Source organism: Coregonus clupeaformis, chromosome 5 (assembly GCF_020615455.1).
Source record: "Coregonus clupeaformis isolate EN_2021a chromosome 5, ASM2061545v1, whole genome shotgun sequence".
In the NCBI taxonomy this organism is placed as follows: domain Eukaryota; kingdom Metazoa; phylum Chordata; class Actinopteri; order Salmoniformes; family Salmonidae; genus Coregonus; species Coregonus clupeaformis.
The window spans coordinates 31,842,869-31,974,508 of NC_059196.1; the positions used below are offsets into that span (position 1 = coordinate 31,842,869).

Genomic DNA, 131,640 nt, shown 5'->3' on the forward strand with positions numbered 1-131,640 from the left:
GTTCCTTGATTAACCCAACCTCCTATGGGGTTCTTGGAAGAACCTTTTGTGGCCATATTTCAGTGCCAAAAACCCTAAGGTTCTTCAAGGAACTTTGAGGACCGAAGAACCCTTGTTGAACCCCTAATTTTTAGAGTGTAGGAGCTCGTTGTTGTTGTTTTTTCCTCTATACCTTTTTCACCCTCCTTTGAAAGCTATTGTCCTACCTGTCCAATACCTTTCACCCACCGTTGCGCAATCTGTCTCGATTTCGCAACATATCACATTTGCAGCAACCTGAAGTTATCACACACAACATGCCGCAGAGCTGTTTTCTTTGTATTGTAGCGGCACCAAAAGGCCGTATTGTGTAACAGCACCTGAGTCGAGAGAAGGCATGTTGCGCGGTGCAGAGGGGTGATGCGGTTTGAAGCCAGACGCACGAGACAGATTTGCTTAGGCTATATTGCAAATCAATGAATAGCTCAAGGATCCAACTGACTATTGTAATAGGCTTGTCTGAGATAGCAGTTGGATCATTACAATAGGAAAGGACGGCGTGGTGAATGAATGGATGTTATTTCACAATACACAGTAGGCTACACAAAACACACAAGTAGTCTACAGATTTATTTCCATTGTGGTCCTCTTATTTGCTCGACAAGTAGCCTACGCGGATGGTGGATTATACAATTACACATAAATACAATGACAGTAGTTGGAAGGGTGTCTAGAAAGGGAACGATGACCTGATGCTTTAAAAATTAGAGGGTCATGTCACTCGTAATAGCTCAACTCTGCAACAGCTGTACACAATAATTACAACAATCTGTCATTATGGGACAGAAATATGGGATCTTAAAATATTGTGCATTATTAATGACCTGCTGTAGTAATGTCATCAAACACTTGCCGCCCTCGACCCTCAATTAGCGACGTAGAAATTAGAATAGGAGATCAAACGGCTTTGGCCGCCAGGAGGGAACTAGTCATTCCCCAATCCTAATCCTTCTATGGTTTCCTCACACCACTAAATAGGCCTACAGCACTTTTCTCTGACTAACCAATGTGTTATTATTGACTCAGAGCTGAAATGAAGACAAAGTTGGCAGAATGCTCATCTTCTAGTCCATATACTTTTCATTAGCAGCAAATATATAATTTATTTAAATATAAACATATACAAATTAGAGTATTCTCATAATTTACATAATTTGACAAAATCATTTTGGTGCAGAGCACATTTCTTTGTTTAAGAGGAGTAGCAAAACAGATGGATCTCTTTCATTCTCGCTTTCTCTCCCTCCCTCCCTCTTCTCCACCAGTCTCTCAGTGCAGCAGGGCAGCCAGTAGGGCAGTGACCAGAGAGATGGAGGATACCTGGGATGGTGCACTGTTCCTATCATCATCAGTAGTAGTGACAAGGATCCTCTTGGTGTTGGTGTGTTGAGGTCTACCTTCACAGTGCCTGAGGTCCCGTCCCACACAGCCAGCGTAGGCCATGGCGTGGGCAAGGTAACTCTGCTCCTGGACCCCATGGAAGAGGTGGGCCATGGGGCCGCGGGCCAGCACCGCCACATCCTCCCCACCATGGGTCTCAGTGTCCAGGGGCACCGCAGACAGCTGCACGTAGTCCTTCGACTCTGACCAAGGTGAATAAATATGTAAATGGTGAATACATATGTGAATATTGACTGGAGAGATAAACATTCTGCAGGAGTGATATTTATCAAGAAGGTCAAAGGAGAAGGGAGGAGAGTACAGAGAGGAAAGCTATACAAGAACAGAAGATAGTTTTGGTTTCTTACTTGTGTCCACTTTACGGATGTCAGGACGCTTGTTGTCTACGACTTTGTATCCAGGGCCGTTTCCGTACATCAGGGTTGTGTAAGGCAGCATATCCTTCCCATACAGAGGAGATTTCCCTGTGAGAGGTGGGAGACACACAGCGGGATTAATCACAATTTAAAGGTCTTACACACACAGTGAGAGAGGAGTGTGTCCCGAGGGAGTTAGGGGTCGAGCAGGTTGTCTCCAGACAGATTAGATGTTAGACTTTCCAGCCCCTACTGATGAACTGCTCAGTGTTTCACTACTGCATTAATCACCAAGACCTGGGAGGCTGGACCACTGGGGAGCCACACACACACACACAGACACAGACAGAGAGAGAGACAGAGAGAGAGAGAGAGACAGAGAGAGAGCGAGAGAGAGGGCTGAACAATGGGGAGCCACAGAGAGAGAGAGGGAGAGGCGGAGGGAGGGAGGAGAGGAGAGGGAGGGAGGGAGGGAGGCCTGAACGCTGGGGAGTCTCAGAGGAAGTGATAGAGGGAGGGAGAGGTGGAAAGGGGAGGGAACGATCTAAGCTGTTTGTTTTCCTCTGTAATTGCAGGGGAGAGGAAATGTCAAAGTGCCAGTGGCGTCTCCCAGATGGAGGCTGAGGCAGTCTAGTGGAGCACACCACCACCACCTCTGATGTCATCACAGCTGTGAGGTGTGACACCTTGGGGAAGGAAGGTGCAGAGCAGAAAGGTGGGGGGAGAGGTGGCAGAATTAGGACGTCCTGTCCACAGAGGAGGGGTGTGTGTGTGTATGTAAAGGGAGGAGAAATGCCTACTGCTTCACTACATAAGAGCATTACTAAACCAATTAAACTATTGGTAATTTCATGAATTTAGCATGACCTGACCCAAACTTCTAATCATGGAACCACCAAAAACTGTTGTCCAAACATTCCTTTAATTATAAAAACACTGAAGTGCAAAAGCCCTATAATCAGAATGAGGACTAAAATAACCAACTCTAACTCTATGGGGAAAACCATCAACCATAATCCATGCAGAAAGTTGTTTCTGTGAGGTCATTGCTTACCCAGAATGCTTTGCCCTCTGAAGGGGTATCCGTTGAAGGTGAAGGCGTGGGAGTGGTCAGCTGTCACCAGGGTGAGAGTCTCCTCCTCATTGGTCAGCTCCAGGCCCTTGGCGACAGCGTTGTCAAAGGCAACCGTCTCGTGCAACGCCATGGAGGCTCTGCTGGCATGGTGGCCCTGGTCGATACGCCCACCTGACACACAGAGAGAGAAAGAGAAGGATGAAGTTACCCATAAACACTGATCTAAGATCAGTATTTTGGTGTCATCTCTAATGATTTAAGGTTAAGATTGGGGGAAGGTAAGCTGACCCTAGGTCTGTGTGTAAGGGACAAGGAGCCACTGTGTGATGAAAGGAGTCAGGCGCAGGTGGGTAATCACCGAATACAGCGTATATTCGTTTGTTGACACACAAATGCGCTCAAATAGCAATCAACGAAACAGGCACAGGGGAAACTCTCATCCCTGGCAAATACACTGAAACGGTAGAATCCAATAATACATAGGCACAGGGGAAAATTCTACCCTGGCAACAACAAGGTAAGTGTAGCTCAACCGAGCTACACACAGCTCACTACAAACAATCACCCACACAGACAAGGAAGCAGAGGGAACACTTATACAATGACTAATGAGGGATAAGGACCAGGTGTGTGTGATTGATAAGACAAGACAAATGGAGTGATGATAAATGGATCGGCAGTAGCTAGTAAGCCGGTGACGTCGAACGCCAAAACCTGCCCGAACAAGGAGGGGAGGCAGCCTCGGCGGAAGTCGTGACACACTGGCTCCTGGTATTCAAATAAAAACAACACTAATAACATTGGAATAATGTTGAAATAAAGTTGAAATGACACTACTACACGTGTAACTTAGCCAATTAAAACCAACCTAGCTCCTGCTCTCCTCTCATCAGTGCAGTCAGAAAGTGGAGAGGAGTTGGGCTAATATGTTGGGTCCCCAGGGAGCAGGAGGAGAGGGTACAGTGCACCATATGCCCAGCTCTATTTAAAGCCTGCTGCTATGTGTTATTTAAAACCCATTGTTGTAGATGCAAGACGCTCAACAGCACAATCAGGTCCCAGGGTGGTGCCTCAGATTAAAGGTAGGATGGATGAGGGCCTGGGTCCAAGAGCCACCGCTGTGGAACAGTAATATGTCGCATCACAACATAATGTTCCCCCTCCTCTGTGATGAGGTGTGAATGACAGAGTCAGGCGCAGGAGGTAAAACACTGAAATCAAAAGTTTATTCAGTGTACAATACTGTAGCGCATATAGCGACAGAACAAAACTAGCACAAGGGAAAATCAACCTTGGCTGCATACAAGTAAAGAGTAGCTCAACCGAGCTACCCACTCTCACAACAAACAATCACTCACAAAGGACAAGGGGGCAGAGGGAACACTTATACACAGGCTAATGAGGGAATGAGTCCCAGGTGTGTGTGATTGACAAGACAAGACAAGTGGAGTGATGATAAATGGAGCGGTAGTGGCTAGTAAGCCGGTGACGACGAACGCCGAAACCTGCTCGAGCAAGGAGGAGGGGCAGCTTCGGCTGAATTCGTGACGTCCTCACACTGTGGCAAACACATGCAGGTACATGCAGATCCTACTACAGTCTGCAGATACATGTAGTGCACTGCAGTCCCTAACCGTCTTGCTGAGAGGCACACATAGCATCAGAACAGCAACTAACTAACCTCTATATTGACTCAAGATTCAAAAATACGGGTACACACACATTGAAACCAATGCATCTTGGTGTTCAATTATATAAGCAAGTGGTGTGATTATTCGATCAATAGATTGATTATATTTTAACAAACAACCGTGCACCTATTTTAAGGAGAAACCCGTTGGGATTTGGTTAATGGATGGATTCTTTGACTGACAGCTTGGTTAACCCTTTGCTCACCTTCAACCAGGAGGAAGAATCCCTTGGGGTTTTTGCTGAGGATGCGGATGGCCTTTTCTGTGGTCTCAGCGATGGACGGGTCCATGGTGGGGTCTCTCTCCACGTCGAAGCGCAGGTCACCAGGCTCAAACAGGGCTGCAGGGAACAGGGTTGATCAGGTAAGGTAAGAAAATAAAAAAGTTGTAGAGCGTAATCAATACGCTTCAGCCGGTAAAAATGTTATGTGTGATAAAATGGGTCAGTATCATCTTAGTCAATGTTCACAATACATATACAGTGGGGAGAACAAGTATTTGATACACTGCCGATTTTGCAGGTTTTCCTACTTACAAAGCATGTAGAGGTCTGTAATTTTTATCATAGGTACACTTCAACTGTGAGAGACAGAATCTAAAACAAAAATCCAGAAAATCACATTGTATGATTTTTAAGTAATTAATTTGCATTTTATTGCATGACATAAGTATTTGATACATCAGAAAAGCAGAACTTAATATTTGGTACAGAAACCTTTGTTTGCAATTACAGAGATCATACGTTTCCTGTAGGTCTTGACCAGGTTTGCACACACTGCAGCAGGGATTTTGGCCCACTCCTCCATACAGACCTTCTCCAGATCCTTCAGGTTTCGGGGCTGTCGCTGGGCGATACGGACTTTCAGCTCCCTCCAAAGATTTTCTATTGGGTTCAGGTCTGGAGACTGGCTAGGCCACTCCAGGACCTTGAGATGCTTCTTACGTAGCCACTCCTTAGTTGCCCTGGCTGTGTGTTTCGGGTCGTTGTCATGCTGGAAGACCCAGCCACGACCCATCTTCAATGCTCTTACTGAGGGAAGGAGGTTGTTGGCCAAGATCTCGCGATACATGGCCCCATCCATCCTCCCCTCAATACGGTGCAGTCGTCCTGTCCCCTTTGCAGAAAAGCATCCCCAAAGAATGATGTTTCCACCTCCATGCTTCACGGTTGGGATGGTGTTCTTGGGGTTGTACTCATCCTTCTTCTTCCTCCAAACACGGCGAGTGGAGTTTAGACCAAAAAGCTCTATTTTTGTCTCATCAGACCACATGACCTTCTCCCATTTCTCCTTTGGATCATCCAGATGGTCATTGGCAAACTTCAGATGGGCCTGGACATGCGCTGGCTTGAGCAGGGGGACCTTGCGTGCGCTGCAGGATTTTAATCCATGACGGCGTAGTGTGTTACTAATGGTTTTCTTTGAGACTGTGGTCCCAGCTCTCTTCAGGTCATTGACCAGGTCCTGCCGTGTAGTTCTGGGCTGATCCCTCACCTTCCTCATGATCTTTGATGCCCCACAAGGTGAAATCTTGCATGGAGCCCCAGACCGAGGGTGATTGACCGTCATCTTGAACTTCTTCCATTTTCTAATAATTGCGCCAACAGTTGTTGCCTTCTCACCAAGCTGCTTGCCTATTGTCCTGTAGCCCATCCCAGCCTTGTGCAGGTCTACAATTTTATCCCTGATGTCCTTAACACGGCTCTCTGGTCTTGGCCATTGTGGAGAGGTTGGAGTCTGTTTGATTGAGTGTGTGGACAGGTGTCTTTTATACAGGTAACGAGTTCAAACAGGTGCAGTTAATACAGGTAATGAGTGGAGAACAGGAGGGCTTCTTAAAGAAAAACTAACAGGTCTGTGAGAGCCGGAATTCTTACTGGTTGGTTGGTGATCAAATACTTATGTCATGCAATAAAATGGAAATTAATTACTTAAAAATCATACAATGTGATTTTTTGGATTTTTGTTTTAGATTCCGTCTCTCACAGTTGAAGTGTACCTATGATAAAAATTACAGACCTCTACATGCTTTGTAAGTAGGAAAACCTGCAAAATCGGCAGTGTATCAAATACTTGTTCTCCCCACTGTATGTAGGCTAAGTGATGTAAGAATAGATAAGGCAGGATCAGGTACTCTATTGCAAAGTGTAAGAAAGTGAAACAACCAAGGACACCCCAGTGTCTATTGATATACAGGAAACATCAGCAGTAATGTTTGTTGTGACCTTCAAATACCCAACTTTCCAGAATACACAGAAGAATTGACCGAATACTACAATCTTTTACCCATAAGGTAGTCAGTGGTGTCAGGGTCCACAGCGTCAAAGTCAGTCCTGTTCCACACGTAACGAGCCACCTGTCACACACACAGGCAAGCAGGCAGACAGACAGACAGACAGGCAGGCAGACATACAGACAGAGAAGGAGAGAGAGAGGGGCAGTCTGAATACACGTCTTTGGGCAAATTTGTGCCTGAATTAACCAATGTTGTGTGTCAATTTATTGTTCCACTGTTTTTTTCTCTCTCTACCTTTCCGACTTTCATCTTCTGCCACTCAGAGATGAGGTGGCGTCCGTCCTGTCTCTTGCCACTGGAGGCCATGTCTCGGGGGTACTCTGGGTCCCAGGTGCCCTTAGGGGTCATGTACTTCCTCCCCCCGCCGATGATCACCTGGAGACGGACACATCATTCATGTTCATGGTCAGGGTTGATATTTAATAACAATAACAACTGTGAGGCGATCAGCTTGCTCCCAACCAGATAACTATAACTCTCTGGGTCAATGGAGAAGCTGAGAGGCCATGAATAACAATAACTCTTTGGGTCAATAGAGGAGCTTAGAGTTATTGTTATTCATGGTCTCTCAGCTCCTCTATTGACCCAGAGAGTTATTGTTATTCATGGACTCACAGCTCCTCTGTTGACCCATTGAGACCATGAATAACAATAACTCTCTGGGTCAATAGAGGAGCTGAGAGCCCATGAATAACAATAACTCTCTGGGTCAATAGAGGAGCTGAGAGCCCATGAATAACAATAACTCTCTGGGTCAATAGAGGAGCTGAGAGTCCATGAATAACAATAACTCTCTGGGTCAATAGAGGAGCTGAGAGCCCATGAATAACAATAACTATCTGGGTCAATAGAGGAGCTGAGAGCCCATGAATAATAATAACTCTCTGGGTCAATAGAGGAGCTGAGATCTAATGAATAACGATAACTCTCTGGGTCAATAGAGGGGTTCTGACTGCTCACATCAATGTCAGTGTTGTTGAGGAGCTGAGAGGGCATGAATAACAATAACTCTCTGGGTCAATAAAGGAGCTGAGAGCCCATGAATAACGATAACTCTCTGGGTCAATAGAGGAACTTAGAGGACATGAATAACAATAACTATCTGGGTCAATAGAGGGGTTCTGACTGCTCACATCAATGTCAGTGTTGTTGAGGAGCTGAGAGGCGATGTCTGTGCATCCTTCTTTCTTGGCGGAGGCGGGCACGTCTGCATCGCTGTACCACTTCCTGCTGGCACTGTGGGCATAGGTTGCGGCAGGAGTGGCATGCTGGACCCGCGTTGTCGTGACGATGCCAACGGATTTACCTAGGAGGGAATGAGGGTGGGAAGGAGGAAGAGTGAGAGGTAAGGAAAGAAGAAAGGTGGGAGAGGAGGAAATCAGGAAGGAAGGAGGGAGGGAGAGGGTCAGGGAGAAAGTTTTCCGTCAAACTTTGTTGACTATCAAAATACTCTACCTTGGTTTGAATACTAACTGTATATTTAATGTGTGATATAGCCATGTGGCTGTGTTTGTGTGTCAGCTATCACATTATACGGCATTGAAATTAGAATATTTACAGTTACTATGCGCATAGCAAGCAATTCATCAGTTTTACTGCTGCTGGAAGCGCTTTCTATATTGCTCTCTCTATCAAACACACGGTTGCTTTTGAGTTCTCTCTCGCTCTCTCTCTGAAAGGATATCAGTTTTCTTTGTAGGGGTCAGGGCTGTGGAGTTATGATATATTTATGGTTGGTGATAAGGGCACATGATAACAGTCAAGGTAACATTCACCTGCCTCCATCAGCAGCACAGTATTACACCAGACCACAACACCTGATCACCAGAGAAGCCAGAGGGCCCAGACTCCAGCTATCGAGGGTGCTGATCGACACAACTGAACATCTAGCCAACTGTTATCTCTCATGTTTATTTGTGCTTTGTATCGGTATCTAACACCCACCTGATTATATAACCTGTCCAGGACAAACTCTGGACCCTAGTTATCGGCTGTAAGGTTTTCCTAATAAGTCAACTGGATCAGGACAAACTCTGGACCCTAGTTATCGGCTGTAAGGTTTTCCTGGTAAGTCAACTGGATCAGGACAAACTCGGGGCCCTAGTGATGTGGGAAGTTGGACAGAGATATGGTTCCTACCAGCATCTTTGGCCCACTTGAGAATGGAGGTGACCTCGTTGCCCTTCTGGGTCTTGCAGATTCCGTTGCGTGCAGCAGCGTTCACCCCGACCGTGTTCAGGTTGGTCTTAACACCACAGAGGTAGGCTGTGGCTGTGGATGAACTGTCAGGGATCTGGAAGTCAACACTGTACGTCTGCAGACAGACAGTACATGCAGACATTAAGGGATAGAAAGGAATACACATTAATAAACTACACACCTGCATCAGGACATCAAAAATCAATGCATGAGTACACAGGACACATATGTACGCATGAGCTTGCACCTCATACATACACTACCGTTCAAAAGTTTGGGGTCACTTAGAAATGTCCTTGTTTTCAAAAGAAAATGTATTATTTTGTCCATTAAAATAACTTCAAATTGATCAGAAATACAGTGTAGACATTGTTAATGTTGTAAATGGCTATTGTAGCTGGAAACGGCTGATTTTTAATGGAATATCTACATAGGCGTACAGAGGCCCATTATCAGCAACCATCAGTCCTGTGTTCCAATGGCACGTTGTGTTTGCTAATCCAAGTTTATAATTTTAAAAAGGCTAATTGAGACATTAGAAAACCCTTCTGCAATTATGTTAGCACAGCTGAAAACTGTTGTGCTGATTAAAGAAGCAATAAAACTGGCCTTCTTGAGACTAGTTGAGTATCTGGAACATCAGCAATTGTGGGTTCGATTACAGGCTCAAAATGGCCAGAAACAAATAACTTTCTTCTGAAACTCGTCAGTCTATTCTTGTTCTGAGAAATGAAGGCTATTCTATGCGAGAAATTGCCAAGAAACTGAAGATCTCGTACAACTCTGGGTACTACTCCCGTCACAGAACAGCGCAAACTGGCTCTAACCAGAATAGAAAGAGGAGTGGGAGGCCCTGGTGCACAACTGAGCAAGAGGACAAATACATTAGAATGTCTAGTTTGAGAAACAGACGCCTCACAGGTCCTCAACTGGCAGCTTCATTAAATAGTACCAGCAAAACACCAGTCTCAACGTCAACAGTGAAGAGGCGACTCCGGGATGCTGACCTTCTAGGCAGAGTTGCAAAGAAAAAGCCATATCTCAGACTGCCCATCTTAATCTTTTATTTTTATTGGCCAGTCTGGCTTTTTCTTCGCAACTCTGCCTAGAAGGTCAGCATCCTGGAGTCGCCTCTTCACTGTTGACGTTGAGACTGGTGTGAAGAGAGTTGTACACAGCGTTGTACGAGATCTTCAGTTTCTTGGCAATTTCTCGCATGGAATAGCCTTCATTTCTCAGAACAAGAACAGATTGACGAGTTTTAGAAGAAAGTTATTTGTTTCTGGCCATTTTGATTCTGTAATCGAACCCACAATTGCTGATGCTCCAGATACTTGTCACGCTCGTTGATTGACGACTCGGACCAAGGTGCAGCGTGGTAGGCGAACATTATAATTTATTAACTGAATACAGATCAAACAACAAAATACAAACGAACGTAAAGTTCTGCAGGCTACACAGCTACTAACCAGAAACAAGATCCCACATACTAAGGTGGGAAAAAGGCTGCCTAAGTATGATCCTCAATCAGAGACAACGATCGACAGCTGCCTCTGATTGGGAACCACACCCGGCCAACAAAGAAATAGAAAACCTAGAATGGACACCGAAATCACACCGGTGATTTGGGCGTGACAGTACCCCCCAAAGGTGCGGACTCCGGCCGCAACAACCTGACTCATTAGGGGAGGGTCCGGGTGGGCATCTAGCCTCGGTGGCGGCTCCGGGTGCGACATAGGTATTAACCTCGTCTCCCTTCCTGCCTCCCCGTTGCACACCCGGTCCGTTCTGGACCCCGGCGCGATGCTTCCCCTCTCAGTCCTCCCACAATGCACCAAACCCTGTCCGAACCCTGGTGTGGGAGCCCTCGACCCTGGAGAGGGGCTGATGTCTGGTCCCGGCCCAGCAGTCCTCCCGTGATGCACCAAGCCCTGTCTGGACCCTGGTGTGGGAGCCCTCGACCCCGGAGAGGGGCCGACATCTGGTTCCGGCCCGGCAGTCCTCTCGCGATACACCAAGCCCTGTCTGGACCCTAGTGTGGGAGACCCCAACCCTGGAGAGGGGTTGACATCTGGCTCCGGCTCAGACCTCGGTGGAGCGGATGGCTACGGCATGGGGGAAGAGCAGATAACCGGAGCTGGACTAGACACTGGTGGAGCGGACTGCTCCCGCACTGGAGTGGAGCAGCTAACCGGAGCTGGACTTGGCACCGGTGGAGCGGACTACTCTGGCACTGGAGTGGAGCCGCTGACCGGAGCTGAACTGGACCCCGGTGGAGCGGACTATTCTGGCACCGGACTGGAGCAGCTGACCGGAGCTGGACTAGGCACCGGTGGAGCGGACTATTCTGGCACCGGACTGGAGCAGAGGACCCTCGCTGGATGTCGGGTGCGTGGCGCTGGAACGGGCCGTACCGGACTGGGGACACGCACCACTGGTTTGGTGCGAGGAGCAGGCACGGGCCGTACCAGACTGGAGACACGCACCACTGGTCTGGTGCGAGGAGCAGGCACGGGCCGTACCGGGCTGGGGACACGCACCACTGGTTTGGTGCGAGGAGCAGGCACAACCCGTCCTGGCTGGACGCTCACTTTAGCCCGGCAAGTGCGGGGCGCGGGCACCAAGCGCACCGGGTTGTGAATGCGCACTGGAGACACAGTGCGTATCACCGCATAACAGGGTGCCTGAACGGTCCCACGCTCCTTAACGCGAGTGCAGGGAGTTGGCTCTGGTCTGAAACCTGGCTCCGCCAACCTCTGCTCTAAGGACTGAGCTCTCTGCTGCTGGAGGGTTAACACCTCTCTCAGCTCCTCCTGTTGCCTGGCCAGCTCCTCTCTCAGTGCATCCACTGACTCCTTATCCCTGTGGGCCTCCTGCAGCGCCTCCCTCTGAAGGGAGATCTCCTGCTCCCTCTTAGCTATCAGCCCCCGTAAGGTGGTGGTCTCCTCTCTCAGAGTGCTGAGCTGCAGGTCTTGGAGGGCCTCTATCATAGCGGCCTCCTCCTCCTCCACAGTCAGCCCTTTCAGGGTCTCCTGCTGCTTCGCCAACCACCCCGTGTGCCCCAGCATGTCTGCTCCTCCTGGCCACGCTGCTTGGTCCGTTTGTGGTGGGATCTTCTGTCACGCTCGTTGATTGACGGCTCGGACCAAGGTGCAGCGTGGTAGGCGAACATTATAATTTATTAGCTGAACACAGATCAAACAACAAAATACAAACAAACGTAAAGTTCTGCAGGCTACACAGCTACTAACCAGAAACAAGATCCCACAAACTAAGGTGGGAAAAAGGCTGCCTAAGTATGATCCCCAATCAGAGACAACGATCGACAGCTGCCTCTGATTGGGAACCACACCCGGCCAACAAAGAAATAGAAAACCTAGAATGGACACCCAAATCACATCGTGACCTAACCAACTAGAGAATAAAAGGGATCTCCAAGGTCAGGGCGTGACAATACTCAACTAGTATCAAGCACAACAGTTTTCAGCTGTGCTAACATAATTGCAAAATGGTTTTCTAATGATCAATTAGCCTTTTAAAATGATAAACTTGGATTAGCAAACACAACGTGCCATTGGAACACAGGACTGATGGTTGCTGATAATGGGCCTCTGTACGCCTATGTAGATATTCCATTAAAAATCAGCCGTTTCCAGCTACAATAGCCATTTACAACATTAACAATGTCTACACTGTATTTCTGATCAATTTTATGTTATTTTAATGGACAGAAAAATAGCTTTTCTTTCAAAAACAAGGACATTTCTAAGTGACCCAAAACTTTTGAACGGTAGTATACATCATTATACACATCAATACACAACAGACGCAATCTCTTCCTCTGTGTGTGTGTGTGTGTGTACCTTGAGGAGGCCCGCATGGGGGAAAGTGTCCATGGTCATCACTGTCTCCTCTCCAGACTGGTTGTGCATCTGGCCCTTGAGGATTCGAGCTGCTGTGATGGTGGTAATGCCCATACCTTGGGGAGAATGGCACAGAGAAATACTCTGGGGTTGAACTGCACTGTAACTGGTGAATTAGAATAGGCTGGAAAAGGAGGCTTCGAATGAGTTTTACTCAATATATTTGTTATGTACGATTTGTGTACGTTTAATACATTTTTGTAATGTTCATATTTACATCGCTTACACCACTGATGTGAGGTTTGGACGGTGATTGGTCACTCACCGTCACCCAGGAAGAGCATGATGTTTTTGGCCACATTGGTGTTCAATTTCCTGTTCAGCGCCGCCTGCAAAGCCTTGGCACCCTGGACCCTCCAGAACTCTGGGTTCTCCTCCTCAACTGGGGCAGGGACACACACTTATCTAAAACATACTTATCTAAAACACACTTATCAAAAACACACTTATCTGAACTCCTCTAGCTCTCAACACTTTTCAAACATTTCAGCAATGTACAAATACAAATGTTTTCACTTCTGTAATATTTTATATAATCTACTTTGAGCGGACTTTGAGAGAGTGTGTGAAGAGAGAGATCAGAGGGGATAGAGATGAACACCCTATGGACTGGTCTTTGGTCAGGCTCCAGGAGCCATATAGTGTAGACTATCATACTTCACTAGCCTGGCCTTTTATCTCCTCCAACTAAACATACTGTAGATAGGAGGCTACAGTAACATACTGTAGATAGGAGGCTACAGTAACATACTGTAGATAGGAGGCTACAGTAACATACTATAGATAGGAGGCTACAGAAACATACTATAGATAGGAGGCTACAGTAACATACTGTAGATAGGAGGCTACAGTAACATACTGTAGATAGGAGGCTACAGTAACATACTATAGATAGGAGGCTACAGTAACATAGTGTAGATAGGAGGCTACAGAAACATACTGTAGATAGGGGCTACAGTAACATACTGTAGATAGGAGGCTACAGTAATATACTATAGATAGGAGGCTACAGTAACATACTATAGATAGGAGGCTACAGTAACATACTGTAGATAGGAGGCTACAGTAACATACTGTAGATAGGAGGCTACAGTAACATACTATAGATAGGAGGCTACAGACAGGGCTTCAGTTACATAATGTAATGGGTTTCAATCAGGACTGCATATAGTAGTTGTTTCCTACTTTGTTGTTTTGGCAGATTCAGGAGAACTTGTGTAGCAAAGTGAGAGAGGAGGATGAACAGAGGAGTGAGAGAAGAGAGAGAGGGCATTAAGAGTTTAGAAGTTTAAGACAAGAGAGAGGAGATCAAGCAGAGGGAAGAGTAGGAGAAGAACGAGATCAAGTGAGAGAGAGAGTATGAGGATGGAGTGAGGAGATATGTTTGTGAAAGGAGAGAGAGAAGGTTTGAGAGGAGAGAAGAAGGAAAGTAGAAACCAATGAAAATAGTGAATATAATGACAAACACAACACAGAAGAAAGTAACAGTGGTTGTCTAGAAGTAAGTTGATGAGAAGAGAAGGAGAAGAGCTAAGTCAGGTCAGGTGACCATCCACAGTAAAGGTGTGTCAGGTGGGTCTCTTACCTTTGGCGGTGGTTGAACCCAAAACCTCCAGCAGACACAGGGCCACGATGGACAGTTTCAGAGTTTCCATGACGATGTCTAAAGAGAGGACAGTTCTTCTCTCTGATCACCCCTCAGAGAAACAGAGGAATATTTTCCAGCCCTCCCCAGCCACAATAATTTGTAATGGCAGGTCATAAAACTGACTGATAGTGACCATAGGCCACACACCATTTAGTATCTTTGGGATCTCCCCATGGATTCTGTCCAAACCGTGGTTGGCACCTTCAGCAATAGACCCACCGAACGAAAATATATCAAATGTAGAGACCGAGAACCAACACCTGTGGTGACTGACAACCAACACCAGTGTGTTCTCACAAGCAGACACAAGTAATTAAGACTAAATGAGACACACACACACACCACATTTTCTCTGTGATTTCATGGCCTTTCCACTAGAAAGACTGAAGTCAAGCACATTACACTCTCTACACCTATTTGAAAATACAGGTGCATAAAACACCTGATCTCCCACAGATTAAAACACCTACTCAGGCATTATTAGATTGCTTTTATGAATCACTTTATTGATGAACAGACTGTAGCAGATGATCAAAGGCACACTAACAGGGAATGTGTGGGAACAGAGCATCCACTAAACACACTATAAACACTGACCTCGGATCTGCTAATACAATCGGGAACAAACACACACACAAATCATAAATGGGATAATAAATGAGTAGATCATTAATAACACAGTAGACTGGGGGATAAAGGACTCATGATGACTTACGTAATAGAGTCCAATGGACTGCATGGATGAAGGGCTCTCCTCTGGGGGAAAGCTGCAAACACACACAACAGTTAATCATGTATGCATATAATTACGACAACTTGATTTTTTACATATACTCCCACACACTCTCACTACACAGACTTTCAACATGACACGTCTTAACACTCAAATCACACACACTCATTTATGAACGTACACGCAGAGAGCAACAGCATCAAACCCTGAGTAGTGTGAGTAGTGATAACAGCGGTGGTGAGGGTGGTGGTGAGGGTGAGGGCAGGGTGTGTTGGCGCTGTGTTACTGCGGGGGGATTTACAGCGAGTGGCATGCGGGCCCAGGCAGGAGGCATGTGCCATCACGTGGGCAATGTAGGTGTTATCTTTAGTGCCTGTGAGGAGGTGTGCCAACCGGTCCTTGGAATACACTGCCACTGATTGACTGATTGAATGATGGAGTGACTGAATCATTGGTTGGTTGACTGACTGATTGAGTGACTGAATCATTGGTTGGTTGACTGACTGATTGAGTGACTGACTAGCTGGTTGGTTGACTGACTGACTAGCTGGTGCTTACCCTTCACCAGTATGAGCCTTGGGTTTTCTGTTGAGGATGCTGCCTCCCCCATGCCTGGAATAGACAGCTCCATGCTGGGGTCCCTGTACAGCTCAAAACTCATGTCCTTGGGAGCAGACAGCCCTGCAATACACAGGCAGAGGTGTTATGCACTCACATCTCCAATAATGTGCAGTCACATAGATGGTGAGATGGCTCCCTCTAGTGATTATGAAAGCAATGAACAAACCTGAATCAGCTGTGTAGTGCTAGGGTAAAAACCAAAACGTGCACCCAGGGGGGGACCACAGGACAGTTTGGGAAACCCTGGCCTAGGGAATAGGATGCCATTTGGGACACAGAGAGTCTTCCCCAGTGCCTCATATACTGTACTGCCCTATTAGGCCTCTTTAGCTTATCTGTTGGTTAGCCGTCTTTGAAAACTGGGAGGAACCTGTTGATTGTGAAGGATAAAAGGAGGCTAAAGATAAGACCATGACAGTAACTGAAGGATCAACATGTCAGCAGGGGAGAGAATGGTTCCTGTAACAGTCAGGCGAGATAAGCCAATAACAGAGGTAAAATACAAAATGTTCACCGGGATAAGGTTACAGCGGTGTAAAATTACAGTGAGTACATACATGAAAGAGACCTCTGTTGTCTTCATTATAGGTAGAGTATTGAAGAAGGCATGAGGTTGAACGTTGTCTTCATAAGTAGTGTATTGAAGAAGGCACGAGGTTGAACGTTGTCTTCATAAGTAGTGTATTGAAGAGGGCACGAGGTTGAATGTCTTCATTATAAGTAGTGTATTGAAGAGGGCACGAGGTTGAATGTCTTCATTATAAGTAGTGTATTGAAGAGGGCACGAGGTTGAATGTCTTCATTATAAGTAGTGTATTGAAGAGGGCACGAGGTTGAATGTCTTCATTATAAGTAGTGTATTGAAGAGGGCACGAGGTTGAATGTCTTCATTATAAGTAGTGTATTGAAGAGGGCACGAGGTTGAATGTCTTCATTATAAGTAGTGTATTGAAGAGGGCACGAGGTTGAATGTCTTCATTATAAGTAGTGTATTGAAGAGGGCACGAGGTTGAATGTCTTCATTATAAGTAGTGTATTGAAGAGGGCACGAGGTTGAATGTTGTCTGCATAAGTTGTGCATTGAAGAGGGCGTAAGGTTGAATGTCATCATTATAGGTAGTGTATTGAAGTGTGTGAGATTGAATGTTTTCTAGGGAATCTGGCTCTAAGAGCTGCCAACTCTGCTGTCAACTATCTGGAGTGGTCAAAGGGTTAACAGAATGAACAGGATTAAATATAGAGCGGCCAGGGAGGATTTCCCCCTTCATTACCATTCAGAACATTTTCTATCAAGGGGACAGACAAGGTAGAGGAAGGATTTCTGTTTATCACAGAAGACAACATTCAACTATTTCACGAGGAGGCCTTTTGATCATCAAATTAAAAGGCAAAAAATTAAGTGGAGAGGAAGAGTTTTTTGAGTGCGTTGTAGGAGGATGAAAAGGTGCTGCTGCAGTGTAAGCCTCTATGTCAGGGATGTTATGGACCATCTGGTAGGCCAAGTCAGTACAGATTTACCTGAGAGGAGGAGAGTACTGGACATAAGGTCAGACAGGGGGGATAAGAGACCTGAGAGGAGGAGAGTACTGGACATAAGATCAGACAGGGCGGGATAGAGGGATGAGAGACCTGAGAGGAGGAGAGTACTGGACATAAGATCAGACAGGAAGGGATAGAGGGATGAGAGACCTGAGAGGAGGGGAGTACTGGACATAAGGTCAGACAGGAAGGGATAAGAGACCTGAGAGGAGGAGAGTACTGGACATAAGGTCAGACAGGGGGGATAAGAGACCTGAGAGGAGGAGAGTACTGGACATAAGATCAGACAGGAAGGGATAGAGGGATGAGAGACCTGAGAGGAGGAGAGTACTGGACATAAGGTCAGACAGGAAGGGATAAGAGACCTGAGAGGGGAGTACTGACAGGTCAGACAGGGGGATAGAGGGATGAGAGTAGGGAAAGGAGAGAAAGAGAGAGACCGACAGAAGCACAGCGTGTAGAACTTTAGCTCTATCAATCTTGCTCGTAGTTAGATCCAAGATATGCTCAAAGTTGGAGGTTGTAGTTTGAGTGAGTTTGTTACTTAGGACAGTCATGGCGGGATGTGTGTAGTGTGTAGTGGTTGGACAGTACCTGCATCTTTGACCCAGCGCAGTATGGAGGTGACCTTGTTGCCCTTGGTGGCGTTACACTGTTCACAGACAGCCTTGGCACTCAGCCCTCCCAGGAACTTGTTGGTCTGTGACCGCCACCTTTTCCACCGCGGTCATCAGACAGACCCATTACTAACTACGATATGAGAATGCTTGAATCTTAACTTTGTTTTAATGATTGTGTTCAGTAAACCTAAATCTCAAAACCTCTACCTACCAATATATCCAAAACTACAGCCCCATCCCATTAACCAGGTACTCCTCACAAACAGAACTGAAAAGGAGCCCGAATTGTGATAAAATGGAGATCAAATATAGTGTGTTACACCCATATAAGTAGTGAGGACTAGGATGAGGAGTGCTCAGAGCACACACAAAAGGTGAATAGGTTGAGTACAGGGGGCCTGAAACATCTCTACTATCATGACTGACCTGTAACATTGGTCAGACTTTACAAATCTGTTGTGTAGGATTAAGGTCTAGTCACCTCTTCCACCCTCGATCTACACAGATGGAACTTCTGCACAAAAGAGAAGTCAGAACACACAACTCTGCAGATGGGAGAACTTTAGAAGTGGAGACAATGAAAACAAACAAATGCAATTTCTCAGCGGCGGAGCCGCATACCCGTGTTCTGATTGGGTGAGACTTACACAATGCAGTCAGCTTCCTCATTCCACAGGACAAAAAACAAAAATGTACAGTAAAGGCTTTGTTTCTTTTTGTAGGACAACAGGGGGGACGAAAGTTTGAAATCTGACATTACTGTGAAACTACATGTAGGATTTCAGTCCTCCCCTCTCTTGATAAAAATAAAATAAAATAAAATGTTTTCTTATTTGCAATGTTCTTTATTATCTTTTCCAGTTTCGGATATGAAAAGAGGCATTCATTTTCTTAATTAAATACTTCAAAGTAAAGCAAAAAAGTATTTACAAAAGATTCAATTAAATTGTAATCAATGACTTCAGGTGGATAATTACAAGCACCTGCTAGCTGAGGAGAGAAAAATATAAATACAGAGAACTGCCACTTTGCTTCAGAAAAAAATATTCATGGCATAACATTAGCATTTTTATTTTTGAAAGAAAGGTCATATATTACATAAGTCTCCTGAAATGCATTTCCACTAAACGGAAGCAGAAAGGCCTAAGGATAACGTACTGTGAACGTTCTTTTTTTCTCTTTTTGAAATTGCTTTTTTAAAGTTGATTTCTATATATACACACACACACACACCTTTCAAGTTTGAATTATGATTCTTTTTTTTAAAAATCCACATCGTTTCAAGACCGTTCTCCCTTTCCAGCCCCAGTTTTAAGTGTAGGAGTAAAGTAACACAGGACAAATTAGGGTTGGCGAGCATGGCCATAAGGAAGCATTGTGACCCCCAGCAGCAAAAGGTCATTCTCCATCGCTCCCCAGTCCCTCTCCACCAATCCCAGGACTTCCATAGTCCATAGACAGGAAGTCCACAGGAGTCTCAGACTCCCAACTGAAATGTTCAAAGAAAATGAGCTCCAGCTTGTCCACTTTTCTTTACATAGATTTTCTTTTATATAAAAAAAAAAAAACATGCCAATCATCCTACTCAAAAATAAAGAGCTAAATCACTGACAGAGTCATGTAGAATCGTACATACGACATGATGGCCATCATGTCTCATTCAACAGGATATATGATGTAATCAAAAATATATATATGAGCAGCCTTTATTAGTTCGCTGTCTGTTGTGGACTTTCTTTGTTGTTTTGCTAAACATCATGAATAGTGTTGCTACGGCAACGTGACGCCTTTAAAACAAGGAATAAAACCTCAAAACACTGAAGTAAACAGCCACCCCTACAGCTTGTTGTTACGCTTATCATTCTCTCGCAATTAGTTTCTCAATTTAGTTCATTTTAGTTCAAAGACATTCAGCAGCGCAAAATAAACAAAAATGAAAATAAAACAAAAAATGATTGCATTTTCAATCCGTAGTAGAATCTCCTAGCTGATTTTTTTCCTTTTTATGCAGAAGGATTTTGTTGATTCTAACAGCCCCATGTTCCTGAATCATCAGACAGCATGTTCTCGTTTCTCCTCCAGGTTCTCCCAGTGTCCAGGGCGCGCTGGTGAGCAGGTCCTAGCTGTTGTCAGACTCCTCGTCCTCTGCCTCACGGAGCCAGGTGAAGAAGGCGGTGACGGACTTCAGGGCCACACCCTTGCCCTGCATCTCAGTGGGGTCCTTGCTGGACTCCCACTTGTAGAAGGCCTCCTCTTTGATCACGTCCTCGTCGTACAGCGTGTCAAAGAACATCCGCAGCAGGTCTACAAGAAAGGAGGAAGACAGGATGTCAACACAATGTAAGGGGAGGGAGACAGGATGTCAACACAATGTAAGGGGAGGGAGAGAGGATGTCAACACAACGGAAGGGAGAGAGGATGTCAACACAACGGAAGGGGAGGGAGAGAGGATGTCAACACAACGGAAGGGGAGGGAGAGAGGATGTCAACACAACGGAAGGGGAGGAAGACAGGATGTCAACACAATGGAAGGGGAGGGAGAGAGGATGTCAACACAACGGAAGGGGAGGGAGAGAGGATGTCAACACAATGGAAGGGGAGGGAGACAGGATGTCAACACAATGTAAGGGGAGGGAGAGAGGATGTCAACACAATGGAAGGGGAGGGAGACAGGATGTCAACACAATGTAAGGGAAGGGAGAGAGGATGTCAACACAACGGAAGGGGAGGAAGACAGGATGTCAACACAACGGAAGGGGAGGGAGAGAGGATGTCAACACAATGGAAGGGGAGGGAGACAGGATGTCAACACAACGGAAGGGGAGGGAGAGAGGATGTCAACACAATGGAAGGGGAGGGAGACAGGATGTCAACACAATGTAAGGGAAGGGAGAGAGGATGTCAACACAACGGAAGGGGAGGGAGAGAGGATGTCAACACAACGGAAGGGAGAGAGGATGTCAACACAACGGAAGGGGAGGAAGACAGGATGTCAACACAATGGAAGGGGAGGGAGACAGGATGTCAACACAATGGAAGGGGAGGGAGACAGTATTTCAATACACAATGTACACAAAAATAACTAATCTAGGAGACAAATTGGTCAACCACACCCCTCGGTCAAATAACCCCTATGGAAAAAAAGGAAGAAAAAAGGCTAAAATTGGGAGACAAACACAGGACAAAATAGAGTCTTCAGCATGTAAAAAACTGCCAAAGAGACTTGACACATAGGGAAACAGAGAGGAGAGTGACTGAAGTCATTGTGCATCTCACTCACTGGCAGGTTGCTCCATCTCCACCATGAGGGCCTGCAGAGCGTAGAGAGCCTGCAGCTCCTTCTGCTCATCCTTCAGGTACTTGTGGAGCAGCTTGGCCCTCCGGGTGATCACCCTCGCATCCAACTTGTAAGGGTTCTCACCTGCGGGCAGAGAGGGAGAGGTCAAAAACTATATTTTGGTATTTGTTTCTTACATTAGTCCACTATTGATACAGTCCCAAAATGTTTTGCATGTCAACAGTCATGTTTTCAAGATATTGTACTTTCAAGAAGCAAAGTGTCACCGGCCACATCATCATGATGATGCGTTTGGAGTGATCTGAGCCATAATGTGTTGGCTCGGATATATTATTATTTCCACATTGTCCTTTCCAGCACGGTTCCAGCAACTATGCATCGGTACAGAGCTGCTAAGTAGTGTGAAAAGAGTATTAGAGTGGAGGGTTTTCCTGAAACATTGTTGGATTGAGAGGTGGTAGCAATAAAGGTAGGGTAACTCACAGATGATGGCCGACTGGCAGATGGCTGTCATGACTGCTCTGACAAACACGTTGGAGGACATCTGCGTCTTGTCCAGGTTAGCCTAAAGAGGGAGGGCACAGTCACATCAACACATATCAGTGGGATATACAACAAGGACCAATGGGGACAATATATACAGTGTATTTGGAAAGTATTCAGACCCCTTCTCCACATTTTGTTACATTACAGCCTTATTCTAAAATGGAATATTTTTTTTCTTTTTTAAATTAAATCTACACACAATACCTTATAATGACAAAGCGAAAACAGAAATACCTTATTTACATATGTATTCAGACCCTTTGCTATGAGACTCGAAATTGAGCTCAGGTGCATCCTGTTTCCATTGATCATCCTTGAGATGTTTCTACAACTTGATTGGAGTCCACCTGTGGTAAATTCAATTGATTGGACATGATTTGGAAAAGGCACACACCTGTCTATATAAGGTCCCACAGTTGACAGTGCATGTCAGAGCAAAAACCAAGCCATGAGGTCAAAGGAATTGTCCGTAGAGCTCTGAGACAGGATTGTGTCGAGGCACAGATCTGACGAAGAAGGGTACCAAAACATTTCGGCAGCATTGAATGTCCAAGAACACTGTGGCCTCCATCATTCTTAAATGGAAGAAGTTTGGAACCACCAAGACTCTTCCTAGAGCTGGCCGCCCGACCAAACTGAGCAATCGGGGGAGAAGGGCATTGGTCACTCTGACACACAACCATCTCTGCAGCACTCCACCAATCAGGCCTTTATGGTAGAGTGGCCATCATGCTGTGGGGATGTTTTTCAGTGGCAGGGACTGGGAGACTAGTTAGGATCGAGGGAAAGATGAATGGAGCAAAGTACAGAGAGATGATGAAAACCTGCTCCAGAGCGCTCAGGACCTCAGACTGGGGCGAAGGTTCACCTTCCAACAGGACAACGAACCAAAGCACACAGCCAAGACAATGCAGGAGTGGCTTCGGGACAAGTCTCTGAATGTGCTTGAGTGGCCCAGTCAGACCCCGGACTTGAAACCGATCTAACATCTCTGGAGAGTCCTGAAAATAGCTGTGCAGCGACACTCCCCATCCAACCTGACAGAGCTTGAGAGGATCTGCAGAGAAGAATGGGAGAAACTCCCCAAATACAGGTGTGCTAAGCTTGTAGCGTCATACCCAAGAAGACTCGAGGCTGTATTTGCTGCCAAAGGTGCTTCAACAAATTACTGAGTAAAGGGTCTGAATACTTACGTAAATGTGATATCAGTTTTTTATTTTTTATAAATGTGCAAAATAATTATGGGGTATTGTGTAGAGATTGATGAGGGGAAAAAACAATTTCATCCATTTTAGAATAAGGCTGTAATATAACAAAATGCAGAAAAAGTAAAGGGGTCTGAATACTTTCCAAATGCACTGTAACTGAGTCTATTGGTAGTACTGCACAAGGAACCAAAAGCAAACCAAAATATTCATTGGGTGAGTGGACACTCTCCCTCTCACACGTCATACCTCGACCCAATCGTAGATCCTCTGGTTTTCAGCCTTGTCCTGTATGAGTCTGTCCAGCTGTTTGGTCAGCTCCTCTGAGCTCAGCTCCTTCTTACTGCTCTTCTCTGTCTCATCATCATCGTCATCATCATCTCCTCGTCCTCCTCCCAGGGTGAACTCCACATTCTGCATTCAGAGGGAACACACACAACAAGAGAGTGAAACTTCCCATAATTAATGTTATGGGCTATCCAGACAGGAAGCGATGGGGCGGAGCAAGGTTTGCCAAAATAGAGCAGATTCCTATTTTCTCTGCTTCGGCTGAGCGGCTTTCACATGCACGAGCACCGCAGATCGCTACGCCTAGAATAACGTCTCCTGCCTAGCGCCATTGAAAATGAATGGGCAACTCTGCTGCCGCTTCCTGTCTGGAAAGCCCTTAAAGCACTTTGGGACAACTGTTGATGCAAGTAAGACTATATAAACACATTTGATTGAAATTTGATCGATTTATCTAAAGGTAGACTCAGCTGTATGACGTAGATGCACAAAGTAAACAGCAGTGAGAGTGTTAAAGCTTGAGGCTCAACCTCAGCTGTTTTGGTCCCCTGGCTGTAAGTGTGTGAAGCGAATCCGTGCACATGCACAGATCCTGTGACCGTGTGAGAGCGAAGTCTTGCATCCCGCTCATCTCAATATCTGTGGTGCTGCTCGTGGCAAAGTCATTTCACTGAGTCTACCATTAATAATGGACTATTATTTCATATTTGTCTATCAGTTCAAAAAGGGTCAATCCTATATGGTGAATCTGCTTTCAATCCCTACAGGGTCATGACCTCTGACCTCTTCTGTCACAAACTTGTTGGCGTCCTCGTCCTCAGGCAGAAAGTCTTTCCAGCTAAGCCCCGCCTCCCTCCACATGGTGCCTGCCTTTTTATGGCTCTGAGGTAGACGGATAGAGTAGGTTCCATTTAAAACACTTTGGATCCACAAACATGACATTTGCATAGGATTCAAACATCAATAGGTAATCTAGATGCCTGGACAGATATGAAAACATAAAGCACCATCTCCTTTACAGGTTGGGTAGTGAGAGAACGTACCATTCCTTTGCAGAGTAGGGTGAGGATCTGGACAAGTAGAACTCCAGCCGTCCCCTGAGGAACCAGGGGCTTGGATATCTCCCTACAGGGTCATAGGTCAAAACAAGGTCAGTAGGTCACATCTTAATATAGAGGATACTGACTGATTGAATAGAGTTATTATTAGTAGAGGCCTAGAATGAAGCCTGGGACTGACTTGAAGAGCTGTCCCATGGGGATGCCTCCTTCGTGGAGCATAGGGGTGATGAGCTCAGCCAGGTAGAGCCAGATGTGGGGGATGTCTATGACCATGTCCTCCGCCACCTCCAGTATCTCCTGAAGCCTGTTGAGACACACACACACAAACATTATAACACACACACATTATAACACAACACACACACAAACATAACACACACCAAATCAATCACTCAGATTCATCAGATAGACTTTATCTAGAAAATAAAAAAGGTCAATATACTAGTGGTCCACTACGACACTTTTCACATATTCAATGTTTCACAACTCATTTGTGTGTAGTGTTGTTCCAAGGGCAGAAAACACAGACTCTCTCTGAGGTGACTGACCCTCTGTAGTACTGCTCTTTGGGGAGGGTGCCTGCCTTGTACAGCTGGTGCAGCAGCAGGCCCATGCGTTCTCTGGCGATGGGGCTGCGCTCCAGAGTGGACTCCAGACCGCTTCGTACAAACACAAAGAGCAGCGGGGTGCTGTTCATCTCCACTACACACTGCAGCGCCTCCTACAGCGCCGGAGGGGAAACAGGATTAAAAGTTTAGTTTTACTCCTCTAAAGTAGGGCAGTGTTTCAGTAATAAAAACATGTTTCAAAAAAATGTTTTGTTGTAGCTCAGTTGGTAGAGCATGGCGTTTGCAACGCAAGGGTTGTGGGTTCGACTCCCACGGGGGGCCAGTATGAAAATGTATGCACTCACTAAAAAACTAAGTCGCTCTGGATAAGAGCGTCTGCTAAATGACTAAAATGTAAAAATGTATATCATTTACATGGAAAGCCATTTTCAATTGCCACCATGTGGCCAACTAGCTAGAGTATGTATTATTCAACTGTTGCATATCTGTGTGTGGTTGATATGTAGGCAAGTCTCTCCAATGATCTGCATGGGTATAAATGTAATGTACCTTCATGTCGTTGATGTGTAGGTACTCCTCTATGATAGCTGTGGACTTCTTTTCCAGCTCTTCTTCACTCAAGGCAGGTTTGGTCTGGGGAGGAGGGGGGGTTGGAGCAGCTTCCCTCTTCACTGTGGCCCAAACAGAGAGAGAATGTCACATACAGAAGTTACTCTGAAAATGTCTGCCTGAGAAATCCTTGCCTTTTAAAACATTACAAATTCCCCATAAAGGGTTCCTGAATTGGTTAACATAGTACCAACTCTCTGCCTTTCCCCATCCCTTTAAACCCCTGGTCACTCCTGCCAGCAGTACTGTAAGCCTGACACAAAGTATGCTGTGTGTATTCTTTGTTTCATACCATTCTCTTTGCTCCTGGCTCGGTCTCTGCTGCCCCGGTCGTCGGTCATGCTGGCAACGCGGCGTACAGGATCAGCAGGGCCGCTGTGCTCCCTCTCTCTGCCGTGCTCCTCCGACTCCCTGCTAAAGCTCCGCTTGGTGACCGGGGGCCGGTTCCTGTCCCGGTCGTCCCTCCGGTCAAAGCGGTCGTTGCTGCCACGGTCATGACGCTCGAATCTGTCGCTGCCACGGTCCCGGCTAGAGCTGTTCCTGTTTGTGTATAGGGGGAGGGTGGTAGGGTGGGGGTAGATGCAAAGAGTCACAAGAAGACCTTAATTCATCTGAACCAATCAAACATTCTGCCCTGTGGTAGCAGTGATGTTCCATATTCAAATCAGTGACTATCAGACACAAAGAGAAAACCTCCCAGATAGAAAGAGATATGTAAAGGACAGATGTAGTATGTTGTAACGTCCCAGTGCTGCTGACCTATGAGGAACTCTTCTGTCCGAGTCATGTGAGGGCCCTGAGGAGGAGGGCTGCTGTGGCTGCAGGGCTGAGAACCTGTTGAGGGTGCTGGTGGCTGGGCGGCCTCCTGACTCTGGGGCTACACACACACAGTTCATTTTTAAAGAGCCTAAGAGTAGATATTTCACAGTGGTGGATGTACTGGTAAGAGGACTTACTGACTTCCCCAGCGGGTTTGGCTCCGGTGGTGCCTCCACTGCTGCCCTTGCCCCAGCTGCCCCACATGCCCTTACCCCCAAGCTGGGGCGCCAGCAGCTGGTTGTTAAAGTCCAAAGCCCCGGGCTGCAGAGAGAAGGAGAGGTTAGAAACATTACTTTTGAGGAAAGAAGACTAGCAGTATTGTTGGGGGCAAAACATCTTGAGATCTGAAAAAGGTCTGAAGTTTCAAGTTACATAAGTGAGAAGTTTGGAGGAGTCAGAAATGGTATGGTCATAACTCTAAATGGAGGTTAAAGGTTAAGTGGTGAGTACCAGACTACAGAGTGAGTGGGTTTGGGGTTTCAGTCCAACAGATTAGATTAGAAGAGTTGGGAATGGTAGGGCTGATAGAACTTTACAATGGGGTTGAAGGTTAAGGAGGTGGGTGCTAGACTACAAGTGGAGGGGGTTGGAGTGTTTCAGTCAGAATCCACAGTATGATGTATCACTGACCTTAGTGATCTTGCTGAGTCGGCTGGTGTCGATGGGTCTGCTTTTGGTGGAAATGGGAACTGTGTTCCAGCCTTCGTCCTGGGGCTGACTCCTTTGGCCCGCCTGGGGGTGTTGGCCCCCACGGCTCCCCTGATCTCTTCCTCCTCCTCCTCCTCCTCCTCCACCACCACCACCACGTCCTCCACCTCCTCCTCGGGTGTTCTGGTTGAGGAGTTGCTGCTGCACCTTGAGAACCTCCCTGTGCTCCTCCAGCTCAGCCTCCTTGTGAATCTGGTCTATGGTCTTGGGGCCCTGCTCTCCTCTCCTGGGGACCCATGTGTTCTGGGAGGGGGGAGTGGGAGTGAGTTAGGGCTGTCCCAGACTAAAAAAAATCTTGGCTCAACAGTCGTCCTTTTCTTTCGACCAATCGATATTTCCATATATAGACAGACACACCCTATGTGTTTGAATAAAAATCAACTACATATGCACTGAGCTTGTCTGATGCTTTAAGAACACGGTTTGATTAAATAATGATGACACACAAACGACTCCAGAAAGAGCCTGATGGTCCCACTGTGTTAAAACAAAATGACAGCGAGTGCCTGTGTGACTGGCGCACGTTGTCGCTCTCCTCCCTACTGCAGCCAAAAGGCACCACGGCACAGCAAGTGTTTATTGTGCTGTCCGTGCTGAAGCTGCAACATCATTTCAGCCATTTAGTTTCTTACTTGTTGCAGATTGAAAAGTTCTGTTACCGAAATCCATTATTTGTTTAGGACAAACACTCCCTATTCCCTCAACCCTTGCTCTCTTTACGTAAAACATGTAAACATAGCATGCATGTGACCAATAGGGCCTGACCTATAGCCTATCATAAACACATCAATTAATTGGTTATAACAAACTCCAAACACAGTAACACGTGACAGCAAAATGGATGCGGAGGACGTGAAAAATAAATGCGCAAATGTTTACTGGTTGCTCCGGAGGGGAAGGGGAAGTCAGATCTGTGGAAGACATTTGACTTAGTTATGGAAACTACTGGAGATCAAGAAAAAGGAGGGTATAGGAGCAAGCGTTGCATGAGTATTATGTGTGCCAAACAGTTGCTGTCAGATTACAATAATAAATAAAAACCATTTGGAAGTGTAAACACTAAATAAATAAGTGTACCAGAGAGTCTGTTCTAATGAGAAATTAAAAATATAAAGCCTTTATTATAGCAGACTAAAAACAGTTGCATGCATTCGTGAATTGTGGTTTATTTATTGTTTAGGCTAATTATTCAAAGCTCCCTTTATTATTTAATTTTAAAACTAAAATGCTTGATTGCATTTTAAAGCATGAATGTCTCGCATGCTGTGTGATGACATGAACGAATGAATCATTGAATGAATGATTGATTGATTGATACAGTAGCCTATATATTGAAATATAGGCCTAAGTAAGTTACGGTATTAAGACTAAACAGGAAGGTCTCTTAGGCCTACAGCTCGATGGTGGTTATACAAGGCTACTATACAAAGCCTACTAATGATAACGACATTACTTATTATAATGATGATCATAATAATAATAACAATAAGAAGGAGATTAAGGAAAAGGTCTTAGAGTGATGGACTGTGCCATACCGTGGCCTCCGCAATGGATTAGTCCACTGAGACCGACACGAATCAGACAGATGTCTTGTGCACCCTGAAAAAAGGATGTGTTACGACTGCACGACTAAAGAAATCTCAGTCGACCAACAGCCTATCGACCAGTCGACTAAATGGGGTCAGCACTACAGTGAGTACAGTAATATACTTTAACTGAGGATTGGAATTAAATGGAAAAGTGTGGCATACCCTTAACACTCCATATCTCTTCGAGTCAAAGGTCACTTAGTCAATAAATTAAGACAAATGGGTGACTTGACAACAGGGCTATAGAAAGAGCGCGAGAGCGAGAGAGATGCCTTGCCTTAACCCCGTTGTCAGCTTTTCCAGACAATGGAAACTGAAACTATAGCGTTTTCCCAGTAAATGGCAGGGGCCAGTGTGCTGACTGAGTGCAGCTGATCAGCTCTTATGAAACATCCCGACTGCTGCTTTGGTAACAGCTTTGGTAAGACACTTACTGGGGGTGGAACCATAGCAATCCTATAACTGTAATTATGGATCCAGTGCAACACCACATCACTGCTCTAACCATACTGCGAGTCACTGTCGAACAGACACACAAACACATTGAGGCTCTGCAGACATTTTCCCAGAAAAGTCACCGGAGACTAAACTAGTTAAAGTGGAACAGTCCAGCATTTATGTTGTTTTCTGGTAAACTGCATTACAAGAAAACCTCAGACACACACAGCTAACAGTACTGTACAAATACATGCACATCTAGACCTTAGATAGAGGCCTAGGCTACAGATCCTTAGTTAACATACCTGTATGTCCTTAGTAACTAGTAGTTTTCAAACAAAGTAAGAAATGTGAGTTTGTGAATCACTGAAAGCTTAGCGAATTGGTCATAGGCATTAGGCTTGGGCTGTATACCGTATATATCGGGTTATTTGGAAATACCCACGGGATGGTTTTTCAATACTGTCAATACCACTGAAAGTATTTATTTGAAGCTTAATTAATTTGAATATTTGTAGCTAGTTTTTAAATAAATACCTGCAGTCAACTTGTACAATTTAGGAGATAATGAAATATCAAGATCTGCGTTATGAAGCTTATCGGTTGTCTTGGGAGTAACTGCAGCCCGCGCCAGGTGATCTAGTTACAGTATGGAATTCACAACTAGATATCTTATAACTAAGTTAACTGCCTAAAATGTGCTAAATGATCTGCAGTTGTGTATTTGGTTTGCTAACTTAGTACCAAGTTATCTAGCTAAGTGGTTAGCTTCTTGCAATCAAGCTCCTCTTGGTAACAGAAGAGAATACCTTCCGTCTAATATTAGTTTTGTGCGTGCACCAAACTGTGTGGCATTTTTGAGTTACTTGTATAACTTTATGAGTGGGATGTCTGTCCTGCAAAGTTTGTCAAGAGACTGTATAAAATGTTTGCATGCGTTCGTTAGATTTGACATGTACTTGTTAGCATTGCACTGTGGTCAGTGCAGGTATTACCGAATATCCTGGTATGGCACAAGATCGGTATGAAGGTAGGACAATCTGGATACTGCCCAAGCCTAATAGGCATGGATAACTAGTTTGTGTGAACATCAAGGGACACATCCGTTTAGAAGGGTGGTAGACATCTAGACGGTGAATGACTTTGAGAGGAGGGAGTCGGTTACAGTAGCTTGGAGAGATGGGATTGGCTGCGGGGTGCAGACTGACTCCTGTCTCAGCCTATGGTACAGAGGGGCAAAGCTGGGGATCCTCCCTGTATTAAAGAGCTGAGTTTGTCTCTCTATTATCCCACTTCAGAACCCACACGGGCCAGGACTACAGACTAGTGTGGGCGTCTACGGGGCTGTAAAACAACACAACCCACTATGATACACTACACATGCATGCATAGAGAGGGCTTGTAAAGGAAGTGAGACTAGAGTTCAGAGGTGATTTGGGATCAGGGATACATTCAGAGGTCAGAGGTGATTTGGGGTCATGGATAAAATCAGGGTTTAGGGGAGACTATTCTGTCTATGGTAGTTTGACCAAGTGTTTACTGATATGCTTGGATACATACCAACCAGAGGACAAGGGTCAGTCAGATTAGATAGAGATGACCAAAATGTTTAGGTGAGAGGGCTGAAGCATTACCCAGACACTGGTGTGTGTGTGTGTGTGTGTGTGTGTGTGTGTGAGGAGGTATTACCCTCCTGAGGTCCAGTACGTCCTGCAGCATGAAGCGGATTCTGGACGATGTCTTCTTCTCCTTGATGATCTTGTCCATCTGGGTAAAGTACTGGTCCATACGAGGCTACAGAAAGAGAGACAGGCAGGTTAGTGTGTATGTGTTGGTGTGTAAATCTATGTTTCTTAGAAATAATTTGGTCTAAGTGTTGTAAAGGATGCGTGTCTGTGTGTGTCAGTGACACTGGTTCAGCATTACCTTTGCCTTCTCAAAGTCCAGGTCCTTCCCTATAGTGGACAAGAGTCTACAGAGGCACTCTAGCGACTCCTCATCGTGGTTCTTCAGCAGCTTGACGATGCAGTCGTGCATGATGGCCTCAGTCAGCATCTTCAGCTTGAACAGCTCACCAATGAACTTGATGTTGCCTAGCGACCGCCGCCGCGCCTTGTCTTTGGCCTCCTCCAGCTCCGCCTTCAGGCGATCCTTCTCCTCCTTCAGACAGGAAGTGATGTAACAGAGGGAGAGGAAGCAGGAAGTAGGGGGAGGGAGGAGAGGGAGGCATACCAGACAGATGGTCAGCTAACTCCTACAGAAATCAAAACCAAGTGTGTCTGTGTGAGAGAGACATTTTAATTGGTCACAGAGCCCAGCTCGTACCGTGGCTGCAGCATCCAGCTCTTTCTGCTTCTCCTCAAAGATGACATCATCGTCCTTGTCCTTCTCAAACTCCTTCTGACAGCGGTTCAGAAGCAGCTTGCGAAAATTCACAGTGACTCCTGGCTTGTCTGTAGTGGGGACTTTGAGCTGACAAGATGAAAAGACAAAGAAACAATTTAGGCCACGGTTGGAGAGTTTTGCAGACGTCATATAAAGTCAGTGGTCCAGACACGTGGCACAGAACGGAGGTCATCACCAGACCAAGACCAGCACACTAGGTGTACACACACACACCCTTCAGAGTCACTCACCCCAATAAGGCAGCGGCACATGTTGGCGTAGGCCACAGAGAAGTTGGGTTCAGAGATGGCCTTCTCAAAGATCAGATCTATCACTCCCTTCAGCCTCTCCTCCGTATCGATGGTCAGCTCTGTGACCTGCTTCATCAGCTGTTGGAACATCTGAGGGGTCAGCTTGTTCAGGATACTACGGACCCTCTTGAACAGCTCCTTGGTCTTGGCCTCTTCTGGGTCGTCGAGCTCCTCCTCAGGAGCAGCTCGCCCACTGGCAGCCTTCTTGACAGCGGGCTTCCAGGCCTTCTCAGCCTTGTTGAGCTTCACGTCGTCCGTCAGAGAGGAAGAGATGTTGATGATCCTCCTGGGCTCCTTACGCTGGCCCTGCTGGGAGCGACGCGGTCCTCCACCACCCATACCAGAGGGCTGGAGGAGAGGAGGGAGGGGAAAATGAAAGTTTTAATATAATCAGAGTGTAGTATTTGAGAAGATTGACAGATAGTTTTCCATGGTAACTCACTGGTCCTCCTCTGTGGCCACCCCCTCCACCACCACCACCACCACCACCTCCACCTCCTCCACCTCCCATTCCAGGCCTGCCCAGGTTGGCAAACGAGGGTGTGAAGTCGGTGCCCATGTTCATCCCTGGCAAACGGCTGGGGTCCAACTGGCGGAGAGGGGCCTTATTCGCCTGGAGAGAGAGAGAAGTAGTACCAGGAATAGAGAGAAACAATGACGGAACCAGAGGACAGAAGATAAATAATGACGGACACAAAGAAAGACAAAATAAATAACTGGTGATGAAAGTGGTCCATAAAAATAAATGCATGAAAATAATCTCCAATGGACCGTGCAGTGATTCCTCCAGTCCAGCAGGGGACAGTGTTGTACGGTACCTTGTCCAGCACAACATCACTGATCTGAGGCAGGCCCTCAGGCTTGGACATGGCGACACTGATGAACTGGAAGCCCAGCAGGAAGTCCCTGTCATACCTCTTCTTCTCCTCTGGGTCTATAGGCCTACATAGTTCTGGAGGAGAGGAACAAGGAATTATAGAGGAATCACATATGTGAGTTTTCATCAGTATAGCGTTCAGGTTGGTAGAGTTGGGGTATATAGTCTGGCATCCGAACTGAGTATCACTCCGTTTCACTTTTTTTTTTTAAACATACATTGATGTCAAATGGGACTTTAGGACTCGTGCTCTGACAAAGCATTTCCAATAAAGTGAAACTTTGCATCCTCTCTTGACTGACAGAGGCAGACCTTGTGAGATAAGGTGTAGAGGATAACGTTAAGAGGATAATATTCTAAGTAAGTATAGAAATGTTACAGGGCATCTTAGGGCCAAGGTTCAGAACCCACCCTCTTTGTACTGGTACTTCAGATCCCCGGGCTTGGGTTCGATATTCTCTGCATCTAGTTTGTCCTCCTTCTCCTCCCACGTCTCATCCACCTCTTCGACTGCAGGGGTGGCGGCTGGGCGGGGCTCCTCGGCGTCAGAGGCAGAAGTGGGTGTGGCCTGCTCTGGCTCAGGAGGGCTCTCCACTACCTGCTCCTGGAGAGAGAGAGAAGAGATGGAAGAGAGAGAGAGAGAAGAGATGGAAGAGAGAAAGAGAAGAGATGGAAGAGAGAGAGAGAGAAGAGAGAGAGAGGGTGGAGAGGAGAGGAGAGCGAGAAGGGGGGGGGGGCGTATTAGTCACTGTAAACATTTTTTCTTCTTCTTCTTCTGGGGTTTTTATGGGCCAGCTGTAAACAGGCATTCTTAAAGCTTTGATATGATGGCGTGGGTAGTGTATTTGATATGAGATAGCGTGGGTGGTGTGTTTGATATGGATGGCGTGGGTAGTTTGTGTGAACGGACCTCCTTAAAGGCATCCAGGAGGTCTCCAACAGCCTCCTTCTTGTTCAGATCCTTCATCTTCCTCTTTTTCTTCGGCACAGAAACAGCAGCTACAAGCAGAACACCACCAACACAGTCAGACTAAACCTTTATGTATTGACACTCAATCCCCAATCCAACCCTAGCACCCAAACTCCACCTAGCCTATCAGAAATCAAGGTGGAGCGGTTACCACATTGCCAATATCTCTTCAACGTTTTATTTTTATGGCTTTCTGTTGGAGCTATGATCACTCCAAGTACCCACTGTTCCGGGTCCTCGGCGTAGACATAACCCTGTCACTCTCTGCCCCTCATGACACAGGCTCGACACACAGTCGGACTGCAACGTAGATCCTCCTAGACAATGTTTCATCTTCACGAAGTGCCAACGGGTAGGGTTAGGAATTGAAATTGAGAAAGACAATGTGGTTGAATGAGACAGACAGACAGATGGCTCCAGACAGAGGAAAAAGACAGACAGACAGATGGCTCCAGACAGAGGAAAAAGACAGACAGACAGATGGCTCCAGACAGAGGAAAAAGACAGACAGAGGGAGACTGTTTCAAAGAAAGAAAAAAAAAGCGAGAGTCAGTCAGTCAGACTGATACTGACCTTGCATAGAACTCTCCCCGGCTGGGGTGTTGCTCTGTGGTGGTGGAGAGTCCATCTCGTCTTCCACGCGGAGCGCCGTTACCTCTGTAGTAGTAGCAGTCTCAGCTAGGACATGGGTCGCCTGGGCAAAGGGGGCGGGCGTCGCCTGGGCAAGGGGGGCGGGAGTCGCCTGGGCAAGGGGGGCGGGCGTCGCCTGGGCAAGGGGGGCGGGAGTCGCCTGGGCAAGGGGGGCGGGCGTCGCCTGGGCAAGGGGGGCGGCGGGCGTCCCCTTGGCAACGGGGGCGGCGGGCGTCCCCTTGGCAACGGGGGCGGCGGGCGTACCCTTGGCAACGGGGGCGGCGGGCGTACCCTTGACAACGGGGGCGGCGGGCGTACCCTTGACAACGGGGGCGGCGGGCGTCCCCTTGACAACGGTGGCGGGCGTTGCTGTGACGGCAACAGGCGTGGGTTTAGGCATAGGTGCCTCCCTCTGTAACTGGGCCGCCTCAGGCTCAGCGATGGGGCTGACGTCACACTCCGACGACTCCGCAGACACCTTCTCAGGGTCCTGGGGGCTGGGGAGCGGCAGGCCATTGGGCAGCCTGAGCTCCTCTGGCTGGGCAATGGGAGACTCCAGGGGGGGTTCTGCTGCCTGGGGGGAGGGCATGGTGATGGACAGGGCTGATGGCTCCTCCTCCTCGGCTGGGGGGGGCTGTGCTGCAGACATACCGTTAGTGCTGCTGCTAGGGGTGGTCACTGGAGCAAGGGAAGGCTCAGGTTTGGATGATGTAGTCACCTCCTCCCTAGCCTCCGCCACCTCCTCTTTAATCTCCTCCCGCTCCTCCTTGGCGGCTGAGGGATGCTCCTCGGCTGCAGAAGTGTGGCAGGGTTCAGGCAGGGGCGCAGGGTAAGCAGGCACTTCAGGGGCAGATGGGGCTGGAGCAGCGGCCGGGGCTGGCGCGTCCATCATGTCTGCAATGGGACTAGTTGAGGGTGTGGGGGTGGTAGGGGCAGTATTCTGGAGGGTGGTAGTTGCCCGTGGGGGTGTGGGTAGGTCCTGGGGTAAGGAAGGAGATTTACTGTTCGTGTCTGGGGGTTTGACCTCTGTAGGGGTAGGGGCAGTCTTGACCAGTTCAGGGGTTTTAGACTGGGCTGGGGGGCCAGTGATGAGAGTGGCTGCAGGTTTCCCTCTGTCATCTGAGGAGGAAAGGAGATGCCATGAGCAAAACCTACTGGAGAGCCTGCTCAACCATTACATTTCTAGGGTGAATTGAACCCACTCAAGTGGCCATAGTAGCATACTAATGTTCAAATTTACCCTCATGTCTGTTGATCATATTTTGATAATTACCCACTTATTATCAATTCGTCATTACACTGTAAAAATACACGGGACCTTTGCAAAGGAGCATTTTGCCTATGTGAGTTAGTCAAATTCACGAAAAATGACTTTGTACTGGAGGTGAACCAATGAGCGACAGCCAGCTACGTCCCTCTAGATCACCTGACCCCTCGGCCAACTCACCTGGTCTGACCACGACAGGTGTCACGTTCTCACCGTTGGCCTGGGCAACGGCTGGGCCCTCTGATCCAGATATAGACGACTAAGGGACAGAACACAACACAGAGACATTAGGTAACTGGAGTGGACACAACCATATGACAGGTTAGATACAATATGTCCAATATGAAAACAAAATGTCTGCACATCCAAAAACAGGACGGTATGGTAGCTAAATGTGTGTAAAGGGATGATGGTTGGTGACGAGGGTAATGGTAGCTCACCTCTGAAGAGTCGTCGCTCACCTGTGGGGGTGTGGGGGTGGTGCCACTGCGGGTGCCCCCTGACATAATCTCCTCAGTGATGTCTTTACCACCCTGGTTAGGGTCTCGTATTATGATCTATAGAGAGGAGACAAGACAACAGTGAGGGATACAAGAAGAAAAATAGAGAGAATGCAGTATAGCCTTCGATAAAAAACGTGTTACTTGCTTCATTCCCTTTCTAAAGGAGGAGAGGGAGAGCAAAAAAGAGAGAAAGAGTGAGAGTAAAGGAGAGAGGGAGGGTGAGTTTAGGGGGTGGGGAAAGCTGGAAAAGAGAAGAGCTGTCACAACTAACTACTTTCTATGATGCTAGGCCCTGTTTCCAACTGTGCCAAGTCTTCTGGGTTGTACTGTAGGGCTGTGGCCTAGCAGCGTCTTCATCAGCAGAGCTACATTTCTCACATACTGACACAAGAAACACCAGCCCCACAAAGCTATGCAGTCTGACAAACACAGATTTCTACACGGATTGCTGCCTTGTTTTAACAAATTCTTCCCCAACAAAATATGACTACGGAAATACTCAACTTCAGCCAAGTTGCCAAACAAATTCCAGTGCAAGCCAGACATCTTACAAGGCGTGCCCTTACACAGAGCCACATGTTTTCTATCACAAACTCCGCTCTCTTTCTGTCTGTCACAAACGTACACACACACTAAGAGTTGTCAGCAACAGGCGTGAGCCAGCACATTCCCCCGCTGGTAGAGTCGTTTACCTGACACACGGACAGGCTCCAGAGCCCCTAGCAGGCCTCTCTCATCCTGGGGTCAGAGTTGAGTTGTCGGCCAGCAGGCCTCTCCCAGCAAGCAGGCTGCTTTTGCAACCGTGGTTGGGAACACACACGTAGCCTACTCCCTCAACAACTCACTGAGCAGAGCAGAGCAGAGCCAGCAGGGCAGAGCCTCGTTCCCAGCTCTCACACACATGTACAGAGGGAGAGAGAAAAGACAAAAAGAGGGAGAGAGAAAAGACAAAAAGAGAGCGAGAGAGCGAAGCCAGAGCGAAGCCAGAGCGACTGGCCTTGTGGAGCAGCAGCACTGGAATGCAAGCGGCCCCACCCACTGAGCACCGAACTACAGACAGTCAAAGGGGGCCAAAGAGAGGGGGAAAGAGGGAGGAGGAATTCCAGAAAAAAGGAGAGGAGAAAGAAAACGATTCAAAACTTAATCAAATGAGCTCCAGCTAGTGCAAACAAGGAGAGGGGTATGCCACAGAAGCAGCAGCGGAGAGAGAGCGAGAGAAGGGGAGGAGTTAGGAGGGGAGGAGATAGGTCAGCCATTGCGCTTCTGGCTCAGAGGGGGAGGAGCCTGGCAGCCACGTGGAGCTATGCGCTGACATGTCCTTCAACAACCCCCCCCTCTACCCAGAGAGAGAGAGGAGAGAGCGCTGCTTAAAGGCAGTGGGTAACAAAAGGGAAAAAAAAATAGAAAATGACCTCAGTTACAAGACAGTTACTACTAAACAGTCTGCTTAGCTCTGCTGAAAAACAGCTTTACACTTCATACTCTTCTGGCAGACATTTTTGAAACCATCTAGAAAGACACATCGTGACGCTCAGACTGGCTGAAGCACGACTGACTCACTGTGGGGTGTCCTGCTGCAGCTCTTCCTCCCCTGCCCCCCCAGTCTACCATCCTCCTAGTGGGACTGGGAGCTGAGGGAGCCTCTCTTGAAGGACCTTGAGCAGCGTGCAGCTTCGGACGGGGCCGCTTGGCTGGCCAACGTCCGCCCCAGCTACGACAGCCAGCTGCATGCTCCCACAGCCAATGATAAAGCAGCCAGGCCCACCGTACCATACAGAGCACAGATACACTGGAGACTAGATCAGACTAGTCCACCGTACAGAGCACAGATACTCAATTAGATAAGCCTAGCACACTGATGCACTGCAGACTAGATCAGAGTAGTCTACCATAGAGCACAGTCTAACCTAGATCAGCCAGGTCCACTTTAGTCAGCTCAGCACAGGAACAAATCAGCTTAGTCCACCATAGAGCGCAGTAGAGCACAAGAGGAAAACTTGATCAGCGGTCTGCCATTGAAGTGCTAAAAAACCAGACCAGTCCACCATAGACATTAGGACTGGGAATTGCCAGGGACCTCACGATACAATATTATCATGATACATAGGTGCCGATACGATACATATTGAGATTCTCACGATTCTATATGTATTGCGATTCGATTGTGATTTTATTGCGATTTGATGTTTCAAATATACTGCTCAATATACACAGAGTGATAAAGTAACCAGGTGAAAGCTATGATCCCTTATTGATGTCACCTGTTAAATCCACTTCAATAAATGTAGATGAAGGGGAGGAGACAGGTTAAAGAAGGATTTTTAAGCCTTGAGACATGGATTGTTTATGTGTGCCATTCAGATAAAATATTTAAGTGCCTTTGAACGGGGTATGGTAGTAGGTGCCAAGTGCACCGGTTTGAGTGTGTCAAGAACTGCAAAGCTGCTGGGTTTTTCCTACGCTCAACAGTTTCCTGTGTGTATCAAGAATGGTCCACCACCCAAAGGACATGCAGCAAACTTGACAACTGTGGGAAGCATTGGAGTCAACATTTGCCAGCATCCCTGTGGAATGCTTTCGATGCCTTGTAGTCTATGCCGACAAATTGAGGCTGTTCTGAGGGCAAAAGGGGGTGCAACGCAATATTAGGAAGGTGTTCCTAATGTTTTGTACACTCAGTGTATGTCTGCTGCAGAGAGAGAAAATGTGTTTAGATCAGTCATGGAAATAAAGTGCTGAAAACATGTTGGCTCACTATTTAAATATAAGATTAAGGACAAGCTATAAGATGAAAAATACTGGAGTTTTGGCGCAGGTACAGCCAACTAGCGCTAGCTGACGCTACCTAGCAAGAAATTTGAAAATATATATGTTATACAAATATACTTTGAGTCAAAGTATTGATATAATATCGTCCAAAATAATATTGTGATATGTAACTATGGTTTCAGATGAATCCAGACCAGCCGAGGCCACCAGCAGCCAGGAGAGGTACACTAGTACTACAGCCTTAAAGAACATGCTTCAGTCACACAGCAGTTTAGTGTTACAGTTCATCAGGTCAAAAGTTATCCATTTCAAATCAATGACTGAACCAAATGTAAATCATAAGGAGTAGACCCATCTAGAATCCTCCCTAGACAGAATACAACACTACCACACAGCACAGTGTTTATCACACAAGTCCTCTCATTACCATGGCAACCTGTCATGTGACATCCACCAGAGTGTAGGCCGGCCAGACAAACAGGAAGACACAGTAGCTGTAGACCAAAACCGCACTGTGCACCTTCACAGTGGATGATGGGGGAAAGGCATCAGTGTTGGACACACCTTACTGACAAACTATACTTGTTTTTAAAAAAATATTCACACGCTTTATTAGCACAGTCCTTCTCTTCCTTTAAAACATGAGAATCACTGAAGTATTCAAACCCTGCTCTGCATGAGGGGGAACATTGACTGTATAACATCAGGCCCCTAATGTCTCTTGGTGGGCGTTTCCAGTTCTGTGACCTGTCCATTCTGGGATGAGGATACCTGATTGTCTACCTAAGTAGAGGTGTTTACATGGGCTGGCCTGTGGTCCAGCAGTTAGTGCCGCTGACCCTGGCATACCAGAGTGGGCATGTGTTCCAATCCAACTCACTGACTACCAGAGTGGGCATGTGTTCCAATCCAACTCACTGACTACCAGAGTGGGCATGTGTTCCAATCCAACTCACTGACTACCAGAGTGGGCATGTGTTCCAATCCAACTCACTGACTACCAGAGTGGGCATGTGTTCCAATCCAACTCACTGACTACCAGATGGGCATGGTTAATCAACTCATGACTACCAGAGTGGGCATGTGTTCCAATCCAACTCACTGACTACCAGAGTGGGCATGTGTTCCAATTCAACTCACTGACCTTGTGCTCCTCCCAGCTCTCCTGTCTTTTCTCCACTATCCTATCTGTTCAATAAAACCACAACAAAATATGAAAGCAGTAAAAAACTAATGTAGAGGTGGGGTGATCAAATCAAATTTTATTTGTCACATACGTGTTTAGCAGATGTTATAGCAGGTGTAGCGAAATGCTTGTGCTTCTAGCTCCGACAGTGCAGTAATATCGAACAAGTAATATCGAACAATTTCACAACATATACCCAATACACACAAAACTAGTAAGGAATGGAATTTAAAAATACATATATGGACAAGCAATGACAGAGTGGCATGATGAGTTTACCTGTGTGTGGTGTATAACAGTAGAGGTGGGGTGATGAGTTTACCTGTGTGTGGTGTATAACAGTAGAGGTGGGGTGATGAGTTTACCTGTGTGTGGTGTATAACAGTAGAGGTGGGGTGATGAGTTTACCTGTGTGAGGTGTATAACAGTAGAGGTGGGGTGATGAGTTTACCTGTGTGTGGTGTATAACAGTAGAGGTGGGGTGATGAGTTTACCTGTGTGTGGTGTATAACAGTAGAGGTGGGGTGATGAGTTTACCTGTGTGTGGTGTATAACAGTAGAGGTGGGGTGATGAGTTTACCTGTGTGTGGTGTATAACAGTAGAGGTGGGGGTGATGAGTTTACCTGTGTGTGGTGTATAACAGTAGAGGTGGGGTGATGAGTTTACCTGTGTGTGGTGTATAACAGTAGAGGTGGGGTGATGAGTTTACCTGTGTGTGGTGTATAACAGTAGAGGTGGGGTGATGAGTTTACCTGTGTGTGGTGTATAACAGTAGAGGTGGGGTGATGAGTTTACCTGTGTGTGGTGTATAACAGTAGAGGTGGGGTGATGAGTTTACCTGTGTGTGGTGTATAACAGTAGAGGTGGGGTGATGAGTTTACCTGTGTGTGGTGTATAACAGTAGACGTGGGGTGATGAGTTTACCTGTGTGTGGTGTATAACAGTAGAGGTGGGGTGATGAGTTTACCTGTGTGTGGTGTATAACAGTAGAGGTGGGGTGATGAGTTTACCTGTGTGTGGTGTATAACAGTAGAGGTGGGGTGATGAGTTTACCTGTGTGTGGTGTATAACAGTAGAGGTGGGGTGATGAGTTTACCTTTACCTGTTTGCGCTCCCTTTTGGACTGGATCTGTTGCTGTGGAGGTGGTTGCTGCTGCTGGGGGGGAGGGTTCATGATGACCGGAGCAGCCGGCACTGAGGGCGTGTACTGCTGTTGGCCCGAGTAGTATGCCCCTGCTGTGGAGAAGACCGAGAGAGACGTCCAACAAACTTTAAATTAGCATGCAAGTAGTTCTGAATGTCAACACTTGTGGAAATCCCCAGCAAAACGCCAAAGTTTGGTGTCATAAACATATGTATTGTGAGAACAGGTGCAGTACTAACCACTATGAGAACCACTTAAAAATATCCTCCGTACTAATTCACCAGCTGCAGCAGATAGTTTGAGTAATCTCAAAATTAAAGGGAAACTACACAATTTTTCAACATCATATTCATCTCCAGCACCACCCCAACATCAACATATGTGAAAATGGTGCCTTTCTATGTTTTGAAGTAAAAAAGACAGGAAGATAAGTGTTTCCAATTAAATCATGGTGTGCTTTGTGTGATTTTGACCAATTGTGAGTAGGCATTGGAAACACTTTCCTTTATGTTTTTTAACTACAAAACATAGAAAAGCACTATTTTCACATACAGTGCAGTGAAAAAGTATTTGCCCCCTTTCTAATTTTCTCTACTTTAGCATATTTATGATCCTGAAGGTTAATAAATCTTTAACCAAAACATAATATTAGATCAAGGGAACCTGAGTGAACAAAACAACAATTATACTTATTTCATAAACAAAGTTATGCAACACCCAATGCACCTGAGTGAAAACGTAATTGCCCCCTTACACTCAATAACTGGTTGTGCCACCTTTAGCTGCAATGACTGCAACCAAATGCTTCCTGTAGTTGTTGATTATTTGTCTCTCACATCGCTGTGGAGGAATTTTGACCTACTCTTGCATGCAGAACAGCTTTAACTCAGCGACATTTGCGGCTTTTCAAGCACGAACTGCTCGTTTCAAATCCTGCCACCACATCTCAATTGGGATTAGGTCTGGCGTTTGACTAGGCCTTTCCTAAACTTCAAATTTGTTGCTTTTTAGCCATTTTCCTGTAGACTTCATTGTTTGTTTTGGATCATTGTCTTGCTGCATGACCCAGCTGCGCTTCAGCTTCAGCTCACAGAGGGAGGGCCTGACATTGTCCTGTAGAATACTGACACAGAGCAGAATTCATGGTTCCTTCTATTAAGGAAAGTCGTCCAGGTCCTGAAGCAGCAAAGCATCCCCAAACCTTCACACTACCTCCACGCTTGACCATTGGTATGAGGTTCTTACTGTGGAACGCAGTGTTTGGTTCTTGCGAGGCATAATGGGTTCCATGTTGTCCAAAAAGTTATACTTTTGAATCATCTGTTCATAGAACATTCTTCCAAGAGTCTTCATGATCATCCAGGTGCTTTTTGGCAAACTTGAGTCAACTTTTTGGACGACATGGAACCCATTATGCCTGGCGAAAACCAAACACTGCGTTGAATACAGTGCCTTCGGAAAGTATTCAGACCCCTTGACTTTTTCTACATTTTGTTACAGCCTTATTCTAAAATGGATTAAATAAAATCAGCAATCTAAGTATTCAGACCCTTTGCTAGACTTGAAATTGAGCTCAGGTGCAACTCGATTGCAGTCCACCTGTCGTAAATTCAATTGATTGGACATGATTTGGAAAGGAACACACCGGTCTAAAAGGTCCCACAGTTGACAGTGCATGTCAGAGCAAAAACCAAGCAATGAGGTCGAAGGAATTGTCCATAGAGCTCCGACAGGATTGTGCCGAGACACAAATCTGGGGAAGGGTAAAAAAAAAAAAAGAATCTGACAGAGCACTAGAGTTCCTCTGTGGAGATGGGAGAACCTTCCAGAAGGACAACCATCTCTGCAGCACTCCACCAATCAGGCCTTTATGGTAGAGTGGCCAGACGGAAGCCACTCCTCAGTAAAAGGCACATGACAGCCCGTTTGGAGTTTGCCAAAAGGCACCTAAAGACTCTCAGACCATGAGAAAAAATATTCTCTGGTCTGATGAAACCAAGACTGAACTCTTTGGCCTGAATGCCAAGCATCACATCTGGAGGAAATCTGGCACCATCCCTACGATGAAGCATGGTGGTGGCAACATCATGCTGTGGGGATGTTTTTCAGCGGCAGGGACTGGAAGACTAGTCAGGATCGAGGCAAAGATGAACGGAGCAAAGTACAGAGAGATCCTTGAAGGAAACCTGCTCCAGAGCACTCAGGACCTCAGACTGGGGGCTAAGGTTCACCTTCTAACAGGACAAGGAACCTAAGCACACAGCCAAGACAACACAGGAGTGGCTTTGGGACAAGTCTGTGAATGTCCTTGAGTGGCCCAGCGATAGCCCGGACTTGATCAGTAGGGCCTTCAGAAAGTATTCACACCCCTTAACTTTTCCACATTTTGTTGTGGTACAGGCTCAATTTAAAATGGATTAAACGTAGATATGTTTTACACTGGCCTAAACACAATACCACATGTTAGTGGAATGATGCTTTTTGAAATTTTTACAAATTAATTACAAATGAAAAGCTGAAATGAGACAATACGTATTCAACCCCTTTGTTATGGCAAGCCTAAATAAGTTCAGGAGTAAACATTTGCTTAACAAGTCACATAATAAATTGCATGGACTCACTCCTGTGTGCAATAATAGTGTTTAACATGATTTTTGAATGACTACCTCATACCCCACACATACAATTATATGTAAGGTCCCTCAGTCGAGCAGTGAATTTCAAACACAGATTCAACTACAAAGAAGGGCACCTTATTGGTAGATGGGTAAAAAAAAAAAAAAAAGAATACATTGAACATCCCTTTCAGCATGGTGAAGTTATTAATTACACTCTGGATGGTGTATCAATACACCCAGTCACTACAAAGATATAGGCGTCCTTCCTAACTCAGTTGCCGGAGAGGATGGAATCCACTCAGGGATTTCACCATGAGGCCAATGGTGACTTTAAAACAGTTAAAGAGTTAATTGGCTTTGATAGGAGAAAACTGAGGATGGATCAACATCGTAGCTACTCCACAATACTATCCTAATTGACAGAGTGAAAAGGAAGCCTCTACATAATAAAAAATATTCCAAAACATGCATGCTGTTTGCAACAAGGTTAATACTGCAAAAAATTTGGCAAAGCAATTAACTTTTTATCCTGAATACAAAGTGTTATGTTTGGGGCAAATCCAATAAAAACACATTACTGAGAACCACTCTCCATATTTTCAAGCATAGTGGTGGCTGCATCATGTTATGGGTATGCTTGTAATCATGGGATAAAACAATTGAATAGAGCTAAGCACAGGCAAAATCCTAGAGGAAAACCTTGTTCAGTCTGCTTTCCACCTGACACTGGGAGATGAATTCACCTTTCAGCAGGACAATAACCTAAAACACAAGGCCAAATCTACACTGGAGTTGCTTACCAAGAAGAAAGTGAATGTTCCCGAGTGGCTGAGTTACAGTTTCGACTTAAATCTATGGCAAGACCTGAAAATGGTTGTCTAGCAATGATCAACAACCAATTTGACAGAGCTTGAAGAATTTTGAAAAGAATGGGCAAATGTTGCACAATCCAGATGTGGAAAGCGCTTACAGACTTATCCAGAAAGACTCAAAGTTGTAATCGCTGCCAAAGGTGCTTCTACAAAGTATTGACTCAGGGGTGTGAATACTTATGTAAATATTTCAGTATTTCATGTTCAATAAATTTGCCAAAATTTCTAAAAACATGTTTTCACTTTGTCATTATGGGTCATTGGGTGTAGATGGGTGAGAAAAATAAATATTGAATTCAGGCTTTAACAAAATGTGGAATAAGTTAAGGGGTATGAATACTTTCTGAAGGCACTGCAAGTCCGAAATGGAAGACAAACAGAATGTCATCTGTAGCACCATAGACTCCACTGATCAGCCAAAACAAGCTCAATAACTCAACGCATGCACATACTCCTACTGAATATGCATTCACCTGTATTGTGAGTAGGCCTATGACATATTCAGTTACCCAGTTTATCAAGAGATTTGCCAATAAAATTATTACCATTATGTTATGTAGTTAGATGGGTAAAAACGAAGTCAAATGTATGGTTTGATTAAAAAAATTAATGCATACATGGCTGTCTATGGAAAAGTGTCATCAACATTTTCACATTTTATGATATTGAATATAGGCCTAAAATATATGCCACCAGCCTCCTTGACCTTAAGAAAATCAGTATTGGCAACAACAACAAAAATCCATTTCGGTCATTTTCTACAGTAAATGTATTGACAGAGACAGACAGACCGACCGACTCCTAACAAATAGTTTGAGCTTCTTACAAGTAAACAAAGCTACAGCATCTTTTATGTCTCCATTCTTCATCCTGACTGAACACAAAGGATAACGGACTAGGCTACTTCAGGAAACAGGCCTAATGGTTTCCTCTGTTATAATGACATGGTGCTGTAATGACTGCTTTCACCGCAGATCACTCCTCTAGTGTTCCAGACATAGGGGCTAAGCCTACAGTCAAACCCTAGGCCGAAGGCATCTAGGGTAGATTTGAGAGTAATGTATTGGCATAAGCAATACAGCAGAAATGCTACCAAGCCTATCAGAGGGCAATGTTTAGCCATCCAATCCTTTCACATCTATATGTTATGTGCCTAGGGAGTATGGGCTAGGGGTTGTTCCTGGACAACAAGCAATTACGGTAGGCCATAGGACCATGACAGCACTCCCTCCTTGAGTTGCCTGCCCACTACCAATCCTTCCCCCACCCTAATCACCAATCACCATGCCCACTCCAGTCTTTTCCACATTCACACAGAGATCCCAAATTTAAAGACTCCATCTTCAGAAATACATGACTCCTTCATAGTTCATTAGTCTTACCTGGTCTTTCCAGACCTGGCCTTCCTAGTTCATTAGTCTGGTCTTTCCAGACCTGGCCTTCCTAGTTCATTAGTCTGGTCTTTCCAGACCTGGCCTTCCAAGGGCGTCAGCTACAGTGTCAACCAGTCTCCTCCCGCTCTCTCAAGCTCACTTACACACATCCCCCTCTTCTCTCCCTCGCTCACAGAAAAAAACGAACGGAGGTGGCCTCTCTGCGAGTAGCTCTCTCAGCACACATTTCAGTCTAACTCCCATTACAGAGTCTGCATTGTTGACCAGGAAGAGCACAGACTAAATATAGTCAAAACCCGCACAGAGAGGGAGGGAGAGGGGGAACATGCACAAGAAGAGAAAGCAAAGGGAACAGGACTTTCTTGGAGAGTGTCCCGTCCCAGTAAATAAGAGTTTGAGATATGAGTCACGAAGAGAGGGAGGGAATGGGGGAGCAAAAGGGGGGTGGAGAGAGTGGGATTAAAGGAGACGGTGTAACCAGACCACATCACAGAGTTACCCTCAGCCTGCTGGGAGCTCATCCTAGAGGCACGGTTCCCCATCTCAATGGCGTCCTGAGAGTGTGAGAGAGAGGAGAACACAGGGGGAGAAGAGCGTATCGTCTTACCCCTTTCTCTGAAGTCCTCCTCTCCTATCTGTCTACAGCTGGGTTATGCCCTCAAAACTGCTCAGACTATTTTTACTACTCTCCTCCCTCATTTGACCTCTCTCCGTTTCACCCCCCTCTCGCTCCCTCTCGTCCGTCCCTCCTTCCCTATCTCTCTCTCAAAGTGTATCCACAAGTAGCCCAAGTCTCCTGGGGTCAGCAGTGTGAACCAGAGGAGAGCTGTACACCATGAGAGAGAGAGAAGAGAGAGACACACCCCTCTTTTTTAAATGGCAGTGATCTGAGCCCAGGACGTAGGTGGGTGGGTGGGTGTTAGTAAATCACTCAACTGTGGGCTAAAAAGAACCCCCTCCCACCTGTATCCCATCACCACAAAACCTGGGAGGGTAGGGGGGGGGAACTGTTTTTCACCTGGTCATGGGCTGTGATCATGTTGCCAGTGCCAACTAATGGATTGCAGGTATTCTATGGCTCTGCAGAATGTGCTGCTTATACCAGTTTTCCACTGTGGTACCCAGTTGATGGCTACTCCTGTTAGGACTACAGCTCTGCTGTGGAAAAACATACCAGACCCAAACCATGCCTGGTTCCAGCTCCAGGAGGCTGTATTGACGCCACAGAGTTAACCTACTAGTTCACCAACAGAGGGCCTAAACACTTATAAAGAGGCAAATCAGAACCCAGCTGTGGGTCCCCCCCAATTTTGGTTAAATAAAAAATCTCATCAGGGCTCTAGATTGTTAGTGTGTGTGTGTGCGGTGCTGAAGCCAAGTTCTCGTCTCATTGTCACATGACCATTGAAGGAGGGTCATGTGTCAGACTGACCTCATGACATATGGCTTCTAGAATAAAGGGTGACACACACACCATGACAACCTTATGATGAGTCTGATAAAGATGCAACAACCATACAACATCCTAAACAAACAACTCCAAGAGGGTCAATAATTAGACCATAGACACATTTCCTAGGGTGATGATAGTACCTAAATCAGAGTGAAGCAAGTCTCAGTAGTCCCACTGCAGTTACAACTTGGGCAGTGGTCATTACATACAGTATGGCCTACTAATATACACTACATGGCCAAAAGTATGTGGACACCACTTCAAATTAGTAGGTTCAGCTATTTCAGCCCCACCTGTTGCCGACAGGTGTATAAAATTGAGCACACCGCCATGCAATCTCCATAGACAAACATTGGCAATTTAACGGCACGTACTGAAGAGCTCAGTGACTTTCAACTTTGCACCGTCATAGGATGCCACCTTCCCAACAAGTCAGTTCGTCAAATTTCTGCCCTGCTAGAGCTGCCCCGGTCAACTGTATGTGCTGTTATTGTGAAGTGGAAATGTCTAGGAGCAACAACGGCTCAGCCGCGAAGTGGTAGGCCACACAAACTCACAGAACATGACCGCCGAGTGCTTAAGTGCGTAGCGCGTAAACTTTGTCTGTCCTCAGTTGCAACACTTACTACCGAGTTCCAAACTGCCTTTGGAAGCAACGTCAGCACAATTCATGAAATGGGTTTGCATGGCCAAGTAGCCGCACACAAGCCTAAGATCCCCATGCGCAATGCCAAGTGGTGTAGTGGTGTAAAGCTCGCCGCCATTGGACTCTGGAGCAGTGGAAATGCATTCTCTGGAGTGACGAATCACGCTTCATCATCTGGCAGTCCGACGGACGAATCTGGGTTTGGCAGATGCCAGGAGAACGCTACCTGCCCCAATGCATAGTGTCAACTGTAAAGTTTGGTGGAGGAGAAATAATGGTCTGGGGCTGTTGTTCATGGTTCGGGCTAGGCCCCTTAGTTCCAGTGAAGGGAAGTCTTAATGCTACAGCATACAATTACATTCTAGACGATTCTGTGCTTCCAAATTTGTGGCAACAGTTTGGGGAAGGCCCTTTCCTGTTTCAGCATGACAATGCCCCCGTGCACAAAACGAGGTCCATACAGAAATGGTTTGTCGAGATCGGTGTGGAAGAACTTGACTGGCCTGCACAGAGCCCTGACCTCAACCCCATTGAACACCTTTGGGATGAATTGGAACACAGACTGCGAGCCAGGCCTAATCGCCCAACATCAGTGGCCGACCTCACTAATGGCTGAATGGAAGCAAGTCCCCGCAGCAATGTTCCAACATCTAGTGGAAAGTCTTCCCAGAGAGAACCTCCCGAGTGGCGCAGTGGTCTAAGGCAGTGCTAGCTGTGCCACTAGAGATCCTGGTTCGAATCCAGGCTCTGTCGTAGCCGGCCGTGACCGGGAGACCCATGGGGCGGCGCACAATTGGCCCAGCGTCGTCCAGTGTAGGGGAGGGAATGGCCGGCAGGGATGTAGCTCAGTTGGTAGAGCATGACGTTTGCAACGCCAGGGTTGTGGGTTCGATTCCCACGGGGGTATGAAAAATAAAAAAATAATGTATGCACTCACTAACTGTAAGTCGCTCTGGATAAGAGCATCTGCTAAATGACTTAAATGTAAATGTAAGAGTGGAGGCTGTTATAGCAGCAAAGCGGGGACCAACTCCATATTGATGCCCATGATTTTCGAATGAGATGTTCGACAAGCGGGTGTCCACAAACATATGGCCATGTAGTGTATTTCTGGAATTATTTTGTATTTAGGAATGGCCCACAAAAAAAAGTGTCTTCCGTAGCCTGCACTCAAGTAGGAACCGCTTCCGAAGGTTACATTTGTAATATGCCAGGTAGTCTACACTGGTTGTAAAGCGGATCAATGTGTTTAATTTAAAGAATTGTGCAATAAATATAGCAGCACGAGAAAGCTGGGATCGTCTTAAATAGCGGCCAGTCAAAACTCTGTTTTCACACGCAATTGTGCAATGACTGGGCTTATAAGAACAGATGTTTCACTAGGATCTGTAGGCTATGGGCTCTCTAACCCTGTTCCAGCAGTCCTAGGCCTATAAGCTACATTTGGAGTTATTTGGCCACTTTAGTTGTGATACAAACCTTATCAAAACATATAGGCCTATGGGCTAGGCTACATGATGATTGCGACTATGATTTGAAAATGTATTGTACTGTTTCTTGCCTTTTAGTCTGCACATGCTGGGCATCATTCGCAAGTGATAATATTCTCACCCTTCAGACTATTCTCAATTTAATCTGGTCTTTACATATACAAAATAATGTGTGTGAAATTAGTTGATTTACAAAAATGGGCAATTTTCAAGCACCTGTCGGAACAGGGGCAAAAAAGACGTCACCTGTATGCACTTGAATGGCAATTGGAGGACGCTTTTCCCATGGTTCATTTTCATGCCAGCTATGAGGAGCTGGCTCTCGCAGCGCAACAGGTGATTCTGCACAAACGCTGAGTGCCACGGCTCTCATGAAGTATTTGATTTCGATTGCATTGATGTCAGTGATTAGAGGGACAATAGAGCACTGAGTACAAGGCCATTAGCAAGTTTGATAGGATACTAATGACCATCAGAGCACAGTTTTGGAATAGCCTAGTTACCGTGACTTAACGGTCACGTGGAATTTGACTGCGGTCATAATAATAATAATATGCCATTTAGCAGACGCTTTTATCCAAAGCGACTTACAGTCATGCGTGCATACATTTTTGTGTATGGGTGGTCCCGGGGATCGAACCCACTACCTTGGCGTTACAAGCGCCGTGCTCTACCAGCTGAGCTACATGACTGGTGACTGCCGGTGTGGCGGTAATACTGTCACTGTAACAGCCCTAGTTACAACAACACCAAACAAAATCATAGACTGGTGCCACATACTGGGCATTTCAAATCAAAGGTGTGGGCTTGAGGGGATGAAATGAAGGGGCATTTCTGGAATGATCACCACTGCACTACATAGGCCCCTTTCAATTTAAATCCCTCACCAGCTAACATGTACTTGATCTGCTTCTATCTAGCCCTCTAATTCCCACTCCCTCAGGAGTGAAAATCTCAGAGGACTGTTTAGGTGAAAACAGTAAAGAGGAAGCTCCACTTTGCCTACTGATGAGCTAGGCCGGCGGAGCCATCACCATACTGCTTACACATATCCAGTCCTTTCAGGTATTTTAAAACAGCGAATGGGAGAAGGAGCTAGCTAGGGGGCCAAATGGAAGCAAGACAAATCTGTGAGGCACTGAGGGGAGGTATTTGAGTGTTACACACCTCCAGAGCACCAGCCCCAAGACTAGTAGTTCATGCCGAACTGGAAGAAGCAGCAGTGAGCTGAGCCTGAGGACACATTCACTTCCCTTCCTCCTGGACTTGGTCTCAGCCAGAAGCCTATTGGAGCAGACCCAAATACATTCCTACCCCAAATCAACTTAGCACTGCAGTCTCAAAACACACACACAGGCAGAGGCTCTGTGCACGTTTGTCTGTCTGTCCATGGCTGCAGAAGGCCAGACAAACAGGGAGTCAGTGTGAGACTGGTGCATGGGAATTTAAGTATGTGTGACAGTGCATGTGTTAGCCAGGTGCGAGTACAGTATGCGACAGCATGAGAGTCAGTACCTTTGTGAGGCATTGAGAGAGCACATGACTAGTGTGAGCACACAAACTAATTATATTAGACTGGCACCACGAGGAAAAATTCAAAAAATGTATATATCCACACACAACCAACCACACATGAATTTCCCGCTCTCTCAAAACTTTCTTTACAATCAACCATCTTGTTAACCATGTTGGAGTAATATATGTCAAGACTTGGATAACATTTCTAAAGTAGATTTCATATATGGACTGCTCTGACCATGGCTGGTCAATGTTGAAATGTATGAACTGTACAGACAGACTAAGCCACTACATAGCTCACAGGCTTGTGAGCAGGGTCACCAAGCTTGTTTTCAGGACAACCAGTGAGCTTTCTATAGCCCCTGTACTGGCGAACACATACCCCTAGAGGGCAGTCAAACTCTGCATCACCAGCCCAGAGGCCTTCGTTCCTGGACAAAATAAACAGGGAAGTCAGGAAATTTGGAATAGACAACACTGTTGGGAATTACTTATTTGTGCCGAAATAAGTAACAGCTTTGGAATTTGACCTGTGTGTCAGTGTTGAACTCAATTTCACTTGAATTCAGTGAATTGAAATTCTGTTGAAAATACTTTTAAATTAATCTCAGGAATTGACATCCCTGTTTTCAGTGTGTCCAGGAGAGAGCGGTGTTAGGCTGAGGCCTGTGGTGTTGGGTAAAGGAGGGTATCGGCAGGCGAGGCCCCAAACAGAGCCTCTTACCATACATACCATATTCAGCTGGGCTGGTGCCTGGGTAGAAGCCTGGGGTGCCCGGCGGGACCGGGTACTGCTGAGGGGTGGCCACGTACGTTGACCGGTACTGAGGGAGAGAGACATGTCAGAATGGTTTAGATATAAGATAAATCTAAATGTACATTGTAAAATGTTCAGCAAGCCCAGAGTATTCAAGGCAAACTAAAGCTCAACTACAAAAGAACAATGGGTAGGATGGAAAAGGTGCAAAGACAGCCTGCCAACTAGTATTGATCTAACTCATTCAACACACACCTATACCTTTCTTTGTTCCACACACACACAACCTTGTGTGGTTTTGAAGGCCAATAAGCTGTGGCAGGACTACCTCTCTTAATATTGAACTTATACCCCTCTACCTCCGTCTAACACACAGTAACACCCATCCCTCTCTCTTTCTCTGTGGTGCTTTTAAGCGCTGCACAATCAGGAAGGGACTGGAGGGTCAGCTGATCGCCTGGCCACGGCCAGAGGGAAGGGAGAGGGGCTTTTGTCCCAGCACTGGCTCCATAGAGCGGAGCCCCAGACTCAGCAGAATCTGTCCCTGAGCCAGGGGGAGGCAGACCACTCCATGTGGGGCCTCCCTCACAGACGGGGAGGGGGACTGCCTTGCTAGTTGTTACCAGACCTGGTTTCCTTTCTTTCCAAGTACCATAACTGCGCTTGATTGAGCTTGCATGGCGCAAAAGGAACAGTCCCAAAAGGTATAGTGAATGTCTGAGTAAAGAGAATGAGTGGCCACTAGTATAGATGGAGCACCCTGTTGGAAGGGGGGGGGGGTGTTACCTGTCCGGGTATGAAGTAGGCGGGGCCCTGTTGGTTGGGGAAAGGGATCTGCTGTGAGGGGATCATCATCATCTGTTGGCCCGGCTGGTAGACGTGTGTGGGCGCCACGGGCCTCGGCGTGCTGCTGGGGGGCACCCGGGGGGCATTGCTGGGCCGGCTGTAGTACGGCTGGAGAAATGTAGGAGAGGAGGAGAGAGGGGCAAGTTATGGAAAAGTCTCCTCTTATGTAAAGAACATTCAACAATTAAAACTTTAATTAGGGCTATTATATTTCCCCTTGCCATTCCTTATGGTAGTTAATACTACAACAATTTTAACAGTCTGTTCTGACACTTTAACAGCCTGTTCATAAAGGCAGAATCCAAAAACGGCTAAAAACCAAATAAGACTAGAACGTTCTGTGTTGCTTCATTTACATTCTGATGGGTCTCTTTAAGCAAAACTGAAGCCAAAAAGAATGATGCCAGGACCACAGGCAGGAACACTGCCAACTACAGACAGACCGACTCCTCTGGAAAAAGAGGAGAAGTGTTACCTGCAGTGACCTGAATCCTCCCTTCAGCAGCACATCACACAGACAACACATGAACACACACACGGATGCAAGAGAGAGAGCGGGGGGGGACGAGAGGGAGTGAGAGAGCGGCAGTCAGTTGACAGAAAGCAGAGAACCTACCCCCACCACCTACCCAGCAGTGAATTAACAAGCAGCATGCATAAGCCAGAACACATCCCTAGTCCCTAAAAATGCAGGTGTGTGAGCAACTGTGTCCATGCGCAAAGCTAACGTAGGGCACGGAGTCTGTGTGTGTATAAGGGTTTCCGTTAGGAAAATGTGGCGACGGACATTTGACATTTTTGAAATTTGCCGGACCAATATGCATTGGGTGCATAACCTGATTAGGGCGTTCACTCACTTTGCTCAGAATGACAAAAATCACATTTAGATTACGGTAATTCATATTAACAGAACATGCAAATTGAGAATGAAACGATTTACAGTCCTTCTTACTGAATTATGATATGCACTTTGAACATGTTAGAATAACTGTCCACATTTACTTTCTCAGCCAACAAGACGAGTAACCAACAGCAAAAATCACTAGCCTATGTCAATCTATAGTAGAAAAGTTTAGGCTACTTATTCTATTGGTCAGCTTGTTGAGAAAGAAATGGCCTATTCCAAACAGACTCAAGGACAGTTGTGGGATGACAGATCCCAAATTCATACATCCAGTGGGCCTAGGCTACATAATTATTTATTTATTTTTTAAACAGAAAGCAATGAGTCTGACGCAACAGATTAGAACTTTTAACTTAGAATGTTGATTAAAAATTATTTATTCACATTATAAGCGCAGCAATACGCACAAGGCAGTAGTCTATTAGCCAGAAACCGTAGCTGTCAAACCGTAGTTGTCAAAAGGACACTGCACATGCGAGCGGTTTCATGTGACAGAGATGAAAATATCGTTAGACATTTTTAAAGAGAGGAGATCTAATAGGCTACTTTGAAGCAAGGTAAGACATGCCTCAATATACTGAATAAAAATATAAAAGCAACACGTAAAGTGTTGGCACCATGTTTCATGAGCTGAAATAAAAGATCCCTGACATTTTCCATACACACAAAAAGCTTATTTCTCTCAAATTATGTGCAGAAATGTGTTTACATCCCTGTTAGTGAGCACTTCTCCTTCGCCAAGATAATCCATCCACCTGACAGGTGTGGAATATCAAGAAGCTGATTAAACAGCATTACACAGGTGCACCTTGTGCTGGGGACAATAAAAGGCCACTAAAATGTGCAGTTTTGGCACACAACAATGCCACAGATGTCTCATGTTTTGAGGGAGAGTGCAATTGGCATGTTGACTGCAGGAATGTCCACCAAAGCTGTTGCCAGAGAATTGTGTTAATTTCTCTACCATAAGCCACCACCAACGTCATTTTAGAGAAAGTATGTCCAACTGGCCTCGCAACCGCAGATCACATGTAACCACGCCAGCCCAGGACCTCCACATCCGGCTTCTTCACCTGCAGGATCGTCTGAGACCTAACACCCGGACAGCTGTTGGTTTTCACAACCGAAGAATTTCTACACAAACTGTCAGAAACCGTCTCAGGGAAGCTCATCTGCGTGCTTGTCGTCCTCACCAGGGTCTTGACCTGACTGCAGTTCGGCATCGTAACCTACTTCAGTGGGCAAACGCTCACCTTCGATGGCCACTGGCACGCTAGAGAAGTGTGTTCTTCACAGATGAATCATGGTTTCAACTGTACCATGCAGATGGCAGTCGGGTGGGCGAGCAGGTGGCCGAGCGGTTTGCTGATGTCAACGTTGTGAACAGAGTGCCCGCCCCATGGTGGCGGTGGGGTTACGGTATGGGCAGGCATAAGTTACGGACAACAAACAATTGCATTTTATTGATGCCAATTTTAAATGCACAGAGATACCGTGATGAGTTCCATACCAGATACGGACTGGTTTTCTGATCCACGCTCATATTTTAATTTTTTACGGTATCTGTGACCAACAGATGCATATATGTATTCCCAGTCATGTGAAATTCATAGATTAGGGCCTAACTGACTTCCTTATATGAACTGTAACTCAGTTAAATCTTTGAAATTGTTCATGTTGCGTTTATAGTTTTGTTCAGTGTATATATTAAAACGTTCAGATTTCAAACAATTAAGTAGGTCTTCTAAATGCACGTTGCCTCCAGCTCACTGCAAAGTGGTGTATGACGCGCTGATGAAGCCTGCCCTCCGTTGCCGTTTGACGCCGCCTTCAAAACAACTGGGAACTCGGAAATCTGACTTCCAACTTCAGTGCGTTCAAGACAACTTGGAAAAAAATTAGCTCAGACTGGGAAAAATAGTTTAACGGTCATCCAAACTCGGAATTCCAACTCCGCCCTCTTTCAAGAGCTCCGACTTTCCGACCTGAAGATCACTGACTTGTATTTTACCAGAGTTCCCAGTTGTCTTTTATTTGTTTTATTTTATTTTTATTTCACCTTTATTTAACCAGGTAAGCCAGTTGAGAACAAGTTCTCATTTACAACTGCGACCTGGCCAAGATAAAGCAAAGCAGTGCGATAAAAACAACACATATGGGGTAAAACAAAACATAAAGTTAAAAAATACAACAGAAAATATATATACAGTGTGTGCAAATGTAGCAAGTTATGGAGGTAAGGCAATAAATAGGCAATAAAAAATAATTACAATTAGTATTAACACTGGAATGATAGATGTGCAAGAGATTATGTGCAAATAGAGATACTGGGGTGCAAATGAGCAAAATAAATAACAATATAGGGATGAGGTAGTTGGGTGGGCTAAATTCAGATGGGCTGTGTACAGGTGCAGTGATCGGTAAGGTGCTCTGACAACTGACGCTTAAAGATAGTGAGGGAGATAAGTATCTCCAGCTTCAGAGATTTTTGCAATTCGTTCCAGTCATTGGCAGCAGAGAACTGGAAGGAATGGCGGCCAAAGGAGGTGTTGGCTTTGGGGATGACCAGTGAGATATACCTGCTGGAGCGCATACTACGGGTGGGTGTTGCTATGGTGACCAATGAGCTAAGATAAGGCGGGGATTTGCCTAGCAGTGATTTATAGATGGCCTGGAGCCAGTGGGTTTGACGACGAACATGTAATGAGGACCAGCCAACAAGAGCGTACAGGTCACAGTGGTGGGTAGTGTATGGGGCTTTGGAGACAAAACGGATGGCACTGTGATAGACTACATCCAATTTGCTGAGTAGAGTGTTGGAGGCTATTTTGTAAATGACATCGGCGAAGTCAAGGATCGGTAGGATAGTCAGTTTTACGAGGGCATGTTTGGCAGCATGAGTGAAGGAGGCTTTGTTGCGAAATAGGAAGCCGATTCTGGATTTAACTTTGGATTGGAGATTCTTAATGTGAGTCTGGAAGGAGAGTTTACAGTCTAACCAGACACCTAGGTATTTGTAGTTGTCCACATACTCTAGGTCAGACCCGTCGAGAGTAGTGATTCTAGTCGGGTGGGCGGGTGCCAGCAGCGTTCGATTGAAGAGCATGCATTTAGTTTTACTAGTGTTTAAGAGCAGTTGGAGGCTACTGAAGGAGTGTTGTATGGCATTGAAGCTCGTTTGGAGGTTTGTTAACACAGTGTCCAATGAAGGGCCAGATGTATACAAAATGGTGTCGTCTGCGTAGAGGTGGATCTGAGAGTCACCAGCAGCAAGAGCGACATCATTGATATACACGGAGAAAAGAGTCGGCCCAAGAATTGAACCCTGTGGCACCCCCATAGAGACTGCCATAGGTCCAGACAACAGGCCCTCCGATTTGACACATTGAACTGATCTGAGAAGTAGTTGGTGAACCAGGTGAGGCAGTCATTTGAGAAACAAAGGCTATTTAGTCTGCCAATAAGAATGCGGTGGTTGACAGAGTCGAAAGCCTTGGCCAGGTCGATGAAGACGGCTGCACAGTACTGTCTATTAGCGATCGCGGTTATAATATCGTTTAGGACCTTGAGCGTGGCTGAAGTGCACCCATGACCAGCTCGGAAACCGGATTGCATAGCGGAAAAGGTACGGGGGATTCGAAATGGTCGGTGATCTGTTTGTTAACTTGGCTTTCAAATACTTTCGAAAGGCAGGGCAGGATGGATATAGGTCTGTAACAGTTTGGATCTAGAGTGTCACCACCTTTGAAGAGGGGGATGACCGCGGCAGCTTTCCAATCTCTGGGGATCTCAGACGTTACGAAAGGGAGGTTGAACAGGCTAGTAATAGGGGTTGCGACAATTTCGGCGGCTAGTTTTAGAAAGAAAGGGTCCAGATTGTCTAGCCCTGCTGATTTGTAGGGGTCCAGATTGTGTAGCTCTTTCAGAACATCAGCTGTCTGAATTTGTGTGAAGGAGAAGCGGGGGGGGCATGGGCAAGTTGCAGCGGAGGGTGCAGAGCTGGTGGCCGGGGTAGTGGTAGCCAGGTGGAACGCATGGCCAGCCGTAGCAAAATGCTTGTTGAAATTCTCGATTATTGTAGATTTATCAGTGGTGAATGTTTCCTAGCCTCAGTGCAGTGGGCAGCTGGGAGGAAATGCTCTTATTCTCCATGGACTTTACAGTGTCCCAAAACTTTTTGGAGTTAGTGCTACAGGATGCACATTTCTGTTTGAAAAAGTTAGCCTTTGCTTTCCTAACTGCTTGTGTATATTGGTTCCTAACTTCCCTGAAAAGTTGCATATCGCGGGGGCTATTTGATGCTAATGCAGTACGCCACAGGATGTTTTTGTGCTGGTCAAGGGCAGTCAAGTCTGAGGAGAACCAGGGGCTATATCTGTTCTTAGTTATGTATTTTTTGAATGGGGCATGTTTATTTAAGATTGAGAGGAAATTACTTTTAAAGAACAACCAGGCATCCTATACTGACGGAATGAGATCTATATCCATCCAGGATACCTGGGCCAGGTCAATTAGGAAGGCCTGCTCGCTAAAGTGTTTTAGGGAGCGTTTGACAGTGATGAGGGGTGGTCGTTTGACCGCGGACCCTTTACGGACGCAGGCAATAAGGCAGTGATCGCTGAGATCCTGGTTGAAGACAGCGGAGGTGTATTTAGAGGGTAAGTTAGTCAGGATGATATCAATGAGGGTACACATGTTTACGGATTTAGGGTTGTACCTGGTAGGTTCGTTGAAAGCACCACAAGATGCTGCAGCAGAAGCTCTTGTGCTGTTTGACAGATTTTCTACTCAAAGGCTCAATCGGACAAAAGCCAATAATTACCGGCTAACGGAAACCCTGGTGTGTGTGTGAACATGACAAGTTCCCAATGAATGGCGGATCCCATGAATAGGATTCTGCAGAAGATGCAATCTCTTAGCCTCCCATAATAAACATAAGTGTAGGTTTTACAACATTCAGTGCTCAGAAACAGTTGAGGAAGACATGAAATTCAAGTGAAGAGAGAACTCAAACTGCCCCCTATTTCAACCCAGCCCACCCAAGTCCCTGGTTAGGCTGTTAGTACCTGTTGGTGTAAAGCACGGGGCCCGGGGACGAACTAGAAAAGGAGAACAAGACAGGTCACAGGTTAAACCCACATAGGACACCAGCTGGAGCGCAGCAGATACAACCCTCCTCCATTGACACACACACACAGATAGGCAGGCATGGAGCAGGGATCAAGAAGAGGATTCAGAACACAATACAGGTCTCATCTGAGATAATGATTTTGCGTTCCAGCAGTAACGATGACAGGTTGGAGTGTGGAACGTACACTCACTGAGCGCTAAAACAGTAAGATATGAAATCAACAGGAGAGCTTATTTGTAGGAAAGAGTGAGAGTGTACATGTAGCAGGATTAGGGCTGTGGCAGTCACGAAATTTCGTCAGCCGGTGATTATCAAGCAAATAACTGCTGGTCTCACGGTAATTGACCCGTTAATAAACATAAACACATTTAGCATCTCCTGGCTTCCACACATAGCCTACAAGCCACTGATGCAGTCATTTGGAACATCCACATTTTAAAAAGTATAATACACTGCTCAAAAAAATAAAGGGAACACTTAAACAACACATCCTAGATCTGAATGAATGAAATAATCTTATTAAATACTTTTTTCTTTACATAGTTGAATGTGCTGACAACAAAATCACACAAAAATTCTCAATGGAAATCTAATTTATCAACCTGTGGAGGTCTGGATTTGGAGTCACCCTCAAAATTAAAGTGGAAAACCACACTACAGGCTGATCCAACTTTGATGTAATGTCCTTAAAACAAGTCAAAATGAGGCTCAGTAGTGTGTGTGTGGCCTCCACGTGCCTGTATGACCTCCCTACTACGCCTGGGCATGCTCCTGATGAGGTGGCGGATGGTCTCCTGAGGGATCTCCTCCCAGACCTGGACTAAAGCATCCGCCAACTCCTGGACAGTCTGTGGTGCAACGTGGCGTTGGTGGATGGAGCGAGACATGATGTCCCAGATGTGCTCAATTGGATTCAGGTCTGGGGAACGGGCGGGCCAGTCCATAGCATCAATGCCTTCCTCTTGCAGGAACTGCTGACACTCCAGCCACATGAGGTCTAGCATTGTCTTGCATTAGGAGGAACCCAGGGCCAACCGCACCAGCATATGGTCTCACAAGGGGTCTGAGGATCTCATCTCGGTACCTAATGGCAGTCAGGCTACCTCTGGCGAGCACATGGAGGGCTGTGCGGCCCCCCAAAGAAATGCCACCCCACACCATGACTGACCCACCGCCAAACCGGTCATGCTGGAGGATGTTGCAGGCAGCAGACTCTGTCACGTCTGTCACATGTGCTCAGTGTGAACCCGCTTTCATCTGTGAAGAGCACAGGGCGCCAGTGGCGAATTTGCCAATCTTGGTGTTCTCTGGCAAATGCCAAACGTCCTGCACGGTGTTGGGCTGTAAGCACAACCCCCACCTGTGGACGTCGGGCCCTCATACCACCCTCATGGAGTCTGTTTCTGACCGTTTGAGCAGATACATGCACATTTGTGGCCTGCTGGAGGTCATTTTGCAGGGCTCTGGCAGTGCTCCTCCTGCTCCTCCTTGCACAAAGGCGGAGGTAGCGGTCCTGCTGCTGGGTTGTTGCCCGCCTATGGCCTCCTCCACGTCTCCTGATGTACTGGCCTGTCTCCTGGTAGCGCCTCCATGCTCTGGACACTACGCTGACAGACACAGCAAACCTTCTTGCCACAGCTCGCATTGATGTGCCATCCTGGATGAGCTGCACTACCTGAGCCACTTGTGTGGGTTGTAGACTCCGTCTCATGCTACCACTAGAGTGAAAGCACCGCCAGCATTCAAAAGTGACCAAAACATCAGCCAGGAAGCATAGGAACTGAGAAGTGGTCTGTGGTCACCACCTGCAGAACCACTTCTTTATTGGGGGTGTCTTGCTAATTGCATATAATTTCCACCTGTTGTCTATTCCATTTGCAAAACAGCATGTGAAATGTATTGTCAATCAGTGTTGCTTCCTAAGTGGACAGTTTGATTTCACAGAAGTGTGATTGACTTGGAGTTACATTGTGTTGTTTAAGTGTTCCCTTTATATTTTTGAGCAGTGTATATCCATGTAATATAGCCTACACCTTCACAATAAATCCATTATTTTAGACAGGTCTAAAAAAACATGATATGAAGAAAATGTAGTCTATTTCAGAAGAACATAATGGCATACTCTGAGTTGTCCTTATGTTAGGTCCTGATCTGGCTATGCCATATGGCTGTGGGCTACACTAGTTCATTTAGCAGACAAGATTTGCTTAGAATTCTGTGGCATTATTTTATAGTATGAAGAATACAATTGAACAAAGCAGAATAAAATAGAAAGGATATTTTCTCCAAACGATTTGAGGGAATAGCACATGCGGCTATTCTGTGTTAAGCGGTTAACAAAGAAATAGGTACTCCTATATGCTTAATTTAGAGTTATTAATGTAACTTTAGTTGTTCTACAAACGTTGGGCTACATGTTTTGATTTTTAATACATTGTAAGGGGCTGTGAGGGGAACGGCACCTCTGTACCTTCAGGCTCTGATCAGTCCATACACCCAAACGAGGGCATTGCATTCATCCACCTCTGGCCTGCTGGCCCCCCTACCTCTGCGGAAGCACAGTTCCCGCTCAGCCCAGTCAAAACTGTTCACTCCTCTGGCACCCCAATGGTGGAACAAGCTCCCTCACGACGCCAGGACAGCGGAGTCACTCACCACCTTCCGGAGACACTTGAAACCCCACCTCTTTAAGGAATACCTGGGATAGGATAAAGTAATCCCTTACCCCACCAAAAAATAAAATAAAAAATATATATATATTGTAAAGTGGTTATCCCACTGGCTATAAGGTGAATGCACCAATTTTCAAGTCGCTCTGGACCATCCTCCAAAAGTATTCGCCTCACTGTGCGTGCAGATGCACTCACAACTGCCTGCTGCCATTCCTGAGCAAGCTCTGCACTGGTGGTGCCCCGATCCCGCAGCTGAATCAACTTTAGGAGACGGTCCTGGCGCTTGCTGGACTTTCTTCGGCGCTCTGAAGCCTTCTTCACAACAATTGAACCTCTCTCCTTGAAGTTCTTGATGATCCGATAAATGGTTGATTTAGGTGCAATCTTACTAGCAGCAATATCCTTGCCTGTGAAGCCCTTTTTGTGCAAAGCAATGATGACGGCACGTGTTTCCTTGCAGGTAACCATGGTTAACAAGAGGAAGAACAATGATTTCAAGCACCACCCTCCTTTTAAAGTTTCCAGTCTGTTATTCTAGCTCAATCAGCATGACAGAGTGATCTCCAGCTTTGTTCTCGTCAACACTCTCACCTGTGTTAACGAGAGAATCACTGACACGATGTCAGCTGGTCCTTTTGTGGCAGGTCTGAAATGCGGTGGAAATGTTTTTTGGGGGGGATTAAGTTCATTTTCATGGCAAAGAGGGACTTTTACCAGGGATCACACTTCATAACATTCTGGAGTATATGCAAATTGCCATCATAAAAACTGAGGCTGCAGACTTTGTGAAAATTAATATTTGTGTCATTCAAAACTATTGACCACGACTGTACAAATGAAGACAGACATCGGAGACAACTGCGTCCTTATCCAATTCCGAGGTGCATATTGAAGCTATTGGAAGAAATTTCCCCAAAAAAATTCCACCAGCCAACAAGATGAGTAGGCTTAACGAACAGCAAAAGCACTAGCCTATGTCAATCTACTATCCCCCATAGTACAAAAGTTGACCTATTATATTCTGTGTGATAAATAAATATTCCAAACATAGTCTGGGACAGTTGTGGAATGCGATAGACCCCAAATGAATACAACCACTAGCATCAAAAAACCTGTTTTACGCAATGAGGCTGACGCAACAGATCAGAACATAGCTTAAAATGTTGATAAACTATTAGGCTATGTCTTCACATTATATGCGCAGCAATGCACACACAGCAGTAGGCTATAAGCACTAATGTTGCATTTGCAGGAAAAAACCATTCTCAAAAGTGACCACAAATGCATTTATGCATGTAATGCTTTCATTATAATGGTGCATTTTTATGGTGAAAATTATCTTCCCCAAACTTGAAACTCACACACTGCTTATGTATGCCAGTTAGGCTCTACACCCCTTGTAAAATTGATTAATGTGCTTAATTTTAATAAGTTATTTGGCCACTTTAGTTAATGATACAAACCTTATCAAAACGTATAGGCCTATGGGCTAGGCTACATGAGGCATGCGACTATGATTCGAAAAAGTCGCCAAAAAAAGGCATTGTTTCCTGCCTTACGCTGGGCATCATTCACAAGTGATAATATATAATTCACAAGTGTTAGGCTAATAGTCACCCATCAGACTATATATTCTTGATTTAATCTTGTCTTTACATATATTAAATAATTAGCATATTTAGCATATTATACTAAATAATACATGTGTGAAATTTGTTTTGATTTAGAATGGACCATTATCATGCACCGGTCTCGAAACAGGGGCAGTGGGAAAAAATTCATGTAATCTATACACTTAAATAGGGAATGGAGGACGCTTTTTCCGTGGTTCATTTTCATGCCAGCCAGGTAGGCTATACTCCTGTTGTAAAGAGATGCAATGTGCTTAATATTTGGAAAGTTGAGAAATAAATATAGTAAGCCTATAGAAAGCTAATGGGACCCTCCTCTTCTTAATAGAGGCCATCACTGTTTTCTCACGCAATTGCATAGCCTATAGAAATGTTGCGCAACATGAGCTCATGGGTTGTCATGAAGTGTTTGATTAGATTTTCGATTACATTTGCATTGATGTCAGAGTGATTAGAGGGACAATAGAGTGCTGAGTACCAGGCAGTTAGCAAGTTTGGTAGGGTACTAATGACCATCAGCAGCATCAGAGCTTGGAGAAGCCTAATTACCGTGACTAAACGGTCACGTGGAATTTGACTGCCTTCATGACTCGTGACCGCCAGTGTGGCGGTAATACGGTCACCGCAACAGCCCTAAACAGGATCTACACTCCTACCAATGGATTAAGACACAGCACATGGGACAAACAACTGACAATTTAAATAATAAGCGAAGTCAGAGATTAAGCTGTTGGGTGACGGCGGACGTACCTGTCGGGGCTGTGGCACTGGGTTCATTTGTGGCGGTGGGGTGGCAAAGACAACAGAGGGGGGTTGTCCAGGAGGGAAGTTGGGCTGTGAAAGGGAGAGGAAAGGAGGGGAGAGACCGTGATCAACAATATGGTTACTGATTGGACAAACAACCATGAGACAAGATTGAAGCCCCAATCAAAACAGACAGTAGATTCCCATTACCTGTTGGAGTCCAGGGGAGGGGACAGGGTGGGGGGCAGATGGGGATCCCGTTAAAGGCTGTGGTGCTTTATTCATTTCATGTGGTTCTGCATGGGCGCACTCGGACCTGTACAGAAATCTGAGAGGAGGAAGAACAGGGTGAAGGAGGTGAAGAGAGAATCAGCGATAGTCATATATATACACTGCTCAAAAAAATAAAGGGAACACTTAAACAACACAATGTAACTCCAAGTCAATCACACATCTGTGAAATCAAACTGTCCACTTAGGAAGCAACACTGATTGACACAATTTCACATGCTGTTGTGCAAATGGAATAGACAACAGGTGGAAATTATAGGCAATTAGCAAGACACCCCCAATAAAGAAGTGGTTCTGCAGGTGGTGACCACAGACCACTTCTCAGTTCCTATGCTTCCTGGCTGATGTTTTGGTCACTTTTGAATGCTGGCGGTGCTTTCACTCTAGTGGTAGCATGAGACGGAGTCTACAACCCACACAAGTGGCTCAGGTAGTGCAGCTCATCCAGGATGGCACATCAATGCGAGCTGTGGCAAGAAGGTTTGCTGTGTTTGTCAGCGTAGTGTCCAGAGCATGGAGGCGCTACCAGGAGACAGGCCAGTACATCAGGAGACGTGGAGGAGGCCGTAGGAGGGCAACAACCCAGCAGCAGGACCGCTACCTCTGCCTTTGTGCAAGGAGGAGCAGGAGGAGCACTGCCAGACCCCTGCAAAATGACCTCCAGCAGGCCACAAATGTGCATGTGTCTGCTCAAACGGTCAGAAACAGACTCCATGAGGGTGGTATGAGGGCCCGACGTCCACAGGTGGGGGTTGTGCTTACAGCCCAACACCGTGCAGGACGTTTGGCATTTGCCAGAGAACACCAAGATTGGCAAATTCGCCACTGGCGCCCTGTGCTCTTCACAGATGAAAGCAGGTTCACACTGAGCACGTGACAGACGTGACAGTGTCTGGAGACGCCGTGGAGAACGTTCTGCTGCCTGCAACATCCTCCAGCATGACCGGTTTGGCGGTGGGTCAGTCATGGTGTGGGGTGGCATTACTTTGGGGGGCCGCACAGCCCTCCATGTGCTCGCCAGAGGTAGCCTGACTGCCATTAGGTACCGAGATGAGATCCTCAGACCCCTTGTGAGACCATATGCTGGTGCGGCCCTGGGTTCCTCCTAATGCAAGACAATGCTAGACCTCATGTGGCTCGAGTGTGTCAGCAGTTCCTGCAAGAGGAAGGCATTGATGCTATGGACTGGCCCGCCCATTCCCCAGACCTGAATCCAATTGAGCACATCTGGGACATCATGTCTCGCTCCATCCACCAATGCCACGTTGCACCACAGACTGTCCAGGAGTTGGCGGATGCTTTAGTCCAGGTCTGGGAGGAGATCCCTCAGGAGACCATCCGCCACCTCATCAGGAGCATGCCCAGGCGTTGTAGGGAGGTCATACAGGCACGTGGAGGCCACACACACTACTGAGCCTCATTTTGACTTGTTTTAAGGACATTACATCAAAGTTGGATCAGCCTGTAGTGTGGTTTTCCACTTTAATTTTGAGGGTGACTCCAAATCCAGACCTCCATGGGTTGATACATTTGATTTCCATTGACAATTTTTGTTTGATTTTGTTGTCAGCACATTCAACTATGTAAAGAAAAAAGTATTTAATAAGATTATTTCATTCATTCATATCTAGGATGTGTTGTTTAAGTGTTCACTTAATTTTTTTGAGCAGTGTGTATGTGTGATATATATATATATATATATATATATATATATATATATATATATAGTGGTGTGAAAAAGTGTTTCCCCCCCCTTCCTGATTTCTTATTTGTTTGTATGTTTGTCACACTTAAAATGTTTCAGATCAAATAAATTTTAAATATTTGTCAAAGATAACAAGAAAACACAAAATGCAGTTTTGAAATGAAGGTTGTTATTATTATTAAGGATTGCCCCCTACAACCTAATAACTGGTTGGGCCACCCTTAGCAGCAACAACTGCAATCAAGCGTTTGCGATAACTTGCAATGAGTCTTTCACAGCGCTGTGGAGGAATTCTGGCCCACTCATCTTTGCAGAATTGTTGTAATTCAGCCACATTGGAGGGTTTTCGAGCATGAACTGCCTTTTTAAGGTCATGCCACAGCATCTCAATAGGATTCAGGTCAGGACTTTGACTAGGCCACTCCAAAGTCTTCATTTTGTTTTTCTTCAGCCATTCAGAGGTGGAGTTGCTGGTGTGTTTTGGATCATTGTCCTGCTGCAGAACCCAAGTTCGATTCAGCTTGAGGTCACGAACAGATGGGCGGACATTCTCCTTCAGGATTTTTTGGTAGACAGCAGAATTCATGGTTCCATTTATCACAGCAAGTTTTCCAGGTCCTGAAGCAGCAAAACAGGCCCAGACCATCACACTACCACCACCATATTTTATTGTTGGTATGATGTTCTTTTTCTGAAATGCAGTGTTACTTTTACACCAGATGTAATGGGACACACACCTTCCAAAAAGTTCAACTTTTGTCTCGTCAGTCCACAGAGTATTTTCCCAAAGGTCTTGGGGATCATCAAGATGTTTTCTGGCAAAAATGAGACGAGCATTAATGTTATTTTTGCTAAGCAGTGGTTTCCGTCTTGGAACTCTGCCATGCAGGCCATTTTTGCCCAGTCTCTTTCTTATGGTGGAGTCATGAACACTGACCTTAACTGAGGCAAGTGAGGCCTGCAGCTCTTTGGATGTTGTTGTGTGGTCTTTTGTGACCCCTGGATGAGTCGTCGCTGCGCTCTTGGGGTCATTTTGGTCGGCCGGGCACTCCTGGGAAGGTTCACCACTGTTCCATGTTTTCGCCATTTGTGGATAATGTCTCTCACTGTGGTTCGCTGGAGTCCCAAAGCTTTAGAAATGTCTTTATAACCTTTTCCAGACTGCTGGAGCTCAATTACTTTCTTTCTCATTTGTTCCTGAATTTCTTTGGATCTCAGCATGATGTCTAGCTTTTGAGGATCTTTTGGTCTACTTCACTTTGTCAGGCAGGTCCTATTTAAGTGATTCCTTGATTGACAACAGATGTGGCAGTAATCAGGCCTGGGTGTGGCTAGAGGAATTGAACTCAGGTGTGATAAACCACAGTTGAGTTGTGTTATAACAGGGGGGCAAACACTTTTTCACACAGGGCCATGTAGGTTTGGATTTTGTTTTCCCTTAATAATAACAACCTTCATTTCAAAACTGCATTTTGTGTTTACTTGTGTTATCTTTAAATTAATATTTAAATTTGTTTGATGATCTGAAAAACATGCAAACAAATCAGGAAGGGGGCAAACACTTTTTCACACCACTGTATACACATACACACACACATACGAGAGAGAGAGCGAGAATGGTGTTTAGGCTTTTTTGATCAGCACTCACACTTTGAACCGTGGTTAGTCCCAGGAACGGGAGCAAGTAAGGCTGAACGATTTTGGAAAATAATCTAATTGCGATTTTTTGCCCCCAATATTGCGATTGCGATTTAATATGCGATTTAATTTATTTATCCTTTTTCCCCTACAAAACATAATGAATGATTTAAATATGACCAACACAATAGTATATACATTTAGTGTGAAATGTTCTTTCCCATAGGCTGGGTCTATTTGTTAGAATTAAATTCAAACATGTATGACTTGAAATAAATGACATTTTTATTGAACTGCTCATTACAGAAACATCTGTGGCTTTGCCACTGTGCATTTAAATAATTTAAACAAAGGCATGAACTTTGTAAACACTGTGTGCAAAAGGTACAGTCTTAAGAAAAAAATAATTTTAAATTGTATGTATCTTACTGCTCCCAAGTCAGTAACATTTCACACAACTGAAAGAAGGAATTTGCTTTGAAAATATTTTGTAAAATCAAAGTAAATAAAGTTATAAATAAAAAATGAGAAATGCACTTTTAATTTAGACAAACTATTTTTTATAAACGATTTGAATATTATAATATAAAATAGATGAGCCTCACTTATCTCAAGTACACAACAATAACACACCACACAGACTAAAGTTCACTACGAGTATGGCACTGCCAGCCATACTTATCCAACAGTTCTGATCAATAAAATGGACTGTAAGACTCTGGTACGGCTCAGCTGTGCGGCTTGACCACATATCAGTAGTGCTAGCAAAAAACTCCACCGTTTTAAGTTCCGCGGCGACTTTCTCTTTGCACTTTTTGTACAGCTCCGGTATGGCAGTCTGACTGAAGTATGTGCGGGAGGGTATACTGTAACGTTTATCAAGCGTATGTATTAATGCCATGAACCCAGGCTTGGTCACCGTGCTGAGAGGCATCATATCTTTGGCTATGAACTCGGTTATTGTCCGAGTGATTTCTCCGTGCCGTTTTGAATTACGTTCATACGGAGTGACACTTTCGAACATTTCTGTCAGTGATCCCTGTCTTGAGGTATTTGGCTTGTCTCGCGCACTGATGCTCGGCATTTTGGTCATACAACTGTCATGCATTGATTTGTGGTATTTTTTAAGTGCTGAAACAGGTTTGTAGTGTTACCCCGTGAAGTAGCAATCGGAGCACGGCATGCTCTGCACAACACCTGACGCTGCTCAGCATCTTCTTTTTAAAACCAAAATAGTTCCACACCACCGACGTGCTGTTCCTCTTCGATATTAAAGTATCAGCTGTGTCAGTTTCTGACTGTTCCGTCGAGCAAGAGGCCATTGCGCTGGACAGCATGAAAAGTCGCGTCACGTGACCACCTCAAATCGCGCACGTTGCGATTAGAAAATCGCGTTCAGTCAAATCGCGATATTATCGCGAATGCAATTAATCGTTCAGCCCTAGGAGCAAGGCTCTGTGGTGTTCCAACGTGGTGGTCGTCTGCCCTCTGATCGCCCTGTCAGAAAGAGAAAGGTAAGATTGGACCCTCAACTGAGATGACAGAGACAATGCTTTGGTACACAGGGGATACAATCCTATTCCCTAGGAGACAGGCATATTGTCTAAGGCTGGGAATTGCCAGGGACCTCATGATACGATTTCACAATATTTAGGTGCCGATATGATATTGCGATTCTATATGTAAACTACCAGTCAAAAGTTTTAGAACACCTACTCATTCAAGGGTTCTTTATTTTTTACTATTTCCTACATTGTAGAATAATAGTGAAGGCATCAAAGCTATGAAATAACACATATGGAATCATGTAGTAACCAAAAAAGTGTTAAACAAATCAAAATATATTTTATATTTGAGATTCTTCAAATAGCCACCCTTTGCCTTGATGACAGCTTTGCACACTCTTGGCATTCTCTCAACCACCTTCATGAGGTAGTCACCTGGAATGCATTTCAATTAACAGGCGTGCCTTCTTGAAAGTTAATTTGTGGAATTTATTTCTGTCTTAATGCATTTGAGCCAATCAGTTGTTGTGACAAGGTGGGGGGGGGGGGGGGTATACAGAAGACAGCCCTATTTGGTAAAAGACCGAGTCCATATTATGGCAAGAACAGCTCAAATAAGCAAAGAGAAAGGACAGTCCATCATTACTTTAAGACATGAAGGTAGTTAATACGGAACATTTCAATAACTTTGAAAGTTTCTTCAAGTGCAGTCGCAAAAACCATCAAGCGCTTTGATGAAACTGGCTCTTATGAGGACCGCCACAGGAATGGAAGACCCAGAGTTACCTCTGCTGCAGAGGATAAGTTCATTAGAGTTACCAGCCTCAGAAATTGCAGCCCAAATAAATGCTTCACAGAGTTCAAGTCACAGACACATCTCAACATCAACTGTTCAGAGGGCACTGTGCGAATTAGGCCTTCATGGTCGAATTGCTGCAAACAAAACACTACTAAAGGACACCAATAATAAGAAGAGACCTGCTTGGGCCAAGAAACACGAGCAATGGACATAAGCCAGTGGAAATTTGTCCTTTGGTCTGGAGTCTATATTTGAGATTTTTCAAATAGCCACCATTTGCCTTGATGACAGCTTTGCACACTCTTGGCATTCTCTCAACCAGCTTCACCAGGAATGCTTTTCCAACAGTCTTGAAGGAGTCCCCACATTGGCTGCTTTTCCTTCACGCTGTGGTCCGACTCATCCCAAACCATCTCACCTGTTAATTTAAATGCATTCCAGGTTACTACCCCATGAAGCTGGTTGAGAGAATGCCAAGAGTGTGCGCAAAGCTGTCATCAAGGCAAAGGGTGGCTATTTGATGAATCTCAAATCTCAAATATATTTTGATTAGTTTAACACTTTTTTGGTTAATACATGATTCCATATGTGTTATTCATAGTTTATATGTCTTCAATGTTAATTCTACAATGTAGAAAATAGTAAAAATAAAGTAAAACCCTTGAACGAGTAGGAGTTCTAAAACTCCTGACTAGTCTCCCAGTCCCTGCCGCTGAAAAACATCCCCACAGCTTGATGTTGCCAACACCATGCTTCACCGTAGGGACGGTGCCAGGTTTCCTCCAGACGTGAAGCTTGGCATTCAGGCCAAAGAGTTCAATCTTGGTTTCATCAGACCAGAGAATCTTGTTTCTCATGGTCAGAGTCATTTAGAAACCTTTTGGCAAATTCCAAGCTGGCTTTCATGTGGCTTTTACCAAGGAGTGGCTTCCGTCTGGCCACTCTACCATGATTGGTGGAGTGCTGCAGAGATGGTTGTCCTTCTGGAAGGTTCTCCCATCTCCACAGAGGAACTCTGGAGCTCTGTCAGAGTGACCATCGGGTTCTTGGTCACCTCCCTGACCAAGGCCCTTCTCCCCCGATTGCTCAGTTTGGCCGGGCGGCCAGCTCTAGGAAGAGTCTTGGTGGTTCCAAATGTCTTCCATTTAAGAATGATGGAGGCCACTGTGTTCTTGGGGACCTTCAAAGCTGCAGAAATGGTTTGGTACCCTTCTCTAGATCTGTGCCTCGACACAATCCTGTCTCGGAGCTCTAGGGACAATTCCTTCAACCTCATGGCTTGGTTTTTGCCCTGACATGCACTGTCAACTGTGGGACCTTACATAGACAGGTGTGTGCCTTTCCAAATCATGTCCAATCAATTGAATTTACCACAGGTGGACTCCAAGGTGTAGAAACATCTCAAGGATGATCAATGGAAAGAGGATGCACCTGAGCTCAATTTCAAGTCTCATAGCAAAGGCTCTGAATACTTATGTAAATAAGGCATTTCTGTTTTTATTTTTAATACTTTGCAAAAATTTCTACAAACCTGTTTTTGCTATGTCATTATTGGGTATTGTGTGTAGATAGGTAGGGAACATGTTTTATTTAGAATAAGACTAACGTAACAAAATTTGGAAAACGGGAAGGGGTCTGAATACTTTCCGGATGCACTGTATACACACACATTATGATATTTTATTTTATTTGTTTACCGTTTGGACAAAGGCAGCCCGCCCAAGACTTTTCTCTGCAGAAAACACCCTGATTTTTTTGTCTTTTTCAAATCGATACTTGGAGTCAAAGTATCGATATAATATCGTCCAAAATAATATTGCGATATGTAACTATCAATTCCCCCCCCCATCACTACTATTGTCCCGATATAATCTGTTGGGTTTCACCTAGGGGCCGTTCACTCTTGAAGTAACAGTAGACACACACCCTCTCTCCATCTCAGCCACACAAAGAGCAGTGGAGAAAAGCCCTGAGTCATTCTGAGTCAGTGTTTTTCTAAGAAGGGATATTCCACTTCTGTCAGGTGAAAGAAGCCAAAACACAAACACTGACTATAAGACAGAGGAGAAAAGCACACTAGACATAAACCAGCACCTTTCAAATGGACAGGTGGAACAGCAAATTTAGAGAAATGTTGAAATAGACATTTTCCACCGACGCTACCACACCCTCAGACCGGTGGGGGAGTTAGAAGGGAAACAGCAATGTCTCTAAAAAGGAGGCTCTGGTTGATTAAGTTCAGAGACAGAAAGTGAGTTTGTGCTGAGTTGACACTCCGGAGCTATCAAGGGCTCTCCACAGTCTACGCAAAAGGAGCCAACAGAGGTCTGTTTGCGTCAAGTTCCAAAACTTCAGCCACACAAATGTACGTAGAACTACGTAGTGATGCAAACGGACCTCCATCACCTTTGTTTGAATAGAGCCCTTTAGAGGGGCTCCCTGTGCTCACCCTGACACACTCAAACTGACAACAAGACAGCTACTGAAAAACTGCTTCACCCTGAGGGGGAGACATGTTTATCAAATGGGACCCTGGGCTACACCCTATAGCAGAGGCCTAAAACTGCTCCCTTGGCAAGGATGGGGGAGCACTTCACATGAAGGCTAGAGTTGAGTTCCCTGACGAGCAAACAGCGATGACCATATATCTCAATCACCTCCTATTCCGGCAGCATTAAGTGTGTGCATACTAAATATGTATCCTACTCCCGCAGCAATAGTGCTGCAGTGCAGAACTGACCAAGCAGGATAGCCTAAGGGACAAGGGGTTGAAGGGAAAGGGGATGTGTGAAACCCAGCCGAGACCACACCCACCAGGTCCAGTCATCCGAGCTGGCCTGACAGGCAGCAGATAGAGGGGGGGTGAATGTGTGTGGGGCAGGGGTCGTTCATGTTCAACCACCAGTGCAACAGAGACCGATGCATAACTCCAACATAGACCACATGACCTAGTGAGGGTGGGAGCACAGAGGCCTAAGACTCAGGCTGTCGCCTTAACAAAGCAGAAAAAGTTGAGTGTGTGGGTGTATGTGTACACTAGTGGATAATTCTAGGTGTGAGTCTGTGAATGGTAGCATCATGGGAAGTTTACAAAATGTTTTGTTCTGCCGTCTAAACGGGGGCATCAACATGTCATGTGCTTAACGATTGAATTGCCAGCCTCTAATTCTCAGACATCGTTCACATATAATTTAGCCTACATAATAGTCAGCATTAAAAGCACTGTACTGCCTGGATGGCATGCACAAATACACTAGATGGGATGAACTTTGAAACTGTTCAAAGAGTTACCCTGCTTTAGAGTTTAACAGTACCAGGCCAGGTCAATGGGCCGATGGCAGTGCCATACAAAGTAATGCATTTCTGTGGTGGAAAAGGAAGGAGAAAGACGCCTTTCAAGACTGCACGCGTAGTTACTGCCATATAATGTTTCTATGTAACCCATACCTTAATATATAACAAGTCTTACGGGAACATTGGGGGCCAATCGGCTCTGGAGTATCGTGGTGGGTCATGCCCTAAAATTATTGCTAAGATTACCTCATTCTAGTCACTACCCATCAGCCAGATCCCATCCCAGTGAGCATTTCAAATTGAAATGTGATAAAGAACAACTTTACATCTGTTGAGCAGAATTGTTATGATAAACAGTGCCCTCTATATATTAGATTTGGATGATCAACAACTTTCAGAACATCGCAGGTAGGGGATCTCATTCTCTACACAAGGGCTTCCTAACCCTTTTCACCCAGGACCAGACAGGTGTGGGCCCCGGTTCTAGTCAATGACAATGGTGGCACACTTGGCAGGCTACAGCAGTTATTGGTTATTGATTATCATCACAATTCCACCACTATTGTTATTATTTACCATGACTAGTTAAATATGAGAGCCAATGCTATTAAGAGCAAGGCATTTGGTAGAGGACTAATTCATAATGGGGTAAATCTGGGATCATGTCTCGCCTGCCTCCTCAAGGCTCACGAGCTGGCTCTGAAGCGGCATCCATTTTGAGCCGAGGTTCTCAGCCAAGTTCACGTGTCGGTAATCGCCATATATCAGTAATCGCTTCTCTAATGCAGATGTTACTACAACAGAAATACATCTTGTCAGACATCCCTGACGACAGAATAGCGGAGCAGTTAAACCAGACATTTGAGTTAATGCCAAATGTATTATTTCCTACGCTACATTAGCAGTACAAGCCATACACCGGTCATTTTTCATTCACGCAAAACATACATAGCTACAAATTCACTTAACAACAAACAAGGCAGACCTGACGACTGTCACACAATACACACAGTAATATTGCTAGCTACAGGCATGCATGCTACAGTGAGTGGATAACTACCAAACCCTCAGTTCTGCCAAGCTCCGGTAACGTGAGACGATAAGGCGAGTAGGATGGCTTTGCTGTGCGGCGCCATGTCCCTCCAACAGTTTTTTCGGACGTCACTAGTTACAGCAGTCAAAGTCATAAACCCCGCCTATTTCTACAATTTACCCTAACCACACTGCTAACATTATGCCTAACCTTAAATTAAGAAGAAAAATCAAACGTAAAAAAAAATATTACGATATAGCCAATTCTGACTTTGAGGCTGTGCTAACTTGTGTCAACCATTTCCCCCTCAAGCCCACTTTGGAGTTACCACGTGGTTGGTTCTCCGGCTTTAGAGCGCGCGGCAAGTGTGGCACAGTGCACGCACACATAGCAGCCGGCTTCTTGTTCTCCTCTATTCTCTTATTGGTTTAGATTTTCTAATTTGCCAACATGTATAACAAACCATAAACTGACAATGCTCAAACTGCATATGATTACATGCTGTCTAGCAAGCATGTAGCTGAGGAACGCTCAACTCCGTTCTCTTATATCGAGGCGGATATATAAGTAAGGGGTCTCCCAAATACCGAAAAGATGGAAACCAGTCTCTGTGGCAACTACTATACGGAAACGGATAAGCATTTGTACCATTTCAGCCGTAGGGTAGCATCTTCGTCATGTTGTGTCATCCTCTGAGCATGAACATTATGCATGGGATCCAAGGATAAACGAACTTGCCAATGTGGATCCTACCACATTGTCCATGCATCAGTAATATATATTCTCAGTAAAACGAGATCCCACAATATATCCCTCTGTCAAATGACAAACGCCACAGTTAAATACAGTTGAAGTCGGAAGGTTACATACACTAAGTCGCTCTGGATAAGAGCGTCTGCTAAATGATGTAAATGTAATACACTTAGGTTGGAGACATTAAAACCCGTTTTTCAACCACTCCACAAATTTCTTGTTAACAAACTATAGTTTTGGCAAGTCGGTTAGGACATCTACTTTGTGCATGACACAAGTAATTTTTCCAACAATTGTTTACAGACAGATTATTTCACTTATAATTCACTGTATCACAATTCCAGTGGGTCAGAAGTTTACATACACTAAATTGACTGTGCCTTTAAACAGCTTGGAAAAATCCAGAAAATGATGTCATGGCTTTAGAAGCTTCTGATAGGCTAATTGACATCATTTGAGTCAATTGGAGGTGTACCTGTGGATGTATTTCAAGGCCTACCTTCAAAGAAAATCAGCCAAGACCTCAGGAAAAAAATGTGTAGACCTCCACAAGTCTGGTTCTTCCTTGGGAGCAATTTCCAAATGCCTGAAGGTACCACGTTCATCTGTACAAACAATAGTACGCAAGTATAAACACCATGGGACCACGCAGCTGTCATACCGCTCAGGAAGGAGATGCGTTCTGTCTCCAAGAGATTAACGTACTTTGGTGCCAAAAGTGCAAATCAATCCCAGAACAACAGCAAAGGACCTTGTGAAGATGCAGAAGGAAACAGGTACAAAATTACCTATATCCACAGTAAAACGAGTCCTATATCGACATAACCTGAAAGGCCGCTCAGCAAGGAAGAAGCCACTGCTCCAAAACCGCCATTAAAAAGCCAGAATACTGTTTGCAACTGCACATGGGACAAATATCGTACTTTTTGGAGAAATGTCCTCTAGTCTGATGAAACAAAAATAGAACTGTTTGGCCATAATGACCATCGTTATGTTTGGAGGAAAAAGGGGGTTGCTTGCAAGCCGAAGAACACCATCCCAACCATGAAGCACGGGGGTGGCAGCATCATGCTGTGGGGGTGCTTTGCTGCAGGAGGGACTGGTGCACTTCACAAAATAGATGGCACCATGAGGAAGGAAAATTATGTGGATATATTGATGCAACATCTCAAGACATCAGTCAGGAAGTTAAAGCTTGGTCGCAAATGGGTCTTCCAAATGGACAATGACCCCACGCATACTTCCAAAGATGTGGCAAAATGGCTTAAGGACAACTAAGTCAAGGTATTGGAGTGGCCATCACAAAGCCCTGACCTCAATCCTATAGAAAAAGTGTGTTCGAGCAAGGAGGCCTACAAACCTGACTCAGTTACACCAGCTCTGTCAGGAGGAATGGGCCAAAATTCACCCAACTTATTGTGGGAAGCTTGTGGAAGGCTACCTGAAACGTTTGACCCAAGTTAAACATTTTAAAGGCAATGCTACCAAATACTAATTGAGTGTATGTAAACTTCTGACCCACTGGGAATGTGATAAAATAAATAAAAGCTGAATTAAATAATTCTCTACAATTATTCTGACATTTCACATTCTTAAAATAAAGTGGTGATCCTAACTGACCTAAAACAGGGACTTTTTACTAGGATTAAATGTCAGGAATTGTGAAAAACGTAGTTTAAATGTATTTGGCTAAGGTGTATGTATACTTCTGACTTCAACTGTATGTGGGCCATGTGCCGCCTTCAAAACAACAGAACTCAAATCTCCGACTTCAGTGCATTCAAGACAACTGGGAATTCGGTGACTAAAAACGACCACTGACTGGACAAATCGTTTTGAATGGTCAACCAAGTCGGAAACTCGAATCTTTTTAGAGCTCCGACCTGAAGATCACTGACGTCATTATTCGACCTCTTTTTTCCGAATTCCCAGTTGTCTTGGAAGCACCAAATAACCACAGTGTTAGCTAGCTACAACACACAGCCGTGCAGACTGGGAAGGTGACAAAATGATGCATCCTCAACCATCTAACTACCGGTACTTCAACTATAACATTACCACGCTTACGAAAAAAGATTGCAGTCAGAGTGCAGTATATTAACGCACTGCCGTATAACTGCAGTATGTTGCAAATACTGCTTCCTAAATAAGTCGACTTCAGTTACTGCATTTTTACGTGCAGTTTCAAAACGACAATATTTGTTTAAGGGCAGGAACGATTGGGTTCAATGACCATTTCTCAAGAATAAAGTAAACTGATATGGCATAAAATCTGCTACCGAAAACAAGTAATCATTAATTTACATTTAAGTCATTTAGCAAACGCTCTTATCCAGAGCGACTTTTCATACTGGCCCCCCGTGGGAAACGAACCCGTTGCAAGCGCCATGCTCTACCAACTGAACTACACGGGGCCATTCACCCACACACCGAACAAATTATGGGACAGTTTCTCATAACGTTAACTAGCTAAGCTAACAACAAATCCAACTAACGTTAGCTAGCTACCACAAATCATTACCAAAATGTCAAGACAGTTAGTTAGCCGGCTAGCGCTAGCTACATATAGTAGATTACTTACCAGAAATTAGCTAAACGTTTTTGAAGGGTATTAGTTAGCCAGCTAGCTAATAAAGGGATTCAAATGGTTGTTTTCGGTTCTGTCGATCTCCTGCCTTCGTCAATTCTCCTTAATAAGATAACGTTTATCACCTCCTAGGAAGGGGGTGTCCTATCCCTTTTTGGGGTGTGGGTTGGTTGGGCTAACAGTGGCAAAATCACAGTCTGGGAAAGGAGACACAGCTCGAGCCCCCAGATCGATCTACTGGGTTTAATGTCAATTTTAAAAGCGCGGATTGTCTCTTGGTTTCTCACACAATTCTGAATTAGCAAAGAGTATAGATGGAAACCATAACATTTACCTTTCTCTCCTTCAGTCCGCAGTCGGACGGAATGGGCGGTCCCGGAAGCCGGTAGCCAAATTCCGGTTTAATCAGTCATGTGACAGGGACGCCGGTGTGATTCTAGCTACACGTTTTAGTTAAAACGACAAACCACAAACTAATGTGCAGTACAGTATTCGTGTAATATTAAACTAATTCATACACGCACAATAAAACAAATTCATCACTACGGTTAGATGGTTGCTTTTGCTCGCATGGGCATGGCCAGAGTCTTGTCTGTGATGAGGTCAGTGTGCGGTCTGAAAAATTAATCAAGATATGTCAAATGTATCAGTGTTTAAATGCATTTACTTAACTTAAATGTGTATTTCAAATGTTCCATACAATACATACAATTGTCTGCAACATCCAGCAAGTAAGTATTCAGAACCTCTGCTGCAGTGAGGGTTCATGACCAACCTCACCTCAGTACCTCTCCACTGCGCAGTTTCATAATTAGCCATCCAGATCTGCAGGCTGTGTTATTAAATGTCATTAAAAAAAAAAGTATATTTCAGAAACTTGTCCCTCAGATATAACAGACAAAGAACAGACCCAGTGATAGACAATTCCACCAAGTGGATCTGAAACGTTTATTATTTTAACCTTTTACAGTACTGTAACAAAACCAACAAAAACTGAATGATGAGGACACATTTTCCATGCTCTAATTACAAAAAGTAGGTTGTCATGGGTGGGAAAGAGAAACCGGTTGTACTATTGTGGGAGACTGACTGAGATTGTTGTTCATCACTAGGGCTGCATTTACACAGGCAGCCTAATTCTGATATTTTTTCCACTAATTGGTCTTTTGACCAATCAGACCTGCTCTGAAAATGATCTGATGTCATTGATCAAAAGACCAATTAGTGGAAAAAATATAAAAATTGGGCTGCCTGTGTAAAAGGTAGCTTTGAAGGCTGAATGAGAAACAGGGAGATGCTGATCACAGTTCCCTCCTGACAGCTGACCCTAGATCAGTTATATATTTGTGGAGCCTGAAAGAGCTGGTTTAATGTATTTACCAGGAACTGATCCTAGATCAGAACAAATAAACCAATCTAAGAGTGTGAATGAGGTCCTACTCCCTGCTCCAGTCAGTTTGAACACCCAGAACGCAACCATATAGTTTCACAGATGGAGAGAAGCTGTTGACAAGAGAAAGGGGTAGGCCTTCCTGGCTCTTTTCTGACATGGAATAAAGTAGTAAAATATGTGGTCTAAAAGAGCCAGGGAGGGCTACCAATGTGGGTACCAGGGGAGGACAATAGGGGGCAATCTAGGCATCGTAGTTGGGGTTCTTGCGGAGAATGACAAAGCCCTCCAGGATAGGGGTGACAGGGAGGTACTCCTCTGTGGCCAGCTCTGCCCTCTCTCCGTGAGCCAGGAGCACCGGCGTGGTGTGGGTCTGGAAACCTGTGATGGCTTTGGGCTTACCGGCCTGGCCAACCACGTCCACCGCCTATAGACCAATTACATACATGAACCATGAGGCCGAACCCACTCTACCATCTTATGGCATTACATCCTAATCTTGAGATTAAAAAGCACTTGCACATCTAGACGTTACTTTGCATTAGAGATGTTCAACCATAGTTAAAATGAAAAGAATCTCCAGCACATTTCACTTGCAAAGCATCGCGTCATATCGTGCTGACTTTTCGGCCTTCGTCACACCATCTAGCTACATCCTCAACTAGCATTATATTTTGAATATGAAGCTAATCACCCAGGCTCTTATTAAAGAGCATAGTGTGAGCAGCAGTCCTTACCTGTCCAACCCTGACGGACACGGGCAGCGGCCTCAGCTCCTCGTCAAAGGTGACCAGCATACGGGGCTGCATGGCAGCCACCAGGCCATAGAGAACGTAGTGAGACTTCCCCAGGATTACTGGAGCACACACAGGAAACAGCAGGGGGTGATGTCAACACAAACAGCCAAACACTCAGACCCAGGTTAAGACATTCAGCAGACTTACTAACCAACATAAAAGGAGGACAATGAAACTAGCTGGGCAAAGGCCAATGCCATTCAGGAGTTGAACAATTGCTAATTGTTTTCTATGTGGAATTTTCCATCCATACATTGAAATTCAGTTCACTTCCTCAAATGACAACAGAAATGGACATCACCCCCAACCCTAAAACACAAGGATGTGGAAATATGGGGGGGAGGGAGAGGCAAATAAAAAGGAATGGTGAAGTAGGTAGAGCAATGAGAAAGGACTCACTGTTCTTAACGTCAAGGAAGGAGACGAGGACAGTGAGTAGTCCGGCCACGGCTACCTGACTCATCAGCTGCCTGTCACTGTGGTACGGACACAGCGTCAATGTCCCTTTACCCAGGTGAGTCAGACCCTGTGGACATGGCACAGAGCAAGCGTTTAGAGACACAGAGACACATACTCTCTCTCTAACACACAGGTTAGAGTGCCAGAGCGGAACCTCTTTTTGCTACCCACCTGTGCCAGTCGGACCATGAAGAGGTTGTTGGGGTCTTTGGCATGGTACTGAGCCAGCTGCCTCAGCATGGCAGCCAGGCGGGCATTGTTTGTTCCTGCGGACAGAGAGATGGAGCCGTGAGTCCTCATGGCAACCAACCACAGCTTGAGACGCAGTCAGTATAGAAGGTCTCATACTTTGTCATCTGGCACAGTGAATTCACAGTTATACGGTCTGTTTCTTATTCAAGGACGAGGAATAATTACAGAGGAACATTGTGATAACTTAGTGAGGCAAATCAAAATAACTTTGAACATCTCAATATAATAATGAAGCCACTGACTGATTGGGTTCCAGACAGCAGGCACACAATAGAGCCCATTAACCAGTAATGCCAGGGCCCACTCACCGCTGCCCACCATGCCCATGGCAAAGATGGAGTTGTGGGAGACCTCTGGGTCAGCATCATGGGAGAACTTGCTGAGTGTGTCCAGGATGTTGAGGCGAGGATTCGACACGGAGATCAGGGCCAAGGCCAGAGGCACCGCACGCCTCAGAGTAGGCTCTCCATACCGCAACTAGGAGAGTGAGTGAGGTGGAGAAGGAAAACACAATGGAGAGAGAAAGAGAAAAACAGTTTGACGTGGGATGGTCGGATCGAGTGAAAGAGACAGGGGCCAAATCAACCCCTAACATGTCCTGAAAATGTGTTGAAGCCAAATGGAGTGAACAGGTCAGAGGTTATACTGACCAGGTGTCCAAACGCCCGTAGTGCCATCTCTGAGCCAATCTCTTCTCCCATGGCAATGAGTGCAATACCCAAGACAGCCACACCCTGGGAGGGGGAAGCAGAGAGCAGATTAGTTAAATATCAAATCTTCATTCATACCACTCATTTGATTATATTTTACATTTTGTCATTTAGCAGACGCTCTTATCCAGAGCGACTTACAGGCGCAATTAGGGTTAAGTGCCTTGCTCAAGGGCACCAACCGATTTTTCACCTAGTCGGCTCGGAGATTCAAACCGGCGACCTTTCGGTTACTGGCCCAACGCTCTTAAAACGCTAGGCTACCTGACACCGCTTCATTAACAGAAGCCTGGCATACCTGGTGGGAGCCCATGTCGGCTGCACTCTCCTTCTTGTCTTTGTCCTTCTTGTCCTTCTTGTCTTTTTCCTCCTCCTTCTCCTTGGCTTCATAGTGCTCACTGCAGATGTGGAGCAGCTGCTGCACCTTCAGTACGTTACCAGAACCTGGCATGGCGGGAAACAAGAGATAAATATAGGAAAGCCATCTCTTGTAAATCCCAATGAGATCACCTGTATAAATACATTATATGTCAATCAAATAAAAAAACAAAAGACAATTGGGAGACAAAATGATAAAGCTGGAGCTATGATGAGACTGACCTGCGTAGGCACAGACGTCCACCAGTGTGTTGGCGAAGCTGCGGAAGGGCTCAGGCACCACCTGCAGCGCTGCCAGGGTGGTCTCAATGGCCTCCCCTTTACCCAGGTGGTTGAGGCCCAGGCCCAGCGGCAGCCAGCGGGCATATGTGTCTTTCAGCTCCAGCTCACTCTTCTCCATGATGGTCTGGACGATGGTGGAGGTGACGTCACCATTACACGAGCCCACCGCGATCATACCGCACGCCAGCGCGGTCACACCTGCCACCTGAGTGTGTGTGACAAGACACGTAACATGGGACAGTGAGCTGGGTTTAATGAGTGTGGATGTGTACTTGACTTAAACCCAGACAAACTGTGGAACTAACACACACACACACACACACACACACACACACACACACACACACACACACACAGAGTACCTCCATGCTGGACTTGGAGTCTACCATGACGGGCAGCAGCAGAGAGAGGACGTCCTCGCGGTTCGAGCCAGCGTACGCCAGGCCCAGGCTGAAGATAGAGGGGAAGGTCAGGGGGACAAACCCTACCTAAAACAAGTACTTTTCACAGGCAGAGATTACACTGTGTTAAGAAAGGACTAAACAGACCTCAATGAAGGTCTTTCATGTGTAAGAGGTGTCAGGCAGTAGTGGCTAGGGGTTGATTTGGGACTGAACACACATTTCCTTCTCTCCTTACCCGAAGATGGCTCCTATCCGCATGATGTTGCTGTTGTGGAGGACGTAGTCTGACAGCAAGGCCAGGGCCGGGTCACACTCGTTCCTCACCCCAGAGTTCACTATGCCACAAGCCAGGAGGGCCCCCGACTACAGGGAGAGAGAGGAGGGACGAGAAAGAGAGGGAGACATATCTACATTAATAGGATGTTTAGGGCTTTTCTGGATGCTGTGAAGGTTGCGGGGAGGAGGTTTTAATGCAGGGTGTTTGGTAAGAGGGTCAGTGTGTGTGCTGACCTTAATGTAGTCCTCTGAGGAGTAGAGGTACTTGTCTATCTGTGTCAGACCACCGTCCACATCCCACAGCAGGATCATCCCCAGAGAGGCTGCAGCACTCATCATACCTGGAGAGAAACACAGAATTAGCATCAACATTTACATAACAGCAATATGTTATTTTTGTTACTGTGCTTGCAATTAAGGATTAGCATTAAGTTGCTGCTAAGAATCCTAGATTCATGAGACTGGTATTCACTGTCGAACCCCCAAACATTAAAAATGTTCAGTCAAATGCACCAAATGTGAATCATGAGCCCAGTTTGACAGGGATGGGAGACTGTGTGTGGGTTTCTCACCATGATCTTTGTTCTTGTACAGCCATTTGTTGCCGTCGTCTGTGAGCAGCTTGTCCTGTCCGAACCCTGCGTTGACGAAGCCGTTGACAAACGAGGAGGCCAGGTTCATACGAGCAGAGTCCACCTGGGAACCACTTCCTCCAAACCCTGACAGAGAGAAGATGGCATGATGAGAGGGAGGATGAGGAAAGAGGAGTGTGATATAACACGACCAGGACAATTAGTGTGCTGCTGTAGTGAAGGAGAACTCACGGTTGTTCTCCAGGTGGGTTTTGTAGATGTCATCTGGGACTTTGGGTTCCATGATGTCCAACTGTAAAGAAAGGGAACAGTGTGTTACTGGCTCGCTTCATCTCTTTCACTAATTGGTTTATTCACTAGACCAGCCAGCAGTTCATTATCCTCCAGCCTTATCTCTTCTCTCACTCTATGCACCATTATCCATTATTCTCCCACCCTGACCCCCACACAACTCTTTCACTCGCCTCTTAGTACCTTCTTCAAGCCTCCTCCATTTCCCCCTCTCAACAATATCAAATAGAGAACGGTCCTCTGACTCATCTCTACTCGTCCTCTCTCCTTAGCCCTACTCTAAACACCTTCTCCCCCTCTCCAACATACACTCAGTTCCCACTGTCCTCACTCCTGCTCTAAACAGTCTCACACTCTTCCAACCCACTCCCCTCTCTCTAGTAGTCTACCCATCTACCCTCCTCTAACCCTCCCTCTCTCCTCTCCTCACCTCTCGGGCCAGGGCCAGGAAGTTGCTGTTGAGCTGGACGTTAGACATGATCTCCGTCAGGTCCTCGTAGTCCTCCACGTCCTCGTTGAGCTCCAGGAACATGCCGTGTCGGCCCAGCATGAAGGCCATCTCCTTTTGGATCACGCTACAGGAAACACCCACTAAACGGTCAACTCTTCAAGCACATCATTAACTACGGAACACACTGCTGAATGCATTCCCAATGACGGTCAGTTGAAAATGTGAATAATGACTAGAAAGAAAACTGTTTACCACTATAGGTTATACAGGGAACTGCCAAAATAAGGGAAACACCAACATAGTGTCGTAATAGGGTGTTGGGCCACCACGAGCTGCCAGAACAGCTTCAATGCGCCTTGGTATAGATTTTACAAGTGTCTGGAACGCTATTGGAGGGATGCCATTTATTCCATGAGAAATTCCATAATTTTGTGTTTTGTTGATGGAAAAACGCTGTCTCAGGTGCCGCTCCAGAATCTCCCATAAGTGTTCAACTGGATTGAGATATGGTGACGGAGACACACACACACACACACACCTCTTTAAACCCCCTATGCTCCTTTGAGACCCCTCTTTCAAAGTCACTAAGATCTCTTCTAGCCATGGTAGCCAAAATAATGGGCAACCCTAAGCATGATGAGATGTTTTAATTGCGTCAATCTAAGTAACATAATAAAACAATCCCCATCAAAATCCCTCAGTTTAAGCTATAGATATATTCGTTTTTTTGCATTAGATGCATCTCAATCCACCTCATCCGCCGATGTCGCACGTCCGCATCTGCGGTGAAAGGTGGCAGAGCTGGAGCGGTGTTGGTCAGACCATGAGACATCCCAAAAATCTTCTCACAAAAACGTCTGTAGCAACCTACTATGACCACTCAATGGAAAGGGGAGAATCTCATGAACACGATAGTGTTCTCCGTTTTGCTCTACGACCCCCCCAAGTACATGGGAGTCGTCTGAACGTAACCGGTACCGGTTTTTTATTTTTATGAATGGAGGTATGAAGGTAGGTAGGTTTGTGCCTACCCAAAAAAAAGGGTTAAATGTGTTAAAAAGTATATATACATTTCCTGAGCTTTTTTTACCTCCTAGATATAAGACAAACACTTAAAAACCTTGTTTCTTGTCTTTTTTTGCCATTTATGAATGTGTTATTCAACGAGTTTCTCTGGTCTATAGTAGTAAAAGGCCAAATTCAATATTTTATTTAAAAAACACATTGTTTTCAATACTTACAGGGGTCCGAACATTTATAATCAAATAGATAAATGATCTATAGTATGACCATCTTAAAACAATTCCATATGTCAGCTTAGAACCACCCCTCAACAGCTTAGACTTTTAAGAATTAATTAACTTTGGAACCACACCTGTGCTTCCATGGAAGCACCTGCTTTTAATATACTTTGTATCCCTCATTTACTCAAGTATTTGGCAGTTACCTGTAGGTAGCACTTTTTGCCAAAGTGTTGCTGTGAGATAATTCAGTGTGAGAGAGAGTGCAGCGAAGGTGTTGTGTCAGTCCTTACATGTCTTTGCAGGAGGTGAAGATGTTCTCCACCAGTTCCACGTCGTTGAGCATCAGGGCCAGCCTCAGGGCCTCTGGGTAACGGTTAAACTTCCTGAAGATGTTCAGGGAACACTTTAACAGGGCAGAGTTCTCTGGCTCAGGGACGTAGCTCACACAGCTGCAATGGAGAGAGAGAAAGAGAGAGATGACAGAGGGGTTTAGGATTACTGATGAGAGGAACTTCCTTTTGTCTCTTCAGGCTGCTGTTAGCACACTACAGGTATGTTGAGGCAGAAGCAGACTGTGGTACAGGTGTTTGAACGTGTCTGTGTGTGTGAAGGTACATATGTTTGCCCCTCATGTGGTAAGGTGTGTGTTGTCCACTCACCTGGTGAGGTAGAGGCAGACCTTGGCGTATGCATTATCATCTATGTAGAGCTCCAGCATCTCTAGCCTCTCGATCTCCATCAGCAGGTCACAGGCCTCGTGCTCAGCGTTGTGGGCCATGTTGTAGGGCACAATCTCCTTCACCAGCTTCAGCAGAGTTTCCTGTTGCGTCTTATCACTCTCCTCAACCTCCTGCCACTCCTTGGCCACCTCGCCCGCCAGGTGCCTACACACACACACACAGAGTTTGGGTCAGACTAGGACCGGGATGATACCAGTTTCGCGGAAATGAAAGAAAACACAAAGCAGATTTAACTTCTTTAGGAAACAGCCCGAATGTTGGAAAGAAACATCCTTACGTTGTCATCCAGACACACATTTATTTATTTTCCAAGCTATAGCACACAATATTTGACACACAGCAGGTTTTTAAAGAACCAAAGAGTCAGTCTGCTTTGTGTTTGCATTTTTGCCAGGCAAAAAAATATCACCATACTGGTATCGTCAAAGCCCTAGGTCAGACCAAACAAACTGCCTACTCCTGCCAGGTATGGAATGACTGAGGTGAATCCTAACTTCCATTTCAGTCTAATTTTTACTTAGTCTTCCATTGTTATCAATGCATGACTAAGTGAAAATTCTACTTAAGTAGAAGGTAGGATTCACCCGTGTGTGTTGTTAGACGTTTGAATTGGTGTCCCGTATCCTACCTGACGTATTCATGTCCCCAGGACGCCAGCTCCTCCTGGGAGCCCAGCAGACGGTACTTCAGACACTCCCGCTCCCCACTCATTGTCATGGCCAAGACCGACACTACGTCCGCACAGAAACTCTGCAAAACAAAACAGACAGGAGTTAGCTAGACGTTTCTATAATGACAGTTATGATGGGTCCATCTGAACATGAATCCCTAGTGCCATCCAGATCTGCGATGTCCAATATACTAGGTACAGTTGAAGTCAGAAGTTTACATACACTTAGGTTGGAGTCATTAAAACTTGTTTTTCAACCACTTCACAAATTTCTTGTTAACAAACTATAGTTTTTCAACTGCTCTTAAACACTAGTAAAACTAAATGCATGCTCTTCAACCGAATGCTGCTTGCACCCGCCCACCCGACTAGAATCACTACTCTCGACGGGTCTGACCTAGAGTATGTGGACAACTACAAATACCTAGGTGTCTGGTTAGACTGTAAACTCTCCTTCCAGACTCACATTAAGAATCTCCAATCCAAAGTTAGATCTAGAATCGGCTTCCTATTTCGCAACAAAGCCTCCTTCACTCATGCTGCCAAACATGCCCTCGTATTACTGACTATCCTACCGATCCTTGACTTCGGCGATGTCATTTACAAAATAGCCTCCAACACTCTACTCAGCAAATTGGATGTAGTCTATCACAGTGCCATCCGTTTTGTCACCAAAGCCCCATATACTACCCACCATTGTGACCTGTACGCTCTTGTTGGCTGGCCCTCACTACATATTCGTCGCCAAACCCACTGGCTCCAGGTAATCTATAAATCACTGCTCGTCTTACCATAGCTCACTGGTCACCATAGCAACACCCACCCGTAGTCTGCGCTCCAGCAGGTATATCTCACTGGTCATCCCCAAAGCCAACACCTCCTTTGGCCGCCATTCCTTCCAGTTCTCTGCTGCCAATGACTGGAACGAACTGCAAAAATCTCTGAAGCTGGAGACTCTTATCTCCCTCACTAACTTTAAGTGTCAGTTGTCAGAGCAGCTTACAGATCACTGCACCTGTACACAGCCATTCTGAAATTAGCCCACCAAACTACCTCATCCCCATATTGTTATTTATTTTGCACCCCAGTATCTCTATTTGCACATCATATTTTGCACATCTATCTTTCCAGTGTTAATACGAAATTGTAACTATTTTGCACTATATTGCCTTACCTCCATAACTTACTACATTCGCACACACTGTATATATATTTTCTGTTTGTATTTTTGACTTTATGTTTTGTTTACCGCATATGTAACTCTGTGTTGTTGTTTTTAAATCGCACTGCTTTGCTTTATCTTGGCCAGGTCGCAGTTGTAAATGAGAACTTGTTCTCAACTGGCTTACCTGGTTAAATAAAAAATAAAAAAATAGTTTTGGCAAGTCAGTTAGGACATCTACTTTGTGCATGACACAAGTAATTTTTCCAACAATTGTTTACAGACAGATTATTTCACTTATAATTCACTGTATCACAATTCCAGTGGGTCAGAATTATACATACACTAAGTTGATTGTGCCTTTAAACAGCTTGGAAAATTCCAGAAAATGATGTCATGGCTTTAGCCTAATTGACATCATTTGAGTCAATTGGAGGTGTACCTGTGGATGTATTTCAAGGCCTACCTTCAAACTCAGTGCCTCTTTGCTTGACATCATGGGAAAATGAAAAGAAAGGTTCAACCTTGGGAGCAATTTCCAAACGCCTGAAGGTACCACGTTCATCTGTACAAACAATAGTACGCAAGTATACCGCTCAGGAAGGAGACACGTTCTGTCTCCTAGAGATGAACGTACTTTGGTGCGAAAAGTGCAAATCAATCCCAGAACAGCAAAGGACCTTGTGAAGATGCTGGAGGAAACAGGTACAAAAGTATCTATATCCACAGTAAAATGAGTCCTATATCGACATAACCTGAAAGGCCGCTCAGCAAGGAAGAAGCCACTGCTACAAAACCGCCAAAAAAAAGCCAGACTACGGTTTGCAACTGCACATGGGGACAAAGATCGTACTTTTTGGAGAAATGTCCTCTGGTCTGATGAAACAAAAATAGAACTGTTTGGCCATAATGACCTTTGTTATGTTTGGAGGAAAAAGGGGGTTGCTTGCAAGCCGAAGAACACCCTCCCAACCGTGAAGTACGGGGGTGGCAGCATCATGCTGTGGGGGTGCTTTGCTGCAGGAGGGACTGGTGCACTTCACAAAATAGATGGCATCATGAGGAAGGAAAATTATATGGATATATTGATGCAACATCTCAAGACATCAGTCAGGAAGTTAAAGCTTGGTCGCAAATGGGTCTTCCAAATGGACAATGACCCCAAGCATACTTCCAAAGTTGTGGAAAAATGGCTTAAGGACAACTAAGTCAAGGTATTGGAGTGGACATCACAAAGCCCTGACCTCAATCCTATAGAACATTTGTGGGCAGAACTGAAAAAGCGTGTTCGAGCAAGGAGGCCTACAAACCTGACTCAGTTATACCAGCTCTGTCAGGAGGAATGGGCCAAAATTCACCCAACTTATTGTGGGAAGCTTGTGGAAGGCTACCCGAAACATTTGACACAAGTTAAACAATTTAAAGGCAATGCTACCAAATACTAATTGAGTATATGTAAACTTCTGACCCACTGGGAATGTGATGAAAGAAATAAAAGCTGAAATAAATCACTCTCTACTATTATTCTGACATTTCACATTCTTAAAATAAAGTGGTGATCCTAACTGACCTAAGACTGGGAATATTTACTAGGATTAAAATGTCAGGAATTGTGAAAAACTGAGTTTAAATGTATTTGGCTAAGGTGTATGTAAACTTCCGACTTCAACTGTATCTATACTTGTTTAATTTTCTGTATCTCCAGTAACATTGTAAAATAAATCCATCCATATTTTCTGCTTATAAAGTAAAAGCAGACAGGGAAAGGAAGCAATACAGTGGTTGAGACAGTCTTCTGTTTTCCCCACTCTCACAGTTAGCCATTTAGCACCTTGTTCTCGCCAGGCGCCATGCCCTCGTAGATCTCTTTGAGCTTGCCATAGTGTGGCCGCAGGAACTTCAGGGGCTTAGGCACAGAGGTCATGGAAGTGGTGGAGGAGCGGATCTGCCTGCGCAGCTCCTCTAGAGCAGGCCGGTACAGAGACGTGTCCGTCTCCTGTGGGTGGGTGAGAGAGAGAGAAAGGGGGTGGTGTGTACATTGCATAAGTACAAAGAATGTAATTTTATATGCATAATCACCAAAGACTTAATGCAGTGTGTGTAAATGACTGACTCTCCATACTAACGCCTTATGTACAGTAAAAAATAATAATGTAATAAGCTATAGTCCCAGAGAGTCCAAAGCAAAACCAGACTTGAGGTTTAGCAGTTCTTGTGGTAGTGGTACTCACACCAAGTCTCTCCACCATCATCTCCAGCTCTTCTTGCAGTTGTTTGTCCTCATCAGACTGGAGAGAGAATAGAGGAACTGACATTACAGTATGACAGATTCAACATGCCATGTTGGGAAATTGAATAACCGAACCCTGCACAGTAAACAGTAAAAGGACTGTTCTTCCAACAGGAAACTACTGCAATAAAAGGCTCTGCAATTTGCTAACTGCTAGATATTGGAGCATTCTGTCATACACCGGTCCTATACCATTGTCGACTGATGGTAGGGTTGCCCTGATAACTAGCTATGTCGGTAACGTTGCCTCCATTTTTATTGTGTCTGAAATTGGCTAATGTTAATGTACTCGCTAATAAGTTTAAAAACCCATACATGTAAATAACTAGCTAAACAAATAACACGTAATAACTAAACCCACCTCGCAATCAAAGATCACTGATCATGACAAATATAGGTAGCTACACTGACGGTCTCAAAAATACAATCTGATAACGACAGGCAGGTTAATTTACTGCAGTTGCAAAGTTACTAGCTACTGTACTGTACTGTAGCTAACCGTTAACCAGCTAACAACATTAGCGAACTGAGATAACGAACTGTTTACAATGCAACACTAACGTTATTTAGCTAGCTAACGTTACATTATTGTAACTTGGCTGGCTAACTACTTCGCTAACTTTTAGATTACCTATCGGTAGTTAATTTCACTAACGTTACCTAGCACCGGCTAGCACAGCCAGCTAGCGGCTATGCTAACGTTAGCTAGGTGTATACGTGTTTTATAGCTCGCTTTCAGTCGGACACAATAATCTTAATTGTTGGCACCTTGTACTTAGCCAGCCATGACATACTTTTCATCAATAAAGGGGACTCAAATAGTTCGTTATTATTTTGAATGACAACGCTTTCGGCCTGTTCAACCATGTCAACCAGGCAGTGAGTGACTCAGGCAAAAACGCTGCTCTGCTTCCCTTGTTCAAGATGTTTAGAAAAGTGCCCCAACTCACCAGTTCTTGCTCTTCTTTTTTATCCTTGTCCTTCCCGGTGGGCTTAGTCTCCTTTTCCTCGGTCTTTTCGGACTGCTTTTTCTCTTTATTTTTTGCCTCCTCCATAGTTGCTGTTTTACGAAATTCGGCTACCGATAAACTGAACAACCGGAGACGGTGTGCACGGCTTCCTCTCCTTAGAACCGTGGCAGTTTGCTGACATCGATAGTGTTCTACCGCCACCTGCTATGCGGGAATAATATTGCACCAATCCCTACTCTAACCCCACGACGATAGATGGCAGCACTTAGTCTATCCAATGTTGACACTTACACGAAGAAGAAAAAGCTTTCACACGATCACGTAAACAAATATCACGTGCATTTCTATTTCCAAAAGAGTACTTTCAACTTTTCTAGGATCTTTCCTGTTAGTTTTTCCAGTCCGTCAACATGGCTTTTCAAGCGCTCATAGTTTTTACTTTTGCATGTCTGTGTATCTGTTGTGACGGATTTTTAAAAGGTAACAGAAAATTCATAGAAATAGACACATCTTCTAATGATGTGCAGGAGGGAAAAGGCAAACCTGTCTTTCAGGAGCAATGGATTACCCAAAAACTGGACCACTTCAACGGTGCAGACAGTCGAGTGTGGAATCAAGTAAGTTCTGACATTTCATTATATTCTTATTCGCACTGCAGTATATGGAGAGGTAAGTTACCTGTGAGTTTTTCTGTGTACTGTCTAGGCGTGATCAAGTGTGTTAGTTCATGCATAACACAACATAACGTTTATTACATTGCCAGAAATTCGTCTTAACTGAGACGTACTACAGAGCTGGAGGACCGGTGTTTTTGATGATCGGCGGAGAGGGTCCAATCAACTCCGGATGGATAGCCATGAACCCTAGGTCGGCCTGGCTTACCTATGCCAAGAAGCTCGGCGCCCTCTGTCTTATGGTAGAGCACCGTTTCTACGGCGACAGTCGTCCCATGGCGTAAGTAAAAAAATATATGTATATATATATATATATTGGTTGGTGTTATGCAATGGTGGAAAAATACCCAATTGTCATACTTGAGTAAAAGTTAAGTTAAGATACCTTAATAGAAAATGACTCAAGTAAAAGTGAACGTCACCCAGTAAAATACTACTTGAGGAAAAGTCTAAAAGTATTTGGTTTTAAATATACTTAAGTATCAAAAGTTAATTTAATTGCAAAAATATAGTTAAGTATCAATGTAAAAGTACAAGTATAAATCATTTCAAATTGCTTATATTAAGCAAACCAGACGGCACAATGTTTTTATTTTATTTATTTTATTTACGGATTGCCAGGGGCACACTACAACATAATTTAGAAACTAAGCATTTGTGTTTAGTGAGTCCTCCAGATCAGAGGCAGTAGGGATGACCAGGGATGTTCTCTTGATAAGTGCGTGAATTTGACAATTTTCCTGTCCTGCTAAGTATTCATTTTCTTTAGGAATGTAGTGAAGTAAAAGTTGTCAAAAATATAAATAGTAAAGTAAAGTACAAATACCCCAAAAGACTACTTAAGTAGTACTTGAAAGTATTTTTACTTAAGTACTTTACACCACTGGTTTTATGTATGTTTAGATTTGTCTAGTAATTTTCAATGCGCTTGTATCACAATATTACGGTGGCTGTTCTTCATCAAATAACCTCTAGGTGACAGAGTTCCATTGAAAGGCGAGCCCCCTGTCCAGCAGTGTCCTGTGCTCTCTCAATATGAACCTCATTTGACTGATGGATGTCTGTTATTATTTCTATTTGGCTAATTCAGAGAATCTAGTGGGATTGATTGACGTGTCGTTCATGCAGAGTATAGAAATAGTAAACCAGGTGTTGAGTGAGGCTCTCAAACTGGCTTCCTCCTGACTTGATTAGCCCCTTGTCTGTCTTGTCCCTCACAGTGACCTGAGCACAGAGAATCTGCGGTTCCTCAGCAGTCAACAAGCTCTGGCCGACCTGGCTCACTTCCGCACTGTCATCGCTAAACAACGGGGCTTGACCAACAGCAAGTGGGTGGCATTCGGCGGGTCATACCCGGGCGCGCTGGCAGCCTGGTCCCGACTCAAGTACCCCCACCTGATTCATGCTGCCGTGGCAAGCAGCGCGCCTCTCCACGCCACAGTCAACTTCTCAGGTAATAATAACACACACAGTAATCCTCCTTTCTCTCAGTGATCTGTCATTTTTCGCTCAAATTTTACCTCTACTCAGGCTTGTCCAAGTCCCCATCTCTCTTTCTCTCCATGACCAGTGTGTCACTCTGCCTGGGGGAATTTCAGGGTGTTACAGGATACCTGGAGGAGGGTGTCCCTTAACCATTTTAACATTTGTCTGAAATAAACTTAAGCAAATCACTCAATAAACAGCTGAGAGGCATAACAAAAGGTTGAGCCTGGATTCGACTCGCCGTTTACCTCCCAGCGAGTATTCAGGAGATCTCAATGTTCTGAATGTTTCACCTTGCTGAATATAGACCCCAGGCAGTTCCTTGTTATGGAATAATGAACTGGAAATAGTCATGCACTGACTATGAGTCTGTCAATATCAGTGGAGGCTGCTGAGGGAAGGACAGCTCATAGTAATGGCTGGAATGGAGTCAATGGAATGAATGGGATCAACCACATGGAAACCATATGTTTGATTCCATTCCATCCATTATTATGAGCCGTCCTCCCCTCAGCAGCCTCCACTGGTCACTATGTATATTTGAGTTGAGGATAATGGCCAGTGTTATATACCCTGGAGGGCAGATAGAGGAATAGGTGAGGATGGGGAAGATTGAAGGGTCCTCTCTAGGTTGCTGTCTTTGGCTTTCTCTTCTTTTCTCTCTTCTCTTGTCTCTCACTGGTTTCTTGAGGAAGACTACAAGGGTGTCACCAAGGCAACGGTGCCTTGGAACATGGAAACTATAACAACACACACTGACCCCTTTTGATGAGACTGGGAACATTTAGAGATCAACCAACACACACAAACACAGAAGCTCAGTTGGGAATACTGCATTGATGTCAAATACCGTCATATTTCTCCCAGTCCACGCAAGTTTCTATTTCCCAACAATTAGCAGGTCATTGTAGTTTAGTGAGTGTTTTTACCCATAAGTGCTTTCTCTTGCTTGTCTGAACAAGGCTCACATTTTCCACTGTAAAGATCATCATGTTTAGAAAGTCATAAACATTGAAATAATACGGTTATTATTGTGGTAACCACACATGGAGCTGGCCTGTGTCCGTACTGAGACGGAGACACTTCAACAATATGTTTGAAAATTCTTATAACTCTTAACACTGTATGATATTCTAAATAAGGTTCAGGTTATTTGAACAGTACTCCTACACACTGTTTAAGTATGACATTGGGAGGCACTTAGAGACTGGAGGCGGAAAGTGTTCTATAAATACAATCAACTCATGATATATTATGACATGCCTTACTGGCTCTGTGTTAGAACAGTTACCATGTCTTTATATTGTCTCAACATGTTATTTGCTCTGTTTAAATAGTGTTGGTTCATAGTGACTTGTATTTGAACTGTGAGTTGTCTCTCTTGCTGCGTTTTGCCCAGAGTACCTGGAGGTGGTGTGGCGGGCCCTGGCAGCAGAGAACCCAGAGTGCCCCCTGCTGGTAAAGAAGGCTTTTGACACCTTGCAGGAGCGCATCAAAGACCCTAACAACTATGACAACATCACCAAAGACTTCAAGTACTACACCTTTTCTCCTCCCTCCCTCCCTCCCTCCCTCCGCCTCTCACAATATAGCCCACAAGCAGATACACTCCCTCATTCAGTCATTCTCATCTACTGGTATAGTAGAGAATAGTTACAGTAAGAAGAATAACTACATAGTAGAGTATGATGAATACCACAGAACAGGTGTGTGGTGTGGCTGAGGACAAACAGTGTGTTATTAAATTGGGGTCAAGTGCCAGGAAATTATCTAGTCACTCTAGCTCCTCTCCTAACTGTCCTGTCCTAAGAGTGTGTGTGTGTTGAGGGTGCTGGTCTGAGATGGGTCTGGTTTCAGCTCACCTCTCTTGGCCTTCAAGGTCTGCACTGGCAGCTTGAGATATCGGAATGTCGGGCACGCTCTGGAATCCGTCGGAATGCCATGGCATCCACTCCTGTCTCTATGGTCGTGTCTACACTTGACACTTACAGTGCCTTGCAAAAGTATTCATCCCCCTTGGCATTTTTCCTATTTTGTTGCATTATAACCTGTAATTTATTATAATGGCCATACAAAATAGTCCAAATTGGTGAAGTGAAATTAAAAAAATAACTTGTTAATAAAAATAATACGAAATAAATAATGGAAAAGTGGTGCGTGCATATGTATTCACCCCCTTTCCTATGAAGCCCCTAAATAAGATCTGGTGCAACCAATTACCTTCAGAAGTCACATAATTAGTTAAATAAAGTCCACCTGTGTGCAATCTAAGTGTCACATGATCTGTCACATGATCTCAGTATATATACACCTGTTCTGAAAGGCCCCAGAGTCTGCAACATCACTAAGCAAGGGGCACCACCAAGCAAGCGGCACCATGAAGACCAAGGAGCTCTCCAAACAGGTCAGGGACAAAGTTGCAGAGAAGTACAGATCAGGGTTGGGTTATAAAAATATATCCATTATTAAAAAATGGAAAGAATATGGCACCACAACAAACATGCCAAGAGAGGGCTGCCCACCAAAACTCACGGACCAGGCAAGGAGGGCATTAATCAGAGAGGCAACAAAGACACCAAAGATAACCCTGAAGGAGCTGCAAAGCTCCACAGCGGAGATTGGAGTATCTGTCCATAGGACCACTTTAAGCCATACACTCCACAGAGCTGGGCTTTATGGAAGACTAGTCAGAAAAAGCCATTGCTTAAAGAAAAAAATAAGCAAACACATTCGGTGTTCGCCAAAAGGCATGTGGGAGACTCCCCAAACATATGGAAGAATGTACTCTGGTCAGATGAGACTAAAATTGTTAGAATATCATACATGCTTCACTGTGGGGAACACCTTCCCCACAGTGAAGCATGGTGGTGGCAGCATCATGCTGTGGGGATGTTTTTCATCGGCAGGGACTGGGAAACTAGTCAGAATTGAAGGAATGATGGATGGCGCTAAATACAGGGAAATTCTTGAGGGAAACCTGTTTCAGTCTTCCAGAGATTTGAGACTGGGACGGAGGTTCACCTTCCAGCAGGACAATGACCCTAAGCATACTGCTAAAGCAACACTTGAGTGGTTTAAGGGGAAACATTTAAATGTCTTGGAATGGCCTAGTCAAAGCCCAGACCTCAATCCAATTGAGAATCTGTGGTATAACTTAAAGATTGCTGTACACCAGCAGAACCCATCCAACTTGAAGGAGCTGGAGCAGTTTTGCCATGAAGAGTGGGCAAAAGTATTGACTTTGGGGGGGTGAATAGTTACAAACGCTCAAGTTTTCTGTTTTTTTGTCTTATTTCTTGTTTGTTTCACAAAAAAATATATTTTGCATCTTCAAAGTGGTAGGCATGTTGTGTAAATCAAATGATACAAACCCCCAAAAAATCAATTTTAATTCCAGGTTGTAAGGCAACAAAATAGGAAAAATGCCAAGGGGGGTGAATACTTTCGCAAGCCACTGTACATGCGACTTCTGCTATCAGAATACAAAGAAGGGTCTAGAGGGACAAAAGTCGCTTTGTGGTCTGATTGTGTTCGGATCTGGCTGACCACTTCAGGAGGTGGTCAGGGATGCATTGTGTGCGGATTTCTCCTCCGTCTGGACGCAATCAGGCAACCAAAAGCGCAAACAGTGGGCGACGTCATCAGCACTCCTCCCACAAGTATCCAGAAAGCTTGTGTTTTGGGACCTAGAGGCACCTTTTCATTATAACGTTGGAGGAAATGTGTTCCTAGTGTGTGAGGAATGTGTTTGCTGGCCTCAAATGCTAGACAGCTATAATGTTTGGCTATAGTTATGCTAACCAATATGCAATTCCTTTAGCATTGCTTGCTAGCTTGCTGGCTAGCTACAGAGGTTAGCTGGCTAGTTAGCTACAGTAGTTAGCTACTGCCACCAGCTGTTGTGTTATTATCATATTTTGCCTATTCCAGCGTTTGTAGAATGCATACAGGCATTTGAATATAGCGCTAGAAAATGGAATCTGGACACACTGTGGACATGGTAGACACATTTAAATGTAGGTGTAAATGCATGACTCGTTCGGAATTCCATGATCAGAACTCTATGATCAGAATACTAAAGCTGCATGAACTGTCAAGTCTAGACACGGCCTTAGAGTCTCTCTGAAAGGCATTGGTGCTCCAGGCGGACAAAGGAATCACTCTCCACCTCTTAACCTTCCCTCTCCCTTTTATCCTTCCCTTTCCCTCTTATCCTTCCCTCTCCCTCTTAACCTTTCCCTCTCCCTCTGATCCTTCCCTCTCCCTCATATCCTTCCCTCTTAACCTTTCCCTCTCCCTCTTATCCTTCCCTCTTATCTTTCCCTCTTAACCTTTCCCTCTCCCTCTTATCCTTCCCTCTTATCTTTCCCTCTCCCTCTTAACCTTTCCCTCTCCCTCTTATCCTTCCCTCTCCCTCTTAACCTTTCCCTCTCCCTCTTATCCTTCCCTCTCCCTCTTAACCTTTCCCTCTCCCTCTTATTCTTCCCTCTCCCTCTTAACCTTTACCTCTCCCTCTTATCCTTCCCTCTCCTTCTTAACCTTTCCCTCTCCCTCCTATCCTTCCCTCTCCCTCTTAACCTTTCCCTCTCCCTCTTAACCTTTCCCTCTCCCTCTTAACCTTTCCCTCTCCCTCTTAACCTTTCCCTCTCCTTCTTAACCTTTCCCTCTCCCTCTTAACCTTTCCCTTTCCCTCTCCCTCTTAACCTTTCCCTCTCCCTCTTAACCTTTCCCTCTCCTTCTTAACCTTTCCCTCTCCCTCTTAACCTTTCCCTTTCCCTCTCCCTCTTAACCTTTCCCTCTCCCTCTTATTCTTCCCTCTCCCTCTTAACCTTTCCCTCTCCCTCTTAACCTTTCCCTCTCCTTCTTAACCTTTCCCTCTCCCTCTTAACCTTTCCCTCTCCCTCTTAACCTTTCCCTCTCCCTCTTAACCTTTCCCTCTCCCTCTTATTCTTCCCTCTCCCTCTTAACCTTTCCCTCTCCTTCTTAACCTTTCCCTCTCCCTCTTAACCTTTCCCTCTCCCCCTTAACCTTTCCCTCTCCCTCCTATCCTTCCCTCTCCCTCTTAACCTTTCCCTCTCCCTCTTAACCTTTCCCTCTCCCTCTTATCCTTCCCTTCCCTCTCCCTCTTAACCTTTCCCTCTCCCTCTTAACCTTTCCCTCTCCCTAGCCGGTAACCTCTTAACCTTTATCTCTATTGTATCATTTATTGGTGTGTTTGTAGACTTGACAGTGAAAGGGTTTTAATCAAGTGTTTATGTGGCTATGAGTTTGCGTGTGTGTATGCCTTGGTCACATTGGTCTTTGGCTTTATGGGCAGTCTCTTATTACTGCATGTTCTCTGTGTGCTTGTTCCAGGTTGTCATAGTGACTGTATGGTCATTTTATATGGTGAATGGTGGGCTGAGACTGCTTTATTAGTCTGGCTACTGCTACTGATGTCAGACTGACACCCACAGACACACAGACCATGTATTTGTCTGGGCAGCCGCCTGACCACACTGTACAAGTGTGCGCACACACACCCAACACACACACACAAATGTACACACATATAGTCTGCCCGGTTTTCTAACCACCAGATACCTCTGCGAGACAGTGTCGGCATCACAGTTCTGTCCTGAGGTCGCTCTGTCACGGGTCACTTCCAAAGTCAACATGTGACCTCAACTAGAGGGTGGGACTGGGCCTGTTGTGGGGGGTGACTAATGACAACACAAACAACAACAACCCTCTGTGATGTGTACAACAGTACCTCACACTAGGGCTTTTGGATGACGGTAATTTGCCAGCCAAATGACTGCGGTCACCGTAATAACTGTTCGATTAGCAAAAAAACACACATTACCTCACATTTTCTCCTCTGCTCCTGAGTCCTGAGTCCTGAAATAGAATGAATAGAATGGTCGTCCCCATTCAAGTCAATGATGGCATAATGGGTGGACCGGAGGCCATTGCAGGAAGTAAAGGCAGGAAGTGTACCCATCAATATGTGCTGTGATTTGTTGATTAAACTTAACTGACATTACAAAAATGACATTCCATTGCATGGGCCACATCGGTTAACATAATTTGAATGAACATTCTACATTACCATATAAATTATTACATCACAATACCAGGCAGCCATTGCGAGTGTACCCATGAGTTTACCAGTCAAACTTCCAGGGTTAGAGGTTCCAAGCCTATTCTATTCATTCTATTTCTGGGTGTGTTCGTAAATTCAATCTGGAGTGCCAGAGTGCGCTCAGAGTGCGCTCTGGGCGTTCGTAAATTCAGAGCGTTTCGCTCTCTGAGTGTTCAGAGCGCACACTGGACGCTCTGGCTGAGGAGTAGGTTTGATCCGAGCATTCTGACCTCACAACGGTAGTCAAGCACCCAAGCTAACGTTGGCTAGCTTGCTAGCTACTTCCAGACACAAATTAGAGAACACCTCACTCTGACCATTTTACTCACCCTAGCAGAGCTGGTTAAACTGTTTTCATGTTATCCAGATCGTTAGGGATTGTAACTGTGCTGCTGGCAAGAATTTAATTACGTTTTTTGCCGAGGTTTACTGACACCAGCCATATTCAACAGGTGTTGAGCGTTCGTAAATGTATCAGTTATTCTGCGCTCTGGCACACTCGGACAGGAGTTCTCTGAAATCGGAGTAGATAGCCAGAGTGAATTTACAAACGCACCCTCTATGTGTGCTGCTGCTGCAGGGAGGGGGGTGTTGCCTAGGCAACCAAAGACTTGTTTGCTGCAACACCTTCCTTGTTTCAGAAAGGAGCAACAAAGTTTAATCGCATTGTTAAGAGTCCATGTTACAGCAGAAACGGACTCAACCACACGAATGCCCGGCTGTCCCGTGTTCAGTCAGCTGTTCGTTTATTTTTTATTTTTTACGGTTATTTTATTTTCACGCCGGTCTTCATCCATAAACGTTGGTTATACAGTAATTGTGCCAGCCCTACCCCACGCTACCCCCTGGGCCGCCCCACCTCAACCCAATCACTGTCACCATGACAAACAACTTCATTATCCCCTGGTTACAGTTGGTGTGTAATATCCTGGTAATATCCTGCTGACAGGCTATGTCGAAAAAATACAGGCTAAGACAACAAAATAATTCCATGCGGAGCGTTCGAAAATAAACACATTCATTGAACCAGCGCCGTGGTTGATTCTACAGGATTATGATTGAAAAGTTAACCAGCGTTTGGGAAATCAAGTAATAAAATTGTCTGTAGATAATTAGAAAAACGTTTAAATGAATAGAATGACAGTAAAACTGTTTATGCTATGTGTTTGCTGAGTAGTTAGCTGAAATTCAATACGATTGTGTTCATTTTACACTTTGATGGCGAACTTCTTTACTGCTACCACTCACTCCGTCATTTTCGCTCCGGCGCTGAGTCCAATTAATTTGTTTATTTTCGAACGCTTCTACATGGAATTATTACGTTGTCTTAACCTTTTATCTTCAACCTAGCTGACAGGATGGGTCAAGTGTTTCCTTCTGTCAGTCTGTTGCAACATAGCACTCATATCAATGGCGTGCATTCGGTACCACCAAATATGGAATCTGCTTACACTTCCAGGTAGTTTTATGTTTTATGTTTGTGTGCCTTTGGAAAGTATTCAGACCCCTTGACTTTTTCCACATTTTGTTACGTTACAGCTTTATTCTAAAATTGATTAAATAAATAAAGATCCTCAGCATTCTACACACAATACCCCATAATGACAAAGCAAAAACAGTTTAAAAAAAAATTGTAGCATGTGTATTCAAACTTCAAAACAGAAATAACTTATTTACATAAGTATTCAGACCCTTTGCTATGAGACTCGAAATTGAACTCAGGTGCATCCTGTTTCCATTGATCATCCTTGAGATGTTTCTACAACTTGATTGGAGTCCACCTGTGGTAAATTCAGTTGATTGGACATGATTTGGAAAGGCACACACCTGTCTATATAAGGTCCCACAGTTGACAGTGCATGTCAGAGCAAAAACCAAACCCTGAGGTCGAAGGAATTTGTAGAGCTCCGAGACAGGATTGTGTCAAGGCACAGATCTGGGGAAGAGTACCCAAAAATGTCTGCAGCATTGAAGGTCCCCAAGAACACAGTGGCCTCCATCATTCTTAAGTGGAAGAAGTTTGGAACCACCAAGGCTCTTCCTAGAGCTGGCTGCCCGGCCAAACTGAGCAATCGGGGGAGAAGGGCCTTGGTCAGGGAGGTGACCAAGAACCCGATGGTCACTCTGACAGAGCTCCAGAGTTCCTCTGTGGAAATGGGAGAATCTTCCAGAAGGACAACCATCTCTGCAGCACTCCACCAATCAGGCCTTTATGGTAGAGTGGCCAGACGGAAGCCACTTCTCAGTAAAAGGCACTTGACATCATACATTTCTGGAGAGACCTGAAAATAGCTGTGCAGCAACGCTCCCCATCCAACCTGACAGAGCTTGAGAGGATCTGCAGAGAAGAATGGGAGAAACTCCCCAAATACAGGTGTGCCAAGCTTGTAGCGTCATACCCAAGAAGACTCAATGCTGTAATCGCTGCCAAAGGTGCTTCAACAAAGTACTGAGTAAAGGGTCTGAATACTAATGTAAATGTGATATTTCAGTTTTTTATTTGCTAAAAAACAATGTAATCAATTTTAGAATAAGGCTGTAACGTAACAAAATGTGGAAAAAGTCAAGGGGTCTGAATACTTTCCGAAGGCACTGTATACAGAGGACTAGTTCCATGAATGTCTATACTGTCATCAGCAGTGGCCCTCGGTCACAGCTCTCTCTCTCTCTCTCTCTCACTCACTCACTCACTCACTCACTCACTCACTCACTCACTCACTCACTCACTCTCTGTCTCTCAGTTTATGTTCAAAACTGCAGATCCAGTCAGAGAAGGACCGGGCATACATCCTAGATGCCCTGGCAGAGAACATCATGAACACAGTCCAATACAACAATGACAATATAGAATTTGAGGTAAGAGAGGTTTGTGGACAGTATATCATTTCAGAGTATAAGGTGCCTGGTTGACCTAGGAGAGGAACCATTTTGAGTCAGGATTGGGGTAGTTTGGGGGTGAAATGGGGTTGGGGAAGAAGGGGCAGGTAGCTCAAAGCTGAAGCCCAAGGGAGGAAATAAAACCGCCATTGTTCCAATGCGAGAGGCCCAGGGTTGTGGCCAAGAGAAGAGGCTCTCCTGGTGGTTCTCTGGGCTTTCATGCACCTCTATCCGAACCCGTGACCGCTCTCATAACCAAGTAATGTCTGTCTTTCCCTCAGGAAGGGAGGCCAGGGAGGGGGGTCCGAGCTTAAAGATGGGCTATCTGACCATTTTCCAAGAGGTCTGTTGTGGTCACCATGGCGATTCTCTCTGTGGCCTGTTGCCGGTGGAGATGTGAGTCCAATTACCAATAAGCTGATGTGGAAAAAGGCACAAAAGAGCCTTTGGATTCAGACAGGCTCCAGTTTCCTGGCCTCAGAGCTGAGAGCTGCTTTAAAAGGAGTGTTGTATGAACGCCACAGAACAACACACTAATAGAGTGATTGGTTGGATCCAGCGCCCAGGGGGATGGATAGGGGCTGGGGGTTCAGGTACCACTGAGGAACTTGTATAGGGAGTAAAGCAGATAGAGGGGTGTAATCTAAACAGATAATCTAATAACCCTGCATGTGTGGCTCATAAAATAGGAAGGAATTTATGTAATCTTATCTTATGAAACAACGTTTATAAGGTTCTTATTTTCCTATGTATTAACTTAATCCAAATATAGACAAGTCTTCTTGTGATGGTCACAGGTGAGGTTAATTTATACAGCTCTGTGTAGAACCCAGTTGTAGTAAATATGCAACTAACTAAAGATCTCACGTGTACCTTAGCTGCTTAGCATACTTAGAAATGTATAGCTCTGTATGATACCAGTGAAGTAGATACACAGCGGTAGTCAATGAGAATCTACAGACTTCCACCCACAGTTGTAGTGAGTAACCATTATGTTTGTGTCATTGCAGAGTGCGTTGGACACGAACTGCACCATTAAGACTGTGTGTGGTGTGATGTCCGATGCCTCTCTGGGAGACCCCTACTACCGCTTCGCTGCTTTTGTTCGCCTCAGAACCAGGACCTACCTTCTTAAGCCCTGTTTTAAAGACCTCACCTACAACGCCAACCTTCAGGACCTCAGGAACACATCCTATAGCGGACCCCACGGTGGGGGAGGTGAGGGGGTAGAGGGGCAAAGGTCCACATGGCGGGGGAGGTGAGGGGGGAGAGGGGCAAAGGACCCCACACCGGAGGAGGTGAGGGGCAAAGGACCCCATGGCGGGGGAGGTGAAGGGGGAGAGGGGCAAAGGACCCCAAGGCGGGGAGGTGAAGGGGGAGAGGGGCAAAGGACCCCATGGCGGGGGAGGTGAAGGGGGAGAGGGGCAAAGGACCCCAAGGCGGGGGAGGTGAAGGGGGAGAGGGGCAAAGGACCCCATGGCGGGGGAGGTGAGAGGGGCAAAGGATCCCATAGTGGGGGAGGTGAAGTTGGAGTGGTGGTTGGGGGAGAAGGGGTGTGGAGAGATGAGGGGGAAGGGGTAGAGCCACTCTCTGGGGATGTATGTCAATGTCCTCAATAAAACCAACTCTGTACAATGCCAAGGGACAGAAGAAGCCAAACCTGCTTCATCAGCAGTTAACACCCTGAGGAACACTGAGGCCGTCACTCAATACTGGTCCAGGGGACCCTTATCCATAAGGCTTTTATTTGCATTGCTATTTGCACAATTATTTGCTTTGCTAAATTTGAATGGTGATCACTATACACACCATTTGAATCGACTACCTCTTGCTATATCTTTTGTCATGAAAAATAAGAGATAAAAATGAACAAATGAAGAGTATAAGTGATGGCTTGTAACTAGAGCATCTTCGGCTCCTTTTGCCTCTGCATCGTGCAAAGTGTGTTTTATAGACTTTTAAAAGTGTTATTCAGCATTAAAGAAAGATCCCTCCTTGTTATACTGCTCAACGGTATGGTTGTGTGTGTACATGTGTGTGTTTGTTTGTGTGCATGTGTGTGCGTGCATTTGGAAAGGCAGTGCTAAGACAGGCATTTTACACATCTTCCTTTTAGTTTTACAGTGGAAAGTGTTGTCTCTCTATATCCTCTGATCCAGAACTTTGGTTAGAGCCCTGTCATAGGTTGTGTTCGGTTAGTAATAATGTTCAACCAATTTCCATGTTGTGCTCTGGCCTTTGGCTGTGGTTCCCAGGGCTAGTTTCCTTGACTGGGAGGGCTTATTGGTTTAGTGGGGATCACTGGGACAGGAAGGGGGCTTTTAAAGAGCCACCCGGAGCGTCTGTAAACCGTCCACTCCTCCCTTTCTCTCTCCCTCTCTTCCTGGTGACTTCACTCCCTTTCTCTTTCCTTTCTTTGTCTTTGCTCAAAGGCACAAGACAGTGCATTTGAACAGTAAATCGTTTTTCCCATAAAATTATTTTTGACTGATTGTCGACCTAACCTGTGTCATTCAAGTCTTGTGGTATTACTATGTAATTTAAGCAATGAATAGGGGGAGAAGGGCCTTGGTCAGGGAGGTGACCAAGAACCCGATGGTCACTCTGACAGAGCTCTAGGGTTCCTCTGTGGAGATGGGAGAAACTTCCAGAAGGACAACCATCTCTGCAGCACTCCTCCAATCAGGCCTTTATGGTAGAGTGGCCAGACGGAAGCCACTCCTCAATAAAAGGCACATGACAGCCCGACTTGGAGTTTGCCAAAAGGCACCTAAAGACTCTCAGACCATGAGAAACAAGATTCTCTGGTCTGATGAAACCAAGATTGAAGTCTTTGGCCTGAATGCCAAGCGTCACGTCTGGTGGAAACCTGGCACCATCCCTACGGTGAAGCATGGTGGTGGCAGCATCATGCTGTCGGGATGGTTTGCAGCGGCAGGGACTGGGAGACTAGTCAGGATCGAGGCAAAGATGAACGGAGCAAAGTACAGAGAGATCCTTAATGAAAACCTGCTCCAGAGCGCTCAGGACCTCAGACTGGGGCAAAGGTTCACCTTCCAACAGGACAATGACCCTAAGCACACAACCAAGACAACACAGGAGTGGCTTCAGGACAAGTCTCTGAATGTCCTTGAGTGGCCCAGCCAGAGCCCGGACTTGAACCTGATCGAACTTCTCTGGAGAGACCTGAAAATAGCTGTGCAGCAACGCTCCCCATCCAACCTGATAGAGCTTGAGAGGATCTGCAGAGAAGAATGGGAGAAACTCCCCAAATACTTGTAGCATCATACCCAAGAAGACTTGAGGCTGTAATCGCTGCCAAAGGTGCTTCAACAAAGTACTGAGTAAAGGGTCTGAATACTTACGGAAATTTGATATTTCCGGGGTTTTTTTCTTTTCTAAATTAGCAACAATTTCTAAAAACCTGTAATTGCTTTGTCATTATGTGGTATTGTGTGTAGATTGATGAGGGAAAATAACAATTTAATTGATTTTAGAATAAGGCTGTAACCTAACAAAATGTGGAAAAAGTCAAGGCGCTGTATGCATGTGTGAATGTGTCCATGTATGTATCCATCTGTGTATCCAGGGAGACAGTGGACGTACCAGACCTGCACTGAGTTTGGCTACTTCCAGACCACTGATTCTCCTAACCAGCCCTTCGGTGGCTTTGGCCTCCAGTGAGTACTTATTTAATGCTGACAAGTATTCTCCTCCAGGTGTGTGTGTACTAGTGAAGGGATGTCTCTCTGTGGTATGACTGGATCAATGGGCCTCTCTCCTCTTTCATCCCCCTCTCCCTCCTCTCTTTCCATCCCTTCCCTCTCTGGCAGGTACCATGTGGAACAGTGTCAGGACAATTTCAACATCAGCGCTAAGACACTCTACGCTGGAATAGACCAGACCAATGAGAACTACGGCAGCTACAACATCCGTGCCACCAGAATAGTCTTCCCCAACGGTTCCATCGACCCCTGGCATGCCCTGGGCATCACCTCTAGCATCTCAGATGACCTCCCTGCCATCTTCATAAAGGGTGAGGGCTCAACGTTGGTCCTTCTATCCTTCAACTGATGTCTATGGTGTCTTGTGACAGTCTATGGTGTCTTGTAACAGAGAATCTGTTATCTATCTATCTATCTCCCTCACTCAGTCACTCACTCACTCACTCTGATCCAGGAACAGCCCACTGTGCCAACATGTACCCTGCCAGAGCTGAGGACCTCCCCCAGCTGACCCTGGCTCGGGAACACATTTTCCAGCTCCTACAGAAGTGGCTGAAGGAGAAGTGATAGACAGCCACAGTGGCCAATCAGGCTGAAGGAGAGGTGATGGCCAGCAAGGATGGCCAATCAGGCTGAAGGATAAGGATTTATGTTTGTTTGGAGAAAGAAAATGACCACAGTTGTACAATAGTGATTGTGCTATAAGAATGGAAGGAATGTTGATTATATCAATGTAATGTTGTCCCCTTGTACATGACAAATACAACTTTTAAAATAAAACAACTGTGAAAGATTAATCTTATTTCAAAATAAAAAGTGTATTCCCAATATTACTGAATTGTTTTTTTCCAGACAGTCAGTGCACTTCACAATGTCTGACTGTCTTCTCTTGTGAAATATCGTCAGGAAAATGCATAAATGATGCTCTCTCTCTTGGCACTATGACAGTAGGAGAACCATGATTATGTCCTACAAAAAGACCAGAAGATGACGTGTCAAACACAAACAACATTATGGAAATACAGTCACTCTACGACAGAGGGGCTGTGTTACAGTATATCATCCAGGCCATATTTGCCCTGGTCAAGAATGTATGGGGAGATCTAGTACTTAAGAGCTTGAGATTCAGTGATACTGCAAAATCCCTCTGCAGGATCCTGCATGATCCTAACACAGCTGTGTGGCCTCACTCTCTCACACATATACACACACACACACACACACACACACACACTGGCCCTCCACTATGTTTCTTTTCACAACAATCCCATCTCTATATCCCAGCAGGGCCACTACTCCCTCAGTCCCCTGGATTCAACCCCACTGCCCATAGCAACACAGGGGGTGGGATGCGAACTCAATCATCTGGAGCCTAATCTGAAACACCTGGGGCCTCATAAACTGTGCATATGTACAAAATATACCCCAAAATGTGTGTGGACAACTTTTATTTTTTGAATCTAAAATAATAGGAATATTGTTCCTATTTTTTGTATTTTCATGACCATTACAGACCGTGATGGGTTCCTATTCCCGAAGTAGCCATACAACCATGTGCAGCTCTCTTTTATTTAAACCTAGTCTAGGAAATAGAAAGGCTATATATATTTCAAGTTTTGAAATCCCATAGGCTGCGCAGTTTATAATATATAGTCAAATGTAACAGGTGAATCGTTTATATTTTACATTGAAGTAGGCCTATGTATGCTACTGTAACTAGGCTACCCTATTCCCACTGGGCACACACTGGTTAAATCAATGTTGTTTCCACATCATTTCAATTTTATTAAGTTGAACCAATGTGGAATAGACGTTGATTGATGACTGTACCCAGTGGGTGTAATTGCATTTTCTTTACAATGTTTCAGAATTCGCGGGCAGTCCATCATATTTAGGATGGGGGAAAAGTTGATGCAAAACATTGTTGAATTCAAACGTTCTGCTGACAGGTCCACAACAATTTACCAATGTTTTCTCCTATAGAACACAGTCCTTTTACAGATACAGCATAAATTACCTCTAAAGATTAAAACATCCTGCCAACAAAGTGGTAGCTTATGTAAAATATTTGAAAGTTTGAGTAGTCTACAGTATTGCTGTGCGATAAGAGCGGGACATCATTGCCTAGTTCATCTCAGCGCCTATACCAAGGCAGGACATAGAAACCTAATAATCTATTGATAAACTAATTATTGAACAACAATTCATATTTTGCATAGCAGTGTGGGCTGTAGCGTTTATCCGACTTTTAAATAGTTTTGAATATACAATCAATCTTGCAGAATTCATGGACAGGTACTCACTATATACTGTAGGCAGAATGCTTGTTTAGTTTGAAAAAGTAACTACAAAATATCAAAACATTCTGCCCACACCTCTACAGAAATGTGGTGAAAATAGCCATTGCTCTTTCTTTAAGAAACTGCTGTGGCCTAATTCCAATAGTTTTAAAATTATACAGCAAATAAAGAGCGTTATTGGCACCATAAAAGTTGAATGGAAATCAAGGCGGGGTTTTAATGCACACTGCCTCTTGATTACATGTACCTTCACTCTTATTAAACTCCTGTAACTCAACACGCCATACATCCACTAACTCTTAAATAATCATGTATTTTTAGTATGGCAGAGGCGGCAGGTAGCTTAGTGGTTAAGAGCGTTGTGCCAGTAACCGAAAGGTCGCTGGTTGTAATCCCCGAGACGACTATATGACAAATCTGTCGATGTGCCCTTGAGCAAGGCACTTAACCCTAATTGCTCCTGTAAGTCGCTCTGGATAAGAGCGTCTGCTAAATGACTAAAATTAAATAAAAAAATTAAAAAGGGGCTGGGCACACAGGTAAACAGAAGCACCAGGTGGTCCTTCTGTCCTGACAACAGTTTTTATTTTACCTTTATTTAACTAGGCAAGTCAGTTAAGAACATATTCTTATTTACAATGACGGCCTACAGTTATCTGGGGGACACACACAGGGGCCACTGTGGGCAATTGACTTACAATACAAGCTGTCTTCCAATGTCTCCATAGTGAGTGTGGGAGAGGTGGAGTTTGAGTAGGCTATTTATAACTTTATGTTACAAACACATTCTCTTCTGGGTATGACATGTAATTGCTGGGTGAGCCACACCCTTGTGTGCATTAATAAAAATGAGTAAAAGCAATTAAGCAAATGTTTAAAAGAGGACACCCAACACCTATCACATGCAAAAAGCTAAATGAAATACATGAACCATTTTGAATCCCAAATGGTAGGCTAGCAGTTATAAAACAGTTATTTTTAACCGTGAAATAACAAGGAGTATTCTATGGCGCGCTCATGTTCGTTGTCACTTCCTGTTGACAGTAGCCTACTAAACACTTGCAAGTTGTCACTTTATGCGTTGTTTTTTCTTCTCTCAACAACCGTTCTCCGATTCGAGTTTGACTGTCGGAAGGGCGGAGTTCAACTCACCAAAACCCTCCATATTATAATCTGAGTGTCAGACAGCACCTTTACCTTTGGGACAAACATCGACAGAGACCTTGTGCCTGGCTGTTCACTCTGCTCATAACTCGAGAGAGGCTGGTATCGTATATTGTGTTACCAACCGGAACGGTTGTATGCTCAAATAACGTTTTTGGACCGTTTACATTCAAACTATTCAGGTAAAGATCTGTTATCTCCACAGGGAGACGCGATATACACTTAAAAAATGAATGTAGTATATGGCAATGTTACCATGTGTCAGGCTAGCCTACGTCGTATGTTCTTTGTAGAGTTAGAGAGATAAGTGATGTGAAGCAACATTTTTGCCAACCAGGATGGACGAATATTCAACTTCAAGTGCAACGCTTCAAAGTGGATCTATTCTAATTAGCTACTTTGTAAACAATGATCATCAATGGTCAACACCTGGGTCATATTCTCATTTGTCTCGACTTCACGGTTAAACGTCATGTACTGTTAACAGAGCCTACCACATTTCCATAACTGAAATGCAGAATTATACTGGTGTTTATTTTTTTGTTTCATCCATGGATAGTGTATCTCAAAGTAGATGTCAAGGTGATTTTATGTATGCGCACAAGACTGTAAGTCGCTTTGGATAAAATCTTCTGCTAAATGGCTTATTATTATTATTATATATTATATACGCGCACCTCTACATTTAGTAGGCTGCTTGTCAACTAATTTCTTTATTCACATTTTCAGACTGGCATCCTTCACTTTTGTAACCAATTTTTATGAATAGGCTACAGTAGGGCAGGCTTTAGCCTACATTTTCCAAGCCAACACACACACACACAGCTCTGAAGGAGCTCTGTTTACAGTCTGTCTGTACATGTCTGAACTGGAGTTAGTTTAATTAACTTGTGGGGGAGACTCAGGAGAGGCAGGGGTGGGTTGTCACCACCCTTAAATACATGGGCTGCAGGAGGCTATGACTGAGCACTATGACTGAGTGTTGTTGATAGTTCCTGGTCAAGCTTGGGCTTGGTGTTGAGTGGCGCAGCGGTCTAAGGCACTGCATCTCAGTGCTTGAGGCGTCACTACAGACCCCCTGGTTCGATTCCAGGCTGTATCACAACCGGCCGTGATTTGGAGTCCCATAGGGCGGTGCACAATTTGCCCAGCGTCGTCCGGGTTTGGCCAGTGTAGGCCGTCATTGTAAATAAGAATTTGTTCTTAACTGACTTGCCTAGTTAATAAAGGTTAAATAAAAAATCTTGTTCTGTAACTCAGTCAGTAGCCTACTGTTCCCAGGCCTTTTGCTTTTACTAACAGTTTCACAACAAAGTAACTGTTATGAGGATTAAACATCCCAAGGAATGTCAGAGAATTCCAATGATTGGCTTGATAACTAAATTGATATAGGCCATATGTAGAGACAAACTCCTTACTTATATTATTTAATATTTTTTATAATATAAGTCACCCACCCCATCGGTTTCTCAATCTGTACTGAGACAATGGTTGTCTGGGTTTTATTGCAAGCTGTTGCATAATTGAATTCATAAAGCCAGTATTTCCACAGGAAGGAGGCTAGAGCTGATGTAGTCTTCTAAAAATTGTTGTAAGACTTAATATGAACTATAGAAAGACTGGCAATGAGGTGCCAATAACAATATAAGTAGTGAACTACTTGGTGCTGGTTTTGGGCTGACAGTATCCATTAGTCATGTTTAGACAGCATGACTAACACTTCAGAGGGGTTGGGTTAAATGCGGAAGACACATTTCAGTTGAATGCATTCAGTTGTACAACTGACTAGGTATCCCTCTTTCACTTGACAATGGCGATACTAAGGCCAGTACCATAGGGGCACAGGACCTTTCAGCTCCTGTCAAAACCATAAGGAACAAGAACATGCAAGACTGCTCTCTCTGTTTGGATTGTGGTGAACCACGGTGTGTCATAACCCTACGTGCAAATGACTTCCATGACTCTCTCTCCCCTCTTCTAGGTGTGTGAGTCAGTGAGTGAGAACTGAGATGGGCCTCTCATTACTTTGCCTGTGTGTGCTGGTGACCCTGTGTGGCCACCGGGGGGTGCTCTCCCAGACCCCCTCCACCCCCTCCTATGGCGAACGGGGCTCCGACCTGGGGCTCCAGGTGTTCCAGCAGGTGGCCCGCTCCAGACCCCAGGAGAACGTGGTGCTCTCCCCCCACGGTGTGGCCTCCATCCTGGGCATGCTGCTGCCAGGCGCCCATGGAGAGACCCGCAGGCAGCTCTTCACAGCACTCCGCTACAAGAAGAATGGTAAAACTCCCTCAATACTAGTCCTTTCATAGCCTCATCCAGTGTCTCTCATTAAAGGGATACTGCGAGATTCTGCCAATTAAGCCACTTTTCTTCTTACCCAGAGTCAGATGAACTTGTGGATACCATTTGTATGTCTCTTCTTGCAATATGAAGGAAGCTAGAGGTAGTTTCGTGAGCCAATGCTAACTAGTATTAGCACAATGACTGGAAGTCTACAGGTACGCTAGCGAATGCTACTGTACCTGTAGACTTCTAGTCATTGCGCTACCCAGAGTAACAACGTGATGATGGCTTGAACGACATGACTTCCAGTCATACTTCTACCCTGAGGAACGACAATGTTTTCAGAAAATCCCAAAATGTCTCATTGAAATTCCCCAACTCTTCTTTCCAGGCCCTTATAAGATGTTGAGGAAGCTCCACAAGACGCTGACAGCCAAGTCCAACCAGGACATTGTGACTATCGCCAACGCTATGTTCTCCCAGCAGGGCTTCCTTATGGAGGAGGCCTTCATGTCCTCCAACAGGGCCAACTTCCAGTGTGAGAGCCGGACCTTGGACTTCACTGACACCCAGGTGGCTGCAGCCACCATCAACAACTGGGTCAACAACCAGACCAAAGGTGAGACTCCAACTGGAGGCAAGCTTACTGTAGAACAGTCAATTAAAACATGACCATAGATCTCTAATGGTATGTAATTAGGCTACATTCATGTAGCACCAGACTTTATTTCACTAGGTTTTGTGGTGATTTTACATTCAAATGGGGGCAACTAACTTGTCCTATTCAATTCATTAAGGTTTATTTTGGTCAGTGTGTCATTGGTGTTGGAATGATACATTTTTCTGACTGCTTAATTTACAGGCCACATACCCACTCTGGTCAAGGCAGACATGTTGGACGGAGCTCTGACCCGCCTGGTGGCCATCAACGCCATCTACTTTAAAGGCCTGTGGAAGTCCCGCTTCCAGCCGGAGAACACCAAGATGAGAACCTTCAACGCGGGAGACGGCAATGCATACAAAGTCCCCATGATGTCCCAGCTGTCGGTCTTCAACATTGGTGAGTTCTGCTCTGAGACACCACTCTGAACCCTTCTGACCTGCTCACTGGGATAATATTCTGACCTGTGTGTGAAATGATATACTGTACTAGTCTGCTCTAGTTAGACCACATAATTCTATCTTGGCTGTAGTTTAGCCTGTTAAGTGACATGGATAGAGTTTGCCATGTAGGCCTAAGAGTAGTCGAGTGGGGTATTTATCAATGCCTTACAGTTTCAGGACAGAATAGCTACTCTGGACCGTCTGGGATTATTTCCCTGACGTGCCTAGTTTATTTCTGATAATAAATTGTGAAAGCCTCTTGAATACAATTACTGGAATTAAACATTGCTCTTGGGAGTTATATTTTCATCCTCCATTTACAGAGAAAATACTACAGAACATCACATTTGGCAAGCGTACTTCTCAGTCATGACAGGTTAAATCACTTTTCTGTGGGTTGATATTTGAGTATAATGGGAACCATATTGTTGCTTTATGACTACATGTGGAGTTCAGCTTTGATTACTTGTTTTATGGCTGTTTTACTGCATGATTGTATATGGTCCTGTCTATGAATGCTTGTGTTGTTGGATTGGTATCACTGGTTTTGGCGTCTTTGTCTAGCGGACCACCCCACCACAGATTGTCCTGGGAACCAACAAACGCCAAACTAGACTAAACTCTTTAACATACAACTGTAGCTCAGTTGGTAGAGCATGGTGCTTGCAACGCCAGGGTTGTGGGTTCGATTCCCTCTGGGGGCCAGTATGAAAAATGTATGCACTCACTAACTGTTAGTCGCTCTGGATAAGAGCGTCTGCTAAAATGACTAAAATGTAAATATTCATATTACTATAGGGGAGAGAGAGTATTTATTCACAAGATAAATATCCTCATATACTGTAGGTGTTGAATAATTTCAGATGGACCATGAATACAGTAACACTTCTTAGCCTACGGTATGGATACTCCTCACCCCTGACCCCTTATCTCCTAGGTCTGGCCAGCACACCCAAGGGGCTGAATTATAAGGTCATTGAGCTACCGTATCACGGCAACAGCATAAGCATGCTGATCGCCCTGCCATCGGAGGAGGACACGCCCCTAGGTGATGTCATCGCTCACATCAGCACAGCCACGGTACAGAGCTGGTCCAAGCTGCTGCACCAGAGGAAGGTCCGCCTGCTGCTGCCCAAGTAAGACCCGAACACAACAACCCACTCACTGGTTCAAAAACCCTTACCCAGGATCCTGTTCAGGAGGATGCAATGTTCTGAACTCATTGCAGGTAAAAATATATTGTATAGAGCTGACGTTATTGCCCACTACATGAGAGAAGTGTGTCTGTAATGTTGCACCCCAATGACCAAGTAACTTCCAAGTATTGTTGCAGGGACAGGTCAAAGACAAGACACACCCACTCCTGGCTCTTATAGCCAGGAAGCACTTCCTATCAGCAAATAACACACCCGCTAACACTCATCATATGTCACACTGAAATGACTAACTTCTAGGTACAACATTGTGCTATTTGTTATGTGTATTAAAAGTCTTCACTAATTGGTGAAGGAAATGGTCATTACATCATTGGCCTGTATGTGTAGGTTTACTGCTGAAGCCGAAGTGGACCTGCAAGCCTCCCTCTCAGCCCTGGGGATAACGGACATCTTTGAGGGCAAAGCCGACTTCCGACACCTCAGTGAGTGGCACTGGGATCATAAATCAAACATCGCATAGAACTGTAATGTATTCTTTCTGACTATGTATCAACCAACCATTGGTCTCAGTTTGGCTTGACACAACAATGACTGGAGCTAATATATGAAAACATCGTTGACTGTTTACTGCAATGAGAGCTCCAAATAGCCATGATTCATGTCTAGCTGTCCGGTGTGAAGTGGTGATGAAGCATAAGATGTTATTTTCCTCTAACGACTTCGGCAGGCTTTCTTTTATATAATATTATGGACCAGAATAAACGTGTGCATAATTGGGTTGTCCTCTAGTGCCACCAAGTGGAACATTGTTTTTATCAATGGAACTTTACAGCACTTGAATATTTTGTCATCTAACTTTTCCCTCAGGTACAGAACCTGTGTATGTATCTAAAGCGCTACAGAAAGCCAAGATCGAGGTCAATGAGGATGGAACCAAAGCAGCTGCTGCCACGAGTGCGTGTTTGTTGGTTTAGTCATTTTGTGTCTGTTTGTATTGCATTGAGTTGTGCATCTGTGTGGATATTTTCTCTGAATATTAGAGAAGATAAGGCAGGTTGAAGACATGTTTTGATTTGTATTTCTCATTTTCCTCCAGCTGCCATCTTAATGGCCAGGTCTTCTCCACCTTGGGTCATCGTAGACCGACCCTTCCTCTTCCTCATCCGGCACAACCCAACAGGTACAGCATGCTGTCTGTCTGGCTCTCATTTTTCTATAACTTTTAGAATGTACTCTAATGGTTTTAAAGGACTGACATCCTCTTTGGCAAAGATCACTAGTTGTTGAACTAGCTGTTGTATAATTGACATGACATACATCGGGAAGCAGGTCAGGTCATATTCTGTCTTTTTTTTTCTTATTGACATGCATGCTATGTTAATTTCCTTCTATTTGCTGTAGAATGACTTGTTTCCTTGGTCCTCAGGTACGATCCTCTTCATGGGCCAGGTCAATCAGCCTTGAGTCTTTCCTGCCTGCAGATATCCCTTTCACTGGAATGTGCCTTCTGAGCTTCAGAATAATACATTAATATACACAGCACACACTTCCTTGCTCACATGCAAACACACCCATACAACACACAAACACAATTCACACTCATACTCACTTGTATTTTTGCCATCTGGAGATTTGTGTACAATATGGACAATGATGCTATTTGTTTTAAATGTTTGCATTTTATTTGACTTTTTCTATGGTCCATAATATAGTGTTCTGCCAATGAGACATTTCTGTAGTGTTTTAAATTATCTTTTGCATACTTTCTAGAGTACTTGCTAACTTTTTTATATGACCCTGAATGTCAAACATGTATATTATATGGGGTACATTTCAGTTTGAATTAATGTTATTGGTGGTTTTACATGTTCAATTCCAGATTGGAAAGTTACACTCCAAGTCACTGAATTAATTTAGCCACTCAAACCCATGTTTTGATATGTCAATCATTTGCATTAAACTCTGTTTGAGTACTCCTGTACTTTGTATAGTTTTTTTTTCATATGGACTGTAACAATTACCATTGAGGTGGATGAGTTGGTATTTGAAAAACTGAAAATATTGAGGGGTGTGCCTAAATAAACATCCTTTCTGTTTTATCAATCAAATATACAAAAACATTCTATAAAGTAAATTCATATAAAGTTCTAGCTATATGTAAAGGATACCTTCTATTATGGAAACGTACCTTTGGATGTGCAAGTTGACTGGGGGAGATTCTCATTTGGGAAAAGCAGTCTTCTCCTCGACTCCTCTCTCCTCCGTGACCTGGAAACCACTCAAGTTGTTGAGTGGTCGAGGAGAGTGTAATTGAGTTAGTAGGCGAATGGAGGAGTGTCCTCGCCTCCTCTCACCGACGAAGCACGTGAGGTAAAGTTTTGCGAGCATGGAGAGGCTAGAGATAGGCAGACGAGTAAATTGGGCTAAGGAATAGAAGGTGGGTATTGAAGAAAGGCCATCCATGTGTTCTGCAAGCAGCACAGCGGATGAAGGCATGGCATGAGCGTAGTGACCGGATAGACGTGGTTATGGACAGCGAGGAAGAAGGAGAAGAACCGAGTGCAGTGGGAAGATGTGTGTTGAAGTACAACATTTATTCTGCTGTATGATGGCTCAGAAATTGAACCTGACGAGAGTGAGAATGAATTACCTGTGGTGGCAGGTGTGGTGAAAACCTCCAAGTCCGAGCCTCACCCCGATTGTCATGCAAAGAATGATTCAGGCACAGTGGAAGTGACATTTTTGGAGAAAGTGGATACCTGCCTTTTGGCTGATCCATATGTAGTCTCAGGCTGGGTAGAAAATAAGTTGGGTACTGTTAAATCGGTGAAGGTAGCTCAAAGTGGACATGAGATGATGTTCTGTGTTTCTTCCGTCCATAGGAAGCGGGCACGTTGCTTCACGCGCCTAGGGACAAGACCTGTGTCTTGCTTTGCTATCCGGAGCAGGGCGCCTTTGAAAGGAGTGATTACTGGGGTGGAGTTTAGTGTTGATGTGGAGCAAGTGATTTTTTTTTTCTCTGTGACGCCTGCCGTTTGGTGCGATGCAGGCCGGTGGTGAGCGTGGGGGAACTGAGAAGACACTGTCTGTCCTTTTGAGTTTTGAAGCAGAGTCTTTACCTGATGAAGTCAGTTAACCTGTGAAAGCTTTTGTGCCGAACCCACTAAGGTGTTTCAGATGCCAAGCTTATGGTCATGTTGCAGCAGTGTGTAGAGGGAGATTCCAAGATGTGAGAAGTGTGCAGGAGGTCATGGGACAAAGGATTGTGTAGTATCAGAGGAAAACACTTTGTGTCAATTGTGGGGGTGCCCATGTTGCTAGGGATCAGAAGTGTCCGGTGCGAGAGAGATAGGTTGAGATTGCCAGGGTCAGAGTATAACAAGGTGTTATGCTGAGGCAGTGAAGAGAGAAGAGGATGATGAGTCAAGGGTGAGCAGTAGGCCTAGGCCAATACAGTGATACAAATGTGTGCTTCAGTAAGGTTGGCTTCTTAGCATTCATTGCCATGGTTATCAACTGTACCGCAGAAATGGAATGTAAATCACAGAAAATAGATGTTGTGGTGGCAGTTGCAGAGAAGTACTTGGGTGTACGAGGTTTTACTGCAGAAGAGTTACAAGGTGTGTTGAACAAAAGAGTCCCGTCCTCCCAAGCCGTCGGCCTGCTGTAGGATCAGTTAGGGTCAAAGTAGTGGCATGTGGTGGTTTTTAAAAAGAAACATAATGAAATATAGGTGTAGGGTTAGTTGGTGGTATGAAATAATGGTATATAGGTGTGGGGTTAGTTGGTGGTACAAAATAGTGGTATATAGGTGTAGGGTTAGTTGGTGGTACGAAATAGTGGTATATAGGTGTTGGGTTAGTTGGTGGTAAGAAATAGTGGTATATAGGTGTAGGGTTATTTGGTGGTACAAAATAGTGGTATATAGGTGTAGGGTTAGTTGGTGGTACGAAATAGTGGTATATAGGTGTAGGGTTAGTTGGTGGTACGAAATAGTTGTATATACAGTGGGGAGAACAAGTATTTGATACACTGCCGATTTTGCAGGTTTTCCTACTTACAAAGCATGTAGAGGTCTGTAATTTTTATCATAGGTACACTTCAACTGTGAGAGACGGAATCTAAAACAAAAATCCAAAAAATCACATTGTATGATTTTTAAGTAATTAAAATCTAAAACAAAAATCCAGAAAATCACATTGTATGATTTTTAAGTAATTAATTTGCATTTTATTGCATGACATAAGTATTTGATACATCAGAAAAGCAGAACTTAATATTTGGTACAGAAACCTTTGTTTGCAATTACAGAGATCATACGTTTCCTGTAGGTCTTGACCAGGTTTGCACACACTGCAGCAGGGATTTTGGCCCACTCCTCCATACAGACCTTCTCCAGATCCTTCAGGTTTCGGGGCTGTCGCTGGGCAATACGGACTTTCAGCTCCCTCCAAAGATTTTCTATTGGGTTCAGGTCTGGAGACTGGCTAGGCCACTCCAGGACCTTGAGATGCTTCTTACGGAGCCACTCCTTAGTTGCCCTGGCTGTGTGTTTCGGGTCGTTGTCATGCTGGAAGACCCAGCCACGACCCATCTTCAATGCTCTTACTGAGGGAAGGAGGTTGTTGGCCAAGATCTCGCGATACATGGCCCCATCCATCCTCCCCTCAATACGGTGCAGTCGTCCTGTCCCCTTTGCAGAAAAGCACCCCAAAGAATGATGTTTCCACCTCCATGCTTCACGGTTGGGATGGTGTTCTTGGGGTTGTACTCATCCTTCTTCTTCCTCCAAACACGGCGAGTGGAGTTTAGACCAAAAAGCTCTATTTTTGTCTCATCAGACCACATGACCTTCTCCCATTCCTCCTCTGGATCATCCAGATGGTCATTGGCAAACTTCAGACGGGCCTGGACATGCGCTGGCTTGAGCAGGGGGACCTTGCGTGCGCTGAAGGATTTTAATCCATGACGGCGTAGTGTGTTACTAATGGTTTTCTTTGAGACTGTGGTCCCAGCTCTCTTCAGGTCATTGACCAGGTCCTGCCGTGTAGTTCTGGGCTGATCCCTCACCTTCCTCATGATCATTGATGCCCCATGAGGTGAGATCTTGCATGGAGCCCCAGACCAAGGGTGATTGACCGTCATCTTGAACTTCTTCCATTTTCTAATAATTGCGCCAACAGTTGTTGCCTTCTCACCAAGCTGCTTGCCTATTGTCCTGTAGCCCATCCCAGCCTTGTGCAGGTCTACAATTTTATCCCTGATGTCCTTACACAGCTCTCTGGTCTTGGCCATTGTGGGGAGGTTGGAGTCTTTTTGATTGAGTGTGTGGACAGGTGTCTTTTATACAGGTAACGAGTTCAAACAGGTGCAGTTAATACAGGTAATGAGTGGAGAACAGGAGGGCTTCTTAAAGAAAAACGAACAGTTCTGTGAGAGCCGGAATTCTTACTGGTTGGTAGGTGATCAAATACTTATGTCATGCAATAAAATGCAAATTAATTACTTAAAAATCGTACAATGTGATTTTCTGGATTTTTGTTTTAGATTCCATCTCTCACAGTTTAAGTGTACCTATGATAAAAAAAATTACAGACCTCTACATGCTTTGTAAGTAGGAAAATCTGCAAAATCGGCAGTGTATCAAATACTTGTTCTCCCCCCTGTAGGTGTAGGGTTAGTTGGTGGTACGAAATAGTGGTATATCGATGTAGGGTTAGTTGGTGGTATGAAATAGTGGTATACAGCGTCTTGCAAAAGTATTCACCCCCTTGGCTTTTTTCCTATTTTGTTGCCTTACAACCTGAAATTAAAATGGATTTTTGGGGGGGGGGGTTGTATCATTTGATTTACACAACATGCCTACCACTTTGAAGATGCAAAATATTTTTTATTGTGAAACAGAACTTGAGCGTGCATAACTATTCACCCCCCCAAAGTCAATACTTTGTAGAGCCACCTTTTGCAGCAATTACAGCTGCAAACAGGTTTCACTCAAGAATTTCCCTGTATTGAGCGCCATCAATCATTCCTTCAATTCTGACCAGTTTCCCAGTCCCTGCCGATGAAAAACATCAGATTAAGGATTACTTTATCCTATCCCAGGTATTCCTTAAAGAGGTGGGGTTTCAAATGTCTCCGGAAGGTGGTGAGTGACTCCGCTATCCTGGCGTTGTGAGGGAGCTTGTTCCACCATTGGGGTGCCAGAGCAGCGAACAGTTTTGACTGGGCTGAGCGGGAACTGTGCTTCCGCAGAGGTAGGGGAGCCAGCAGGCCAGAGGTGGATGAACGCAATGCCCTCGTTTGGGTGTAGGGACTGATCAGAGCCTGAAGGTACGGAGGTGCCGTTCCCCTCACAGCTCCGTAGGCAAGCACCATGGTCTTGTAGCAGATGCAAGCTTCAACTGGAAGCCAGTGGAGTGTGCGGAGGAGCGGGGTGACGTGAGAGAACTTGGGAAGGTTGAACACCAGACGGGCTGCGGCATTCTGGATGAGTTGTAGGGGTTTAATGGCACAGGCAGGGAGCCCAGCCAACAGAGAGTTGCAGTAATCCAGACAGGAGATGACAAGTGCCTGGATTAGGACCTGTGCCGCACTCTCTGAATGTTGTAGAGCATGAACCTACAGGATCGGGTCACCGCCTTGATGTTAGCGGAGAACGACAGGGTGTTGTCCAGGGTCACGCCAAGGCTCTTCGCACTCTGGGCGGAGGACACAACAGAGAGGTCAACCGTGATGGCGAGATCATGGAACGGGCAGTCCTTCCCCGGGAGGAAGAGCAGCTCCGTCTTGCCAAGGTTCAGCTTGAGGTGGTGATCCGTCATCCATACTGATATGTCTGCCAGACATGCAGAGATGCGATTCGCCACCTGGTTATCAGAAGGGGGAAAGGAGAAGATTAGTTGTGTGTCGTCTGCATAGCAATGATAGGAGAGGCCATGTGAGGATATGACAGAGCCAAGAGACTTGGTGCATAGCGAGAATAGGAGAGGGCCTAGAACTGAGCCCTGGGGGACACCAGTGGTGAGAGCACGTGGTGCGGAGTCAGCTTCTCGCCACGCCACTTGGTAGGAGCGACCAGTCAGGTAGGACGCAATCCAAGAGTGAGCCTCGCCGGAGATGCCCAGCTCGTAGAGAGGGTGGAGAGGAGGATCTGATGGTTCACAGTATCAAAGGCAGCAGACAGGTCTAGAAGGACAAGAGGAGAGAGAGTTAGCTTTAGCAGTGCGGAGAGCCTCCGTGACACAGAGAAGAGCAGTCTCAGTTGAATGACCAGTCTTGAAACCTGACTGGTTTGGATCAAGAAGGTCATTCTGAGAGAGATAGCAAGAGAGTTGGCTAAAGACAGCACGCTCAATAGTTTTGGAGAGAAAAGAAAGAAGGGATACTGGTCTGTAGTTGTTGACATCAGAGGGATCGAGTGTTGGTTTTTTGAGAAGGGGTGCAACTCTCGCTCTCTTGAAGACGGAAGGGACATAGCCAGCGGTCAAGGATGAGTTGATCAGCGAGGTGAGGTAAGGGAGAAGGTCACCGGAGATGATCTGGAGAAGAGAGGAGGGGATAGGGTCAAGCGGGCAGGTTGTTGGGCGGTCGGCCGTCAAGTCGCAAGATTTTATCTGGAGAGAGAGGGGAGAAAGAAGTCAAAGCATAGGGTAGGGCAGTGTTAGCAGGACCAGCAGTGTCATTTGACTTAACAAACGAGGATCGGATGTCGTCAACCTTCTTTTCAAAATGGTTGACGAAGTCATCCACAGAGAGGGAGGAGGAGGGGGGAGGAGGATTCAGGCAGGGAGGAGAAGGTGGCAAAGAGCTTCCTAGGGTTAGAGGCAGATGCTTGGAATTTAGAGTGGTAGAAAGTGGCCTTAGCAGAAGAAACAGATGAAGAAAATGTAGAGAGGAGGGAGTGAAAAGATGCCAGGTCCGCAGGGAGTCTAGTTTTCCTCAATTTCCGCTCGGCTGCCCGGAGCCCTGTTCTGTGAGCTCGCAATGAGTCATCAAGCCACGGAGCTGGAGGGGAGGACCGAGCCGACCGGGAGGATAGGGGACGTAGAGAGTCAAAGGATGCAGAAAGGGAGGAGAGGAGGGTTGAGGAGGCAGAATCAGGAGATTGGAGGGAGAAGGATTGAGCAGAGGGAAGAGATGATAGGATGGAAGAGGAGAGAGTAGTGGGAGAGAGAGAGCGAAGGTTGCGACGGCGCATTATCATCTGAGTAGGGGCAGAGTGAGTAGTGTTGGAGGAGAGCGAGAGAGAAAAGGATACAAAGTAGTGGTCGGAGACATGGAGGGGAGTTGCAGTGAGATTAGTAGAAGAACAGCATCTAGTAAAGATGAGGTCAAGCGTATTGCCTGCCTTGTGAGTAGGGGGGGGGACGGTGAGAGGGTGAGGTCAAAAGAGGAGAGGAGTGGAAAGGAGGAGGCAGAGAGAAATTAGTCAAAGGTAGACGTAGGGAGGTTGAAGTCCCCCAGAACTGTGAGGGGTGAGCCATCCTCAGGAAAGGAACTTATCAAGGCGTCAAGCTCATTGATGAACTCTCCAAGGGAACCTGGAGGGCGATAAATGACAAGGATATTAAGCTTAAATGGGCTAGTGACTGTGACAGCATGGAATTCAAATGAGGAGATAGACAGATGGGTCAGGGGAAAAATAGAGAATGTACTTGGGAGAGATGAGGATTCCTGTGCCACCACCCCGCTGACCAGTTGCTCTCGGGGTATGCGAGAACACATGGTCAGACGAGGAGAGAGCAGTAGGAGTAGCAGTGTTTTCAGTGGTAATCCATGTTTCCGTCAGCGCCAAGAAGTCGAGGGACTGGAGGGTAGCATAGGCTGAGATGAACTCTGCCTTGTTGGCAGCAGAACGGCAGTTCCAGAGGCTGCCTGAGACCTGGAACTCCACGTGGGTGGTGCGTGCAGGGACCACCAGGTTAGAGAGGCAGCAGCCACGCGGTGTGAGGCGTTTGTATAGCCTGTGCGGAGAGGAGAGAACAGGGATAGACAGAGGCATAGTTGACAGGCTGCAGAAAATGGCTACAATAATGCAAAGGAGATCGGAATGAAATGAACTAAACATCTGGGAAAGGAGAGAGCGGGGCCTCCCTCACCACAACACCCAAATATAACTCTCCCAACTTCCACCTCAGAAACTATAATTGTTGTAAACTACAGCGGTTCAATGTTTTCTAGGAATAGACTAACTTAGTTTATTCAGCTAGCTAACTAGGTACAGTATTCTTCCGTGAAAATCGTCCAGGGCACCTAGTCATAAGACGCCACAGCCAGCTAGCATGCCGGACTCCAACAACACGGTTTAACACCAATACTCTGCCACAACAAACCACCAGTGTGTCAACACGGCAAGCAGATCGTTTGTGTCCGTGTCTAACGTTGTGGGTTAGTCCCGACAGCTTGAGCGAGTCCGTCGTCAACATATTCAGCCAGTTAGTTAGCTAGAATAGTTAGCATACTAGCTAGCCATTGCTTTCAGACAAAGAAGAAACCCCTCCTTTCACGGCACGAACACACAGAGAGAGCCAAGCTAATGTTAACTAGTCACCCATGTCCCGAATTCCTTGAACGACTCTGGCTACCAATATGTAAAAACAAAACACAAATGTAGGTTATGACTTACCCCTAGCAGCTACTGTTAGCTAGCCAAGTGCAAAGCTAGCCACTGAATTGACTCCGCCAGTTCGCGTCTGTTCGCTAGGTCGTTCCAGCTATTGTTTACTAGTAGCTATCCAGGTAGCAACAAGCTAGCTAAATTTCAAGCACAGTAGCCACTTACTACCTAACGTTAACGGTTCAGACAATGAGGTTAGAAAACAGCTGAATGGTAGGCAATTATTGTATGTAATTATTGTAGGCAGCCAGCTGGCATAATTACAGGCACTCTCAGGCGTGAAACAACTATACCGTTGCTAATAGTTGCCAGTAGCTACCCGCCAGCTAGTCCAGGTAGTGGGTTAGCAAGCTAGCTTCGTGCTTCACCGGGCTCAGTCGAATACAATACTAACCTACAATAATTACATACAACAACCCACGATAACTACCTACAATACCTAAACTACAATCTAAATACATAGTTTAAGCCTTACTCGACAAAGCCCAAACTATGTATAAAGCCAAGCTTACCCGACGACCTCACCCGACAACCTCACCCGACAGCCTTGATGTTAGCGGAGAACGACAGGGTGTTGTCCAGGGTCACGCCAAGGCTCTTCGCACTCTGGGAGGAGGACACAACGGAGTTGTCAACCGTGATGGCGAGATCATGGAACGGGCAGTCCTTCCCCGGGAGGAAGAGCAGCTCCGTCTTGCCAGGGTTCAGCTTGAGGTGGTGATCCGTCATCCATACTGATATGTCGGCCAGACATGCAGAGATGCGATTCGCCACCTGATCATATGACACTTAGATTGCACACAGGTGGACTTTATTTAACTAATTATGTGACTTCTGAAGGTAATTGGTTGCACCAGATCTTATTTAGGGGCTTCATAGCAAAGGGGGTGAATACATATGCACGCAGCACTTTTCCGTTATTTATTTTTTCCTTTTTGTTTTTGTATCACAAAATGTAACGTGATCGACAACACGCTACCGTACAGTAGGTGGCGGGATGCACAAACAAAATGTGCAAACGCCATAATACTGTAATGACCTGACTAGATCATAAAAGAACAACTGTCCAGACAGAGGATTGAGTTTACGAATGGACGGTTTATCAAACCAACTTTACACAGGCTACTGTTTGGCCGTAGCCCACGCCAAATAAATGAAAGATAACCCACAAGCCAATCGTGACCTTCTCTTGTGAAGCCCAGACGTAAAAGAAAGAGAGAACAAAGGCTAAACCTGGTCTTAACTTCCAATGCTCCATCCCCCTGCCCAACCCCCCTCCACGCCACTCCGCCAACCGCCAGGATGCCCGGCATCAGAACATTCCAGGCATTCCCGTGATTGGCAGATAGCAGGTTGATTGACATGTCGGACCCCGCGAACACTGGGTACTGGTAGGTACAACACAACCATCTACTAGCCTAACACATAACACACAGCTGTCTGTGCGGGTCGCTACACAGCCCCCACCACAAAGTCCCTCGTCCCCGAGGGAACAAACAAAGTCTCTGAAGCGACCCGGAGGTCTCCTTTGCCTGCGTGGCTGTGATGGCCGCAGAGTGCCCCTCTGGGAACCAGGGGATGAAGGCAAGGACATGGGGACAAGGAAGCGGGAACGGGTAATACAGTCCGTGGCTCTGGGGAACCACGCGGTGACACAGGGGGAGTGGGCTGTCTGGAGCCTTGTCTGCGGCACCTGGGGGTGGGTGCCTGGAGAATGTCATTGCCAGAGAGGGGAATTGTGGGGGTTCCTGGGGTTTGGGGAGAAGAGGCCCCTCTATATGGGGCTAACCTGTCCCGGTGCAGTGTCACCTTTCTCCCCCTGGGAGGAAGCTGCACCCGGTAAACAACCTCCCTACCCTCTCCAGGACACTGCAGGGTCCCACCCAGTGACTGTCCAACTTGGGGCATCTGCCTTTTTCCTTAGCGGGCTGTAGACCCAGACCAGCTCCCCAGCCACAAAGTGCCTTCCCCGGGTGTGCACGTCATAGTTCCTCTTCTGCCTCACACCTGCATTCAGCAGCTGCTCTCTGGCGAAGGTGTGGGCTGTCTCCAGGCGGTCCTGGAGTCTCCGGGCATACTCCGGCCCCGGGGAAACATGAGGGCTATCCAGGGGGCCGACCAAACGCCATCTCCGCAGGGGTACGGATCTCTCTCCCCAGCATGAGGAGGGCAGGCGTGCAGGAGGTGGAGTCTTGGACAGCGGAGCGGCATGCCATGAGGACCATAGGCAGGTGCTTGTCCCAGTCACGCTGGTGTTTGGAAGAGACGATGGCCAGCTGCTGTCCAAGCGTTTTGTTGAAGCGCTCCACAAGGCCATCACTTTGAGGATGGAGAGGAGTAGTGCGGGTCTTGTGCATATCCAGCCTCTCACACATGGTGGCGAACACACGGGACTCAAAGTTTCTGCCTTGGTCGCTGTGGATGGACTCTGCAGCTCCAAACCTGCTGAACATCCCCGCTGTCAGGGCGTCGACGATGGTCTCTGCCTCCTGGTCAGGCAGAGCATAGGCCTCGGGCCATTTTGTGAAATAGTCCATGGCCGTGAGCACCCAGCGGTTTCCACTGTCTGTGGTGGGGAACGGCCCAACTACATCCACTCCCACCCTCTCCATGGGAGCCCCCACTGGGAACTGTTGGAGCTGAGCATGAGAGCGGCCTGGGGGCCCTTTCTCGCTGTGCAGTTGTCACAGCGGCGGCAAAAGTCTTCCACATCCCTCTTGTGCTGCCCCCAGTAAAAGCCCTGACGGAGGCGGCGCAGTGTTTTTGTGACCCCAAAGTGTCCAGTCCCCACCCCCCATGAGTACTCTGGAGCACAGCCTCCCGCAATGCTTTTGGGACCACCACCTGCCACCTCTCCTCCCCCGTAGCTGACTCCTTCCATGCCCGCTGTAACACGCCATCAGCCAGCCGCAGTCGCTCAAACTTTGACCACAACCCCTTTGGTCGCGAGTGAGAGCGCTGTCACCTCTTCCCATGGTGGCCTCACCTGCGCCTCTACCCACTGTAGCACTGGCTGTAGGTCTGTGTCCCGTCCCTGCTGCTGCCCCCATTCAGCCACGTAGACAGTCTGCAGCTCACAGCAGACAGGCCCGCTCGCCCGACACACTGTGGCACAGACCCCCTCCTCTGCACACAGCTCTCTCTCCCGTCCCTCTCTCCGTTCACAGTGGCGGCAGCCGTCTGCAGTACAGGGCCGACGGGACATGGCGTCGGGCGTTGGAGTGGCGTGCCCCTGCCCTGTGCACCACCGTGAAGTCATACGGCTGAAGCTCCTCCAACCAGCGTGCCACCTGCCCCTCTGGCTCTCTGAAAGACATGAGCCACTGGAGAGCAGAGTGGTCAGTCCTTACAGTAAAGGGCAGACCACCCAGGTAGTACTTGAAGTGTTTGACGGAAGCCACAACAGCCAAGAGCTCCCGCCGGGTGACACAGTAGCGGCGCTCATGTTTGTCAAATGTTTTGCTGAAGTACGCCACCGCTCTCTCCCCCTCTGGCCCCACCTGGGCCAGCACCCCACCCATGCCCACATTGCTCGCGTCTGTGTCCAGGATAAAGGGCAATGTGAGGTCAGGGGGGCGAGCACGGGGCCTCGATCAGTGCACGTTTGAGGGTGTTGAACGCCTCCTCACACTCCACTGTCCAAGTGAAAGCCTTGTCCTTCGGCAGCAGGCGGTTCAGTAGAGCAGCAACGCTTGAGAAGCCCCCGTACAAACCTCCTGTAGTACGAGGCCAGGCCCAGGAAGCTCTTCAGCTGACGCTGGTCGGTGGGGGGTGGGCCAGTCTCTGACAGCCGCTACCTTGTCCTCCATGGTGCTGATCCCCTCCTTCCCCACTCGGTGGCCCAAGAAGGACACCTCTCTCTCATGAAGTGGCACTTCTCGGGGTGAAGCTTCAGACCTGCGGCAGCCACCCTCTCCAGCATACACCGTAGCGCCCCAGGGCTGACTGGAAGGAGCTACCATGGGCCAGGATGTCATCGAGGTATACCAGACACTGCTGTCGGGGGGATGCCATCCAGCACCCTGTCCATCAAACGCTCAAAAGTAGCTGGAGCGTTGCACAGGCCAAAGCACAGGACCTTGAACTGCCAGTGTCCTCTGTTAGTGGAGAACGCAGTTTTGGCTCTGGCCTCTGGGGAGAGGGGCACCTGCCAGTAGCCACTGCGGAGGTCTAGTGAGGAGAACCAGGAGGACCCCTAACCAGGTCCAGCGACTCATCGATACGTGGTATGGGGTATGAGTCCTTCCTGGTTACCTCATTCAGCCGCCTGTAGTCCGCACAGAACCTCAGCTTGCCCCCTTCTTCGGAACCATGACGACTGGCGCCGCCCAGGGGCTGTCTGAGGGCTCAATGAAGTCTGCCCGCTGCATCTCCAACACAGCCTTGTCTGCCGCCTCCTGGCGTGCCTCGGGATACGGCGGGGACGCATCTTGATAGGTCGAGCATCACCTGTGTCGATCTCATGCTGCACCAGATGAGTCTGACCCACCTCTTCCTCACTCAGCGCAAAGCTGTCTCTGAATTCAAACAGCAACTGCCTCAACCCGTTCCTGCTGCTCGGGGTCAAGACCAACACAGTTCCTCCCCATATCTCCCTCACTGCAGACAGTGTCCTCTCCCTCCCATCTGGGGTAGCTGGGCTGGGGGGCGCGGCCCGGGCTCACAGAGGACTGTGTCGTGGAGGTAGCTGGGGGAATGTAACGCAATGCCGTAGGTGACAGGGGGGCTGGGGAAAAGTCACACCCAGATGTGGGGGGAGGGGGGGCAGCCATGAGTCTCTGCTGCTTTAACTGTTGGAGTAAAGGGGTTTGTTGGGTTGAGTGAATGTGACATTAGGGGGCCATGGTGACCTCCGGCCCTCCCTGGAAGCTCAGTGTGCCCCTATTTAGGTCTAACTGGCAGCCTGTGCTCCTAAGAAAGTCCAACCCCAGGATACAAGGGTCCTGCACAGCCGCCACCCACACAGGATGACGCACAGTCCTGCCCCCTACTGTCAGAGTCATTATTCCCTTCCCTTTCATGGGTGCCAGCTCACCTGTGACTGTGCGGAGCTGCACAGTTGTAGGCTCACACTGAGTCCAACCTGGCACAATATCTGGCCTCACCAGGGTTACTGTGGACCCAGTGTCCACCAGGGCGGAGCAGGGCACCCCCTCCACAGTGACAGGGACATGACAAAAGTCCCCAACACAGGTCCGGCCCACCACAACAACAGGCTCCATCCGCTTGCCCTCGTCTGCTTCTGGGGGAAGTGGAGCCTTGCTTCCCCGTCTGTGCCGGTGGGCTCCTCCTGAAGAAGATGGTGGTTGGGATAGAAAGCCAGGGGTCCGCACTACCCGGTCTATGCGGACCCCCGAGCCGTTTCCCTGAGCTCTGGGGGACATGGGGCAATCTCGGCGCAGATGGCCTGGCTGGCCACAACCCCAGCAGACCCTGGGACCAGGGCGTGTGTTTCGTGCCGCCTGTAGCGACACCGCACGAATGAGTTCTGTCATTTCAGCCACCCATGCAGGCTTTTCCGGCTCCGGGCTGCTCTGCCCCCCAGCTCGCACAGAGGGTCTGTCTCCCTGCACCCCCACCAAAGCCCCAGCTGAAGCCCCAGCCCACACCAGCTCCCCTCTCCAAAGCCATCTCCAAGGCTACCTGCAATGACTCAGGATGAGCCAGCTGGGTCTGTGCGCAGCTCCGTAGGAGAGAGCGCCTGTATGAACTGGTCCCGTGCTAGCTCGCTCTGCACGGAGGGGGCATGTGAGCATATGCCCGCCGAGAGAGGCTCTCAATGTCATTAGCTAGCACCCGTAGAGGCTCTCCAGGCTGCCTGCGTCTATTACTCCAGTTCGGAGCGCAGTAGCCCGGGCTGTACACACTGTCCATAGCGCCTCCTCAGTGCTCCCACTAAAGCACCATAATCACGTCTGTCCTCGGGGCTAATCAATATCAAACAGGCCAGAGCTTCATCCGTGAGGCATAAAGCCAACTGCAGTGCCCTATCTTCATCCGACCACCCCCTAAAATGAGCTAACAGTTCAAACTGAGCATGAAAAGCTTCCCAATCCGCCTTACCGGAATACTTCGGGGTCTTAACGGATACGGACGCAGCCGGGAACTGGGCGCCGCCATGTTTGTTTACATCCTGAGCCCCAGATTCCTCGTCCACGCCCAGCGTCGACGTCACCCCCTCGGTCCGCCCACCAGAATCCGCGCGAAACACAGTCGACGAAGCACTCATGCCCGCTTCAGCCGCCATCACTCTAACGTCCTCCCTCAAGCGGCCTCTGGGCTCCGATGCCCTGGCGATCTCCTCAGCCAGAACCCCCGACGTCCATGCACACGCACCTCCTTGGCCATAATCGTCCCCTACCTCCACCTTCACTTTCGGATTCCCTCGAAGCATCTTCAACCCCCGTTCTCACCTACGGTAGCTAGCCACAGAAGTCAGCTAGCTAGCTGGCTAACTTTATCAACGTTTTTACTTCTGACACCAATGTAATGACCTGACTAGATCATAAAAGAACAACTGTCCAGACAGAGGATTGAGTTTACGAATGGACGGTTTATTAAACCAACTTTACACAGGCTACTGTTTGGCCGTAGCCCACGCCAAATAAATGAAAGATAACCCACAAGCCAATCGTGACCTTCTCTTGTGAAGCCCAGACGTAAAAGAGAGAGAGAACAAAGGCTAAACCTGGTCTTAACTTCCAATGCTCCATCCCCCTGCCCAACCCCCCTCCACGCCACTCCGCCAACCGCCAGGATGCCCGGCATCAGAACATTCCAGGCATTCCCGTGATTGGCAGATAGCAGGTTGATTGACATGTCGGACCCCGCGAACACTGGGTACTGGTAGGTACAACACAACCATCTACTAGCCTAACACATAACACACAGCTGTCTGTGCGGGTCGCTACAATACCAAAGAAGAAGAAGAAGAGGAAGTATCCTAATACCAAAGAAGAAGAAGAGGAAGTATCCTACCTGAGTCCTTCGTGGAATAATTTTGAGATGTGCCACACCCCCTTTGAATCAGCTGTTGTTTACTCAGAGGAGAAAAGCATTCACATATTTAAAAACGATACGCTACTTACCCTTTTATCTATAAAATGTCTAGCACATATTACTTTTTACCTCGTTACACATTTAATTTGGGATTCCACCCCTGTGAACGTCATTTGCATGGAAGTGAAGAAAGAACCTCATTTCATTCACGCGTATTTGTTTCCACATTTCCTCTCCTCGGTTTCCTTTGACATTTTTCAAAATAAGTTGTGGAGAGGACGGAGGAGTTGAGCAAACCAATTGAGAATCTCCCTAAGTGTGACCATAGAACAGTGACAGCAGCAAAGAGTGGTGCGCCCTAGTAGACAAGGCAGTGGCTTTGGATGGACAGTTGAAAGCTTGCTGATGAGTGTGGTCTGAGGGAGTTGGTGGTTGGCCCTGCTGTGGTATGTTGTTCCGTGGTTCCTCCTGGATCCTGTTGTTGATCTAATCTTGGTAGAGAAAATAATAGATTGGTTAGAAGTCAGTGATATAGGGGAACTGGTTAACAATTACATTGATAGACGTTTTTTAACCGAGTTTTACAGATGTGGTCGTACAGGAGCAGGTGAATACATTCCTTAATTTGATATGTTGACGACTAACAGATTAACTGTCAGTACACTCTGTTGAACTGTTGTCGATAGTAGCTGCCCTCCAGTGGGTGGAGGACCTTCAACCTGTCAGAATTGCAGTATGTTCAAATTCCCTGTCTGCATTGAATAGTTTATAATCTAGTAAATCTAATAGGAATGATCTACTATTGGAGGCATTCATGTTATTATGGAGAATCGAGAGATAGGGTGTAGTAGTGCGATTCTGTTGGGTCCCAGATCATTTGGGAGTGGGGGGGATGAAAGAGTAGACCAGGTAGCCAAAAGGTCTTTAAAACTAGATATAATTGATATTCATGCTCCTCTTAGTAGAAGTGAGGCCAAATTTAAGATTAGAGCCATTATGATAGATGTGTGGCAGAAGAGGTGGGACTCAGAGCCCAAGGGCCGGCATTTATATGCCCTCCAAAGAAAGGTTGGTGGACCAAGATTCAAGGGTCAGATTAGGAAGGAAGAGGTGGTGTTTGCTTGGTTGTGTCTAGGACATTGTACATTGAACTCGTCATCATATCTGGTTGGCAA

The 131,640-nt window shown here is 45.8% G+C and overlaps 5 protein-coding genes, 1 long non-coding RNA gene and 1 other non-coding gene across 8 annotated transcripts; 2 read left to right on the plus strand and 5 right to left on the minus strand.

The window, feature by feature from the left end:
- Positions 1–594: 594 nt before the first annotated feature.
- alp3 (alkaline phosphatase 3) lies at positions 595–14,657 on the minus strand. The gene is made up of 11 exons (XM_041877120.1): positions 14,565–14,657; positions 13,245–13,361; positions 12,920–13,035; positions 8,997–9,171; positions 7,991–8,163; positions 7,092–7,232; positions 6,848–6,917; positions 4,768–4,902; positions 2,851–3,042; positions 1,788–1,904; positions 595–1,622 (listed from the first exon to the last, which is right to left on the minus strand). Exons 1-11 carry the CDS (start codon positions 14,632–14,634, stop codon positions 1,309–1,311), a joined length of 1,620 nt encoding a protein of 539 aa, XP_041733054.1. The 5' UTR covers positions 14,635–14,657; the 3' UTR covers positions 595–1,308.
- Positions 14,658–18,962: 4,305 nt separating this feature from the next.
- LOC121566997 (eukaryotic translation initiation factor 4 gamma 1-like) lies at positions 18,963–64,317 on the minus strand. The gene is made up of 31 exons (XM_045211557.1): positions 64,200–64,317; positions 63,996–64,079; positions 58,878–58,910; positions 53,383–53,403; positions 52,848–53,015; positions 52,038–52,128; positions 41,266–41,405; positions 36,151–36,267; positions 35,891–35,969; positions 34,387–35,562; positions 33,754–33,842; positions 33,255–33,447; positions 32,785–32,918; positions 32,409–32,579; positions 31,907–32,314; positions 31,596–31,742; positions 31,197–31,430; positions 30,960–31,064; positions 27,166–27,486; positions 26,673–26,796; positions 26,476–26,593; positions 26,009–26,256; positions 25,657–25,778; positions 25,087–25,259; positions 24,717–24,842; positions 24,521–24,602; positions 24,261–24,359; positions 23,439–23,603; positions 21,922–22,003; positions 21,421–21,561; positions 18,963–20,444 (listed from the first exon to the last, which is right to left on the minus strand). Exons 1-31 carry the CDS (start codon positions 64,272–64,274, stop codon positions 20,260–20,262), a joined length of 5,451 nt encoding a protein of 1,816 aa, XP_045067492.1. The 5' UTR covers positions 64,275–64,317; the 3' UTR covers positions 18,963–20,259.
- Positions 31,790–31,856, minus strand: LOC121567233. Its single transcript, XR_006001083.1, has one exon. It is a non-coding gene; the product is annotated as a small nucleolar RNA SNORD66 (small nucleolar RNA).
- A 4,524-nt stretch (positions 64,318–68,841) lies between the features above and the next one.
- On the minus strand, positions 68,842–74,840 carry LOC123484018. The gene is made up of 2 exons (XR_006658393.1): positions 74,282–74,840; positions 68,842–69,120 (listed from the first exon to the last, which is right to left on the minus strand). It is a non-coding gene; the product is annotated as an uncharacterized LOC123484018 (long non-coding RNA).
- A 3,671-nt stretch (positions 74,841–78,511) lies between these two features.
- On the minus strand, positions 78,512–91,133 carry LOC121566881 (26S proteasome non-ATPase regulatory subunit 2-like). The gene is made up of 20 exons (XM_041876777.1): positions 90,934–91,133; positions 89,925–89,981; positions 89,525–89,689; positions 86,490–86,611; positions 85,781–86,005; positions 85,412–85,570; positions 83,857–84,001; positions 83,367–83,427; positions 83,115–83,261; positions 82,777–82,883; positions 82,502–82,629; positions 82,225–82,312; positions 81,803–82,067; positions 81,501–81,646; positions 81,143–81,226; positions 80,801–80,969; positions 80,412–80,506; positions 80,181–80,307; positions 79,722–79,840; positions 78,512–79,411 (listed from the first exon to the last, which is right to left on the minus strand). The coding sequence occupies exons 1-20, from the start codon at positions 91,036–91,038 to the stop codon at positions 79,229–79,231; spliced, it is 2,697 nt and encodes an 898-aa protein (XP_041732711.1). The 5' UTR covers positions 91,039–91,133; the 3' UTR covers positions 78,512–79,228.
- Positions 91,134–91,216: 83 nt separating this feature from the next.
- prss16 (serine protease 16) lies at positions 91,217–106,672 on the plus strand. Of its 2 annotated transcripts, none has more exons than XM_041876779.2 (9): positions 91,217–91,571; positions 91,718–91,908; positions 92,849–93,081; positions 94,513–94,648; positions 101,979–102,093; positions 103,125–103,332; positions 105,704–105,794; positions 105,948–106,150; positions 106,268–106,672. In XM_041876779.2, exons 1-9 carry the CDS (start codon positions 91,365–91,367, stop codon positions 106,348–106,350), a joined length of 1,467 nt encoding a protein of 488 aa, XP_041732713.1. In that variant the 5' UTR covers positions 91,217–91,364; the 3' UTR covers positions 106,351–106,672. The 2 variants fall into 2 exon arrangements, with proteins under 2 accessions (XP_041732713.1, XP_041732712.1); XM_041876778.2 differs by having other exon boundaries at positions 106,294–106,672.
- A 2,487-nt stretch (positions 106,673–109,159) lies between these two features.
- LOC121566883 (glia-derived nexin-like) lies at positions 109,160–115,820 on the plus strand. The gene is made up of 9 exons (XM_041876781.1): positions 109,160–109,485; positions 111,285–111,580; positions 111,978–112,205; positions 112,449–112,646; positions 113,628–113,826; positions 114,235–114,329; positions 114,715–114,801; positions 114,944–115,027; positions 115,274–115,820. The coding sequence occupies exons 2-9, from the start codon at positions 111,313–111,315 to the stop codon at positions 115,309–115,311; spliced, it is 1,197 nt and encodes a 398-aa protein (XP_041732715.1). The 5' UTR covers positions 109,160–109,485; positions 111,285–111,312; the 3' UTR covers positions 115,312–115,820.
- The last annotated feature ends 15,820 nt before the right edge of the window (positions 115,821–131,640 follow it).

Coding starts and splice junctions, on each gene's coding strand:
- LOC121566997 (XM_045211557.1), bottom strand. CDS start 64,274: ATGAATAAAGCACCACAGCCTTTAACGGGATCCCCATCTGCCCCCCAC. Junction 41,406..52,037: donor CACCAGCCCAGCTGAATATG/GTATGTATGGTA, acceptor TCTTCTCCACAG/CAGGGGCATACTACTCGGGC. Junction 33,843..34,386: donor CGGGGAGAGTTCTATGCAAG/GTCAGTATCAGT, acceptor TTCTGCTTGTAG/CTGCTGTTTCTGTGCCGAAG.
- prss16 (XM_041876778.2), top strand. CDS start 91,365: ATGGCTTTTCAAGCGCTCATAGTTTTTACTTTTGCATGTCTGTGTATC. Junction 94,649..101,978: donor AACATCACCAAAGACTTCAA/GTACTACACCTT, acceptor TCTGTCTCTCAG/TTTATGTTCAAAACTGCAGA. Junction 106,151..106,293: donor CCCTGCCATCTTCATAAAGG/GTGAGGGCTCAA, acceptor ACTCTGATCCAG/GAACAGCCCACTGTGCCAAC.
- LOC121566883 (XM_041876781.1), top strand. CDS start 111,313: ATGGGCCTCTCATTACTTTGCCTGTGTGTGCTGGTGACCCTGTGTGGC. Junction 112,206..112,448: donor GGTCAACAACCAGACCAAAG/GTGAGACTCCAA, acceptor CTTAATTTACAG/GCCACATACCCACTCTGGTC. Junction 115,028..115,273: donor CATCCGGCACAACCCAACAG/GTACAGCATGCT, acceptor CTTGGTCCTCAG/GTACGATCCTCTTCATGGGC.
- LOC121566881 (XM_041876777.1), bottom strand. CDS start 91,038: ATGGAGGAGGCAAAAAATAAAGAGAAAAAGCAGTCCGAAAAGACCGAG. Junction 82,068..82,224: donor ACTCCAAGTCCAGCATGGAG/GTACTCTGTGTG, acceptor ACACACACTCAG/GTGGCAGGTGTGACCGCGCT. Junction 79,841..80,180: donor CTTCCTTGACGTTAAGAACA/GTGAGTCCTTTC, acceptor TGTGTGCTCCAG/TAATCCTGGGGAAGTCTCAC.
- alp3 (XM_041877120.1), bottom strand. CDS start 14,634: ATGGAAACTCTGAAACTGTCCATCGTGGCCCTGTGTCTGCTGGAGGTT. Junction 13,036..13,244: donor CATGCTCTTCCTGGGTGACG/GTGAGTGACCAA, acceptor ATTCTCCCCAAG/GTATGGGCATTACCACCATC. Junction 3,043..4,767: donor ATTCTTCCTCCTGGTTGAAG/GTGAGCAAAGGG, acceptor TCTGTGTGTCAG/GTGGGCGTATCGACCAGGGC.